The sequence below is a fragment of the Armigeres subalbatus genome, chromosome 3 (assembly GCF_024139115.2).
Source record: "Armigeres subalbatus isolate Guangzhou_Male chromosome 3, GZ_Asu_2, whole genome shotgun sequence".
NCBI lineage: Eukaryota > Metazoa > Arthropoda > Insecta > Diptera > Culicidae > Armigeres > Armigeres subalbatus.
In genome coordinates this window covers 163,573,143-163,717,321 of record NC_085141.1, presented here as the reverse complement: position 1 = coordinate 163,717,321, position 144,179 = coordinate 163,573,143, and the positions used below count along the sequence as shown (strand labels likewise).

General features: G+C 40.8%; 6 protein-coding genes across 6 annotated transcripts; 3 read left to right on the top strand and 3 right to left on the bottom strand.

Annotated features, from left to right (window-relative positions):
* The first annotated feature begins 5,230 nt into the window (after positions 1-5,230).
* On the top strand, positions 5,231-6,146 carry LOC134221328 (trypsin alpha-3-like). Its single transcript, XM_062700527.1, has 2 exons — positions 5,231-5,518; positions 5,589-6,146. Exons 1-2 carry the CDS (start codon positions 5,231-5,233, stop codon positions 6,114-6,116), a joined length of 816 nt encoding a protein of 271 aa, XP_062556511.1. The 3' UTR covers positions 6,117-6,146.
* Positions 6,147-26,247: 20,101 nt separating this feature from the next.
* Positions 26,248-27,133, top strand: LOC134224144 (trypsin alpha-3-like). Its single transcript, XM_062703405.1, has 2 exons — positions 26,248-26,535; positions 26,606-27,133. The coding sequence occupies exons 1-2, from the start codon at positions 26,248-26,250 to the stop codon at positions 27,131-27,133; spliced, it is 816 nt and encodes a 271-aa protein (XP_062559389.1).
* Positions 27,134-44,757: 17,624 nt separating this feature from the next.
* LOC134222112 (uncharacterized) lies at positions 44,758-45,654 on the bottom strand. Its single transcript, XM_062701255.1, has one exon. The coding sequence runs from the start codon at positions 45,652-45,654 to the stop codon at positions 44,758-44,760; it is 897 nt and encodes a 298-aa protein (XP_062557239.1).
* Positions 45,655-54,950: 9,296 nt separating this feature from the next.
* On the bottom strand, positions 54,951-67,044 carry LOC134222111 (uncharacterized). Its single transcript, XM_062701254.1, has 2 exons — positions 65,704-67,044; positions 54,951-55,094 (listed from the first exon to the last, which is right to left on the bottom strand). The coding sequence occupies exons 1-2, from the start codon at positions 67,042-67,044 to the stop codon at positions 54,951-54,953; spliced, it is 1,485 nt and encodes a 494-aa protein (XP_062557238.1).
* Positions 67,045-68,884: 1,840 nt separating this feature from the next.
* LOC134219485 (trypsin alpha-3-like) lies at positions 68,885-86,031 on the bottom strand. Its single transcript, XM_062698229.1, has 5 exons — positions 85,927-86,031; positions 85,541-85,791; positions 69,373-69,603; positions 69,199-69,302; positions 68,885-69,134 (listed from the first exon to the last, which is right to left on the bottom strand). Exons 1-5 carry the CDS (start codon positions 85,982-85,984, stop codon positions 68,942-68,944), a joined length of 837 nt encoding a protein of 278 aa, XP_062554213.1. The 5' UTR covers positions 85,985-86,031; the 3' UTR covers positions 68,885-68,941.
* A 26,235-nt stretch (positions 86,032-112,266) lies between these two features.
* LOC134222109 (uncharacterized) lies at positions 112,267-117,256 on the top strand. Its single transcript, XM_062701253.1, has 4 exons — positions 112,267-112,524; positions 113,166-114,720; positions 114,801-116,801; positions 116,859-117,256. The coding sequence occupies exons 1-4, from the start codon at positions 112,267-112,269 to the stop codon at positions 117,254-117,256; spliced, it is 4,212 nt and encodes a 1,403-aa protein (XP_062557237.1).
* Positions 117,257-144,179: the final 26,923 nt, after the last annotated feature.

Here is a 144,179-nt window from a genome sequence, read left to right as displayed (position 1 = left end):
GTTTGAATGTGTGTGAAGTTGTTAGTACAACCATGACCGTTAGCGGAGCAACTCCGAAGCTAAGTAAGGTCGTGCAGGCCGACCTGAATGAAGCTAAACCAGTTCCTCCACCAAGGAAGGAAACTGTATCACGTCGGGAGAGGGTCGTGCAAATTGCCGATCCTAAGGAACAGAGGAAGTCAGTGCCTCCACCTAGGAGGGCAACTGAAGTTCACCGGAACGATGAACAACCCTGGACTGTGGTTGTAAATCCAAAGAAGACGAAGCGACGAGCGAAAGAAGCCGCAGGCAAGGAGGCAGGTGGAACGCAGCTTACATCTGCTAAGAAGGGTTAGAGCCCGTGTTGCAAAGGGTGCGCTTCCCAACGGCAACGATAAGCGGAAAGACAGAGGCGAAGCGATCATTGTCAAGTCTGATGATAAAAGCTATGCCGATGTCTTGAAGGCCATGAGGAGCGATGATAAGCTTACTGGTCTAGGAGGCGACGTCAACTGCATCCGTCGAACGCGGAAAGGCGAGATAATTCTCGTCCTAAGGCGGGGTGCTGCTCAGAAGAGTGCTGAGTATAAAAAGTTGACAGAGGAGGTACTGGGTGATGGGGTTCAAGTGAGAGCCCTATGCCCAGTATCGGTCATCCAGTGCCGCGGCCTGGATGAAATAACCGAATCTGTGGACCTGGTGGACGCGCTGAGAGATCAGTGCAACGTCCAACTCCAGGAATCCGAGATTCGGTTACGTAATAGCTTTGCTGGGATGCAGGTTGCCACATTCCAAGTGCCTCTGGCTGATGCCAAGAAGGTACTAGATAAGGCTAAGCTGAAGGTGGGCTGGTCGGTATGCTCGTTGAGCATAATCCAGCCACCTCAGTCCTGCTATAGGTGCCTCGGCTACGGTCATAAATCCTTTGACTGTCGGGGTCCCGATCGTAGTAAGCTATGCCGCAGGTGTGGAGCTGAAGGCCACAAAGCTCGCACCTGTCAGGCCGCACCGAGGTGTCTGATCTGTCCCCCTAATACAGACAACAGACACCTCACCGGTGCACAGGCCTGTCCGGCCTCTAGAAGGGTCCAGACATGCAAGTAACACAGCTAAACTTAAACCACTGCGAGGCAGCGCAAGCGCTGCTACAACAGTCGGTTACTGAGTGTAAAGCTGATGTTGCCTTGCTGTCCGACCCATATCGCATCCCTGCTGGAAACGGCAGTTGGGTTGCTGACAAGTCCGGATCGGTGGCAATCTGGACTTGCGGGCGGTTCCCCATTCAGGAGATAATATCATCTCCTAACGATGAGGGTTTCGTTATAGCAAAGGTAAACGGAGTTTACTTTTGTAGCTGTTACTATCCTCCTAGATGGAGTATAGGGCAGTATACTAGCGTAGTGGACACTCTTGCGGTCAAACTAACTGGTCTAAAACCGTTAGTAGTAGCAGGGGACTTCAACGCATGGGCGGTGGACTGGGGATCCCGGTTCACCAACGCTAGAGGTCATATTCTGCTAGAGTCTCTAGCGGGACTTAATGTAGTCCTGCTGAATGAAGGCCAAGTGTCAACATTCAGAGGACCGAACTGTGAATCATGCATCGACGTGACCTTCTGCAGCGCGGGATGGACGTTGAATCCGGATTGGAGAGTACATGAAGGGTATACAGCTAGTGACCATCAGGAACTTCGTTTTATGGTTAGCTATACCCCCACTGAATCTAGAGCTACGAGAAAGGTCAGAGGTGCTGACCAAGGATGGCGCACCTCACAGTTCGATCGAGAACTGCTGATTGAATCACTACAGTGGGAAGATCGGACCTTGAACCTTAATGGTGATGAGTTGACCGATGTCTTGCTATGCCAAGGAAGTGTAAGCCATATGGGAACCGCAAACCAGCGTACTGGTGGACTGACGCGATAGCTGAACTTCGTAGATCTTGCCTTAAAGCCAAAAGAAGACTACGACGTGCAAGAAACGAGGTTGGTCGACTTGATAAACGCCGGACATTCCAGACAGCAAGCAGAGCTCTAAACTACGAAATAAAGTGTAGTAAAAGAGCATGCTTTGAAAGGCTGTGCAGTATGGCAAACAACACTCCATGGGGGGATGCTTACAGGATAGTGATGGCTAAAACAAATAGCACACCTCCTGAGAGATCTCCGGAGATGTTAGCTAGGATCGTTGAAGGGCTGTTCCCAAAGCATGATTCACCAGACTGGCTTGATACACCGTATGGGTCGGTTGACGTGGTCCCGTTAGTGACTATCGAAGAGCTTATCGAAACCGCAAGAGGTTTTAAGCTCAATAAGGCGCCGGGTCCGGATGGTATTCCGAACCTGGCCCTTAAACACGCGATTCTTGCCGCTCCAGATATGTTCAGGAGCTGCCTCCAACGTTGTCTGGATGAAGGAAACTTTCCAGATCGTTGGAAACGACAGAAATTGGTGCTATTGCCCAAGCCTGGGAAATCCCCGGGAGAACCTTCGGCATACAGACCGATTTGCCTCCTCGACGGAGCTGGTAAGCTGCTTGAGAGGGTTATTCTGAACAGATTGTCGACCTATACCGAGCGTACTGGTGGGCTATCAAACAACCAGTATGGCTTCCGTAAAGGTCGTTCCACCGTCGAAGCAATTCGATCGGTAACGGATACGGCCAAGATAGCGAGAGGTTTGAACAGGCGAGGTATTAGATACTGCGCATTGATTACATTTGATGTAAAAAATGCGTTTAACAATGCTAACTGGGTAGCTATTGCTGACTCTCTGCACCGATTGAGAGTTCCGGATTACCTGTGCAGGATACTGAAAAGTTATTTTTGGAATAGGGTGCTGATATACGACACGGATGCTGGTCAAAAGTCGATCGTAGTGTCTGCGGGTGTTCCACAGGCGTCGATCCTCGGACCGGTTCTGTGGAATATTATGTACGACGGAGTATTACGCTTAAGTCTCCCGGCCGGTGTGAATTTTTTTTCTGATTCCGGATGTGTCCAACTGGGTCGATAGAAAACATGGTCAGGTCAACTTCCACCTAACACAGGTGTTGTCTGAACATGGTTGCTTTAAAAAATTCCTACACAGGTTTGGCTTCGCAGATTCTGCGGAGTGTACAGAATGTGTAGGTGAGGTAGAGTCGGCAGAGCATGTGATGTTCGCATGCCCGCGATTCGAGGTAGAACGCAATGCCATGCTGCTTGTTAGCGGTATGGATACAACCCCGGACAACATCGTCGAGAGGATGTGCCGGGAGGAAGTTATATGGAATGCGGTGAACACAGCATTTCAACAGATTATGTCGAAACTGCAGCGGTGGTGGCGTCTTGAACAACACCAACGAATGCAGTAAGGGCACCTGTGCGTGATGCAGTGAACACTTTGCTCACCCCGACAACCAACATGTCGCGGTTGGGCTGCGGGGACCTCCGTATGTAGATATAGAGGTCATTGCGGTTCATGCGCGGTGGTTGTTGTCAGGGTGCTCGTCTCCAACGTGAGATTATGATACGGACCGCTAGGTTACTATCATAGCTTGCGATCGACGGGTGGTGAGGTTACCACCCTTGAAGTCGATGTGTATTAACGTCAAGTGCGTTAGCATAGGCGTGAGCGTTCTCAATAGTCCCCCCCTGATGTATTGCTTAATTGCGGGCCGGGGTACGGACTGGCGAAAGGGTTTTGGTTTTAGTGGGTCGGGTAACATACCCATCCCCACACTACCTGAGTTAACCTCCTCAGGTGTCTGGATGCAGATTTCCGTTTACCCTTGCTCAAAAAAAAAAAAACCATTTGACAGTTGGCGGCTCGGTTGGAAAAAATTAAAACGGTTTGATTTTGGTTTGAGTAATCGGGGGTGGAGTCAATGTTCGCCGAACATGTTTGAGCATTTGTAGTGAAGTTGCACAAAACTCCATATATTTTTTGATAGTTGATGCTCAAGTTGACGCTTCGGTCGTTCGTGTGTGATATTGTTGGTCGAATAAATTGATTGTTCGTGCCGCTGTTGGCAAAACTTGATGAATGTTTGAATAAACGAGAGGTGGAGACAATGTTGGTAAAACTACTTGAACGTGTGTACGTTCCATTACGCGATGGACACGATAGTCTGGTACAAAACCAAAGTCAGAGTCAAACCCGTCCTCAAGAAGATGGATTCTCTAAACTATTGCTAGGAAATTTCCATTGAAACTTTTTGGGCTTTGGCAAAGGCCTATTTATGATAGCATGCTATGGCGGCGGACTCCACTAAAACTTTTGAAAAATGATTGAAAATGTAGCCCAAATCGCTACGCTGAAGCTAATGGTTGCCATGTAATAAAAATTCCACTCCTTGGCGTACGATTAAATGGATCTCGGATAAGTGACGCTGAACTCCAATAAAAGTAAAGGACAAAAAACCAAAGTCGTAATGTTGTTTTTAAATCCTTTTAAAAGATCCACCATATTACATATTTGGAGCATCAGTGGTTGCTTTAGACAACAAAATTACTGAAACGGTGTGAAAAGTGCTTAAATCTGCAAGACACAAATAGTTTTTTTCTGGAGCATTTTTTTCTTTTCTTAATGACACTGGGACATTGCCGCCTTGCAGCTTAGTGTTCTCTTAGCACTTCAATAGTTATTAACTGAGAGGTTTCTAAGCCAAGTTACATTTTTTTTTGCATTTGTATATCATGAGGCTAACACGATGATACTTTTATGCCCAGGTAAGTAGAGAAAATTTCCAACCCGAAAATGTCTTGCACCGAACCGGGAATTGAACCCATCCACCCTCAGCATGGTCTTGCTTTGTAGCCGCGCATCTTACCGCATGGCTAAGGAAGGCACCTTTAACTTAAAAATGTTTGTAAAGTTAGGTTTAATGATCTCAATGATCAAATATTTCGTCGACGAAAGTATATCGATTTTACGAGCCTTTTATCAGATATTAGCTGTTGGAGTTAAATTATACCTTTTACATTCAGCTACGAGTAAGAAATTGAAATAAAAAAAACAGAAAAAGGCAATGAGACTCATTTGAGGCGATTAACAATATGTGTAACCCCTTTGTTTTGCCGCGTCTACAGGGTGTACGTTATCAACGAACTACTACTATACGCATAATTCTGTCCCGAAGCTGTCGGAAGATTAATTTGATATTGATTTTGGAGGTTTTAACGATAGATAAACTTAGACATAGATAAGAAACCTGCTACTATATAAACGAACTCCGGTAGCCGTTAGTTTACATTAGATATTGAAGTGACAATGAAGGCCTTCATCGTTCTAGCATTGTGTGTGGTGTCCGCTTTTGCCGGCCTAGAAGAGGACCTCTGGACCTCGTTCAACAAAGTTCGACCTACTGGTTTGGAAGGATACGAAGAGCCACGGTTTGATGGCAGAATTGTAGGAGGAAATGAAGTCAGCATTGGTAACTTCCCATACCAGCTGTCACTTCGTCACAATGGAAACCACATCTGCGGTGCCTCCGTCATCTCCAGCAACTGGGCCTTGTCTGCTGCTCACTGTACCGTGTCTCCTGTCACCGCTGGATCTGTACGTATTGCTTCAGGATTTACCATTGTGCGTGAATAATAAAGATTGCTCTTTTCTTCTGATCATCCAGGCTACTCTGCGAGGAGGAAGCGCTAACCGTCTCAGTGGAGGAGTCATTTTTGCCGTAGCTCAGATCGTAAACCATCCACAGTACAACGCTAACACCATCAACAACGATGTGTCGGTTCTGCGTACCACCACTTCGTTCTCTGGAGCTAATATTGCTGCCATCACTATTGTCCCAAGTGGAACCAACTTCGCTGGTGGTACTCGTTCCGTTGTTTCTGGATGGGGTCTGACCGCTGCTGGAGGATCTCTACCGACCAATCTGCGTGCCGTTGATATCCCAGTTGTTACTCTCGCCACTTGCCGCAACCAGTGGGGAGCTGCCCGTATCACCGATAGCATGGTTTGCGCCGGAGAGCCAGGACGTGACTCTTGCAATGGAGACAGCGGTGGCCCATTGGTAACCGGGGGTCGCCAGTTCGGTATTGTCTCATGGGGTGCAGTTCAGTGCGGTGGAAATCTGGCTGGAGTGTACGCTAACATTGGTGCTGCTGTCATTCGCAACTTCATCAGCTCAAACACTGGTGTGTAGATGGAAAATAAATTGATTTTGTGCATTTGAGTTATCGGAGTTATTATTATTTGTCTTATTTCAAAACATATTTATCTATCATTAGCACTGTTGTTATAGTTTTGGTTATTGTTTTTTACATAATGAGCTTTCAATCATTCACCAGGATATGCTTTACATCAAAGCGTATCGAAAATTGGCTTAGCTTAGCTTAGACCGACTGACTGTAGATATCAATGATTGCTACTTCGTGATTGATCAGAACTGGTGAAAATTGGTGATCAATAATGGTACCTCCCAAGTCCTTGCAGTCAGTTGAAAAAGGGAGGGAATGACCGAGAATACCTCTGCATCTCCACAATTACCACGTGAAGGAAGTTGTGTTAGTTGGGTGGGGTAATCAGTAGCATAGATCGGGATTCACCATGGAAAGTAATGTGACCTATGTAACTTCTACACAACAGTATTAGCATTACCTTATATTGTTCAATTGTTCATCCTTTTCTAAGAATAAACAATCAATTACTCAAAGTGAGCGATTGTCCATTTGAATTTTGGATTAGGCGCCTGCGTCATCATTTCTTTAACGTAAGGAAAGTAAAAAAGAAGCGGGATTGAAATCGAAAATAAGGATATATTTACGGCAATTTAGTTGAGGTTTAATAAGAATGCACAGCCAGACATATTTTGTTAATTTACGTTTATTTAATATGGCGATTATTTTCCAATACCTTATTTTGTGTGGGTTATGAGTATGTTTTTATTTAGTTTTTCAACTACTGTTCACTCTTATGAATTCCATTATTCTTGGAGACGAGCCAGCCTAGGGCTGAAAGCCTTCCTAATAAAGATAAAAATTTATTAAAAGTATAACAAACATAAACCATAGTATTGTGTAACTAATGTAATTTTAAGTTACTGTGAATCATATCTTGCATCGATGGATCGAAGCAAATACTATTTGATGCATATTTTTAAATTAGCTAACCACGAAGTACTGAAAAAAGTAGCTGGTTTTCCAGTCTCATCATAACATACTATTAGCATGAGCGAAGCCATAGTACAAGAATAATCACGGCATAGGCAGTCATATGAATATGTATTTACATGTCATTCGTACTAAAATAAATTATTTAATTGTAGCCCTAACCCCATGACAGGACTTCTGAAATCACGTGTTCTGTGCCAAAAAAAATACAATGTAAAACCAATGCATTGGTCCATCCGTGTGCGATCACACACCAATATCTCACAACCATATGGACACGATGAAGCATTAAAAAACTAACACTTCCGGAATAAAAAAATAAAATGTCATAAAAATAAATAAATATATGAATATAATCTACTTTATGGATATATAGAGCCAAGAACTGAGTGGAATGGAATGTTATAGATTGAGAACCGGCACTACACTACTAAAATCCACACATATTTATTGGCAAAAATCCATAGATTTAACTTATGATGTATATCAGCGCACACATAACCATTCTCCACGCGAACTACTAATAAAATATATATCAAAATAAACTTTATGTGTGGTCTCGAATTAGCAATTATTTAATTTATGTGTGGTTCTATATTGATTATATTAGGGTAAAGCTATTGCAAAAATTTATAACGGCGACACATAGATCTTATAAATATCTATATGGCAGTGTAGATAGCGTTGTATACCCACAAATTATGTGTGTGATTGTCGTTAATGCAGGACAAGTAGGACATGTTCTACGCATGAATTTGCCTGGGTAGGACCCATGATTATGGTAAGAACATATAAGTCATTTGCTGGGAAGAATTTGTGAGTTAGAAAAAGGTGATTTAAAAGTCATTCAGAGTGTACTCAATAATAACAGAGGTTTCAGGAATTCTAAAGCAATATACTACCGTCCTCGGGGGTAACAATTGGTCTGGAAGGAGAGAATGGGTCATCGCCTTCACCGACAGTCTGGAGGTCGAATAACAAAATCGGTCAAAAAGATCTCTTATAAATTAGTTTTCTTGCCCTCAGTCAGATACTATATACAAGCATTCTATGTAGTTGAAACAATGACCCATTCAGGGTTGTTAACGTTAATTAACGATTAACGCCGTTGACGTTGATTTTCACTTTGGTTAACGTCAACGCAGTTGCGTTAAGTTACTTGGATCATAACGTTAGCGCGCTGTGTTGAATCAATGTCAACTTATTTGTCTTCGTACTGACTAACAATCAACACGTTTCCAAGCCAAATTGTGATTTCCATGGAACATAGAAGCTTTTTTTATGAAATCATAGTTCACCGCTTCAAAAATCCATTGACAGTTTGCTTCCATTCAACTCAGTTCAACCTTAGGAAAAACATGGAAAAACAATTCGCCAAGTTTTCGAGCTGATAAGTCAAGTCGCTATCTTCAAGAGACCGTTCAATATGTGCTCATCTATATTTCTCGGGTACTTTTTCAAAACGGCGTATGTCGCAAATTGTAAACAAACCCGTTTTCAACAGCATATGGCATCAAATTCATCTAAAACTGTGTATATCTTCAAAGCTACATGAAAATGTGTTATTAAAAATGTAAATATTTTTTTTGCAAAACGGTGTAACATCATTGTTGAAAACATTGCACATACACCGCTTAGCAGAAAATGTACTTTAAAAAGTTTTTTCGAACAATTAAATAGTTTAAAACGTGCGTCTGCTTGTACTTTTTCATCACTGATTTCAAAATTAAGCATGTTGCTGGAATATTCGGATTTTCGTTAAGAAAAACATTTTACGTTGTTTTTCTGCAGCAAATGTTGTTACGTCGTTTTTGTAAGTGTTGCAATTTTTTTGTCGCATGTGCGTGAAACATTTAAACTTGACGCAACATTTCGACGTATCAACAATGCAGCGTACGAAGCAGCGTAACATTTCGACGAAAGTAGCATGACCTCGGTCATACTGACTTATCAAAACGACATATGTGATTTATTTGTTGCAGAACGTTGTAACATATATTTTTATCAAAATAACTGAAATGTTCACACGCAGTGCAGATTTCAGAGTCAGTGACGATGAACCTTTTCATAATGTATCGTTGAGGTGAATTCAATTGCAATAAAAATGTTTAGTTTCTAAATAGGAATAAAAATAAAATCTGAAAACTTCCAAGCCCATTTTCTCAGCTTGATCAAAATGTTACATACGCCGATTTGAAAAAGTTCCCGAGATTTGTTAGATGGGGCCTTGAATGGAGCGTATGTGCTTAAAAGATTTCGCAGAATGTAATATGCAATACAATTCCTGCTTTCAAATCTAGAGTTTTCTCTCTACACTACAATAAAGTGGTGTTTCGATAATTATGCCCAAATCACGGATTTTTTCGGAACTGGCTTGTCAGAGGAAATTCAGAATCGAAGAGTGCCGCGCTCGCGAGTGGACGTGGAAAAAAAAGCTCCGTTGTGTCAAATGTCGGGCGCGGAATTACATCCGAAAGTGATTTTAAGCCAGAAAAACGAAGTGACAAAATCAGAATTTGTTTGGTTAATTTGAAAAGTCTAGCACAGCTACGCGAGTTATTTTATGTTGCAAATTTAGTTCATTGTAGGTTTTCAGAGACCTTCAGTGGTGCATGTTGAGTTAAAAAAAGCGTTTCTTCAAAAGAACAGATCCCAATGAATGGAATAAAACATAAGACAATGAAAAGGAATAATGTGAGATATATTAGACCCGTTATTCATTCGTAAACCGAAAGTGATTTTGCAAATTAAACTCTATGAAATGACACCATTCTGCAAATGTGTTACCTGGTAAAACAAGCAAGTCGAACAAAGAAGAAGATGCTCATGAAATTCGCAACATACTACAAACCAGTGAAATATGCGGTGAGCTCGTTTCATGCTTTTTATTTTAAGTAATTTTGTAAACTTTCAATGCCTTTTGACTATCTCATACATCCATGAATTTGTTCTTGTTTAGATTACTCTACCTCTCTACAAATTGAACAAACGGCCAGATGTATGGGATAAAATAAAAATTTCACATTCCATATATGAATTATATTTATTGAATTTATAACAATACCGATGAGCTTCAATTCCCTTATTACGTGGATTTTGTTTCTTTATCCTTCTATCTCAGAGATTAATGTTAAAATCCTATTATCCTTTATATACATTAAATCAATTATTTCGTTATATTCATGTTTTTTTCTGTAACCATTTTAAGCATTCAATATATTCCTTCAGTTCATCTTTCTTCATTATTTAATCATTATTTGTTATGTTATAATCAAACTTCGTACTGTCTTATTGAATACCTGATAAATCTAAAAAAAAATACATCAAACAAGATTAGCATGATTAACAAAATACTTTTTTTACATCAAACAATATTCTTACGTAGAAACCGTTCACGGTATAAACATCGGTCTACTTAAGGGATCAGTGATAGTTGTAAAAAAAAAATACAAACACATTTATTCGAGTTTCCACATTATAAACAAATTCCCTAAACCTAATGTTTTCAGCCATGTTACAGGATTGCGAAGATAAAAGGAATTTAAATTAAATAAAGTACAATTTTTGGATTTTCCACCATGACACCAACTATGTAACATCTATGTAATCCGGATATTGAAGTCTTGTTGCACATGATACAATTCGTTGTCATTATGATCATTTCCTATGGCATGTACTATATCTAGATCAACATTTGAAAGGGGCGTAGCGGCCGTTCCTTCTGATTCTTTGTCCATGTCTATAGCTATATATGTAGACGAAGGGTCAGAAGGAGTGGATTTTGGCTGTTGCACCCTTGTCAAATGTTGGTCTAGATATATACTACATTATTTATTTTCATCACATCATTTTATTTCATAACTAAGCTTCAATCACTGGGCCAAAGATCGAACTCGTCATTACCGCACCGATCGGATTGCCTATTTTAGGTTTTGGCTCGCAAATCCATTCGTGACATATTTTATACTCACCATATTCCTTCTAAACATTATTATTGTTATCATTATTAAATCATGTTTATATTAACTGAAACTAGCCGGTCATGATCAAAGGAAATAATAATTGTGACGATAATTTGTGTTGCAATTTGCAATGAATAATTTATGATATACGGATATCGTAAAATATTGGATTAAAACTTTCGTACAGACCGATACTTTTCTCCACAGTTATAATGGATTTGATAAGCCCTTTTAGAAATAAAGCATATTGTGGGAAACCTAAAAAGTGTTGCAAATTATGTTATTAGAATGCTGTATTACCTTATTGTAAATAAATTCTTTGTACCCCGCGGATTTCGTGGAGTTTCTCTGTAGCCACACTACTATCACTGATACCGTAATAAATACAATGATGTATTGCTGGCAGAATAAGAATTCAATTTTAGGGGAGCTATGTGAGGACAAGTGAGAATTGAAGCAGGAAGCTGAGCAATTTACATATAACAGACTTACTAATTTTATTGAAACTAATTGCATATCTAGGACTAGAACTTCCATATAGGTTATACAGTAAACTTCAACTCTTCTTATATTATGTAGCTTTATATATTCCCTTGCTCGACGGTTCCTTCGTTATGAATAATACATTTATTTTATTCTAAAAATTTCATTTATTTAATTTTTTTGCATAAATTTCATCTACTTGTTTAGTAATTTTGTATATTTTCATTACTTGAGATTTCTTCATATTAATTCATATCCCATGGTCTAGACTCTAGAGTGTTTATCGCCTGGAATTCTCATGCACCGGATCAAAAGTAGAATTCATTATCTTTGGATTAACTCGTGTATATTGTATATATCTATAATAACTTTTTCAGTGGATCAATCACTTGTTATGCCGTCTGGGATTATTGTTCTGATACAGGCCCGAGGTCCAGTGATATAGCAGTATCCTTGAACCAAAACACCACCGTATTACGTCGTGCTTGCAGGAAATGGAACCTTGGAACACCACCGTAAATTTACAATGAAAATAATTTTTCAGAGTAAAGTATTGAAGCAGAGTAGCGTTCCAGGATTATCTGCCATATCACTTTTTTATATATTCTACACATATGCCTAGTTTCCTATACAATATAATTGATTTGACTATAAATATATGAAATGGGGTTGGGAGGGTGCATCAGGGCATCAATGAAGTTACAACTGGACAATGAAGTGGTAGCCAATCGGAGTCAAGGAAGGGAAATATTAGTCGTTCGCGTCTATTATTTCTATCTCCAACAGTTGTTAACCAGTTGACGCGCCCTTCTTCAAACAAACCATCCCGTGGAAAGCTTAACAAGTATTGCAAATTTCATTATTCTTTTTGTTGGATCATTTTGCTGGAAGGAGATTCTCATTTTCCCGTGGGTTTCGTGTAAGTGTCTCTGCTTACAGGTCCACCACCCCCATTTTTGGCCCTTCATACAGCAATATGTTGAATTCAAAATGATATTGAAATTTGACCTTACTGTTACGTGGAACCGCATGCAGAGCAAGACTCAAGCTAGGATGGTGGCTAACTACATACATACATACATACTGGCTTGTCAGAGGAAATTTGATTTAGAAACTGACCCGGAAACATATGTGCAAACACTATGTTCTAGCGTTCTAACAATTTGAAAATTTCGTTTATTCAACTTAAAAGGAACAATAATTGTTTTCATAGAATAAACATCTAACCTAGTAAAATTTTGGAGTTTCTTATAAGCATTCCAAAGAAATGAAAAATACCAAAAACACCCACTTGTGTTCAAACGGCAGTCGATTTGCCAATATGGCCATTCCCTTTGTTGATTTATTCCATTCTACTATATGCTTCGTATTCCTTCATGCAACAAGTGTCTTCGTGCATTTTTGCGACCTCTAGAACTAACATAGTTTTGCAGAGGTGTTTCCGAAAGCCATTTTGTTTTTATCCATTTGAAACAAAATTGAAATTATAAAGCACAACATTACCAGTTTGACAAAAAAAAAATTAGATTTTCAACTAAACATTTGGGTCAACTTGGGTCAAAATTACCGGAACCTTCTTTCAACTATGGGTATCCAAATTGAAGTCCTAGAGACGCTAAAGTTAATCTTGAGTTTCACGAAAAAAGGTACATCAGTTGGTTCTATCCATAGGATATTCAGCATTGGAAGAAAAAAAAATTAAATTGTGGTTTTGCAATGAATACAATTTGAATGTAATATTTATTATAAAATTCTTTTGCATACAATTAATAAAAAAAGGTTTGAATGCGTAACACATCATAAGTATAATTTCATTGATTCAAGCTCTTATAAAATGCTTTGTTTGTTATGAAATTTTCTTGAATCAAACATACTTTTACCTGATAAGTGGCTTTGGCAGTGTTTTTTTCCCTATAGATTTGGTATAATTTAAAACTTAGTCCGAATTCGACCACTCTTGGCAAAGATTGATCAACAAACAAAATATTAAAATAATAGAATAAAATTTGTCAAAGCCTTAGTTCCACTAAGCTGGGCAACAAATAAAGCAACTTGGGCTAGAAAACATATAAAGCAACTCATTAGCGTGAAAACTAACGCAGCCGTTAACGTTAAATTAACGGAAAACGTTAACGTTTCCGTTGATTAACGTGTTATAAGCATCAACGGAAAAGTCGTTAATCGTTAAAATTAACGTCAACGAATTAACGAAACGGCGTTAATAGTTGATTAACGTTAACAACCCTGGACCCATTCTCATCCCCATTTGACCCATTGTTACCACCAACAACGATATTAATTATTCCTTAGGACTTCAGGCAATTTATAATCCCGAATTAAAAAGGTTTTCATCTGCAAAAGCTAATGGCAATATGAAATCCTAGTAGTAACCAATAATTGACCCATTGAACGTTTTTTCGAATTTCTGTGATCCGTGACTTCTGTTGGAAGCTTGTAGAGAAGATGTATGGCATGCAGCACTTTTTCGGGTTTTGTTTTCGATTTTTAAAATAGTTAGAGGCTCAATTGACCTTTACCGTCAAAAATTGTATCTTGTTTTAATGTCTCAGTCAATTCTTTTGTGAACCGGCCTGAAAAATTCACCCGATAGTTGTTCAAAATCGGGCCAATCCTAAAAAAATAGCACTTTTTCGGTTTTTGTTTTAAATTTTAAAAATACTTAGAGGCGCCAAAAAATATGGGTTCTTTACGAAAGTTGACCTTAAATTAGTCAAAGAATCGATTGAGCGAATATTTTTTTTTTTACAGGAAAGGTCAATTATAATTGCCTATTATGTATGTCAGTTTGTTTTGTCCAGGGTGGGACTTTGTGTTATAGCTTCGGACTTTCCTCTAGGACCTCGATGAAGTCATCATCCGAAGTTTCCGATGATACTTGTTCTTCTTCCTTTCCAGCTACGACGTCAGCATACGTGGTACCGTTCTTTTGCTTTCTAGGCTTTCCGCGGTAGTTGAGGGCAGGAATCCCGTCTATGGCCAACTCCTTGACACCGAAAGCATGTATCCTTCAGTCCGTCGTAAAAAAATCTTCCTTTTAAACCGGAGACATCTATGGATGGAGGAATAGTTTTTCCAACTTCCATGTCTACACCACGAACACCTGTGAACAGGTGTCCTAGACCCAATTCCCTGGGAAATTTCTCTCTAACAATACGATCCACTTTGCCAAATAATCCGAGCACTTTGACTTCCGGCAAAGATGGCAAGAAGCAACAAGATACCCGACTTCTATGATTTTACGGAGACACGATAAGCGCCCCAAGTGAACAAAAACCGAACTAGTACACTGTTAATTTTAATCGATCATCTTTTGAAGAAATGTCAATAAAATAAAACAATAACAGCTGAGCCATTGCACCATGCAAACAACTCATACAAGGCGATGGCCAAAAACAGTTTCTTTAAAAGTGAACTGGCAAGATGTTTACCAATCTTATTTTCATTTAATGAAGTGCGTATAATAAATTATGTTTAAGAATGTGAGACCCTGAACCGAGTTTTGTCAAAACCCGGGTATCAATAAGAGCAGTCAAATCTGCTCGATGCATTTCGCCAACTCTGCTTTTATTTACAAATCACAGAAATAAATCTCAATGATAACAAAGTCCAGCTATGAAATCCATTTTAGCTCAAGGCATTTCGCAGCTCCATCACTTTTCCCAGTTAATCCTGCAGCAGTAATATCAACTCCGATGGAAATATATGTTTCATCGAACGAAGAAGCAACTTCGATGGATTTAGGCCACGAATACACTGGATTTTGTTTTTACACGATTTACATTTTCTCAATTTTGCACTCATCCTTAATTTTTAACGCATATTAATTATCATGTGATTTTTCTTTGATTTATTCAGGATTTTTTGAAGCATGTTGAAAATATTTTGAGCGTTAATTGAGGTCACACGATCAAAACTACGAGCGGAAATAATCTTGTAGAAACAGAATCCTGTGTATATGGATAACGGAATTGATGTTGCTGGAGAAGTTAAATTGGGAAATGTTGACATCGATCAGGAAACACACCTAACTAACGAAAATACAAGGAAGCTCGCGATAATTATTTGGTCCATGATCATGATTGCGCATTAGATGGGGAACGAGTTATTAAATTTATGGAGCGACTTGTTATTGTGGAGAAGGAGAAAAGAGTTTTAAAGAAAAAAAGTAAGGAGCTATCAGATAAATATGTCTAAACAGAAGTCATGAATCAATCTCGTAGCAGAAACAAGAAACACAGGTGGTCGGGGTTCAGCCAAACCGCACCAAGCGGCTTTTCGACTGGCTTGTCATATTTTGTTCGTTCAAAGACAACGGAAATAGTTTCATACAAAATTAAGCGTACTTTTGCAGTAGGATTAGGGCTCAGTTATGGGGTTGAGGGATATCCGATACGATTTGCGACTAATTAAATCTGCTAAACGAAAGTTTGAGCAGAAAAATGGGTAATTTTTCGTTGGCGCTTGGTGCGATTTGGCTGAACCCCGACCAGATGATGTTGCCGTGTAACTGACGTTTGTGTTCTTTCTTTTCTTTATATTTACATTCTCGATACACGATAAACAAAAACCTTCAAAATAGTATTAATGCTTGAGTTTTTGTGCAACAGATGGAAGCACTTTCATTGATTTCAGTGTCTCCGGTGAGATGTATGAAAATTTTTGAACTCGGTTATCTTGTTGCTTCTTGCCATCTTTGCTTCCGGTGGCAGATCAAATACGCGGACATACCGCAAATTGGTACCTGCATTTTCCATCCGAACTTCAACCGACGTCCCACTTGAGTAAACAAACTTTCGCGGCTCGGTATTTCTCCTCATGGCTTCGTCCATCGCATCACGAGAAACGAATTTGATATACAGCGAGCGATCATGTGCCGTTTTGTACGCTGTGTCCATAAGTAATAAATCAGTCTCAAGCTGCTTAAAAAAGTTGGCGATTTCTGCCCAAGAGGGATGCGGACTTTCAACCGGGAACCGAAACTGAACGGTATTCACAAACACAGTGTTACTCATTTTGATTTCTACGATTTCTATGACTGAAAGGCACTGACGAACGAAAAGCAATGGGAACAACGGATGGCAAACGCGCGTGATGGCTACTGATTGCACTGAAACTACAACGGCTGCACGCACAGAGCACAACTATTCCGTCTGTACCTGACAACGCAACGTCTGCGACTGAACTAAATCTTGAAGGATTTATGATTTTGTGGCCTTTTGCGTCCCAAAATCTATGGCATGAGACTAATTTGCTAATAACTTTTTTCACAAGTCATTTACAATTATTTTTTACATGTAAAGATGTAGCTCTCAAAGGACCCGAAAATTTTTTCTAACGGGTAATTTCTCTAAACATGATATTGGCGACGTGAAAGCCGAATTAGTGTCAAGTGACATTTGATGACATGACATATCCCCGAAAGAGCACACTTTCAGTCTTCCGTCCATAATAATTGTGTTGAAATGAGGGAATGGAGAGGGTTTAGAAATGGTCCATTTCCAGTATTCTATAAGAAAATCAACTAAAAAACAAATCAAATAAAAAGTAATCACTTAGCTGTTTAATGCCAGTTCTCGGAGAGCAGCGGGTAGTACTTGAGGATCCGGTGTTGATTATAATGGAGATCCATCGTCGTACTTTGTCATGCCCCATCATTTTCTTCATGATATTCCTCGTTTTTGTAGGTTTTCGTTATCTAGGATGTAGAATGAATCTCTCTTTCTTGATCCACATCGTCCTCGGGTCTCTTGATAAACGTCGCACCAATCCTTTGCTTCATTTGTGTCAACTGATTTCGATTCGCCTAAACCTGAAATCTACAATACCTGACATCGGATGTCAAAACTTTTGCGCTTTTAAAATTTAATGAAAAAACGACAGCACATCAAAAAAACACATCCAATGCCTCCGACTACTATGTTCCCACTCTGTGCTTGGAATATTCTTATTTAAGTGGAATATTGCTCTATCTTGAAATACCTTGAAGTACCTACGCTCAAGTTGTATTCGACAAAGTTGTTAAGGATCTCAAGAACTACAAAGTGGTCCATAGTATAATGAGTACTTCTTCCAAGAGGCGGCGCTAGTGAGCAGTTATATTTGAGTACAGGCCGGAATCGATTATCCGGAGTGTTGGAAAAATTTCACTCCGGATAATCGAACCCTCCGGATAATCGAGCCATTTTTGTTGTTACTGAAAATTTATCTTTTATTCAAATAATCTTTGTTTTGGTTATATAACATCTAATAAAATATCCCGTTGGTCCGTTCATGGATTCTGACTACTTTAGAGGTCAGTGCTCCGATCCGAAAATCGTCGGCGGTAACGTTTGTCATAATTTAGGTTACACAGTTACTTTCGATTACCGAAGTCGGTAAATTTTTACTGAGTTTTTGAACAGCTGACTAAAGTCGGTAATTATTGCAATTACTGAGAACTCGGTAACCCGAAATAATCATAAAGTGTCAAAAAGTACCGATCTATTCAGTACTTGTTTCTACTGACTTTTTCGGTAAACTATTTGTTTACTTTTTGAATGCTGAGTTTTTCAGTAAAAATATCGCCAAAAATATGATGCAATAATAGAAAACAAAAATGTTGAAATATTTAAATTCAAACTTATCCTTTTCCTCAAAAAAGATTTCTAATGTGCGATGAGAGAAAAATTAAATGTTATCCCAATCACTTATCGTTGCCGTCGTCTTAATGTACAATTTGTTATGTTCTTGGCCCCAATCCGGAGCCACGAGTATGGCTCAACTCCCAGCAATAAAAATCGCTTCTGGTATTTTTTCATAATTTTAATTGTAAAATAAATAAATAAAGAATGTTTTATCATTTACATGCACTTTTTTCTCTGGAATTTGGCTGATTGTAACATTTAAAATTGGATGAGTTTTTTAGTTTGCGGTCCAACAGCATCGGAAAGAAATGGGTTTGGAAAAAATGTGGGGCACGATGTCGTTATGAATAAACTAATAACCACGCTGAAATCTGTCAACAAGTTAAGTTGTCATTCTAATTTGATGAAAACTCAGTAACAAAATTGTTAAAACCGAAAACTCGGTAACAGCTTTTACTGATTTTTTGTTCGATATCAGTAAACCTCACAGTAAACATCACAAATACTGAAAATTCGGTTCTAAGCATTACTGTATACAGTAAATAATGAAAACGTTTACAAAAAATCAGTAATTTCCAATGAAATAGCTGACTTTCTCGGTAGTTTTCATGGTTTACGGAGCAAAACCGTAAACAAATTTACCGAACAAGAGAATCGAGAATAAGTGTGTAGGCGATGGCTTGGCGATTATTTATATTACGTTCGTAACGTAAAGTTTTTTTTTCAGGATATTTTAAGACATTAACGGGAGAATCCTTTTAATTTCCCTGTAAAAATCTAATAAGCTGTCCCAGGAGATTTTTCCAAGTTTTTCGAATTTTCAACAGGAATTGCTCTAAACTTTTCACGAGATTTTTTTTGAAATTTTCACAGAGAAATTGCTTAGGAGTTTGCCTATGTCACTCGACATGCATGCTTCGAATTTAACAGAATTTCTTTGTGATTATTTTAAAGTTTCACAAAAACTGTTTCCAACGGAATTTCAACTGGATTTTTTACGGAATTTCTTTGGATTTCCTCGTGAAATTCTTTATGTTGTCTATTAGTAATTCTTTGGAAATTCTTCGACAAAAATTTCAAAAGTCGAAGGGTAGTTTGATTGAAAGTAATTTGACCGAATACCACATGGCCGAATAATACGTTAAGCCGAAAGCTATCTAGCCGAGTTCCATTTGTTCGATACGGTTATTAAGTGGAAAATGGTTTGGCGATACGACCAAACTAGTCATTTGGCCGAAAAAGTCGTATGCCCTAACAGGTCGTTTGGTCGAATAGGCATTGTCATCGAAAATTCCATTTGACCGAAACGGTAGTTTAGCAGAAATGGCACTTTGGCCGAAAATGTTATTTGATCTGATCGGATTGAGCTGTTGGAGCAAACGTCTTTTTCGGCCAAATTATCAGTTCGGCCGTATGATCTTCACCCGTACGTCGCAAACCGTTTTCGACCTTATGTCACCTCGTCAGGCCAAGCAGCATTTTCGGTCAAACGATTTTTTTCGGCAGCTCGGGTAAACTACACCATATGTTCATTTCGGCCAAATTGCCCTTTTCTAACAAACGACCATCTAGGCCTTGTTGGCTAAATGATCTATTCAATTAGACGACTTTTCAGTCAAATGACCTGTTCGGCAGAACGACATTATCGGCCATATGTATATTTCGGCCAAATGATTTTATGCCAGTCGAATTTCGGATTAATTACATATTTGGCCAAATAACAAACGACCCTTCCCCGTCAAAACATTTGATTTCAACTTAAAATTTTGTGGATTCCAACAGGAAATCCTTGAAAATTTGCGCAGGTAATTCTTCGAGATTCCCAAAAGAAATTCTTTATAATTAACCAGGGAAATTACTGGAATTTGCATTGTTAGTGGCGTCAGTTGTCTAAGCGTATTTGCAAGCTATGAAGTGCGAGTTTAATTACCGCCCTAGTAAGAAGAAAACATTCCGTGAAGCGGAAAACGCTTCACTTTTGATTGTCCTGTCCGTTGTCTAATGCTAATTGTTTTGTATTTAGTCTGTGCGAGCTCTGGTCAAAGATGGTGATCCTGTCTTTCTTTCTTCTAAATTCTACAAAAAGATCTTCCTAATTTTTAAGGAAATTTAGTCAGAATTTCAACGGTGTTTTCGAGATTTCGAAGGATATTCTTCAGAATTTTCATTAGTTTCAAGTTTTTACCAGAAGCTTTTCGATTTTTAAACGAAAAAATGTATGGAGTTTTCAAGAAAAATAGCTTTTTCACGAGAAATCCTCTGGAGTTTCAACGGGATTGCCATAAACTGTCGGCGGCGACAGCGTATACACCTCTAACCATCGTGTGACCCTCCGGGAAATCTGGAGGATCCCAAAAAATGAAAACTTCTAAATTTTATCGTTAAGCACCAAGATTTTTCTGGTATATTTATTTTTGTATTATGAGTATTAGGGTGGCTCAAAAGACACTTTTTCAAATTTTTTGACGGGCCCTCTTATTCGGTTCTATGTGTTGCAATGATGCTCTGGAAAAAATTTCAGCTAAATCGGTCAACGTTTAGGCGGTGCTATGCTCGTTGGAAGTTTATATGGAAAATGTATGCAGAAACATCAAAAAACAGTGATTTGCAGTTGGACGACACAATTTACGATCAAGAACAATGATACTCATTCAGTTCTTGTAGAAATAAATACAGAATGTTATGCTGGAAACCGCGAGAAGATTCTAGTTTATAAGGCAAAGATATTAGCATTTTACTGGAGTGTTGTAGGGGAGAATTTATTTCTTTTCAAAGGTAAAAGAAACGAAATTTGCTCAAACCCCACTTCAGAGAAATGCTAATAACTAAGCCGGGCAAACTCTAATCTTCTCGCGGTTTTCTGCATAACATTCTGTATTAAATTCTTCAAGATCTGAATGAGTATCATAGCTCTTCTTCGTAAGTTGTGCCGTCCAACTGCAATTCACAGTTTTTGGATGTTTCTGCATACATTTTTCCATACTTCCAACGAGTTTAGCACCGGCCAAACGTTGACCGATTTGGCTGAAATTTTGTCCAGAGCATCAGGGCATCAAATAGAACCGAATAAGAGGGCGGCCCATCAAAGAAATTGAAAAAAGTTTTTCCCATACTAATTTGAGCCACCCTAATGAGTATGCACTTCATGTTGTGGCTTATACATGCTGTGGCCTTCCGAAAATTCCGGAACATCGGAACATTGCATAGCACCATTTGACATGCTAGCAACGGAATTTCTTTCATTTGATTTATTCAAACTAAGGCCTCTGCATTCAGCGCGGTAAGTATTTTCAAACCCCTCCCCCTTCCCTCCCAAAGCGTTACGTAATTAATGGATGTTCCCTAAACACAAGGATTTTTTGTTGTTACTATGCGTACACCAGTTCCAGTGTTTGAATCTATACATGGACCAACGTTGGCGAAATAACCATTTTTTCATATAATGGTTCAAAATGGGTAGGATTTGAGGACTTGACTAAAATAAGCACAAAAAATCACTGTCCTATAAGATAATTAATTTATCTTTTGATTCATCCCAAAAACATCCGGAAGTGACCAAATAATCAACAGGTGCTATTGGCGATATTCTAATAGCTGGCCGAAGTAACCCTGCCGTAAAAACGTGAGAAGTAGCCACTCTTATCAACCAAAAAAGTTATAACGACGATTACACACTTTTATTTATGCCGCGGATGCCATAAAATTTCTAACGCTATTTTTTTGAATGATTTTGCTGAAAAATTTACGAATCCACATGTTCATTTCATTAGGTGAGTCCTCTTAAAAGCTTGTAGGTTATGTTTGTAAGCAGTTTACGTTTTAGCATTAGCATTAGCATTAGTATTGAGCAATTCGCACAAATTCGTAGGTGGTACAAGCCTGGACTACAGTCGCGATTCGCTGGTTGGGCCACGACTTCGGCCCAACTAACGAATTCGGTTTTTTAGTTGGGTCAACTGACAACCATTTGAACACATGTATTTCGACTTCAACATCACAAATGATGTCCAGTGACGCCCAATCCCGTTTTCCGTGTTTACATTGAATTTTGACGTTCGGTTGCCTTTTAGTTGGGCCATGGTCCAACCAGCGGAGGCCCAACTAAAAAGTGACCCAATTATTAAGATCCCAACCAGCGAATCCCGATTGTATTGTATGAGAGTAGCATCACTTTCATCCGTTACCACATATATTGATTTGGGACTAATCACTATCTCTTAGATGGAAGCAATGCACTCTCCAATGGTCCAGATCTGTCCTGGCCACGTCCTTGCAAATGTTGGGGAAGGGGAAGGATGGTTTAGTCGGACACCTTCTTAAGAAAGATGCAGAGAACTCTACGACCTCTCATAGGTCCTCCTGTGGCAGTTTTTTTGGAATTGTTAGTGTGGAAGGCTATAACAGTAGGAATCGTGTTGGTAGAACGTGAAACACAGAAAGAACTTTGATAGAAATACAAAGTAGGAAAGGGACGAGCCTGGAATTGAACCCACGACCTCCTGCTTATAAGGCAGAAGCGGTAGCCACTAGACACCGAGCTCGTCGTTTGTAAGCAGTTTACGTTTTGAGTAAAAGATATAGTGATGTGGTGTCTACACCTTACAATCGATATAGATGCCGCAAAAATCTTTAATCATAGAGTTGAGCATGAGCATGATTGACCGCCCACGGTTGCTACTCCGTTATTGCCAGGCCAGCTGTAATTACGCAGAGAACCAATAGATGAAGTTTGGGACTAACATCATCTTCAATGTGTAAGAACTGGTGACCCAAAAATAAACAATACCAGCGCCGGCCGTGTCCAAATGCAGGCCAATTAAGGAATAGGTAGGAAATTGTTGACGTGATACTCGCTTTGATAGAAGCCGACGAGTCATCTGCACTTCCATGAGAAATCACTGGGATGTTGGATATATGGGTCAGGGAGTGTGGCAGGGTTCGTCTTGGTAAACGGTCTGCCGTGTATAGCGTGTAGTTTGATTTAAATCGAAAAATGCTAAATATTTTAATTATCGGATGCGAACCAAATTTTCAATTTCTTGTTAACTTACTACGGTGACCGTCCGATCCTTTTGCTTTCCGCACAAAGCAAAACTAAATTTCGAAGACCGGCCGATCGCTATGCTTACCGGAGAATCTGAAACTCGCGAAATGATGACTGAACTGATTAACTTTATTACCGGCCGCGCAATGCAGAACACAATATTTCGGCAGATCGCGCGATCGTTCTGCTGTCCGAAACAGGAGAAATCTCGCACTGAACTAATCTTTAATCATAGACTTGAATGATTTAATCATAACAAATTTAATCATTCATTATAAGGTTTATTCATTAAGGCTCTGCTTAGAATGTGTATCGGCAATAATCAAGAACTCCCGTGTTCCGGAACTGATAGCTGACATATTATCATCTTGTAATTTTCCCGGGAGGTCTCTAGTGGAAAGACATATCGTGAAACTCATTGCCCTTTTTGCCTTTCTCGTACAACAAAGTTGTACCGAAAGGCCATCATTTCACTCTGAAAACGTACTTTTTACAGGCACATCTGATAGTAAAGTTTCTTATACCATTCGACTCAGTTTGATGAATCGAGGTGATGACTGTGTGTGTGTATGTATGTGTGTGTGAATGTTTGTGTGTTTGTATGGTCACTTTTTCAACCTCAAAAACTCACACGATTTTCATGTATTTAGACTTTACTGATTTTATCGCAACAAGTTGCATTCCGCAGAGCCGCTCTTCTAATTTACATGCTATTCAATTTCATCAGGATTGATTAATGCGTTCGCAGCTGACAAGGAAAATGGTTTAGGCAGTTTTCCATTTTTTCCCATATAATCGGGACTAGGGGCCATCCACAAAGTACGTCACGCTCATAGGGGGGAGGGGGGGTTCCGAGCAGCGTGACGACTCATACAAAAATTTTAGAGGTTTAATACAAAAAGTGTGACGAAGGGGGGAGGGGGGTTCGAAAATCGCCGATTTTTGCGTGACGTACTTTATGGATCTTCCCCTACGAGCATTGAGCAGCTACCATGCTATAATATAAATTACGTTCGCTCGATGGGTTAGAAACCTCGCTACGGCAATATCGATAACGCTAACGCAACGAGCAAAGCTTTTCAAAGCTTGCATCAATGTGGAACGTGTTGAACACGAAAACTAATCGGCGAACAAGGCACGCGTCTTAAAGTTGAGAGCGGACTTGATGTTGATTATTGCCATTATACTTTATCGGAATCGGAGCATTAGCACCAACACAGTTGTAAGTTTCATCGTTGGAAACAGAAATTGCACTCGATAACGACACGATTAACTGCTGGTTCGTACGCTCGTGGCCTAGGTGATGTTTGCGTTTGTTTTGAGCCATACATTGGAAGGGGAAAAGAGGGGTTTCATTGATGCTTCAACATGCTGTTTGGTTTGGGTGGTGTGTGGTATGATGGGTGGTGTGGAGTTATGGTGAAGTTTGGGTGATTTCAAGGGCAAATTTGAATATAGTTTTCGTTTTAGATGTACCTTATTTCCATATTATATTATGTATGCGGTTTTGTTAGTCTTCTATTTATATTTAGGAATCGTTCAAAAATGGCATCGTGGCCATGGCGAAGGGGGGGTGGGGTGTCGTAGGTTGAATAATCTTAAATGTATTTGACGTCATATTCTAGCCGGCCTTGAGAGTTATTGGCTTAATTTTCAAAATGTTCGTGTACATTTCACTCCGAAATCGAACCTTTTATAAAAGTCTTGGAGACCCATGACGTTATATACCAACCCGACCAGTTAGTCTTAACAATTATATCAATATGTGTTACAAATAACAATACTTGAAATAATTTTTCTGTCAAAAATGGATGAAAGAAAATTTCACGATCGTCATAACTTGATTATAACATAATGTATTATGCTTATTTTACAGAAAAACAAAATTGCCAACATTTTTGGTAGATAGGAATTGAAAAAAACGAAGTTACCACCTTCAGTATATCTTGATTTAATCGAGAAAGGCATCGTCACCGCTAGGTGGATTAATTTGGGTTTTTGCCAATTGCCAATAACAATTGACAGGATTTTTTTTTCTAACAAAACTAAATTAATTTCAGGAGTGCATAATAAAATGCGCAGTTGTATGTTCTATAAGTGCATCGAGATTACTGATCCAGTTTCAGACTCAGCGAACATTTTGCTGCTGTCGGGCGGTGTCAGAAGTTCTAAGGGCAAACACAGAATTTCGTTGAATTTGAAGATTTAAAAATGAGTCTGATCAAAAGTGGTTGTGGTTTTCTTTTCTGATGACATTTGCGTTATTAAAGTTAAATTGAATTGTTATTTTCTAGTTTTGTAATTCCGTCTTATTTGAAAGTTGACTGAAGAAGTGTTATCTAGTGCTAAAAACGGAAGTGGGCTGTGGAATTGAATGGAAGTCTGGTTGTCGAATCTAACATCTATCAGACTATCAGAATTATTAGAAATCGACATGGATTTCAGGCCGACTTGACATAAATTTGTGATCATGACAAACAGTGTACTGAGGGCTTAAGCAAGAATTTTTCCACAATATTTTGTCTTATTTTGTGTTTTGGTATGAATCGCTAGCAATCGCTAGTAAATTGGGTGCTACATACTGTTTACAAGGAATTCATTTACTGGTTTATCAAAAGCTTAGTTTTCGCATAATGATGTCTCATGCAGTGATGAGAAATTTTAAAAAAATGCCATGGCTTTGCTATTACTACTTTTCTAATAACTTTTTTCACAAGTCATGTGTCACATGTCATAAGAAATTTTAGCTCATTTTCTGATAAGCGCATCAAGGAACAGAGTCGCAGCAATATCTGAAAGTATTCCACAATTTCCATAAAAATATTACTCACAAAGTGCAGCCGAAAGATTTTTGGTTTTCTATAAATACATGATATGAAATTAGGGATCAGTAATTAAACCGATTAAAAATTGATCTGATAACGAAATTGAAGTGCGTTTTCGGTTATTAGCCTAAACGTAGATAAGGGTGCATCGAGTATATAAGACGGCTTCAAAACTCATTGGCTTTACAGTAGAGTTCAAAGTGACAATGAAGGCCTTTATCGTTCTAGCATTGTGTGTGGTGTCCGCTTTTGCTGGCCTAGAAGAGGACCTCTGGAGCTCGTTCAACAAAATTCGTCCTACTGGTTTGGAAGGATATGAAGAACCACGGTTCGATGGCAGAATTGTAGGAGGAAATGAAGTCAGCATTGCTAACTTCCCATACCAACTATCACTGCGTCACAATGGAAACCACATCTGCGGTGCCTCCGTCATCTCCAGCAACTGGGCCTTGTCTGCTGCTCACTGTACCGTGTCACCTGTCACCGCTGGATCCGTACGTATTGCTTCAGGATTTTCCATTGTGCGTGAATAATGTAGATTGCTTTTTCCTTCTGAAAATCCAGGCTACTCTGCGAGGAGGAAGTGCCAACCGTCTCAGTGGAGGAGTCATTTTTGCCGTAGCTCAGATCGTAAACCATCCACAGTACAACGCTAACACCATCAACAACGATGTGTCGGTTCTGCGTACCACCACTTCGTTCTCTGGAGCTAACATTGCTTCCATTACTATTGTCCCAAGTGGAACCAACTTCGCTGGTGGTACTCGTTCCGTTGTTTCTGGATGGGGTCTGACCACCCCTGGAGGTTCTCTGCCGACCAACCTGCGTGCCGTTGATATTCCAGTTGTTACTATTGCCACTTGCCGCAACCAGTGGGGAACTGCCCGTATCACCGATAGCATGGTTTGCGCCGGAGAGCCAGGACGTGACTCTTGCAATGGAGACAGCGGTGGCCCATTGGTCACTGGAGGTCGTCAATTCGGTATTGTCTCATGGGGTGCAGTTCAGTGCGGTGGAAATCTGGCTGGAGTGTACGCTAACATTGGTGCTGCTGTCATTCGCAACTTCATCAGCTCAAACACTGGTGTGTAAAATTTGGTATCCTGAAATAAATTGATTTAGAGTGATGAATAATTGATGTTGATATACTTCTTTTTTATTAGAAAAATCTGAAAATCAAAATTTACTTATAACATGAAAACCAACTATTTCATTGTTTCAAGAGGACCAGTTATTTTGGTTGCCTTTTTGGAGAATTGTTTTGATTATATAATTGCAAATTAGTATATTTTGTCAGTCTAGATTTCGTTTTGCTTATATGATTATTTTTCTTATCTAAAGGGCTTGGATCAATTTCCATCATTCCTGGAACTTCCATAAAATGTTCCGTCTTCACTTTTTTAATAGGACATATCCCGGCCAATGATCGTATTCCTCCTTGATTTGATTATAACTGTTATGTTATAAAACTACCCGATGCGACTGTCGCTATTGCTATAGGGGAGTGCGATTGTCTATTGTGTTGGTATAGAAGCTTCAATGGAACCTTGCATGCAATGACTCAGTTGTAGACGACGTGTAAAAATGCAGTTGATCCCATCAAACAAATTAACATTTGATATTAAATTAAGCTTGATTGAATTTTACAAGCAAGCACCGTTTACATTTATTTCGATTTAAAAGAATAGTGAGATCAATTGATTGTTACGTTTATTTGCATGCTCCAAATATGTGCATGAAAATAAATTTAAAATCACAACATATTTTTATCTGTGTACGTTTCTATTCTTCTTAGCTCTTTATGCCTTATGACTTACGGATGCGGCGCATAACAATAGGAAACGGGATTAGTGGAACAATAAACGAGAGTAAGAAACATATGAAAAATGACTTGTCATACGAGCCTAATATTGATACGTTTTAAATTCGTTTTTGACGTAGAATTACGTCTTTCGGTAAGATAGGGGGTCATTCCAACGTTTCAAATTTGGGATCGTCACGAAAAGAGGTCAGTAAGTAAAAGCCAATAACTCAGTCGTTTCTCAACGGATTCTGGAGATTTTGATATGAATCGATCAGTTAGCTATCTAAGATTTCATACAATTATTGTTAACAATTGGATCAATGCATTCAACTATTAAAAATCCAATTTCGACAAATGGTGTTCAAATTTCATTTTTACACTAAATTGCCTACATTTCGGCTATATCCATCCACAATGAACATGCACAAAATAATTGAACTACGCATCGAACTATTTAATTTAATATTCGTTCAATTTGCGGTCTTTAACACAACCTTCTATTTTTTCTGTATATTTAAAAAGAATATAAAATCGACGATGTCAAGAATAATCAACGTTGCTAAAAATAAGTAGATATTTAACTCTACTGTACAATGAGGCTCATCATGAATCGGATGTCTAACATGCTGCATCACTTCCGAATGAATCATTTTTTTGAGAAACAGGTTCAAATACCAACGTTACTAATCCTGAATCTGCGTATACCAGTTCTCACCAGACGCCTGTAAACTGGTGAAATGATTTATTTTCAAATTGAAATGGCGAAGGTCACGCAAAATTGTACAATCGGATTTGCACTTTTTATCTGAAAAGAAAACACGCTATCATCGCACTGATACAGTCACTAGATAACGGTCGTTTTTGGGCTTCATGTCCGATCATTAGTCAGAACGAAACAAGTGATTTTTTTTTCAATATATACGATGGACCCCAGATCAGTTCACCTAACAGGGATACTGTTTTTTTTTGTCTCGTAATACTCTGGTTGAATTTGTGGTTTTGTCATTGTTCTTTTTGCAGAAATAAAAATTCTGCTGCCAGAATTCAGGATACCTACATGTTGGGACTTGTGATGGGGTCCTCCTATCCGGCTCATCTGCCACCCTTCATATTAGCATAATGGGTATCAAACTGCAGCGTTTTGTAAGACAAGTGGGATTATGACATCCGTATATGGCAGTTTCAAAGTTTTTGAGGGAGGCTCCCAGAACAGTGGCTGATCAGAAACCAAGCAACGGCCCCTTATCAAAGTGTTCAGGCAGTGTTTTTACCCCGGTCAGACGATGAACCTCAGATGATCTTGTACTGGGTGGGGTGTTCACAGGAATTTGTTTTGGATCCGCTGGAGTTTAAGGTGATGCTCGTAGACAGCAAGCTTATTTTTAAGGGACAATGATGAGAGAGACAATACGTTACACTTCGTAATCGTCTCATAAACCTGTTGCCGGAAAATAAGCTTGCTGTCGAGGGTCAAGCCAAGGCAGTCGGCCTCATTGACTCATTAACCAGTCGTGCCATTCAGGGTGATTTTACAATCCTTAGGCGGAACATTTTTGGGAGATTTTGAATGGGGGAAGATGATGCCCTGGGTCAAGGTACCTACACCACTAGATATGGTGGTCTAAGCAGTTACTGGACGCGGGGTGTGGGAAGCAGAGGAGAAAGTTAAAAGGGACAGTTGGCGAGTTGGCTGACTAGCAAATTTTTGTATGGTATTCTCCACTCTTTGGTTTCCTTGGGGTTGCTAGGAATAAACAATGCAATCGTTCATGAGTCGCATGGCTTGCTAGATATTTGCATCAAAACAAACTGACCAGTTCTCTGGCAATTTGACTTGTTTTGTACATAAAATCCCCTTCGATTAAGACACTTTGACCTGGGTCTTCGCCGCGTTGATGCAAATCTTCCAGCTGGTGAGGTACTCTATCAGGGCATCCAGGCCTCGTTGGAGTTTTGCCACTAATGCTGTGATTGCTCTCCCTTTGTAGACGAGAGAGGAGTCGTCTGCGAACAGAAACAGAATGTCGTCTTCTGGGGGTCCTGGTATGTCGGAAGTGAACACGTTGAACAGCAGGCACCCGAGGATACTATCCTGGGGGACGTTTGCGATGATGTCGTGTATATTGTAACTCGCTCCACTGCTGATTGAGACCCGGATTGTCCTTGCCGACAGGTAATTGTTGATTATTTTCACCAGGTAGCAGGGAAGATAGTACACCCAACCAGCGGTTGTTAGATTTTCTAACAATTTTGTATAAGAATCTACCAAAACATGTATAAGAATTGGGCATATGGAAATTGTTAGATTCTTATACAAAAATTGTAAGAAAAGCTTACAAAATTGTTAAATTCTTATACAATATTTGTATAAGAATCTAGCAATTTCGCATATGCCCAGTTCTTATGCAGGTTTTGATAGATTCTTATACATAATTGTTGTAAAATCTAACAATCGCTGGTTAGGTGTAGTGTTGTAAGTTGTACACCAGGCCATCATGCCATACATTGTCGAACGCCTTCTTAACATTCAGCAAGACTATGGTGAATGTATTAGAGACATACTTGTTCTGTCTGAGGATGTTGGCAACTCGGGTCAGCTGCACGGTGCACGGTAGATCGACCGCGTCGGAAACCAAACTGTTCCTCAAGCAAGATGTTGTGATGTTCGACAGACTCAGGTAGCCGGCTGTGAATTGCCTTTGCCAATGGTTTGGATAATTTTTTATGAAGGCTGATGGACGGTATCGTTTTGGAGAGGAAGGATCCTACCAAAGCTTCCGGATAGGGTTGGCTGACTTCCAGCACGATGGAAGTTGCTGAGACGGAGACACTGATTAAAAATCAACGAAAAGTGCTCGAAAACGGCGCACTTATGCGTTTGAGTTCAAGATTCAAGATGTTATCAAAACCTGAAACCTTCATGTTCTCCTATGAACTTCTCGTCAGGAGTTATTAAGCAATCCTTAGAGCCATTGTTGTCCTATGGGATGAAAGAATGAGAGCGTGACTTGAATTTTAGAATTTTATTTATTTTCCAGAACAGTTAAGCACAGTCTGGGAGAACGCGAGGAGGAATCACTTTTTCCTAGGCCCACTCTTCTGGCCTGGATGATTTTGTCTTGAAGGCAGCCAACCTAGTACGCTGGTACTGCCTTCAAGTAAAATTTCGTAGACAGATTAAATCTTTGGTGAGTGTTTTTATAAATAGGCCGATTAATCGAGGAGCCCACTACCGCCACCACCGGATAGTGATCCGAACTGAGCTTCTGGTAGACGGCCGGCGGCGAGATGTGGTCGCTCATGTTTGTGATGTATAAGTCGATTGTTCAATGGACGCCAGACCGACTCCGGGCTCAGAATTGTGTAGTGGCCTTCCTCCGTATCGTTGCTCCTGATGGTTCCGTTTAGGGTACAGCGAATGTTTCCTCAACCTTGATGCTTGGCATTCGGGGCGCCGGCAATGTACTGACCTTGCCTTCACGTAAGTTTGACGATGTCCCTCCAAAGGGCGGTCGATGTATTATCGCCGGCTTTGGCTGGAGTTTTGCAGTACGTCGCGATAAACGTGAATGTGCCGACAGAAGCAGTAACTTCGACATTGATGGCCTCGATGACACTTAGTTATAAGCTTGGCAGCAGGCGAGAGTTGATGTTTTAGCAATAAGCATACCACTTCCCCCTTGGGGGCGCAGGATTATGTCCAAAGACGCCTCCTCAAGACCACTGCGAGTTAGGGGGCCTGCCTAGGATGTGGCGGGGTTTGACAGTGGGCTCTGTTGAACCTCCACAAAAAGCCAAGGAGCTTCGACAACGGCAACGTCAACGGATGTTGTCAAGTAAAGCCGGGTGAGACCGTCTTGAACGGATGTTGTGTCATTCCACTCTTTGTCGGCAACGTCAACGGATGTTGTGTCATTCCACTCTATGTCAACAGTCAACAGTTGTGTCATTCCACTCCTTAAGTAAAGCCGGGTGAGACCATCTTGAAATGTCTTCCGTCCCGTAAAACCGTGACAGGCCTTGGGGCAATCCAGCCGTGGCCTAACCAACCAGATGGGAGTATGACCAGTATAATGCTTCCTGGCTTACGTCAAGCCGGATCTAAACACCAAGGTGTTAACCCCAGCATGGCCTCACTGCATCAGCAAAGATAACCATGGGATCAGGAAGCCAACTATTCCAGACAAAGGAAGAAGGGAGAAGCGCTACGCCGACGTGCTAAAAGCGATGCGCAGCGCTATGAAACTGGCAGACCTAGGTAAACAGACCTTGGCATGAGGCAGATGAGAGCGGGCGAGATAATCCTTGCCTATAGAAAGGGCTCACAGGCGGGGGGTACCTCACATGGAGCATATGGTGGCGACAAAGGCATCCATTCGTCTGCGAAGAGGATCACAGGGGACGCAGATACCGGTCACCGATGCCAACAACGTGATCAAAGTTGATAAGGTTAAAGTTGGCTGGTCAGTATGTCCAGTCAGCCGCTACCAACCACCGGTAGGCGATTAGTGCCTATGCTGGCTCAAAGCGGGACACAAGTCGTGGGCTTGCAAAGGGCCGGACAGGAGTAACCTATATTGGGGGTGCGGGGAGCGCATCGAGATATTCAAAGCGGCGAGGCTCACCCCAAACAAGGCCATCAAAGAGAGCGAGAAATACTGCTCCGACAGACAGTGGTGATGGCCAAAACAAGAGAAGTACTGCCTCCTCTCGAGCGATGTCCAACGAGGCTGAAGACGATCGAAGTACTATTCCAGCGCCTATTGGACGCCAGCAGCGTGGGTAGGAGCAGACATCGAGGAGGTGGCGAGGAGCTAATGACGGTGGCAAAGTCCCTCGCCCCGAGTAGAGCACCTGGTCCGGACGGGATCCCGAACATGGATGTATGGAAGAGACAGCGTTTGGTCCCGTTACCGAAACCTGGCAAGCCACCAGGCAACTCCCCAGCATACAGAATAATCTGTCTAATAGACACTGTGGAAGCTATTGGAGAAGTTAATCCTGAACAGGCGGTCGCCATTCGTGGAGGAGGACGGAGGATTGTCGAGCGAGCAATTCCTGAGAAGGTGGTCTGCCCTACCCGGTTGTCGGATATAATGACAAAATGATGGCTCGCGCGAGTTCCTGCTTTTATTTTATCTTGGCCAGACGGCAGGGAAGGGCCCTCCTTAGCCGTGCGGTAAGACGCGCGGCTACAAAGCAAGACCATGCTGAGGGTGGCTGGGTTCGATTCCCGGTGCCGGTCTAGACAATTTTCGGATTGAAAATTGTCTCGACTTCCTTGGGCATACAAGTATCATCGTGTTAGCCTCATGATATACGAATGCAGAAATGGTACCTTGGCTTAGAAACCTCGCAGTTAATAACTGTGGAAGTGCTAATTGAACACTAAGCTGCGAGGCGGCAATGTCCCAGTGGGGGATGTAATGCTAGTGAAGAGAGACGGCAGGGAAACAACATCCAGGGACAGTGGTGACGATGAAGTCGTCTCTAGAAATCAAAGAATTGTCTTTCTAAATATTTTCATCAATCACAGAAAAAAAAACATTGGATAAAAAAATCCATATATAGCGATTTTTTTCTGAATTGATCACGAAATTTGTAATAACAATGTTTATGATGAATCGCCGATTTATTTTTATCCAACTTAGATTATGTGAGAGATTTGGACATATTAGGGGAACGGTTCGGCATTTCATCTCATAACTTCCATTTCCATCCCATCAAAAACAAAGTAATGAAAAGGTATTTGATTTGTTATTTATTTTTGTGATTCAGCAGTGTGCACGCATGTTAGCAAAAAGAAGCGACAATATTGGTGCATTTCTCTGTTTTGCGATGAGATGATATGTTTACTGAGATGGAAAACGGAACAGTTCCCCTATATATCTTTTAAAGCATGGTCGTGCCAAGTCCTACATCCTCTTCGCAGTTATGTAACATATATTACCCACTGTTATTTTTTTACGCGGATGGAATTCATCAATAACTCAGTTTACTTGAATTTTCATAGCTTTTCAAAAAGCATTTCAAAGCAAAGCAAAGCAAAAGCGTGAATTGTCATTGTTTTTTTTGGGGATTTTTCCTAGGGGTCAACTCAGGCCTTAATCGACTACATCAAATCGCGTTAACCTTTGCATCCGCAACCTCTTTTGTGCATCAAAATTTTGGTGATTTTTTTGCTCTAATTCATTCAATTTTTGACCGATTTGATTGAAATTTTCAGACATCAACCAGAAATTATCATAGATTCAGAAGATCGATCGATTGGACATGTCGGTCCACCGGTTCCGGATTTATACGGAATCCCAGTGGGGTCTGTCGGGTGGCCGTTTAGGACATTTTTGGTTTTTATGTTTGTTATTCGTAGGAATATCGTCTTTTTATACCCGTATCGTGAAGAAAACTTATTTGCGATGCTTCTGAACATATTTGGATGCATGATGGCCACACTGGAACCGGTTCCGGGCTCAAACTGGGGACATATATCAGAATACTTCGAAATGTATCATGAGGCATATCAATCATCGGTATTTTTTGGCGAAAGATATTTTGAAACTAATTTTAGATTTCTACTATCAATTTTGATCCTTTTGATCCAGTTGATCCAAACATCCCGGGACACCTGGAACCAATTCCGGGGACCCTGTGGAAGACTTGAATCCGGTTTTTGAAAAAAAAAACATAGCATGCGACATATCAAACTTCATGATTCACCATGAAAAAAATGTAGGATAACATTTTTTAGATCTTGATTCTACTTCTGGCCACTTCCGGGAAAATCCGGAAATCGAAGGAAGCGGTTTTGAAGTTTGTTTCATAAGTTGAAGTTCGTTACCAAAGCTGTTAGTTGTACGCACATTTCGACTTTTCGAAATCAGATCAAGAAAAAAAAACAATCATAGGTTTACCTCTAATATAATTTTGAACCTTATTGGTTATGTTTCAGGCACCGGGAACCGGTTCCGGGATAGACCTGTGCGCCGATTGCAATTTATTAGCGGCGGCGTGATGAATAATTTTGGGTTAGCGGTAGCGGCGTGACGACGTTCCACCATTGGTGATCGAAGGAAGCGGTGCGGAAATTACTGCATCATTTCGTTCGGAAGTTCCATCAAGAATACCACCCGAAGTTCCTTTAGGAAGTTCTTTCAGAAATTCCTCCGAAAGTTCTTCCTGGAATATTTTCGGAAGTTCCTTCAGAAATTCCTCCTGAAGCTCCTTCAGGAACTCCTGCGGAAGATCCTTCAGCAATTCCTTCAGAAGTTCCTTCAGAAATTCCTCTGCAAGCTCCTTTAGCATTTCCCCCAGAAGTTCCTCTAGCAATTCCTCCGGAAAATACTTCAGTAATTCCTCTGGAAGCTCCTTCAGGAATTCCTCCGGAAGTTTCTCCAGGAATTCGTCCAGAAGTTTCTTCAGGAATTCCTTCGAAACTTCGATAGCGGTAGCGGCGTGACGACGTTCCACCATTGGTGATCGAAGGAAGCGGGGTGGAATTTACTGCATCATTTCGTTCGGAAGTTCCATCAAGAATACCACCCGAAGTTCCTTTAGGAAGTTCTTTCAGAAATTCCTCCGAAAGTTCTTTCTGGAATATTTTCGGAAGTTCCTTCAGAAATTCCTCCTAAAGCTCCTTAAGAAATTCCTGCGGAAGATCCTTCTGCAATTCCTTCAGAAGTTCCTTCAGCAATTCCTCTGTAAGTTCCCTCAGCATTTTCTCCAGAAGTCCTCCGGAAGTTCCTCCAGAAATTCCTCCGGAAAATACTTCAGTAATTCCTCTGGAAGCTCCTTCAGGAATTCCTCCGGAAGTTTATCCAGAAATTCGTCCAGAAGTTTCTTCAGGAATTCCTTCGAAACTTCGATCAGGAAACCTCCAAAAAATTTTCCAGCAACTGCTCTAAAAATTCCTTCAAGAACTCCACCGGAAGTTCCTTCAGTATTTCTTTCGAAAGTTTTTTTTTCGGGAATACCTCCAACAGTTCCCTCTAAATACCACCGGAAGTTCATTCGAAAATTCCACCAGCAGTTCCTTCAGCTACTCAACCGGAAGTTTCTGCAGCAATTCTTCGGAAAGTTCCTTCAACAATTCCTCCGGACGTTCCTTCAAGAATACCTCCGGACGTTCCTTCAAGAATGCTTCCGGAATTTCCTTCAGGAATTCCTCCGGATGTTCTTTCAGGAATTCTTCTGGAACTTCCATCAGAAATTACTCTAGAAGTTCCCTCAGGAATTCCTCTGCAAGTTCCTTCAAGAATTTCTCCTGACGTTACTTAAGAAATTTCTCTGAAAATTCCTTAAGAAAATCTTCCGAAAGTTCATTCAGCAAATCCTCCGGAAGTTCCTACAACAGTTACTCAGTTAGTTTCTTCAGGGATTCCTGAAGAAACTTCAGGAGCAATTTCTTGAAGAAATTTCCGGAGAAACTGCCAGAAGAACTCTTGAAGGAACTTCGGGAGAAATTCTGGAAAGAACTTCCGGACAAGATCGTGAAGGAACTTTCGAAAAAATTGCTGAAGGAACTTCTCGAAGAATTTCAGAAGGATCTTTCGACGGAAATCTTGAAGGAAATTCCGTAAGGATTCTGGAAGAAAGTTCCGAAAGAATTTCTGAAGGAACTTTTTAAGGAGTTTCTGAATGAACTTCCTAAGGAACTCCTGAAGGAACTTCTGGAGGAATTGCTGAAGGAACTTTCGGAGAAATTCCTTAAGAAACTTTAGGAGGAATTCCTGAAGGAACTTCTGGAGGAATTCCTGAAAGAACTTCCGGAGGTATTCCTGAAAGAACTTTTGGAGGAATTCCTGAAGGAACTTCTGGGAGAATTTCAGAAGGATCTTCTGAAGGATATCCTGAAAGAAATTCCTAAAGGATTCTAGAAGGAAGATCCGAAAGAATTCCTGAAGGAATTTCCTAAGGAAATCCTGAATAAACTTCCTAAGAAATTCTTAAAATAACTTCCGGAAGTATTTCTGAAGTAACTTCCAGAGAAATTACTTGAAGAACATCCGGAGGAATTCCTGAAAGATCTGTTGGAGGACTTCCTGAAAGATCTGTTGGAGGAATTGCTGAAGGAACTTTCGGAGGAATTCCTAGAGGAACTTCGGGAGGAATTCCTGGAGGAACTTCGGGAGGAATTCCTGGAGGAACTTCCGGAGGAATTCCTGGAGGAACTTCCGGAGGAATTCCTGGAAGAATTTCCGGAGAAATTCCTGGAGGAACTTCCGGAGGAATTCCTGGAGGAACTTCCGGAGGAATTCCTGGAGGAACTTCCGGAGGAATTCCTGGAGGAACTTCCGGAGGAATTCCTGGAGGAACTTCCGGAGGAATTCCTGGAGGAACTTCCAAAGGAATTCCTGGAGGAACTTCCAAAGGAATTCCTGGAGGAACTTCCGGAGGAATTCCTGGAGGAACTTCCGGAGGAATTCCTGGAGGAACTTCCGGAGAAATTCCTGGAGGAACTTCCGGAGGAATTCCTGGAGGAACTTCCGGAGGAACTTCCGGAGGAATTCCTGGAGGAACTTCCGGAGGAATTCCTGGAGGAACTTCCGGAGGAATTCCTGGAGGAACTTCCGGAGGAATTCCTGGAGGTACTTCCGGAGGAATCCCTGGAGGAACTTCCGGAGGAATTCCTGGAGGAACTTCCGGAGGAATTCCTGGAGGAACTTCCGGAGGAATTCCTGGAGGAACTTCCGGAGGAATTCCTGGAGGAACTTTCGGAGGAATTCCTGGAGGAACTTCCGGAGGAATTCCTGGAGGAACTTCCGGAGGAATTCCTGGAGGAACTTCCGGAGGAATTCCTGGAGGAACTTCCGGAGGAATTCCTGGAGGAACTTCCGGAGGAATTCCTGGAGGAACTTCCGGAGGAATTCCTGGAGGAACTTCCGAAGGAATTCCTGGAGGAACTTCCGGAGGAATTCCTGGAGGAACTTCCGGAGGAATTCCTGGAGGAACTTCCGGAGGAATTGCTGGAGGAACTTCCGGAGGAATTCCTGGAGGAACTTCCGGAGGAATTCCTGGAGGAACTTCCGGAGGAATTCCTGGAGGAACTTCCGGAGGAATTGCTGGAGGAACTTCCGGAGGAATTCCTGGAGGAACTTCCGGAGAATTCCTTGAGAACTTCCTTCTGCTGAATGAATTTTCGGATGATTTTCTCAAGGAAGTAACGTCAGGAAAAATTCTTGAAGGAACTTCCAGAAGAATTCCTGAGGGAACTTCTAGAGTAATTTCTGAAGGAAGTTCCAGAAGAATTCCTGAAAGAACATCCGGAGGAATTCCTGAAAGAACTTCTTAGGGAATTCCTGAAGAAACTTCCGGAGGTATTCTTGAAGGAACTTCCGGAGGTATTCTTGAAGGAACTTTCCGAAGAATTGCTGCAGAAACTTCCGGTTGAGTAGCTGAAGGAACTGCTGGTGGAATTTTCGAATGAAATTCCGGTGGTATTTAGATGGAACTGTTGGAGGTATTCCCGAAAAAAAACTTTTGAAAGAAATACTGAAGGAACTTCCGGTGGAGTTCTTGAAGGAATTTTTGGAGCAATTGCTGGAGGAATTTTGGAGGTTTCCTGTTCGAAGTTCCGAAGGAATTCCTGAAGAAACTTCTGGACGAATTCCTGGATAAACTTCCGGAGGAATTCCTGAAGGAGCTTCCAGAGGAATTACTGAAGTATTTTCCGGAGGAATTCCTGGAGGAACTTCTGGAGGAAATGCTAAAGGAGCTTGCAGAGGAATTGCTGAAGGAACTTCTGAAGGAATTGCTGAAGGATCTTCCGCAGGAATTCCTGAAGGAGCTTCAGGAGGAATTTCTGAAGGAACTTCCGAAAATATTCCAGAAAGAACTTTCGGAGGAATTTCTGAAAAAACTTCCTAAAGGATGGTGGTATTCTTGATGGAACTTCCGAACGAAATGATGCAGTAAATTCCGCACCGCTTCCTTCGATCACCAATGGTGGAACGTCGTCACGCCGCTAACCCAAAATTATTCATCACGCCGCCGCTAATAAATTGCAATCGGCGCACAGGTCTATCCCGGAACCGGTTCCCGGTGCCTGAAACATGACCAATAAGGTTCAAAATTATATTAGAGGTAAACCTATGATTGTTTTTTTCTTGATCTGATTTCGAAAAGTCGAAATGTGCTTACAACTAACAGCTTTGGTAACGAACCTCAACTTATGAAACAAACTTCAAAACCGCTTCCTTCCACTTCCGGATTTTCCCGGAGGTGGCCAGAAGTAGAATCAAGATCAAAAAAATGTTATCCTACATTTTTTTCATGGTGAATCATGAAGTTTGATATGTCGCATGCTATGTTTCTTTTCTCAAAAACCGGATTCAAGTCTTCCACAGGGTCCCCGGAATTGGTTCCAGGTGTCCCGGGATGTTTGGATCAACTGGATCAAAAGGATCAAAATTGATAGTAGAAATCTAAAATTAGTTTCAAAATATCTTTCGCCAAAAAATACCGATGATTGATATGCCTCATGATACATTTCGAAGTATTCTGTTATATGTCCCCAGTCAGAGCCCCGGAACCGGTTCCAGTGTGGCCATCATGCATCCAAATTTGTTCAGAAGCATCGCAAATAAGTTTTCTTCACGATACGGGTATAAAAAGACGATATTCCTACGAATAACAAACATAAAAGTCAAAATTGTCCTAAATGGCCACCCGACAGACCCCACTGGGATTCCGTATAAATCCGGAACCGGTGAACCGACATGTCTAATCGATCGATTCTCTGAATCTATGATAATTTCTGGTTGATGTCTGAAAATTCTAATCAAATCGGTCAAAAATTGAATGAATTAGAGCAAAAACATCACCAAAATTTTGATGCACGAAAGAGGTTGGGGATGCAAAGGTTAATAACCTGGATGTACTCCATTAACACTTTGTTTCAAGTTCTTACTGTTTTTAAGCATTTGCGGTGTATTTTTAAGAAAAGTAAAAAACGATGAAGTTCACGTTAACATACATTCACACAGTCAACACAATTTTTTGAAGCTTCTCAAAAAAATCCAACAACCTTCATGGTTTGTTGTACTTGAATGATAAATAACGTAATGATGTACATGACCTATGACTGGCTGTTTCTATTTTTTTGGCAAGTGTAAGTAGTATGTTACGCAAACCTCGCATTTCGTCAATGTTATAACAATAAGCTGATCACCTTTCGTGTTAATTATCACAACCGATTTTTTTATCAATTTGCCAGCTGATGAGAGCTAACCATCATAGACGCAGCGCTGACGAATCGTACACAGTTGAGTGCTGGCTTTCAAAATATAGTTGAATAAATAAAAGATAATGATAAATTCGTAACGACAAAAAACAGCTGAACACTGTGTCAATCAATGCTCAATATCAGTTTGAAAACTATTGGAACAAAATCTGGCGAATGTTAGGCCATAATAGCTTCTCAATAGTTATATGTAAATAGTTATAAAAAATGTTCAATCTTTGAAATAATGGATTAGAATAAAAGATTTGGAGAAATATGGAAAAGGTTAAATCACAAATATAATTTACGCAAGTTAAACTTTGAATACAGCCAACAATTCTCCACAAATACTATTGCGTTGCTGAACCTCCATCGGAAGCTGCCTTTGGGCGTTCTAACAATAAGTAAAATGAAATTGCACAGCATCCCATCTTGCGTTATTAGTAGCAGATAATATCGGAAACGGTTATGGGGTCTTCGTTCTTGCTACGCTATTTATGTACACTGTACTGTCAGTACCAAACTGTCGATCTAAGCAGCAACGCAATCATTCCACGGTCGCACTGAGGATGCTTCGGCATGTTCATATGCAATGAAGTAGCATATTGAGTATAAGAAGTGCTGAATTAAATCTGTTTATTGGGTGATATAACTTGATTTTTCGTTTGGGTTTTCCTTTTTCATCTGTTTAATTTTTATGAATTTCCAAGACAGTATGAGTATGGGAATTCAAATGTGCAAATAAATTAATTTGGTTTTAGTTTATAACTTTTATAATCAATTCATATATAGCCTGGTGAAGAAAGTAACCAAAATGCGTTAAACAATTCGAACTCTAGACATAGATTATATTTGGAACTTTTCTTTATTATCAATGGAGCGATTCCAAGCAACAGCATCAAAATTTAAGAAAATTTTTAGTTCATGATTTTCTATTGAGTTGAAACTTTGCACAGTTTTTCAATTTCATCTAAATCGTCATTTTTCGATATCAAATCTTCATATTGAGTCACGACTAACTTTTCAAAAGGGTGTATGTGAAAATGGTTCAAAAATATTTAAAAAGCTGCACAGCAAAAACGGAATGTTCGATTGTTATGATTTTTTCAGCAAAGTTAGACAACAAAATGGTGATTCTTAAGAAAATGTGCACAGTAAATAAAAATTTTTTTTGCCTATAAAAATATCATTTTTGTCACAAAAACTCAAATATCTCAAAACCCTATCTTTTTTCGAACGTATTTTTTTAGGGAAAACGTTATATTAGCTATCTACCATAAAAATTTGGTGATGGTAAACTAATAAACAAAAAAGTTATGACATTTCAAACATTTCACAATTTTCACATATAGTAAACAAAAAAATTTCCGTGTATTTTTTTTCAAGAATCGCAGTTTGATGCTGATTTTATTGTTAAGGGCCTTGCGTGAGTTAAACAAGTTGTTTGTATGATATTCCATATTTATGTATTCATCGATATTATGTATATTATATGTATAAATATTATATGTATAAATAAATAAAATGAATTAATATTATCCTAAGTATTAAATTAAATGTGGCAGTTACACAATGTTGTTATAGAAACTCTAAGAGTTTTGGGTTTGAATTTTGGTATGGGTTATGATATCATGAAAACAGTTTATTAATACTTATTTTTATTTATTTTATTCAAATTTTTAAAATATCGAACACTTTTGAATTATTATCAGCACAGTTTGAGTATAGTTTTGCTTTAATTTTATTTTCCGACAATGGAATGAAACAGTGAAATTTTTGGGTTCCTTGGATCGTTTTCGCGTTATTAAATTGCTCGCTGAGCTCTGAAGCCTTTATTTCGTACTCTTCAGTAGTAGTAAAACAAAATGATAATTTGGTTAAATCTTTTTCTTTTCTACGATTTGCCCAATCAAAAAGTTCTTTCGCAGTTTTAATTGGATGCTCACGTTCTTTGGCTAAACTTGCTCTTGTGGCCATGCGCTTTATTGTTCCTCCAATAGCATCACAAGGACCTTTGCCATGTGATGTAGCAAAAAATGCCATTCTGCATCAATTCCGTACATTGATTTAAATTGACATAGGCTCGAAAAATTCTTACGATTTTTGTACTGCGACGCTGCTCCATCAGACATGAAATATATCTTTTTGACTTCTTTATGCTTATCAACGCGTAAAAAGTTAATCATTTTTTCAATGAACAAGTTTACGGATACTGAATCGTGTCTTAAATCTTCGGAAATTATAATAAAACTTAAGTGTTCAATTTGCGTACTTCCATTAAAATAAATAACGAATGGATGAATTGTAGCTTGTTGTACGTTCCAGTGATGGGACTGCACTTCATCTTGCAATACAAAGCTGCAATACAGAAAAATCACAAATGACTAAAAATTCACCATTTTGTAATGTATTTTTCGTATTTTTTAAAAAAGCTGGATTGTTCTGTTTTAATGAAATCGTGAGGGATTAAACTTTCTAATTTCAAGCAAAAATATGACACAAACTCATCTACAGGTTTTACAATAGTTTCTATGTCACACCTATCCGTGGTCACCCATTGCTCAAATGATAACTGATCAATATATTTTTCTTCAAACTCAGCGAATAAAGTATTTTCCAATGATGAAGAATCTGGACAATCCGAACAAGATCGTAGATAGCAATTTGATGTTGTATTTTCACACAAAAGACTACCAGTTAACATTTTAATATCCTTTGTTAAATTGATTCTTTTCAAACTATGTAAAATAAGATTAATATTCTCATGGGTTGTGCACACACACATTATGTGTTCCTGAATTGGAAAGAAGCTTACATTGCCTTGGCCGAAGGCTTGCAAATGAGGAAAAACCTATTTTAATATTATCGTGAATTTCCTTGAAGCGTGTGTACGCTTCTTTCAAAGTCGTCATCATTAATCGTTTTTGGATTGCTTGACGCTTTCCATCTTTTTTTACTGATACATAATCTTTTTGACCAGGCATAGCTCGACTTACTTCATCATCTTCAAAATATTGAACTACTATTTCTTTTGTCTCATCTGTTAATGCAGTACTAGACCTAGTATTTTTGGTTGAAAGACAGTTATTCTTCAATTGTTTTGCCTCTTTTACTGTATTTCTATTGGTTTTGAACTCATCAATGGCATCCTGAATAGACCACGAACTTGGCAGCATCGACAAAATCAATAATTTTTCTTTCCTTGTCGTGGCTGCATTCGAGAACCTTTCCTTCATATTTATAATTACCTCATCGTAGTCTGTATTTTCCACATCATCAGGTCCTAATTTGAAGAGGTTTCTTCGTACAGCTTCGTTTATTTCACGGTATTTTTTCTCCGGGTAATAAACGTAGTCCATCTTACTCCATTTAATCGGAGTCACTTTTATCCCAGCTATGCCCTCGTTAAAGCGTTCGATGTTGACCTTTTGGATACACTCATCTTCCGATTGATTTGTTGAAACAGATTTCGCTGATGGTACGGTGGCAAGGCTCTCAGCACTTAATACTTCTGGTAATTCCTCAGTTGTTGTCGATACATCTGGCAATTCCTCAGTTGCTGTCGTTTTCGAACTTCCTGCGCTCTGCTCAACCGATGATATACAGATTGCTCTTTTGTCAACGTTTAGACGGCAGGACGTGCAAATGCGTAAATTTGTATTCAATGTGGACATTGGAGCATAACCAGTCGCTTTCAGTTTATCTATGGTGCTTTCGGTGAGATTTCGTAACTCTTTTGAACACTTTTTTCCATCAAACGGCCTACAACAGTTGAGAAAGCGGCTACTCATGTTGTTCGTAATATTTCAATAAACAAAATCACTTTTAAGTTTTTACTGACTAGTTTGGTGTCATTTGCTTGACTGAAGAAAAAAATTACTATAAGATCTTTAACAACCTTAGTTTGTTTTCTAGAAAATTTGATTGGGTTTTCAATTGAGAACACTAACGTTTTATGATCCGATATATGCTTTTCGGTATCATTGATTATTAGGGTCATTTTCCGATCAATGATGTCCGTTATAACATGGTCGATAATTGTTGATATAGTATTTGATATCCTAGTTGCATAACTTGATCGCACTTTATTTACTATGACGAACCCATTCGAACTGATACAGTTTTTATATTGATTCACAATTACGTTGTCACTATCTAGCAAATTAATATTAGTATCTTCTAGTATTACCATTCGCCGATACTTGCTCATAAGTTCATCGAGTTTATAAATAAATTCCTCAACATTTCTTCCTGGGTTGTAAACACCAAAAATTTTTATATTATAATCTACTAATTCTGCTACAATGAAACTGTTGACATCATCTGATAGTTCATATAACTTACGATGTTTCAATGAGGAAAGAATAAATATCGAGACACCTCCACCTCTATCAGGGCGACATGTGTGATATACATCAAAATTCATAATATTGCAAATTTCGTTCTGATACAGCCAAGTTTCACTAAATACTACTACATGGACATTCTGCAGATCATCGATCAACTGGACGAGGTCACTCATCTTACCTCGGCAGCTCCTAGTGTTGAGATGTAGTATGTTCAATGTAGTTGAAGAGATCACCAGTGAATTCAACCGGTAGCTAATCTCCACGCTACTCAAATGTTCTCCCAATTGCTCCATCGCGAAAACGAGATGAATATTCTCATAAAGGGTTCACTAATTTCTTCAAATCACTAATCTGACTCCGATGGCAAATCCTCTCTCGATAAGATACGCAAAGCTGTAGAGTTTTCATCCCGCTTGATGTAGATGTACCCTCGACTAAACCAGACGAATTTATAGCTGTATTTCTTCTTGTGCAAGCGCACCGCCTGTAGCAAAGCTTGATTGTGTGCTGTTAGGTGATGATTGAAGAAGATGCGTTGGTTTATTGGGAAGCCGATATTCTTGCATGACAATGGACTAGTTTTGATTGCCGACATCATCCTATCCTTCACAAAACGATTGGCAAATTGTACCAAGATCGGTTCAATTTGCTTCGTATTCCTAGTTGCTAACCGATTAATTACTAGAACATCGCGCTCAAACAGTTCAACTTGGAGAAATTCACAGATTTTGCACAATATAGCACAGAGATCCTCATCAGCAGTTTTTATGACATTGGAAATCAGCATGTTGTTCGATAGCTGCTCTTGCTGTATGTAGCGGACATCACTTCCCATTGTTGCTATTCGTGATGTTATTTCTCCCTGTGCACTTTTCAGAGCTGTGATGTCAGAACATGTTGTTTTCATTTCCTCCGTAATCTTGCATAGCCCGCCCTTGAACTTCTCGAACTCCGCATTTATGAAAGCCTGAGATTTCTTCACGTCGTCCACCTCCACGCTCAGTTTCTTGAGGTCCGCTTTCATATCCATTATGCTATTCTGGATCTCTTCTTTGGACGATTGGATTTCACCTTGAAGTAACTTGTGTAAATCCGTCAAGGTCATACCTTTACTCATGGTGTCGTCACTGTGCAAAGATCGTTTTGCTGGATTCTCCAAAGCTGTAGATTCCTTGCAATTGTCGCCTTCTGTAGGGCTGATATCCACACGTTTTTTTGACTGGTTCCTAGTAGTACTCGGCATAGAGCAAAAAAAAACCCTTAAACTAGGTAGAGCAAACCGTAGCACGGACAATAAAGCTATTTTTTACGCTGCGAATAGAAATACGTGTGATCGTGTCGACAGCTCAACTGAAACTCTATCTATAATGTTGGATTCGACCTTGCCAGAGGGCAAAGAGCAAGGGTCGGACCGGCTAGTAAACATAAAACGCCTCAAGACATACATAAATTGTGTGCAAACATTTTATTTCTTATGCTCTATCTGCTCTTTATCAATTTCCCGTGTATCTCAACTTCTATCCTTCCTGTCTGCTAATCTTCATATTTCTGTTCCTCTAATTCCCTTCTTCATTCACATTCACTTGTCATTTGCCTCCACATCTCGTGGCTACTCACGCCCACAGCTTCCCTTCATTTGACTCCTACGGCCTTCGACACGGCGTACGGCTACCTCGCGAACACACCGCTCCATGAGCCCGTGCATGCACTGCTCCCGCTATTCATGCCGAATACGGGAAAAACTTGGACCGCACATCGGTCGCCACTTTGTCTGCGTCCTGGAATGCCTTGGTGCACAGCGCGGGTGTGATCCTGTTCCCGGACTGCAATCGTCGGGAGAGAATGGCTTGCTGCCAAAATCGCACCTTGAGTCGCTCGTCGATCGCACCTTATGCCACCTTTGTTTGCACGGCTTGATCCAGTAGGCGCCGAGTGCCGTTTCCACCAAAATCCGCAACGAATTAATTTAGGTAACTTCATCGGAAAGAAAAGCTATGTTACATAGAAAATATTCCCATTTATTTGCTTTTGAATTGTTTTTAATTTAAAATAAAATATTGGTGCAATCTTGATGAAGTTATAACATGTAAAGAAAAAGTACCGAATTTGTACACTTTTTGACTATTTACTAAAACTGCAATATCTCAGCCCCAGAACAACATTTTTTGGATCTTTTTTTTATGAAAATACTCCTTATAAATAGCTCTTTGTAGTATGTAGGTTTTCCTGAACGAGAAAAAAAAAACATTTTTTGTATAAAGATGAAATAACTTCGAAAATTAGACCTTTCTAATGGTGTATTTCCGTCCTGCTGGAAGACAGCTGAAATGTTTCCTGTGTACAAAAAGGGAAGCAAGCGCGATATAAACAATTATCGAGGAATCACGTCGCTATGCGCTGTATCGAAGTTGTTCGAGCTGGTCGTCATGGATTCTCTAAATGGTCACTGTAAACATTATATCAGTACCGACCAACATGGATTTATGGAAAACCGTTCCACATGTACGAATCTACTGTGTCTCACATCATACGTTACAGCCTGCTTGCATGGTTTGGTTCGTACCTTACTGAGCGCCAGTTGGCAGTTGCTCTAGGCGATTGTCGCTCGGAAAGTTTTTCGCGATATCTGGCATACCGCAGGGTAGCCATCTGGGACCGTTGATATCCCTTCTCTACATCAACGACGTACATCTAGTTCTAAAAGGACCGCGATTATCATTTGCAGATGATCTTAAAATGTTTTTGCGCATCTGCTCAATAGCCGATTGTCATCTACTACAAGACCAGATCGATGCTTTCGCTCATTGGTGCGATCTAAATCGACTTGTAGTTAACCCGAAAAAATGCTCGATCATAACTTTTTCTCGAAAGAAACAACCGATTACCTTCAACTACTGCCTGTTCGGAACGACTATTGAAAGAGTGCACTGTGTGAAAGATCTCGGTGTTCTATTGGACTCCAAACTGACATACTCGGATCACATTCCATATGTTGTTGATAAACCATCCAGGTCTCTTGGATTTGTGATCAAAGTGACAAAGACTTTCACAGACATCTACTGTTTGAAAACACTGTATTGCTCTCTCGTGCGATCTACGTTAGAATACTGCTCTGCGGTCTGGAGTCCAAACTATAATAATAGTATCGAACGCATCGAATCCGTTCAACGTCGATTTATACGGTACGCACTCCGCAACCTTCCCTGGAGAGATCCGCTACGACTTCCTCGCTACAAGAGCAGTTGCCAGCTGATCAGCTTAGAATCTCTGTGTATCCGCAGGGATGTATGCAGAGCATTAACCGTCGCCGATATTTTGCAAGGAAGAATAGATTGTGACACTCTTCTGCGACAAATAAACATCAACGCACAACCCCGACAACTGCGGAGTAACCTAATGTTAAGACTTCTTCGACTTCTAAGACTTCGCACAAACTATGGACTGCGTAGTGCCCTCCATGGGTTGCAGCGTGTTTTCAATAGAGTGGCGTCGGTGTTTGATTTCCACTTGACGCGAGATGTCCTCCGCCGGTTCTTCACATCATTTTTCACCGACCAGAACAATTGACACACATAGACTATAGTTAATGTATTTGTGATTGTATTGTATTTTAACCTCTTGACAATGTTTTTAATGTAGTGATGTGATATTGTACAGTGATCGTTCGCTAATTGGGGTATAACCTCACCCCAACTAGCGAATGCCGTTCGCTAATTGGGGCGTTTTGAAAAGCGTCAATGTTGTTTACTTTTTGTATTGAACAAAGGAAAATTTTACGCGCCAGAAAATATCGATCCCGCCAAACACGGAAACAAAATGTCAACGCGTTTTTGACATCATACTTTGACGTTTAGCTGCTTTTCAATTGGGTTTTGCCCCAATTAGCGAACCCCCAACTAAAAAGCGCCCCAACTAGAAAAAACCCAATTAGCGAACGTTCACTGTATTTATATTTTTTTTAAACCATCATTGGGGCTGTCTGTTGATGTAATAAGTAATACATAAATAAATAAAGTTCTGTGCAAAGTTATCCTAAATCGGTTACAGGAGATCGGAAGATCATGTGTGGACCAAATTGTCACAGTCCGTATTATCCAGTGATCCCCAAAGTGCGACCTCAAAGACTTTTCTTGCGGCCCATGAAGGATTTCAGAATACACTGTACATATGTGGCCCGTTGATAAGCATTAGATGACACAAAACGCTTTTCATCACGCTCAGTTTTTTTTGTTAAACTCAGGGAATCTGTCTGGTTTACATCATAACTATGTTCAACCACCATCATGATTGATTAAATTCATCACTTCATAGATGTTACGTAGGCCAACAGCAAACAACTTCGATGGTATTGCCCGATGGTATTCGCAGATTCAAACGAATTAAATGTTATCATATACTGCTCTGAAATTATTAAAACTTTCAATTCAAGTTATGGTTTGGCACAATTTGAATTCGATTTATTTTAACTCCAGAAAATAAGCTGAATATCAACATTTAGGGGGTTTGGTGTCAGGCCCTGCAAGCCAGCCTTTAAAAAATCATAAGCAACGAACAATCAACAAGAGAGTACGGACCGGAACCATCGGCGAAGACCACTGCGACGAAAAGGGACTAGCGATTGGAAACTCGGTTCGTGGAACTGCAAATCTCTCAACTTCATCGGGAGCACACGCATACTCGCCGATGTGCTCAAGGACCGTGGATTCGGCATCGTAGCGCTGCAGGAGGTTTGTACTTTGTTGAAGGATCAATGGTGCGAACGTTCAGAGGTAATCATACCATCTATTAGAGCTGCTGCAACACACTCGAGCTGGGGACAGATTTTATAGGGATGGGCGATATGCATAGGCGCGTAATCGGGTGGTGGCCGATGAATGAGAGAATGTGCAGGTTGAGGATCAAAGGCCGGTTCTTCAACTTCAGCATAATCAACGTACATAGCCCACACTCCGGAAGCACTGATGATGATAAGGACGCATTCTACGCGCAGCTGGTACGTGAGTACGACAGCGGCCCAAGCCACGACGTCAAAATCATCATAGGAAATTTGAGAGCTCAGGTTGGCCAAGAGGAGGAGTTTAGACCGACTATTGGGAAGTTCAGCGCTCACCGGCTGACGAACGAAAACGGCCTACGACTAATTGATTTCGCCGCCTCCACGAATATGGCCATTCGTAGCACCTACTTCCAACACAGCCTCCCGTATCGGTACACCTGGAGATCACCACTGCAGACAGAATCACAAATCGACCACGTTCTGATTGATGGACGGCACTTCTCCGACATTATCGACGTCAGGACATATCGTGGCGCTAACATCGACTCTGACCACTATCTGGTGATGGTTAAACTGCGCCCAAAACTATCCGTCATCAACAATGTTCGGTACCGACGACCGCCGCGGTACGACCTAGAGCGACTGAAGCAACCTGATGTCGCCACTGCATACGCGCAGCATCTCGAGGCATCATTGCCGGGAGAGGGTGAGCTCGAGGGGGCCGCTCTTGAGGACTGCTGGAGTACAGTTAAAGCAGCCATTAACGACGCAGCGGAGAACAACGTCGGGTATATGGGTCGAAGTCGACGGAACGATTGGTTCGACGAAGAGTGCAGACAGATTCTGGAGGAGAAGGACGCAGCGCGGGTGGTCGCGCTGCAGCAAGGTACCCGGCAGAACGTGGAACGTTATAGACGGAAGCGGAGACAGCAGACCCGCCTTTTTTAGGAGAAGAAACGCCGCCTGGAAGAAGCGGAGTGCGAGGAGATGGAACAGCTGGGCCGTTCTCAAGATACACGCAAGTTCTATCAGAAGCTCAACGCATCCCGCAAAGGCTTCGTGCCGCAAGCCGAAATGTGCCGGGATAAGGATGGGAGCATCTTGACGGACGAACGTGTGGTGATCGAAAGGTGGAAGCAGCACTACGAGGAACATCTGAATGGCGCTGAGAGTACAGGCAGTGAAAGTCAAGGCAGCGGAGGAGATGACTACGTCAGTTCAGCGGACGATGGAAGCCAACCAGCCCCCACCTTGAGGGAAGTTAAGGATGCCATTCAACAGCTAAAGACCAATAAAGCAGCTGGTAAGGATGGTATCGGAGCTGAGCTCATCAAGATGGGCCCGGAAAAGCTGGCCACTTGCCTGCACAAACTGATAGTCAGAATCTGGGAAACCGAACAGCTACCGGAGGAGTGGAAGGAAGGGGTTATATGCCCCATCTACAAGAAAGGCGACAAACTGGAGTGTGAGAACTTTCGAGCGATCACCATCCTTAATGCCGCCTACAAAGTGATATCCCAGATCATCTTCCGTCGTCTGTCACCATTAGTGAATGAGTTCGTGGGAAGTTATCAAGCCGGCTTCGTTGACGGCCCCTCGACATCAGACCAGATCTTTACTGTACGGCAAATCCTTCAAAAATGCCGTGAATACCAGGTCCCAACGCACCATCAGTGTATTGATTTCAAGGCGGCATACGACAGTATAGACCGCGTAGAGCTATGGAAAATAATGGACGAGAACAGCTTCCCTGGGAAGCTTACCAGACTGATCAAAGCAACGGTGGATGGTGTGCAAAACTGTGTGAAGATTTCGGGCGAACACTCCAGTTCGTTCGAATCGCGCCGGGGACTAAGACAAGGTGATGGACTTTCGTGCCTGTTGTTCAACATTGTGCTAGAAGGTGTCATGCGGAGAGCCGGGTGTAACAGCCGGGGTACGATTTTCAACAGATCCAGTCAATTTATTTGCTTCGCGGATGACATGGACATTGTCGGCCGAACATTTGCAAAGGTGGCAGAACTGTACACCCGCCTGAAACGTGAAGCAACAAAAGTTGGACTGGTGGTGAATGCGTCAAAGACAAAGTACATGCTTGTGGGCGGAACCGAGCGCGACAGGGCCCGCCTGGGAAGCAGTGTTACGATAGACGGGGATACCTTCGAGGTGGTCGAGGAATTCGTCTACCTCGGATCCTTGCTAACGGCTGACAACAACGTTAGTCGTGAAATACGAAGGCGCATCATCTGTGGAAGTCGGGCCTATTACGGGCTCCAGAAGAAACTGCGTTCGAAAAAGATTCAACACCGCACCAAATGTGTCATGTACAAGACGCTCATAAGACCGGTTGTCCTCTACGGACATGAAACATGGACAATGCTCGAGGAGGACTTGCAAGCACTCGAAGTATTCGAGAGACGGGTGCTTAGGACCATCTTTGGCGGTGTGCAAGAAGACGGTGTGTGGCGGCGAAGAATGAACCATGAGCTCGCCCAACTCTACGGCGAACCCAGTATCCAGAAGGTAGCTAAAGCCGGAAGGGTACGATGGGCAGGACATGTTGCAAGAATGCTGGACAGCAACCCTGCAAAGATGGTGTTCGCTTCCGATCCGGCAGGTACGAGACGGCGTGGAGCGCAGCGAGCGAGATGGGCAGACCAGGTGCAGAACGACTTGGCGAGCGTGGGGCGTATCCGAGGATGGAGAGATGCGGCCTCGAACTGTGCATTGTGGCGTCAAATTGTTGATTCAGTGTTATCTGTTTAGATGTTAACTAAATAAATGAATCAACATACTTTACGCTACCGTCGTGCAAGGCTTCTTTTGAATTCGGGGGCTGCTTTGATTTTTTGAAACTCTAAAAAAAACTAAACGGAAACAATACCAAATTTGAAGCATAAAGTTGCCATACAACTATCAACACGACACCCGAATGGCAATTTGAGAGTAATTTACGTTATAATTCTTGTTTCAAAATATCCAAAGTAGGTTCAATCGTCAAGAATTTTTCCATGCTCGGATTAGTTGATGAATAAAAGGTTTCTGAAAAATTCAATTAATCGGAAATCTGGAAACATGGTTAATAGTGCGGAATTCAGATTTATTCGATCTCTATTCAAAACTACTGCCAAGTTCACCAAGTTGACACGACAAGTTATGATCAATAGTGTCTCAAAATCTTAATTTTTATAAGTTCAATGACAGAGAATTGAGTGATTTCAATATTTTGACTGCCCAAATTATCAGTTTCTTCATTCCATGCATTCTACGCGCATAAATTTTGCATATTTAAAGTCCTTAAACTGATAGAATGAGGTTAAGGAATCGTTACTGTTGTGTATAGTGAACAATAATCCTTCACCAAAAAATCAAAATCTTAGAATCGCACGACATATTGTATGTTCTGCAAACTATGCTAAAAACATGTTGTTGCGAAAAGATTTTTCTCATGTCAAGTCCGCTACCACAAAAGTATCTGTTAGTATCAACAAAAAGTCAGCTACGGTGATAAAACCCGTGCAATAAAATATTTTTGCAAGTATGTTATTTGAAGAAGATTCATCTATACAAATTTTATTAAAATGTGAAATAGATATTAAAAATCATTTAGATTAAGCTATAAAATTTTACATGAAATGAAAAACAAATCATGCAAATGAACTGCGGCCCGCTTTAATAGTTCAAAATCGCTATGCAGCCCTAGATAGTAAGCATTCTGGGGACTACTGCTGTAGCAAGTCAACGAATTACAAGCGTCCCTCTATCTGGTATTCATTGACTACGTAAAAGCTTTCGATCGTCTGAACCACAAACAAACTGTGGAGCGGCGTAAGTGTCTTGCATAACGAAGCTTCGTCTGACCCCATCCAGGTAGTCGTTGGAGTTAGGCCAGGGCGTATTCTAGCTCCGCTACTGTTCCTCATCATAATCAACGAGATCATAGTGGGTACGGTTGAACGTGTGTTCTTCAGGCGCAATGGCGCGGCTGGCACTCTGATATACAGAGTAAGTTAACGACCTGGCCGAATGCTCCTCTACGGTGGGTCTCACCATCAACGTCAACAAGACCAAATCGTTGGATGTCGATACGAACAAGCCCTCCAGCTTTACGGGAAAGCAGTGGAGAAGGTCGAAAACTTTCAATATCTTGGCAGCCAGTTAGTAGCGTCAGACGGGAAACAAGATCAAGAAGGCTAGGGCTGCTTTTGCGAGTTTGCGAAACATATGGAGATCCAATCAGACTAGTCAATGCACGAAATTCCAAATGTTCAACACTAAAATAAAATCTGTGTCTGTTAGACTTGGTATGTATCAGCAAAGATCACGCATAAACTGCGAGTATTCATCAACCGATGTCTATGTTTTATGATACGGGCCTGGTGGATCCACAATTGGATATCGAAAAACGATATCAACCGAAATTCGAGAGCGTAAATGAAGGCGGGTCGGCCACACTTGACTATAGAGCGGAGACGAAATCTACAAGTAAGCGCTGGACTGGAATCTGGCAGGACATTGCAGCAGTGGCAGACCCAGGGGCTCGTGGCGGCGCAGCCTTAACAAAGAAATAAAGAATGGAATCTGACTTGGGCCTAGGTCAAGGCTAAAGTGAGCAGCCACCCAGGATGAACATCTTTTACATTGGCGGGCGCGGTGAAAGCCCAACATCACAACTCTGTACTATCTGGTTGCAGCAACCGTAACATTACTTGATTTAGTCATACATAAGTCCCATAAACTCATTTATGACAAGTATGTTGCTTGGGAATACGCCTGTACATGGCGCGAATTCGTCAGCAGGACTAGAGATTCCACGGTGAAAAGATCCTTCATTGAAGGGTTAGAGATTCATTTTAGTTATTCCGTGTGGTGGTGGTGCGGAAAATTGCTTTAAATATTCCTTTATAGCCATCAGCAAGAATTATCATGATTTGCTGCGTTGGGAGACCTTGAAACTATCTTTCCACATTAGCGTGAGCTAGTATCCATGCATCTTACCGCTGTACTATCAAAGGTAGTCATATTGGCCAACAGCTTATTATTGCTTCCAATTCAATTTGCTGCTCCTTTCTCAACATTTCTCCCGCTTTAAAGCACTCTAGCATATAATTTGATTGAGTGCGAATTGGAGATTCTTATACAATCCCCGTTTTCCCAAAAGCATTATCGTCACTGCTCGTGTGCTCGATGAGCGTAATAAAGTAGTAAAATTGCATTCCAGTGAAAAACACACATCGCGACTGGCATTGCTTGTTGACATGTTGTTAGGGCTTCAGCTTTTGAGAAAAATTCAACGTATTCCCTCACGAGCGAACGCTGCATTAAGCAAAAAGGAATACTGGTTGCCAAATGGGGGAAGAACGTTCAGGAAGTAGATTAGCTCATACTCAGTCTGAGTTGATTTTTTTGCCGTGATTATTTGTGCCGTATTGCTTATCGAAAGAATAATTATCCCTGAAGCAATTAATGCAAGTAATTCATATAGAACCACCTTGCCCTATCTTCCCCGTCTAAAACGATGATGAAGGCAGTGAGAGAACATCAAAACTCGGTGAAAAAATGAGAGATTTGTATTTATTTGAAACGTGCATGTCTGATGGAACTTGTGCAGCTTTGCTATCTAGACGTCTATATATCCGAAGGATGTACCATTACCAACTAGTCAGTTCCGACATTGCCGCTCTTGCTTAGATAAGCTGTGAAGTATTTCGCATGACGTGTCATGTCTTTCTCAAGCGGATCTGTTGTGTACACAACATGCTTTAGCTTCCTTCGCTCAGTTTTATCACGTTCCGGAATGGATTCATATAAACAGGAAAGAACCACGTCTTTCTGCGCTGTTGATTCCAATTGTGCTTTTTTTCGGGAACGGAGCACTTGTACGCCTGTGACGAAACTAGCTCGGTCTGGAATTTGGAAACGTTAAAATGATCTGGACAGCAATATTTCCACGTGACGTGTGAGAGTAGATACTTGAAGTCTCGGGAATGACATCTAGTGCTGGTGTGACAATAAATTTATTCAAGCTTTTCAGCAATAAAACAGCGGTGACGTTAAGTGTACATCATTTGTGTTGCGATATTTTATGTATTGATATCTATCTAGGGTGACGGAATGTAATGTTAGCCTTGGATGTGACGTTGGTTGGTTGGCTCATCACACAAAATAATTAATAAACCAGCGATAATTAATCGTTTTGTAGAGAAATATTTACCACGGCTTCTTTAAAAGTACAACTTTTTCGTTACGCTAGATTCATGCACTCCTCCAACAAATAAACTTGCGGGGAAAATCACTTTGACTAGGTTTTTCTGAACGGATTTACCTATTTTCGCACATTAGTGTCGTGACCCGGGCGAGTGTTTCAGACTCGACCGTTCGTCGCTACAATGCTCAGCAAACTGAATGTCACTTCTCTTCTACACGATCATTCTGAAATATTTACACAGTGGATTGAATTCAATTTTCTCGCATTCTAAAATAGTTCGCTACACGTGCGTTAGAAATACTTCACAGAAGAGTATATTCTAATTGGAAATTAAGTAATTTAAAAACCACGTTTTAGTAAAGAGAATCAATTTTGTTTTATTCCTGATAGCTTTGTAATCTTGATCTCATATACACTACATTCTTTCCCTCCTCTACTCTTAAGGTTTGTAATGAACAAATAATTACTAGATAGCTATATATCCTTGAACCTTGAAGAAATATTCTCGTTATCCATTCCTTCTTTGCTATGCTTGAACCTGGGAGGGAGATTCAGATTCAAAAAATATGAATGTCAGTGCAGACCTAACTTTAGTTGTCATGAAACGTCACCGCAGACCTAGCTGAAAATGTTCAATAAATGGGGAGTATCGATACTGATCATTTGCTTGAAAACTATAAAAAGCAGGAAATTAAATTGAACATTATCAATCTATATTTGAAACGACGGTTGTCGAACAAAAAAAAATGCCTAATACAATAGAACTGTGAAACTCGTTTGAAAATGGTGGCCATTGTAAAGAGAAAAGGAGACGTCTAGGATACATCTTCTTGCAATGATTCCCTTTGCTTATCGCTTATTAATTAATTATCTGCATCGCTCGTTCCACGTTCTTCAAAGTCAACCCAATCCGCAGCTACAGTAAATTTTTTTTCGTAATTTTATTCGTGAATAGTCGGGTTTTGACGATTTGAAAAAATCTGTAAAGTGTTCGTCGTCTGAATCTGGCATATACGGTAAAAGAATGGAGAGAGATTTCGCTTTGCAACTTCCGTCTTTTCCTACCCGTTAGCTACTTAGAAATGTAAAAGAAAACAAAAACACATTTGCCAACTAAGCATATGCATGGTATTTCGAAAAATTTCGTATCAGGTGGTTCGAAACGAAATTCCGCGGAATTTGAGAATAAAATTGAGCATAGCGAAATTTCATTTCTTGATTTCGTTTCGATTCGTAAAATTACAAAAATTTCGCTAGAAAAAACTAGCTTCTAACGAAATTTAACGGAATTCCGCGGAATTTCGAAACAAATTTAAACTTAAACCATTCTTCATATTATCAAAAATTTTGGCTGCGCCGCTGAACAAAACCGTTCAGTTGTTTTTAAAACTTTAGGTTATACATTTTTTCTATTAACGCTTACTACATAACCTCATTCCATTCGACAAATACGTATGTAGTTTTCTTCTATCAAACCTCTTCAGTGTTTCCAAGATTCAAATTTATATTTTGTTATAGGGTAAGACGGTATAATATGCCCCCCCTAAGGCAATACCTATGAAATCTTTTTACTTTTCAACGTAATTTATGCAAACTTTGTGTTATTTGGTAGTTGAACAAGTCGCAAATGCATTACCTGTGATTAGTCATATAAAAATATTACTGAGAACACGTAATAAAGCTTTTTTGAAAAGTCGTGAAAAACTGGATTTCAAAAAGTGCCTGGGCAATACGCCCCACCGTAATCAAACACGTTTCACAGCCCTTCATTAGTATTTTATCAATCCCATAATAAAAAGGTTACAAATCCTTATGTGCTTGACATTAAAAAACCAACATAAGTCCATTTAAGCAGGAGTGAATTACATTTCAATATTGTCCATACAATTTGGAATCAGCTGCTGCAGGCTCGCTGCGCTTGTGTTCAGTTGGTAAGGGCATATCGTCCTGCCTACACTGGGGCGTTTTGGCCAGTGAAACATGTTTTCGAAAATCGTTACATTTTTGAAGATGGAAGCAATTTTATATCATATTAACCACTGAGAAAAGTTATTTTGTTGCCCAACTAAGTGTTCCAGTGCAAGTTTTCCGGACAGTATGCTAGAATTGCTACAGAATGTTGAGCAAACAAACATGAAAAGTTACATCAAAACTGTAACTTTTTGTATTTTGCTATTATTTTAATTGTGTAATAGAAAAATAGTTCCAAATTCACATAGTATGATGGTTTTACAAATATTTATAGGTTTCAACTGATTTTCACCCTTAGTTAGGTATGGTTTTCTAGAAATCGAAGGGGGGCGTTTTGGCCAGGTGGGGCGCATTATACCGTCTTACCCTATTTTTTACTATTTATACAATACTAGTCGACCCGGCAGACGTTTTCCTGCATAGTAGGCGTAAATGCGTGTTATGAACTGCCTATGCGAAATTCTCATACGAATCTTTGTTTTAGTTTTTTACGATTTATTCAACTTTGCTTATGATTTTTACATTGGAAAATATCATATAAACCCGTCGAAAATTATAACGAACGTAACTGCTGAAGGAATGAAGAAAATCCGTCCAGCCGTTTTCGAGTTATGCGGATACGAACACAGACCATTTCATTTTTATTATATAGAAGAAGATGGATGCGGAATCGATCGTGTTGCTGCTGGTCATGGGACGGCAGCTAGTCCGGGAAAACGCGAAGTGAAAAAAAATCTACCTTGCGTTGCAGAAATTTGTTTAACCAGTGTACAATCGATCTTGCAGATGCTTATCACGCCAGATAGTGTGGGAGAACGCGAAGTGGTAAAATTAATGTCTGCATCGAAGAGCACAAAAATATTTAGTGCGGAATCGATCGTGTTGTATAAGCTTATTAAACGAAGCACATTGATCTTGCGTTGGATTGATTTGAAACACAGCTTTCGTCTTCTTGTTTTCAAAATAACTTCGTTTACAATAAATATTTAGTCGGTTACCAGGAGCCTTCACATGAACTACCTTCTCTACTAACCAACGATTCCTTTCCCGTTATGCTCACGGAGATGCAGAGCATTCCTCGGTCTTTTATAACAATGAGTGTTAAACTAATTTTCCTCTCCTTTAGCATTAGCATTAGCATTTAGCAATTCGCACAAATTCGTAGGTGGTACAAGCCAAGACTATTGTATGAGAGTAGTATCACTTTCATCCTTTACCACAGATATTGATTTGGGACTAATCACCATCTCTTAGATGGAAGCAATGCACTCTCCAATAGTCGAGATCTGTCCTGGCCACGTCCTTGCGAATGCTGAGGAAGGGGAAGGATGGTTAGTTGGATCCGCCGAAAACCAATTTTAGTTTACCACAACCTACTTGAGAAAGATGCAGAGAACTCTACGACCTCTCATAGGTGCTACGGGAGGTTTTTTTTTGAATAGCTAGTGTGGAAGGTTACAACAGTAGGAATCGTTTTGGTAGAACGTGAAACACAGAAAGAACTAAGATAGAACTACAAATTAGGGAAGGGACGAGCCTGGAATTGGACCCACGAACTCCAGCTTATAAGGCAGAAGCGGTAGCCACTAGACCACCAAGCTCGTCTGTTAAACTAATTTTCTTCTCCTAATCTTAAATTGACTGTAAAGGACGTGACTAGCATCGTTATTGGTCATGAATTGGAAACTACGCAGCAAGTATACAATAAGAATAACTTTTTTGTATCCCAAGAATATTATTTAATAGGTAAGTTGTACATACTACATATTTGTTGTTTCTCGCCCAATCATGACGCAACTACGATGTGTACAGTTAATCAAGCTGAGCTCTTCTTTGACTATTTGCACAATATGTATGGAACATTGAAGATTTGTGGGCATTTATATATCTTTGCATGGAATTCGCAAAAAAAAAATTCCAGAACGGGTTGAAAGAGCATTATAATAGCTGAAAGTTCTTTACTTATGATTGCTTTCTGCTCATTCTTACCATAACATCTGTTCTCATATGCCAAGGACACACAGACAATAGCTCAGTTCGTCGAGCTGATTGTATATAAGACTATGGGTCTGTGAAAATCAATCTGAAGAACATATCTTTGTGCATTTTAAGGTGCACAAGATTCTTCTAGTGAGCAAATGTATGCTATTATATATATGTAGACGAATAATAAGAAGGAATAAGTTGTGGCTGTTACGCCCTTTTCAAATTTCAATCATCTATCTGTGTATGCGCCTGGCAGATGTGGATACATAATTGAGTATCCCACTAAATAAAAAAATAAATTTAAGCATTCTTTTCTAATTTTGACTTGTCCAGCTTAATACCATAAAACCACGCCGACAAGACAATATGAAGTATGCTTCAACATAATTACACTATTCTTAGGTTAACTAAGGTTTTAAACGAAATTTGAATCCGTATATGGAAAATCCCACAATTTCTATATTTTTTTAACTTACTGAAATAAAACTAATATTAAATTTATCATATTCGAGAGCACACGCTTCACGATGAATTACTTTGAAAGCGGCATAAATGCTGGCCTTATCGCCAAAGGTATATGCGGCGAAAATGCGGTGATTTATCACAGACTGCCTCTTTTGTTATAATAACTCTATTGGTCGCAAAACAGTTATTTGACTTCGAAAAAGTGAAATCAGAATTGCGTACATAAAGTAAAACCAATTTAATGAAAACTCCGCGGAAAAAAAAATTTCGTTCCGTTTCGAAAATTTTTGAATTAAATGAACCTTGATTTCATATCGTTTCGCAGTCTCGAAAGTAAATCTATATTTCGTTTCGTTTCGATCCGAATCAGCATAGATATTTTAAATTTCGTTTCGTTTCGTTTCGTTAGGAAAAAGTGTGTTATCGCATACCCTTATTGCCAACATGAATAATCAATCCTTCCAACCATTTCTTTAAGTTTCTTCAAAATTCTTCATATCCAATTTTAAAACTTTTCTTATGAACCATCAATAGCGATAGATGTCGTTTCATGAAAAATTACTCAATTACTCAAAAATTGCAAAGGATCTTTTCCAAAATATCGATACCGTTAAAACGGTTAAAACGATATGATTTTTCGCCGTTATACTTTATCGATATGTCAGAATTTTTGATATAAACTTTAATTTTAGGTTCTTCAGAGGAACATCGAGAGTTATCTTTTATGCAGATTTTTATTTATTTATTTATTTGCCTAATCGTTTATCGAACCTGGAAGAAATACTGTAGAACCTTTGCTCAGAGAACCTCATCTTAATCATTAGCAGTACTGCTAGTTTTCGTGACTGTCATGTGAAAGCGAAAACAGTTGCATTTTCATTTTCAAGGGACCAAATGAAAATGTAGCCATATTCCGGTCACCTGTCACATTACAAGCAGTCATGAAAGGAATGTGCTTTGTTTTGAAATCTGAATTTCTAAACAGTTTTAATAGATCTGTGTAAATAACGATGACTAATCGATACAATGATTGTATTCTTTTTGATTTTTGAGTTAGAAGTAACATTATTGAAGAAGAAACAGCTTGTTTACACTAGTTTGAAGCGCTTTCATGAAATAAAAATCTGTGAAAATTTAGCAGAATTCCTTTCAATGTTTGTGTTTTCTATGAAAGCGGGAGAGAATAAAGTGTAAATATCGCGTGACCTCTCTCAATGAAAATGAAAATCTCAGTACTGATCATTAGACCACAATGTAGTTGTGATTGGTAATAGCTAAATAAATTGCATTAACATTCTTATGGGATATAATTTTCATTCAAATATAATCAATATGTAGGGGAATTATTTTCCTTGCCCCAAAACATCAATAGGCCTTTTCACGAGACGTTTGAAAATAGCTGATTTTACCGTCAATTGACAGTTCTTCTATGAAAGTGACAGCGTCGGATTTGAACGGTTTCCTCAGCGGTTGTAAACAAGTGCAGTCCCGGCAGTGTCACACGAAAAGGCCTATTACCGGCGATGTCCTTGTGAAATGGTTCTTTATGACGACAACAAATGAATTTAATCCGCCGCATTTTGTGATTCCCTCCATATGTTCCGGACACTTCTTAATTCAATACTCCGATAGAGAGAGTTTCACGAAACACTTCATAATTCAAATTCCCGCACTCGGAACGTTATATGAAATTTGAGAAAGTCACGCACCGGCTTCAATGAAATCAACGAAAACATCGATGACATGCAAAACAAAAATTGGTCAGTCCGTGTGACGCTTGCTTTGGTACATTTTGCTCGTCGATAATTTTCTTGCGTCATGACGTTTAATTGTATTGTTATTTCGTGTGTAGTATCTGGATCTCCCTCCCAGGCTTGAACCATTAAATAAAAGCAACCGGCTCATAAAACGAGAAAAATCGATAAAATTCAAAAGCGATTCGCTCCAAATACATTCCAAAAGCGATCATAAACAAACTCACCACAATCACTTCAAATCTAATCCCGTTCCAAATCTCATCCAATCCAAATTCAAGTCTAATCCATTCCAAATATGATCATTTTTTATTCTAAATCAAATTTCTATCAAACACAGATAGAAAAATCCACTGAATTTTACGCTAAATATCATGCACATAAATGGAACGTCAATACTAGCGTAATCCCACACGGGATATAGCCTGAATGTATACAATATTCGACGTGAATTGTCTATATTGCATGCAAGTTGTAAGCAATCTTGTTAGATAGAGGACCATCTCAGCGCAAAATAGCGTAAATGCCCACATGACAAATTTTACGCGCTGTTTACTTTTCATTATTTTTTTCTGTGTAAACACAATAGAAATCCCATTCGAATCTAATCCAAATCTATTTAAAATCCAATCCCAATTAAATCCAATCAAAATTCTATTCAAATAAAATCCAAACTTATTCTAAATCTTATCCAAATCCCATCAAAATTCAATTCAAATCCAAATTTAATATAAATGTGATCTAATCTCAAATGTAAATCCAATCAAAATCCGATGCAAACAAAATCTGAATCAAATTCAAATAAAATACATTCAAAATCACCCGCAAATATAATATTAAATCAAATAATATAAAATATGTGCATTTAATACAACTCTGATCCAAATCCAGATCAAACTTAACTCAAATTTAACCTGAATTCAAATCCAATTTCAAATCCTACCCAAATACAATCCAAATCTAATCAAAATTCACAATCTAATTCCAACCCAAATCCATCCCAAATCTAATCTAAATCCAATAAAAAATTAACAAAAATCCAGTTCAAATCTAAGCCGAATCATACCCAAATTTAATCCAAATCCATCCAAAAGCCACATCCAATCAAGTCCAATAAAAAGCAATCCAAATCAAATCCAAATATTATCTAAATCCAATCCGAATCCAAATATAAATCAAAACCAAATAAAATCCAAACATACTTCATATCCAGATCAAACTCAACTCAGTTTAAACCCAAATTCAATCCAAATCTAATTCCAAATAATTTCAAATCCTATCTGAATACAATACCAATTGAATCAGATTTCAGAATTCATTTAAATTCCAATCCAAATCCGCCCCAAATCTAAACAAGCAAATATAAAAACAATCCAAATCTAATCTAAATCCAATCCGAATAAAAAAAAAAAACAATCCATATCTATTCTGAATCAAATCCAAACAATTCAAATCCAATCCTAATTCTATCGGAATCTGATCAAAATCCAATCCAAATCAAATCTGAATCAAAGCCAAATCTAACTCAAATACAATCCAAATTCAAACTAAATCCAATAAATATCCAAATTAATATTTCAAATTGAAACATTTCCTGAAATATATTACCTCTTATACTTAAACTACTTAAACTACCGCATCAGAATGCAGTATTTAGATGCATTCTTCAGCCCGGCATTCCACAGCTGCGTTCAATCGCAAGCATGGGCGTAGCCAGGATTTCGAGAAGGGGGGCAACTTTTTTGGTCTTCTAAATCGTGGTTTTATAGTAGTTTTATAAAAATACACGAATATTAACACATGAAACCAAATACAGACCCAATCAAAACAATAATGATTAAAACAATAATGGATTTAAAAATGCGTGATTTATTGCTCATCAGATATTTTTAAATAAAGTGAGAAAAATATTAACGAACTTAGTATTCAGAAAGAATATAAAATCGGCTGTAACAATTATTATAAAAATCCTGCATTCTTCCATAAGTTTAAGAGAACTAGAACCATATATCTAAATTTCTAAACAAATCCTCTCTGAAATAATATTTATTATAAAATAGGCAGAAAATCAATATGCAAGCTTTCTCCAGGAATTCCTTCGACAATTGCTCCTGGCATTCTATCCGAAATTCTATCAGGGATTCTTTAGGAATGCCTCCAGCAACTTCTTCGGCAGTGTCTTCAGGAATTCCACCATAAATTTTGCCGGGAATTGATCCGAAAATTCCATCATTATTTACTCCAAGAAAATCTTCACGAACTTCTTTACAAGATCTACAGTTGTAGGGAATCAATAATTCAAATAATTTCGTGCTGTTTCCCACAATTTTTAAGAATAAGAATATTCCGTGGAAATTCCGCAGAATTGCCAGTAAACATTTCAGAATTGCCAGTAAACAAATTCCTGCCAAATATCCCTGTAAAGTTCCTGGAGGTATTACCGGAGAATTTCTTGGAAAAACTCCTGGAAGAACTCCCGGAGGAACTCCCACAAGCACTTCCGGAGGAATTCCCACATGGAAGTCCTGAAATAATTCTTAGAGAAGTTCCTAAAGGAATTTCCGAAAAAATATCTGAAGTAATTCCCAGAAAAATACCAGGAGGAATTAATGCAGAAATTCCAAGATGAAATCCTGAAAGTATTCCCAGATAAATTACTGAAGAAAATTCCTGCGGATTGTTCCGAAGGAATTTCTGGAAGAACTCGTGGCAGATATCCGAGTAATTTCCGAGTGAAGTCCGGAAGGAATTCTAGTACACTTCCGCGGAAAATCTCTCGGAGAAATTCCTGAAGGAATTCCTGGAGAAGTACCTGAAGAAACTCCCGAAAAAATATCTGTAAGAATTTCTGGGGAAATACTTGGACGAATTCTAGGAGAAATTCATGAAGATATTTCTAGAGGATTTCTTGAAGGATATTCTGAAGTAATTGCGAAAAGAATTCCAGATTGGAATGCTAGATGATTTCGCTATTGAATGCTTGGAGGTATTCCCGGAACATTTCCTGGAAGTAATCCCGGAGGAATTAAAGGAAGAGTTCCGAGAGGAATGCCCGGAGAAGTTCCTAGAAGAATTTCCGAAGGAATTTCTTATAGATTTGCAAGTGAAATTATGGGGCTAAATTTAGTGGGGGGTTTTTAGATAGAGAGGAATTACAATTACATGAGAAGGATTTTCAAACGATTTTCAGAGGAATTTGTGGATAACGTGTAGAAATTTTGGCTATCTCAGTCTTTAAAACCATTAAACGATTAGCGTTTTACTCTGCCCGACGTTTCGGCCATTGGATGTGGCCTTTTTCAAGGGAAAAACTATATTTTTTGAGAGAATGTTTTGTTACAATGTTGCACAGTTTCAGTTACTTAATCTAATCTTACTTGGTCAATCGTTTTTGTCCTAATTTACATGTCGTTCTGGGTGTCGTATGGTCATAGTATTGGCTTCTAAATGTGTCAAATATTAGTATTTAGTTAATATACATTGTTTTATGAGGTAATTCTTACTTTTGCGGTGGTTTTGTTCTACAATTTGATATTTTATCAACGGTCACAGTGCTCGACATAACAACGACTGTTTTGAAAATGGTGAATTTATGTTCATTAGTTTTATCCCGGATTCAAACTCTGTGTGTTGCTAATCTCATCTGTTCGTCTGTGCTTTCTACTCTTATAGTTTTTGATAGTGTGTAGTATGCCAGCGTATGTTGTGTTGAGATTATCAACATCTGTACGGTAATTGACAGTATTGGTGTGATTTGAGATGTGGCACATCTCTAAGATGGGGAGAGCTGAGGCTCTGCGAGAATGGTCTAGTATGCTTGTTTTAGTTAAGTCAAATTCATGGTCTTGATCAATAATGTGTTTCATCAGTGCTGTTGTTTCTCTTAGTCTAGCTTTCTCATTATTTGTCTGTGTGGTGTTTACTTCTACGAGCTTTTGGTGTTTATTTATGTGTGTTTGATGTCCACTTAGTCGTGTTTTTAATTGGTTTCTAGTCATACCAATGTATGTGTTATCACAATTTTTGCATGGGATTTTGTAAATAACATTTGATTGATGTGTTATGGGGACTGGATCTTTTACCTGTTTTAAGATGTTTTAGTTGTTTTATGATTCGATATGCTAATTTTACCTGTGGATAGTCAATTTTAAGGCAGTGTGCGATGTTGGTGGTCAGCTGGGGGATGAACGGAATCGATTTGTAGGCGGTTTGTGTTGGCAGATGTGGATTTTGGATGCTGATGGAGTTTGGAGCGGAAGTCATGTTAGCTGTTGCTGAATTGATGCTGTTCGGATCCATTTGATGTTGTGGTGATGTGGTTGAGCTATGTTGATGGCATGATGATGGTTGCGAAACAGATGAAGATAGTTGGGTTGTGATGGGTGATTGGTCGTAGGTTTGGTTATTGTCCTGGGTGTTGATGTGACATAGGATTCTGTTGATTAATGCTGCAGGATAGTTGTTTTGGCGAAGATTTTGAAATATGATCTGCTTTAGGATGTTCCAGTTTGTATTCGTTGTCAGTCTTATTACTCGGTCTATGTAGTTTGATGCTATGTTTATCTTCATTGTAGTTGGATGGAAAGAGTGGAAATTCATCAGTCGTCCAGATGCGATGGGCTTGGAATACCAGCTGGTGCTGAGAGTCTGGTCTTCGTGTCGGGTAATGAGCGTGTCTAGAAACGGAAGCTTGTTGTTGGATTCTTTTTCTACGGTGAACTGGAGATGTGGGTTGTAGCCATTGAAGATATCCAGGACTTCATGGATTTTATCTTCTGGTAGTGCGAGTATTAAATCGTCAACATATTTTTTAAGTACCGGCATGGGATACGGTACTAGTTGATTCACCGTGTGTAGGAGGCTATCCATAACTATATCAGCTAGAATTGGAGACAGTGGACTGCCCATGGCTGTACCGAATGTCTGAATGTAGAATTTGTTCCGGAAACAGAAATAGGATGTGTCCAAACAGAATTCTACCATTTCCAACAGTAAGTCCAAGCATATGTTCGTGGCTTGTTGGATATCATCCCAGTTTGTGATTATATCACGGATGACGAGGTCCTTGGGTATGTTCGTGAAGAGGGAGACCACGTCAAAAGATACCAGCACGTATCCTTGTGGAAGTGTAACTCTGTTGATATAATTTACAAAATCGAAGCTGTCGGTTATGTTGAACTGTCCCCTTGAAGATTGTTTGAGTATTGATGCTATGTACTTTGATAGATGGTATGTGGGTGAGGTCATGTTAGGAACGACTGGTCGTAAAGGTAGGTCCGGCTTGTGTGCCTTAGGTTGACCGTATATCCTTGGGCAGATGGATGTGGTTGTTTTTAACTTCCTATAGGTTGGCGCATCAATTAGATGGAGGTCTAAAAGACGCTTGATGATGTTGTTGTTGTGAGTTTGGAATTTTGATGTCGGGTCTCTAGGGACAACTTTGTACGTGTCGTCGTTTAGTAGTGTAAGCATTTTGGTATCATATTGCTCGCGATACATTATAACCATCCGTTTGCCTTTATCTGATTCTAAAGCTATGACGTTGTCATGTTCAGCGAGAAACCTGCGCGTGATTTTTACGGCCTGTTCACAGAACTTTTGTACTGGGGCTTGGTAACTATCTGACTTGTTTCGAGCTAGGTGGTTTTGGATGTGTGTTACGACTTGGCATCTGTTGCGATCTTGAACTGATTTGTCGGGAGATTGGTTCAGAATGGATTCTATGTCAGTAATAAAATGATAGAATGCATTTGGACATCGTTCATTAGTCGGAAGGGCGAATTTTGGACCTAAGCTTAACAGTGTCTGCATTTAGATCGGTACACTGAGATTGGTTGCGTTTGTCACTGCTTTTCATTCAGTGACGGAGTTGCATCGTAGTAGGCTGACGTTTGTGCGATCAGACGATTCAGTTTGGCACCTATTGTGCGTTGTTGTGTGTGCATCCTGTTGTCATATGATCGCTGTTGTGTTGATAGAAACTCATGAAGAATTTCATCACCCACATTTGATTCTAGGATCACTCTTACATGGTCCCTTTCGTGTGTGAGCTTGCTGATGACGTAGAAAGTATGTTTGATTTCTACGTTGAGGAGAGCTTTCTTAAACCTTTCTACGATGCGTTGGAGCTTTGGGATGAACGGGCTATTATCTTCGAGCAGTGGGTGGATGCATTTTAACGAGTTTATGATATGAGGTGGAAAAACGCCTCTACTCCGACATTGTATCAGGAAAGCTTTGCGTGATAACATATTGCAAAGTTTCCGGTTGATTATCGCAAAATGTTTTAAATTTTGCGTCCGACAAAACATTCTCTCAAAAAATATAGTTTTTCCCTTGAAAAAGGCCACATCCAATGGCCGAAACGTCGGGCAGAGTAAAACGATAATCGTTTAATGGTTTTATAGACTGAGATAGCCAAAATTTCTACATAAAAACTATTTCCAGTCGTTTCCAATACCATATTTGTGGATAACTTTCCGGAGGAATTCAGAAGTTCCCAGGCTGGGAGCTTTTAGAAGGATTTCAAGGAGAATATTTGAGACCGCCCCCCCCCTTGGCTACGCCCTTGATCGCAAGTGCAAACTCTAAATTTAATTTTCCAGTTCGCAATTTGATTAGTGAATCGACTCCAAACCCAACTAATTATATTAAAATAGGTAGTTAAACCAGTTCAACAATTGACTCAAAAATAGAAGATTGCTAATGTCGCTCCAATTCGCGTGACCAATATCTAAGATTTTTTTTCTTTATTCAGGTGGTAAGCAAGCCGGCATGAATTTGTTTAGAGCTACAATATATGAAGATTTACAACGATAATGTGCTCTACCACAGCATAGTTGGTGAAGGTTTGAGCCATATACCTTATATAGTGAAATTCATTTTAATTTTTTTCTTCACTCACTATTACTATGACAATTGATTAAGGTTTGAGAATTTCTAACCCGATAGAAGTTATTATAATCAGGGTTTCGGAAAGGAGATCTTTTAAGCTGGCCCAAGAGGTGACCTGGACTAATTGGATTCGACAACAATTTAGAAATCTACAGCAGAATGGGATTAAAATATGTGATGGACCTTGAAGAATGTGATTTGAAAACAATTTTTAAATCATAGTTTGTCATAATTTGAAGTCAACATCAAAATACAGTTTTTTTTGCTATATTCACGGTGTCAGATTTTGCTCGGGAACTACACATTATTCAGGGTTCTCTTTCTCTCTGGAATATCTTGCCACAGAATCTTCAAAATTCGCTCAGTATCCGAAAGATATAAATTTGAATATAAAGACTGAAGAGTCACTAATGTCATATAGAAATCGCAGATTGTGAAGTAATCCAAACAAACAAACATTTATTTTTCAAAATCTTTACACTCCTGTTGTCATTCTGATGAATCTTCTTACTAAGGGATGTCCGATATGAGTATAAACTGCTGGTAATGGGCCTCCGCATTCCGTTGAACCCCAAGACACAATACCGATTTGTTGCCCACCAGAAACCAACGGTCCTCCACTATCTCCATTACAGGAATCACGTCCCTCCTGACCGGCACAGAGCATTCTAGAAATTAAACAAAGCATGATATAAGAATTGGTTTTCCAATATGTACTGCTTGCTCGGTTACCTCTCTGTTATCAGATCGGTGCTCCAATAGCTGGCGCATGTGCTTCTGGACACTATCGGAATATCGACAGCGTGTAGCTCAGTTGGCAATCCGTTATCAAGTAGCTAAAGCAAAAACATTGCAAACCGGTAATTGAATTTCTTGTGAGCTGTGTTTGTGATTGAGGTTGATTACCGTTCTGCCCCATCCAGTCACCAGACTTCGGATTCCATGATACGGGTCGTAACCTGCTGGCGCCAGCATAACCGTTCGGACGTTTGCTCCAACCAGAGGGGTGACGACTTGTAGCACTGCCACATCATAATCGAACGTGGCGGGATTATAGTTGGGGTGCAGCTCAATCCGAGAAACGCTGTGAACTCTGCCACCTTGCAGACGGTTGCTGGCTCCTGCACGCAGTGTAATCTACAAAAGAATTTATTATGTAGGTAAGCATGTAGGGTATCGGCAGGTATTCCTACCTATTGCGTTTTGGCACAACCCTCTAAAGCCGCAGTTGCAACTTATTGTTTAGCTTCAACTAGCGGCATAGTAAATACCCAAGTGAGCACTTTGAAAAAATAGTGTTTGTGTCTTTCATTTTTGAATCCTCTGGAATCACGTTTTGACAGCAACATACGCAGCTTCAAAGCTTCAATTATATTTTAATTATGTCACGGAAGGGAAGCAGATTATACAAATGCGCTTACATTGTTGCATTTTCTCAAATTATAAATTTGAAAGTTTATTCCTGAACAAATTGCGCAAGAAACGCCTAAGATTGATTTGCACGTTTAGAATAGCCAATTCGCACGTATACGTAGTTTTTTGAACACCCAACCAACGGTTGTTAGATTTTCCAACAATTCTGTATAAGAATCTACCAAAACTTGCATAAGAACTGGGCATATGCGAAATTGCTAGATTCTTATACAAATATTGTATAAGAATCTAACAATTTTGTAAGCTTTTCTTACAATTTTTGTATAAGAATCTAACAATTTCGCATATGCCCAATTCTTATACAGGTTTTGGTAGATTCTTATACAGAATTGTTAGAAAATCTAACAACCGCCGGTTGGGTGAATCCATGTACTTACTTTTAATCGCTAGTTTTAGGTAGTAAATAGATACAGGGGTTAGACAAAAAGGTTAAGATAGGCAAAAAATTGTCGAAGTTCAAATCAGCATAACTTTGCGTAGAATGATCCGATTTTGATCAAACTGGGACCATCGGACGCGGAAACTCTTCTAGTATACTGGCCCTATGCGAAACCTCTGATTGGCCCTTGGCCACCGGTGGTGTTCCGGGTTTTCCGAGGGTATGTTAAAAATGCATTTTTTCTGCTGCTTGTCATTTTATATGACGTTTGCTGCCATCATGTTTTATATTTTCCCCAGAAACTAGAACTAATATGCTGACCAATGCTGGCTGCAGATCGAAAATCCGTTAGGTATACGCAGAGATATGGCCATTTTCGTGAAAACGATACGGGATTGGCCATACACCCTGAACAAATGTCAGTTTCGCAGAACTTCCGGAACCTGTTACAAATTGGCCAAAGAGTCTTACAGTCCTCAAAATATATCTCTAATAAAGATCCTATATTCATCGTCTTGGGAAAACATTAATTTTGACACCCATATATGCATGGTTCCAGATGGTGCCAAAACCGGCCCCTCCTGGGAAGCCCATGGAACCTGCTATAAGGGTGGCAGTGGACACTATCATTCTGGAAATGTTTCTGTAATCATCTTCTCGCAAATCCATGAAGTCAGATACTCATATTTGCATTATTCCGATCTGTTATCAGTTCATCATGTTTCCGGTACCTTTTTTACGGAAATGGCCGTATCTCTGTGTAGTTTAGATGGATTCTCGATCTACAGCCACCATTGGCCGGCATATTAGTTCTAGTTTTCGGAGAAATCATAAAACGTGATGAAAGTTAACGTCACATAAAATGACAGGCAGTGGAAAAAATGCATCTTGAACATACCCTCGGAAAACCCGGAACATTTCCGGTGGCCAAGGACCAATCTCAGGCTTTGCAGGGGTACAGTATACTAGAAGAGTGTCCGCTTCTGATGGTCCTGGTTTCATCAAAATCGGAATCTTATACGCAAAGTTATGATGATTTGAATTTCGACTTATTTTTACCTATCTCAACCTTTTTGTCTAACCCCTGTATCTCTAAATAATCCAGGGTTCAGTATTAAAGTTTTCAAATCAATTTACCTAGCTTTAAATCTGCTACAAAATTACTCTTGTGGTGCGTTTGCATTCAGTATCACATTTCAACTTTGTAAACCAAAAGTAATTGAAATGTATTTTCTTTATTACCGAGACTTTCAGTCCGAGCCTGGCTCGTCTCGAAAAATGTAATTATTAATAATAGCTTAAAATGTATCATAGCAAATTAGGATGATAGGATGATAGTGCTAATCAAACACGGAACACCTAGTCTAAGAAGAGATAAATGCAAGTAGAAGATTTTTTAATCTTTATTAAGGGGACTTTCAGCTCTAGGCTGGCTCGTCTCCTGCAAAGTAAAAGATCATTAGCAAATAAAATTAGTTAGGAAAAAATCTTTGGATTTTTTTGTGACTTCTATGAATAATAATAATGTTTTGATTCAAAAGAATATTTTACAGTTGTTCTGATTTGATTCACATTTTGCGCCGATGCCTCATGTCACGTTTGCACATGATCTATCCCGGGGCGGTTTCAAACCCATTCAGTTGTGCTCTATAGTTCCGCAATACCACCCTATACATGGTATGGTTACAAATTTCATCCATTTGCATAAAAAATATGCATGGTCATTTGCAAACTGATAATATGTTCGAATCAAACATATTTATTTTTAAAACCAAATTTAATGCCTGTTTGTTTATTGCACGTGGGCAGCCCTCGCTTGCTCTTGCAAAATTAAACAAAAACTCGAGTTCGGACTGGATCCGATCGGAAGATAGCAGAGGAGTAGAAGCATATATGTTTTCCTGCTTCCAAATTGATGACGAGGATGTTTTTCAGGTACAAAGAGGTGTGTAAATGAAATATGCACATTAGGAATAATGAGCATATAATGAAGATCAACACATACTTTTACTGCTTCAATTCTTGATAAGAGTTGTTCATCTTCATCTGAAGAGAGAAAATATCCTACAAAAGATGTGTCTTTCTGAAATTTAGATTTGGACTTGTTGTTGCATTGGAGCTCAATTACCTACATATCCCTATTTGAAACATTTCAGGTAGGGGGAATGACGGCTTTGGCAGGTTTTGTTCTATTATTGTCAGGGTTTTTGCCTTTCTCGTATACTAAGTATACGGTAAAGGCTATATGATCGCTCCAAAAACAAACTTTTTATAGAAGGCCCGGAGACCCATAGTGTTATATACCAATCGACTCAGTTCGACGAATTGAGGTGATGTCTGTGTGTGTGTGTGTGTGTGTGTGTGTGTGTGTGTGTGTATGTGTGTGTGTGTGTGTGCAAAACTACTCAACAAAATGTCACTCATTTTTCGGGCACTTATCCTCAACTGATTTGCTCGCAACAAGTTGCATTCGACGCAGAATCCTGTCCCATTGTTTCCTATTTGAAATTGGCCAGGTCGAACTATGGGATGGAGGGTTATGGCCAAAATACAAATTCATACGAAAAATCGCGTAAAAATGTCACTCACTTTTCTGGCACTTATCTTCAACTGATTTCCTCGCAACAAGTTGCATTCGACGCAGACTCCTGTCCCATTGCTTCCTATTTGAAATTGGCCAGATCGGATTATAGGATCAAAAGTTATGGCCAAAATACAAATTCATACGAGGAAATCTTGTAAAAAATGTCACTCATTTTTCGGGAACTTATCTTCAACTGATTTCCTCGCAACAAGTTGCATTCGACGCAGAATCCTGTCCCATTGTTTCCTATTTGAAATTGGCCAGATCGGACTATGGGATCGAAAGTTATGGCCAAAATACAAATTCATACGAAAAAATCTTGAAAAAAATGTCACTCATTTTTCGGGCACTTATCTTCAACCGATTTCCTCGCAACAAGTTGCATTCGACGCAGAATCCTGTCCCATTGTTTCCTATTTGAAATTGGCCAGATCGAACTATGGGATCAAAAGTTATGGCCAAAATACAAATTCATACGAAAAAATCTTGTAAAAAATGTCACTCATTTTTCGGCCACTTATCCTTAACCGATTTCCTCGCAACAAGTTGCATTCGACGCAGAATTCTGTCCCATTGTTTCCTATTTGAAATTGGCCAGATCGGACTATGGGATCGAAAGTTATGGCCAAAATACAAGTACATACGAAAAAATTTTGTAAAAAATGTCACTCATTTTTCGGGCACTTATCCTTAACCGATTTACTCGCAACAAGTTGCATTCGACGCAGAATCCTGTCCCATTGTTTCCTATTTGAAATTGGCCAGATCGGACTATGGGATCAACAGTTATGGCCAAAATACAAATTCATACAAAAAAATCGCATAAAAAATGTCACTCATTTTTCAGGCATTTATCTTCAACCGATTTGCTCGCAACAAGTTGCATTCGACGCAGAATCCGGTAGCCCTTACTTTGCACCGTTCAATGTGGAAAAACGATCCATAAAAAAATGAAAAACGATCCATAAATGACATCTGAATGTTCCATAAAACGCTACCATAAATCCATAAAATAGTTCGAGAGATTCCATAAAGAATATTTTTATGATCTATAAAACTTTGAAAAATGATCCATAAAAACTATATATTGATCCATGAAATTTCAAATTTGCGCAATTTCCAATTTCCAATCTCCTGATGATGATCCATAATTTCAGCCATATGATCCATAATTTTGATCATATGATCCATAATTTTGATAATGTGATCCATAATGCTTGGAAAGATGGCCAATGAAACTACATTAATTGATCCACACATTTTATAAAATCTATGGATCATTTATCAAAATTTATGGATCATATCACCAAAACTATGGATCATTTGAACAAAGTTATGGATCAAATGGCCAGAATTATGGATCATATGACTAAAATTATGGATCATATTGATGAAATTATGGATCATCATCACGATAAAAAAATGCGCAAATTTGAAGTTTAATGGATCAAAATATAGTTTTTATGGATCATTTTCCAAAGATTTATGGATCATTTGTCACATGTTCATGGGAAAATAGCAAGAATTGTATTGTTTTTCTTGACCATGTTAATGGAACATATTTCCCAATTAATTGCTAAATTTTAGCTTAGTTATGGATCGAAAAATTATTCTTTATGGAATCTCATTAACTATTTCATGGATTTATGGTATCATTTTAAGGAACATTCAGATGTTATTTATGGATCGTTTTCCAGTTTTTTATGGATCCGTCTTTATCGTTTATATGCAAAAGTATGTTTTGCCGCAGAATCCTGTCCCATTGTTTCCTATTTGAAATTGGCCAGATCGGACTATGGGATCGAAAGTTATGGCCAAAATACAAATTCATACGAAAAATTCACGTAAAAAATGTCACTCATTAATCTGGGTTTTTTATGGAAAAATCGCTAAAAAAAATGTCACTCATTTTCCAGGCACTTTTCCTCAATCGATTTGCTCGCATTAAATTGCATTCGAGGCAGAATATCTCATATTTTCTTATTGAAAATTGGCCAGATCGGACTATGGGCTTAGAAGTTATGGTCAAATTACTGTTTATTATGAAAAAGAGTTCAAAAAAGCCTAGCTCACTTTTTTAGCACTAAGACCTCATGTATTCCCCAAGCAACACAAGTTCAACAAATCTGGTTGCAGTAACCATATTGTGACTGAATCCGGTCATATATAAGTTACTGTGATTGACGTGCAATATGTGTGCTTCTCAGGTCGCTCGCAACAGATTGCATCCGACGCAGAATCTTGTCCCATTGTTTCCTATAGAAACTTGGCCGGATCGTACAATTGGGTCAAAAGTTATGGCGAAAATACTAATTTTAAAACTACAAAATAAAATGCCATTTTTTGCTCTTATGCTCATCCGATTTGTTTGCAACAAATTGCGTTTGGCGAGAATTTTTTTATGCATATAAACAAATATGAAAAATAAGACTAATCCACATATTGGTGTTAATTTAGATTTTTCCAAACCTTTTGAACGAACGAGAAAGGCACCATCACCGCTAGGTGGATTAATCTGGGTTTTTTATAACTGACTAGGCTCAAATTTGGCCTAAACATTATTTGCATATCAAAGAATATTGTGGCCAAATTTCATAAAATTCGGTCGACAAAAACCCCCCTGCCAATAATAGAACAAAACCTGCCAAAGCCGTCTTTCCCCCTACATTATTTACATCAGTAAACTGTATTGAGGAACTAAGTTCCCAAAGATTAACGAACAGGCTTGACAATTTTTGTAGAAGGGCTTCGAGATTACCAGCATATTCAACAGATTAGCATGAACTGTTTTCTACCGGATTAAAGAAAATGTAGTTGACATGTTGGGTTATTAAAGTTTTGAACGTATTGATCCCTGACTTGCAGCTTTATGTTCAAGTCATTGAGATGTTTTGTGACATGTACTATAAAGGCCAAGCCACTTACCCATTCAGGATCATGCAGCTTGGGTATTGGTTTTGCTTTATATTGTATAGAAAAGGTTATTTCCTTTCGCTCTCAAGCAAGGTACCATGGATTAGCCAACAAACTAACACAACATCTGCGAGTTGTGGCGCCTGCCTAGGATGTGGAGGGGTTTGACAGTGGGCCCTGTTAAACCTCTATAAAAAGCTGCATGTATCCGCAAGTAGGCTCCGCCAAAGCGACCGTGTGCCGCTCAAAGCACACAAGCCCAAGTCCTGATGTTATGTGGGATGCTAAACAGCCCTGACACGACGGCCCTCCGACGAGACAGGAGGTTTGCGCAGGCCCAATAAGCCGCCTTTAAGGTCACTCCTGACGGAATCCAGGTTTCAAAGTGCTCGCGTTTTCGGGGGCACACCACTCGATACGGAAGCAACGCACAACTGTCATTTTTATTATTTCACGCATGCTGCGACGCTGCAAAGCTAAATTAACAAAAATGACAGTTGTGCGCCGCCTCTGAATTGAGTGGTGTGCCCCTGAAAACGCGAGCACTTTTAATCATGGATTCCGTCAGGAGTGACCTTAAAAACAACTATTACGAACGACATAGAAGATAATACGACCCGACTAATAAAGGATCACGATTAGAAGCTTAGAATATGGAACTGCAAGTCGCTAGGCTTCGCAGGTTGCGACAGGATAATCTACGATGAATTACATCCCCGCAACATCGACGTCGTGGCGCTGCAGGAAATTTGCTGGACAGGACAGAAAGTGTGGGAAAGCAGGCATCGAGCGGCTTCCTTCTGCCAAAGCTGTGGCACCACCAACTAGCTGGGAACCGGCTTCATAGTGCTAGGTAAGATGCGCCAACGCGTGATTGGGTGGCAGCCAATCAACGTAAGGATGTGCAAGCTGAGGATAAAAGGCCGTTTCTTCAACTACAGCATCATCAACGTGCACAGCCCACACTAAGGGAGACCCGAAGACGAGAAAGAAGCGTTCTTTGCACAGCTGGAGCAGACATACGATGCATGCCCACTGCGGGACGTGAAAATCGTCATCGGTGACATGAACGCTCAGGTAGGAAGGGAGGAAATGTATAGACCGGTCATCGGACCGGATAGTCTGCATACCGTATCGAAAGACAACGGCCAACGGTGCATAAACTTTGCAGCCTCCCGCGGAATGGTAGTCTGCGCTCAAAACTCTCGACGGTGTACAACACGCGTCGGAGTCGTCCGCCGCGGCTAAACATTGGGCGGCTTCAAGACGGTAAACTAGTCCAAGACTACGCGCAGCAGCTAGAAGTTTCACTCCCAACGGAAGAGCAGCTACGCGTAGCATCTCTTGAAGATGGCTGGAGATCCACCATTGGGAGCACCGCAACTGCAATAGGCACGGTGACTCCGGATCAGAGAAACGACTGGTATGACGGCGAATGTGAGCAGTTAGTTGAGAAGAAGAATGCAGCATGAGCGAGATTGCTGCAACACCGCACGAGGGCGAACGAGGCACGATGCAAACGGGCGCGGAACAGGCAAAACTCGATTTTTCGGAGGAAAAAGCGCCATCAGGAAGATCGAGACCATGAAGAGACGGAGGAACTGTACAGCGCTAATAACGCACGAAAGTTCTATGAGAAGTTGGACCGTTCACGTAAGGGCCACATGCTACAGAACGATATGTGTAAGGACATAAACGGGAACCTTCTTACAAACGAGCGTGAGGTGTTTCCAAAGGTGGCGGCAGCACTTCGAAGAGCACCTGAATGGCGATATGGCAGATAATGGTGGCGGTATGGTAAATAACCTAGGAGCACGTGCGCAGGACATGCGACTTCCGGCTCCGAATCTCCAGGAAATCCAGGAGGAGATCGGTCGGCTGAAAAACAACAAAGCCCCTGGGGTTGACCAACTACCAGGAGAGCTGTTTAAACACGGTGGTGAGGTGCTGGCTAGAGCGCCGCACTGGGTGATTTCCAAGGTTTGGGAGGATGAGGTTCTGCCGCAGGAGTGAATGGATGTGAGGAAGTTCAATCGTGCGCTTCTCCTTTCGACAACTCTTTCGTATAACAGCTTGCATGGTTTGCTTGTCTCTAGTCGAGGTGCTCAATGCCACCCCTGCTTTCGACTAGCGGGCCATTCGACCAAATGTCCATTCAATGTCCTTTGGAACAAATTTCATTCTTCCAAATGTACGAAAATTATTCATTTTAAAATCTGCTTTCAAAAAAATTTCCATTGTCCCTTCGATGTTTTGTCCTTTCAACCAGTTGTCCTTCAACTAAATGTCATTCGACGAAATTTGTTGGCGTAGTAGGCAATCGTTTATATAGCCCCTAATTACCATTGAGCTGCAAAGCATACATAGCAACGCTAGGCGACTTGTTAGGAAAAAAAAATGTATTCAGATCCAACTTGTAGCTCATACTGATCGGACGCTTCAATAAAACTTGTTACTGTTCTGTTACCTCTGCTTGTTTAAACCCAAATAATTACAAGAGGTTATGGGCACCATCGTTAAGGACCTGACCGGTAACATACCGTTATTGAGGGGAAATGGAGCTGATTTTCAAAATTGGAGCTACCGTGTGAGGTTGTTTCTCGAAGCAAAGGGCGTAGCCGAAGTGCTCACTGGAGATGCTCCGGAAGCAGCAGCCGAAAAAGTCAAATTCGATGAAATGGACCGAATTTCGAAAGCGTTATTGGTGGGGTGCCTATCGGATGAATGTCTTGAAATCGTTCGAGACAAGGCTACCACCAAGGCTATGTGGACCAGTTTAGAAGCTACTTTTGCCAAGAAATCTGTTGCTAGCCAGACGATTATACGAAAGCAACTGGCTCGATTGCGGATGAAAGAAGGTACGGACATGAGAACTCATTTGCTGGAATTCGACGGAATAGTGAGAAAACTGAAGACTGCTGGAGCTACGTTAGTAGAAGCAGATCTGGTATCGCAGTTATTCTTAACGTTACCGGATTCGTTCGACCCTCTCGTAACGGCTCTGGAGAACGTCGCGGAAGAAGACTTGTCTTTGGATCTTGTAAAACAGCGTCTATTGGCTGAGGAAAGCAAGCGTTCGGACCGACATGGTGAAACCGTGGAAGACAAGTTGGCAGCATTTTCCGGCGATTCGAAGAAACGAATAATGAAGTTCAACGGTAAGTGCCATAAGTGTGGCCGACGAGGGCATATGAAGAAGGACTGTCGTCAACGTGAAGCCAATACAGCAAAGAAGAGTGCGGTAAGCTTCATGGCAGATTCCGATGTTGGTGACCGAAAGCCTGGACGAATCGTATTCAAGCTGGACTCTGGGTGCAGCGATCACCTGGTGAGCGACAGGAATTTGTTTGCAGTTCTGCGGAAAATGGACAATGAAGTAGAAATAAAGGTGGCCAAGGAAGGTCAAGCCATGATTGCTCGACAGATTGGTGAAATCAATGCAGTAAGTAATAAGGGTGTAGAATTCAACATGAAGAATGTCCTATACGTTCCTGAATTACGTAAAACTTGATATCAATCAAAAGATGGCTAAAGCAGGAATAGATGTGCTATTTTCTGGAAGCATAGCAGTGCTGAAGAAAGATGGTAATGTTTTGGCTACGGGACATCTACGTGGAAATCTGTATGATCTTGAACTATCGTTGGTGGAAGCAATAGCAAATCATTGTGAAGCAGAAACTGCAAATCTGTGGCATCGTCGACTAGGGCATATTGGTCAGAGCGGATTGGAGATCTTGATTCGTAGAGGAATGTTGAAAGGAGTTCACAAAACGATGAAGAAAGCCGATTTCTGCGATGCATGTGCTCAAGGTAAGCAGTGCCGTGAACCGTTTAAAGGAACCCGTGTAAAGGCCAGCCGGCCGCTTGAACGAATTCATTCGGATGTGTGCGGACCAATCGACCCGCCAGCATGGGATGGATCTCGATACATCGTAGTATTCATTGACGACTATTCCCATTTCGCGATGATTTATTTGCTGAAACGGAAATCTGAAGTGTCTGAGAAATTTCAAGAATATGAACCCTGGTCACTGCAATGTTTGAGAAGCCTATTTCAAAACTAACGGTCGATCAAGGTAGGGAATATTGCTCAGCAAATCAGATACAATTCTACAAGAAGAAAGGTATTCAGATGGAAACAACAGTCGCTTACACTCCGCAGCAGAATGGTGTGGCAGAAAGATTTAATCGAACATTGATTGAAAAAGTTCGTTCGGTGCTGATCGAGTCCAAGGTTCCGAAGCGTCTGTGGTCAGAAGCTGCTCTTGCTTGCGTTTACCTGCTGAATAGGAGTCCAACAAGTGTGTTACCTAATGGTTCTACTCCTGCAGAGATGTGGTTTGGTTTCAAGCCAAACATGGACAAGCTTAGAGTGTTCGGTTGCAAGGTTTTACGTGGATTCCAAAACAGCAGCGCAAAAAGTTGGACCCTAAGAGTACGGAGATGATTATGGTTGGATATGCTCCAAATGGCTACCGGCTCTGGGACCCGGTTGCTCGAAAGATCGCAATTGCCCGTGACGTGAAATTTGATGAGTCGTCCTTCCCTTACGCTACCAAGATGAAAGAAGAAGATGTACCATTGATCATTCATTTCCCGTTGGAGCAAGAGGGGGAGAACAACGAACTAATAGCTGATCTTGAAGCTTGTCAACCGTGTGGAGAAATCAGAGTAGATGATGAAATTGATCCCATTGTCACTGAACCTGATAACGCGCTCCCTTCGCACGCAGAACAACACGAGATTCGAAGTGAACCGTTGTTGAGGTCCAGCGAACGGGAGCGCAGGCTTCCCGGTAAGTTGTTCGATTATTTTATCGGCTACAGAGCAACTTCTGGCGAATTAATTTCCGCAGACGTACCCAAATCATTTGACGAACTGGCAGATCGTATTGATCGTGACGAATGGATGACGGCCATACAGGACGAGCTCCGCTCCATGGAGGAAAATAAAGTTTGGCGTATCACAAGTTGTCCAGATAACATCAAACCGTTGAAAACGAAATGGGTGTTCCGACTGAAGGACGATATTAACGGCAATCCTGTTAAGTACAAGGCGAGGCTCGTTGCGAAAGGATTCCTGCAAAAAGCTGGTTTAGACTACGAGGAGACCTTCGCTCCGGTGGCAAGGCTTGCCACTATTCGCACGGTTCTCGCAGCTGGCGTGCAGCAACGTTTCTTCTTCCACCAAATGGATGTGAAGACAGCATTTCTTCATGGAGACCTAAAAGAAGAACTGTACATGTCGATTCCTGCTGGTATTATAGCACCTCCGAATGCAGTATGTCGTCTACTCAAGTCACTGTATGGGCTCAAGCAATCGCCAAGATGTTGGAATGAAAAATGCAATGACATGTTGCTGAGTTTAGGATTCAATCGGTCAAAGCATGACTACTGCATGTATACGCGTATATTACCTGGGGATGAAATGTATATTATCCTATACGTAGACGATTTGCTTATCGCTGGCAGAAAAATTGAGTCAATAATAAAACTAAAGAAGCAGCTGAGTTTAAATTTCTCGATGACGGACTGTGGAGAAGTTAAGCATTTCCTAGGCATGAAGATTGCATATAACCACCACACAAGCACAATGAATCTTTCACAGGAAATGAATATCGACAAACTAGTGGCTCGATTCAAGATGACAGACTGCAACCCTGCGAAAACACCCATGGAAAAGGGGCTGCAAGTTCCTCGGGATGGTAATGCAACCAATGAACCTTACCGTGAGCTTCTGGGCACGATTATGTACATAATGCTTTGTACCAGACCAGACTTATGTTTCTCCGTTGGATTTTTGGGACGATATCAGCAGAAACCAACAACACAATGGCAGTGCCTGAAGCGTGTAGTACGTTACCTAAAGGGATCAAAATCAAAACATCTGCAGTATACACGAGACGACTCTGCGGAACCATTAGTCGGATATGCTGACGCTGATTGAGCATCTGACGCGGAGGATAGGAAATCTGTTAGCGGATACGTATTTAAAGTATTTGGAAATGTCGTATCTTGGTCAAGCAAGAAACAAGTAACCATTGCCACATCGTCAAGTGAAGCGGAGTATGTCTCTATGAGTTCTGCTGTTTCGGAGGGCATTTGGTTGTCAGGAGTGCTAGCAGATCTTCAGCTCATGCAGTCAACAGATCCTATCATTATTTTCGAAGACAATCAAGGGGCCATAGGTATGGCGAAAAATTGCGAAAATAAGAGATCGAAGCATATTGATATTAAACATCACTTCATAAGGGACCATATTGCAAATGGACGAGTTACGGTGAAATACATCAATACGAGAAATCAGCTGGCAGATTTATTCACGAAATCATTGGATTCGGTACACTTCAATGAGCTGTGTAAAGGTATAGGATTGACCGATTGAGAGGGGGTGTTGGCGTAGTAGGCAATCGTTTATATAGCCCCTAATTACCATTGAGCTGCAAAGCATACATAGCAACGCTAGGCGACTTGTTAGGAAAAAAAATATTGTATTCAGATCCAACTTGTAGCTCATACTGATCGGACGCTTCAATAAAACTTGTTACTGTTCTGTTACCTCTGCTTGTTTAAACCCAAATAATTACAAGAAAATTATATAGCTTCAATTTTGTCGTCTAGCTTATGGTTGGTCACTGACGGCTGTGGGACAGTTCGTCGAATTAGATTTAGTCGAAAGGATATTTGGTCTAAGATACATTTAGTCGAATTAACATTTAGTCGAATGACATTTGGTAGAATGGACATTTAGTCGAATGAGCATTTGATCGAAAGGACATTTAATCGAATAGAAATTTAGTCGAAATTTGAAAACGAGCTTTAGTCGGTAATAGGTAAACTAGTAAAATGAATAATTCGATTAGACGAAGGGACATCTGGTCGAATGGAAATGGTTTTCTTATATTTCCGTTGACACTCTTTCTTTCACTCAATAATTATGCAATAATTAGCTCAGTATAAAATTCCCTTCCAAGTATAATTCGTTAATTATGAGCCGAAAATTTGTCATATGAGTTAATGTCTGTAGTGTCATTTGACGAAACATCATTCGACTAAATATCGTTTGACCAGGTGGTATAGATTCATCATAGTCGGTTAGAGGGGTTCGCCAAAGTCAATATCCAGTCGGAATTATTCATCGTTTTCCTATTATTCATTCTTTTTATGAACCATTCGACTTTCTTTCTAAATGTACCATGTATGAATAATTCGAAATTTTGCTTTCGACCAAATGTCGTTTTGATCAAACATCATTTGACCAAATGTACGAAGATTCTTAATTCTAAAATCTGATTTTGACTAAATGTCCATTCGACAGTCAATTCGACGTAGTTTCCTTTCAACCAAACATCATACGTCTCTAATGGACTAAAAATTCATTTTCGACTAAATGTCCCTTCGGTCAAAAGTCCTTTCGTCCAAATACCATTCGACTAAATGTCAATCGACGAAATGTCTTTCGATAGCAGGTTGGCAGATTGTCTCAGATTTCTATAGGGTAACGGTACCAATAGTGAAAGTATTAGTTGATCAACAAAAAAAAATTTTTTTTTGAATCGATGATTATGGGAAAATTACCCAGCTTTAATATCTTAGCCAATAGATAAACTAATAAACCTGCTAAAAAAAATGAGTTTGATGTCATTAAAAATCAACAACTACCAAATATTGCTTGCACCACTAATGGGTACACTGTTCCTTTAATGGAGGTAAAAATTAATTTAAGTTCCCATAGTTTTTCAAGCGAAATCTTAGGATAAGTTGCAATTACCAGGATATTTAAAGCACGATGCATCAACTGAAACTATCGTAAAGTGTATAATTATGGTCAATCTCCATAAAACTCCACTACCTCCACAGTTGGTGCTACCTCCACTAAGGGTACGGTTGCTCTATAAGTAACATACTGAATTTATATAGAAATTGGGCGTGTACAAAATAGAATTCTTTTACAAGTTTTGAATAACAAGCTAGAAAATCATATCCTATCATATTTGTATGTGGATCCAACTATTTTGAATCTTCAAATTTCTATTCAGATTTCTAAAAATTGTTAGAAAAAATGGCGATTCATGTTTCGAACAATCCGCTCACAAATTAAGAACATTTCTAAAAAAAAGTTGTACAAATTTGATCAATTACCAGTTAACCAGAATGTCTACTGGAATTTTTAAGATTTCTCAATGGAAATTCAGAAGACTTTTCATGGCGAATCAAAGGAGTTTTAGGGGAAGCTCAGAAGAATTTCCTGTGATACTTCAGCTGATTTGGCCAAGGTAATTTATAAAAAATCCCGCAGGAAACTCAGAAGAGTTTTGATAAAATAAAAATAAAAACAGTAAAAATAAAAAAAAAACGTGTAAGATTTTGCCGAGGTAATTAGAAGAAAAAAACGCGTATAAACTTAGAGAAATTTTAATCTAGTTAAAAAATGGAAGAATTCCTGGTGGAAATTATTGAGAACTTAAGAAGAATTTTGGTAGAACTTCGGAAGGAATTTTGAATGGAGTTCAAAAGAATAACATCATCAGAAAGTTTTCTCGTGGAAAATGAAACAAATTTACCGTATTTCTTTCTGGATCCTCCTAAAATTCTGACCGTTTGAGTTTTCATATGAATAATTTGCTTTTAGGTGCTTGGCAAATCCTGACTTGTATTACCGTAAACAGTTTTGGGGGAACCAGGATGCGTCGACCGATTATTCGAAACGTTACACCTCATTAGTACACTGGGGTCACTTTTTACGCGGGTTGTTTTCACGCAGCTGTTTTTGTACAGATTTCGAGATTTATGTAGATTTTTTATTACGTGTTTTTTTTTCGAAAACCGCGAAAAATCGATTTTCGATTCCCAAGTAACATTTCAAGTTTTATAACGCTCTTGAAGACCATAATTTACTCTACAAGAGTGTAATAAAACCAAAATGTTACTAGGGATAGTACGCTAATTTTCATCTGCTCAGCGACTGAGTAAAATTGTATGGCAGCCATACAATTTTACTCAGTGGCTGAGTAGATGAAAATTAGCGCGTAAATGTTTTCCACGCGATTTTTGGGATACACATGATTTTTTACGTTGTTATGATTTACGCGGTGCTTATCGCCCGCGTTAAAACCGTCTGTAGTGTACTCGAGTTTGATTGCTAGTAACTGAAGTAGCTGCATTGCTTTTGGTATTGAGATGTTTGTTTGGCATGGAGTAGGTATTAATGCTGAATGGATTTAAATTTAAGTAGATGCAAAGGAGTAATTACATAAAATGATAATTCAATGGAACTAAATATTATTATTCAGTAAATATGGTTAAAAGTTTGGAAAACTAAGTACACGGCGTGGCCCCGTTTTCCAAATGCTCAATTTGAGTGTAATCATTATCAATCACTTAGTTTTTGTGAAAACAAACTTTTTTCAACGGTTACGGATAGTAATGACCTGGGAGGGAGCTCTCGATACTACACATCAAATAAACAAATACTGTCGTCAGGCAACAAGCAAATTTTCTACAAGAATAAACAATCAACGTAGGCGCCACCTAAAAAGACCAAATTTTGTTTTGTGTGTTATTGTTGTTATATTGCCTTAGAAAATTTTCTTGTCGAGAGTTTTGTTCTCGGCTCGCACTGACATGTCATGACAGCTAGATTTCGGCTCGGCTTGACACACACATTTTTTGAATCTGTTTCTCCCTCCCAGGTAATGACTTGTAAAAGTCAAAATCATTATATTGAACCTAAATTTTCCGAACAATTCTTTAACTGTTACTTACGGTTTGAACATCGCGTTGAGGGGAAACACAATGAGCTGCGGAAAGCGCCCAGTAAATGGAAATTACTGAAGCACCACAAATATGATTTTCGTAGCTTCTCAACGACAGCTGGTATGGGAAGTTGGAAACATCCACCTTATGGCCGCCAATAATCTTTTTCAATCCAGTTAGTCGTTCCGCATAATTTTCATCGATCAGTTTGGCAGCAACAGGAATAATCTGCTTTGCCTGCCATGCTTCGTTGAATATTTCTGTTGAAAATACAAAACCAATTTGAATGTTAGTACGACATGTAAATACATACGAGATAAGCACATTGAACAATGAATCGTCGTTGAATAACGCACAAAAAGCAAATCAACGTTTATGATTTAATCATTTTTTACCAGCCCTAACAACGACGGCCGTTGAAACTACTGTTAACACAAATGTTACAATTTTCATTGCACAAACTTCTCCAAACGGCCGTGGTGCCCGAAATGTTTATTCCAGCGGGGTTATCAAACATTTATAACTCTTCAGCTTCCATGGAAAGGTATGATGCACAGCTATTACTGCCCAGCCGAATCAGCTTGTATGATGACACCATCCGGCCCCATCCGAGTGTTCCATATCTGTCGAGATTTTTGGCACCATTCAATCATATTCACATCACAACATCGATCTGTTCGAACGATGTAGAAAACCAATATCGAACGGGCCGATTGGCTGTCACTTTTTATCATTTTCCGTTTGCCAACGGTAGTCCATCGTGTGATAGTAAACAAGTTGTTCAATCAGTAGTCAAACGAGTGCCGGTCGTAGCTATACGTATCTTCCATGTTGGAAAGCTTGGGGGCCAGCTTCATGCCACTCCATAAACTGTTGTTGTTATCATCACATCAAAGGTATCCCGGTCTATGGTTTCATTTGGAAGCATACATTTTTGACTGGAAATAACATGGGACAGAAGCGTAGATATGGTTAGGGTAGGAAAAACCGGATGTTAATTAATAATCTTTTTCTACATAGTGCATGATGACCAATAATGGACCTTCCATCCAAAGTTACATTAATACAGCAACATATAGTCGACTCTCTACATCTCGATGTTCTATATCTCGATATCTCTCCTTATGTCGATGATTTTCTCAGTCCCTTCAAACTACATATATTTGGGCTTTCTACGTCTCGATAACCTCCCTATCTCGATATCTCTCTATCTCGATGTGGTCTGGTCCTATTTTATTCAGGATTCACTCTCCCTATGTCCTAGGATAGGATGTGCCAATAGAATTGCAACTGCCTTGTTGTTTCCTCAGTCGATTGCTTTGACGAGGTGGTGGCCAGTGCTTCCGAATATTTTTTATGCAAAATCCGCCGAATAGTATATTTGAAAAAATCATGTTTTCTCGTTCTCTTCTTCCATAATTCGTAATAAAGGATGCTAAGTACTATCAGAAAAAAGTTTTTACATGGAGATGTAAGAGTTTTACAGTGGAATGGGTAAAAAATTGGTCAATAATGCATCGAGTGTTTTTAATTAGCATAACTCTTAAGTATCATTTGCAGCCGGGCATAAATTAATTTTGCCCAAAAAATGAAAAAAAAAACAAACTTTTGAAATTTGTCAAAAATTTCAGTTTAATTACCCAGCAACACGGACAAGATAACAACAAGCTGCCCTTTTGAAAATGTGATATCGCCGATCGCAGTAATCGATTGTCATTTTCACCCAATCAGCAACCGGTACGATTTTGACAGAAAATCGGTACGATTTTTAATGACTAATTGGCACATCCTATCCTAGCCTATGTCGATATGTTCAAGTTTTTAGGCTACTAGACCATCTTTGGACAATAACAAACACATCAACAACAGGAAACGACATTTGTTTTGTTGTCGTTTTTCATAGCAACGAGCTTTTTTGGATCTAGTGCCCATTTTAATTTTCCTTCCATTCCTCGATCTCTCCCTATCTCGATGGTCCCTTCAATATCGAGATGTGGAGAGGCGACTGTATAAGCATTTTTCTATGAAGTTCCGTCAGGTGAACGTAACTTACATTGGAATGATTTGATCTCATTAAGGTTATGCGATAACACACTTTTCCTGGCGAAACGAAACGAAACGATTGTTTCGATGTTTCGAAATTTGAAAAAAATATTGAAAGGGAAGGTAGTCCGACTTTCGTAGCTATACTAATACGCGGGAGTTCAAAAGATGCGATCTACCCGATCAACAAAGTCCTGAACGACGTATACATGCAACACTATACATCCCAGCAGGTCCATTGAGCCGATAAAATTTCACTCATTGTAGTTATTACGTACTAAAGACCCTTTTTGGTATTACAAAATGCCTGGGAGTTCAAAAGATGCTATCTACCCGATCCGGATCCGTTTAGCGCTAAATATCGCAGCATGTTCATTGAGCCGATATGATTTCATTATGACTAACTAAAATTGTGGTACTTAATTTATTTTTCGGTTACTCTGATGGTTCTTTTGAACAATTTTCCAAGAATCTTCTATTCCACATCTCGATGTATGCTTGCTTTGTCCTTTTATTGGCGCCTCATAGAGGATCGGCTATATTATAGACCCTTTTTGGAGCTCGGATCATGTAATCTATCCAATGCACCAACTTATGCATGGTGTATGATATGATATCCCAGCAGATTCATTGTGTTGATATGACTTCAATCATTCCACGTCGAGCATCCGTGCGAGACGGTTGTAAGTCCGCGTACGGTCTGCTTCTCATTCGGTTTTTTTTTTTCTGAAGTACAGGTAGCGGTTTTTTTCCGAAAGTGTTTTGAAGCATAGTGCTTGAGTGGAAGTGGTGCTTAGCTGTAGCAGTTAAGTAGTCATTTCGTTGGTTTTGCAACTACGCAAGTCTTTACAGTTTATTCGGCGTCCATCGCAGGCGCAGGCATCATCGTCCCACGCCGAAAGTCATCATCCATCGTGCGTCTCCGCCTACACAGATGCTGCCATCCTGCCACCATCCATCCACCCAGTTGCAGTGTTGTGTGCGGCGAGAACACCAACAATAGCGTGGTTTGCTTCGACCGCACCACCGCACCGGCGAGTGTCCATCGAGCTAGTGTGTGCTGCCAGAACTGTTAGCCGGCAACACAGCAGTGTGAACGCAAGTATTTAATTGAGCTCCCTCTCATTGTTCCCCTCTCTTCTCCATCTTATTGGAATAGTATTTCTTTCTTTTTTACTCGTCTTCCCCTCTGTCCCAAATCATTATTTTGTTTTTGTGTGTGTGTTTTTTTTCTGCCCTTGTGATAATTGTTTAGTTTTAAAATAAATTGTGCCTCGTTGCAGCGGCGCATTTCGTGTCCGCAATGCGCGAAGGCGAAGTTGGCGGGGGTACTTCGTATTCCATGTCAGATGTTTCGTTGCATTCGGGTGTTCCAAACCAAAACGAAATGGACACCAGCAACGCTAAAATTTCCTCTACGAGCCCCCGTCCCAAGGTCTACCCTCACGACTCTAGTGGGCCGTATGTTGTTTTCTTTCGACCCAAAGGCAAACGTTTGAATATCAGCCAGATCAGCAAAGATCTGGAAAAGCGATTCTCATCTGTCATGACCATTGACATGGTTGGGTCCAGTAAACTCCGTGTCACGGTCAGTGATCGCAAACAGGCCAACGAGATTGCCACCTGCGAGCTTATTATTATAATCTTTATTAAAGAGGTTTTTAGCCCAAGGCTAGTTCACCTCCGAAAAACCACCTGCGAGCTCTTCACTCTCGAATATAAGGTGTATTTACCGTCAGCAGTATGTGAGATCGCGGGGGTGGTGACGGAGGGAAGTATGACATGCGACGATCTGAACCAAGGTTTCGGTCGTTTCAAGAACGTTTCTTTGCCTCCTGTTGCGATACTGGATTGCAAACAAATGTATTCGGTGTCGCAGGAGGGAGAAAAGCGGAGTTATTCCCCGTCTGACTCTTTCTGCGTCACTTTTTCCGGGTCCGCACTGCCTAACTACGTAGTGATTGACAAACTTCGTCTACCTGTTCGGCTGTATGTACCGAAGGTGATGAATTGTGTTAATTGCAAGCAGCTGGGCCACACCGCTCAGTACTGCTGCAATAAACCTCGCTGTGCATTGTGCAGAGAGAAGCATGTGGAGGGCGCGTGCAAGACGGCACCGAAATGTATCTATTGTAACGAAAGCCCTCCACATGCTCTTGAAGCTTGCCCAACGTACATACAGCAGCGAATACATCAGAAGCGGTCTCTTCAGCAGCGTTCTCGGCGAAGTTACGCCGTAATGTTGAGGAAGGCCGCTCCTCCACTCGTTTCTGACACCATCTACTCGTCTCTTCCTTTGGATGATCAAGGTAGCTCTGACTCCGAGGTTGGAAATGCGCTTCCCTTTGTTTTCAATGGCTCAACGAGGAAGAGAATTCAAATTCAAAGCGGGTGAAAATACTCAAAAACGTTCAACTTTTGTGGTTTCACATCGGGATGATCGAGAGTTTCCACCGCTTCCGGGAACATCTAAAATCCCAGATGCCCCATTTTTTGCGATTTCTCAGTCAGAAAGAGAGCATACAGAGCGAGCAGAAGAACTCCCGAGCGCTCCAATGTTCACACTTTCTGGCATCGTGGAGCTCATCCTCAACTTCTTTGATGCTTCCGAACCCGTGAAGAACATGGTCAAAACTGTTCTTCCTATTCTGACTACTCTCCTGAAGCAGCTGGCTTCGAAAATGCCCCTCCTCGAGTCATTTGTATCCTTCGATGGCTAACTTAGTCAATAAGGGTAACATGATTTCGATTCTGCAGTGGAACTGTCGAAGTATTCTTCCAAAATTAGATATTTTTAAATTTTTAGTTAACAAATTACAATGCGATGCTTTTGCTTTATGTGCAACATGGCTAACACCAGATGTGAACCTTCATTTTCCTGATTTCAACATAATCCGCCGCGATCGGGCAAATCGATATGGAGGGGTGCTTTTAGGGATAAAAAAACAGCACTCCTTCTATAGAGTCGATCTTGCGCCGATGTCTGGCACCGAAACTGTCGCATGTCAGGTGACTATTCGAGGAAAAGACCTCAGTATCGCCTCGATATATCTTCCTCCAAACACCGCGATATCTCGAAGAGATCTCTCGCACATCTGCTCGGTTATGCCCGAGCCACGATTGCTCTTGGGAGATTTTAACTCCCACGGAACAGGCTGGGGCTGCCGATCGAAGTTTCGATTTCCAATGGACATAAGCAATCTGCTTCCATCGATCTTTCATATGACCTCACGAAGCACATCGATTGGGGCAAATATGCGGACGCCATCAGCGATGGCATACAGTCGATAGAAGCACTTCCCCCGCGGGAAGAGTACAAGTTTCTATCGCAGTTGATTCTTGAAAGCGCTCTTCAGGCACAACGTCGGCTGGTGCCAGGAGCTTCGGTTCGTAGGAAACCCTACAGTCCGTGGTGGGACATCGAGTGTACGCAACTTTATCGCGAGAAATCCGCCGCGTTCAAAGAATTTCGGAAACACGGGGCGATCGTTCTTCACAAACGATACACCGCGCTCGAAATCCAGTTCAAGGAACTGATCAAAGTGAAGAAGCGCGGATATTGGCGCACTTTTGTTGAAGGTTTATCGCGCGAGACTTCTATGAAAACTCTGTGGACCGTCGGGAGTAGAATGCGCAACGCGTCGTCCGTAAACAAAGATCGTGAAAGCTCGTCGCGGTGGATACTCGACTTCGCAAAGAAAGTTTGTCCGGATTCGGTACCGGTGAGGCAAGAGCTACGTAATGCTTTTGCTGACAGGGATGATATGGATCGTCCCTTTTCGATGATTGAATTCTCTCTTGCTCTTTTTTCATGTAACAATTCCGCTCCAGGGATGGATAGAATCAGGTTCAATTTGCTTAAAAACCTCCCAGACGTCGCGAAGAGGCGCTTATTGAGCCTGTTCAACCAGTTTCTGGAGTGCAACATTGTTCCGGATGATTGGAGGCAAGTGAGGGTGATAGCCATCCAGAAGCCCGGAAAACCCGCGTCGGATTATAATACGTATCGCCCCATCGCAATGCTGTCATGTCTTTGGAAGTTGTTGGAGAAGATGATTCTCTTCTGGCTAGACAAATGGGTTGAATCGAATAGTTTTTTTTGTCAGATACACAATTTGGTTTCCGCAGGGGCAAGGGAACGAACGACTGTCTTGCGTTACTTTCTTCAGAAATTCAGCTTACTTTCGCTAAAAAAGAGAAAATGGGCTCAGTGTTTTTGGACATTAAGGGGGCTTTTGATTCAGTTTGCGTTGATGTCTTATCCGGCAAACTCCACTCGTGTGGACTTTCACCAATTTTAAACAATTATTTGTACAATTTGTTGTCAGAAAAGCGTATGAGTTTTTCTCATGGTGACTCGGTAACTTCACGAATTAGCTACATGGGTCTCCCCCAGGGCTCATGTTTAAGCCCCCTTCTTTACAATTTTTACGTCAGAGACATTGATGAATGTCTCATGCCAAATTGCTCGTTAAGGCAGCTTGCAGATGATTGTGTTGTATCCGTTTCGGGGCCAACCGCAGTTGCTCTGCAAGGACCGTTGCAGGATACTCTGGACAATTTGTCCACTTGGGCTACGAAGTTGGGTATCGAATTCTCTCCGGAGAAAACTGAGATGGTTGTCTTTTCAAAAAAACATAAGCTGGCAAAGTTCCCGCTCCAACTGATGGGTAAGACAATCACTCATAGCATGTCTTCTAAATACCTCGGGGTCTGGTTCGACTCGAAATGCACCTTTGGGAAGCACATTGTGTATCTGACACAAAAATGCCAGAAAAGAATCAACTTCATGCGAACGATAACGGGAACTTGGTGGGGAGCGCATCCCGAAGATCTTATCACGTTGTATCGAACAACCATTCTGTCGGTTCTCGAATACGATAGTTTCTGCTTCCAGTCCGCGGCTAAATCACACATGCTGAAACTTCAACGGATTCAGTACCGCTGTCTCCGTATCGCGTTGGGTTGTATGAATTCGACTCATACGATGAGTCTGGAAGTACTTGCGGGAGTACTGCCTCTGACAGATCGTTTCGCGGAATTATCGCTCCGGTTCCTCATCCGTTGTGAGGTTCTCAATCCATTGGTTATTGACAACTTCGAGAAGCTGCTCGGACAAAACCCTCAATCTCGATTCATGAGTATTTACCACTGGTATATGACGCTGGAGGTAAGCCCATCTTCGGTTGACACCAATCGTGCTAACTTCTTAGACTCTTACAGTTCCTCTGTTACTTTTGATCTGTCCATGAAGCAGGAGGTTCATGGAATACCAGACTTTCTGTGTGCGGAGGTCATACCTCCATTATTTGCAAGCAAATACGGGCACGCCAGTGAGGAGAGAAGCTTTTTTACAGACGGGTCAAAAATGGATGACTCCACTGGTTTCGGTGTTTTCAACGTTTTCCATAGCGCCTACTTTAAGCTCAAAGAGCCTTGTTCCGTGTATACTGCTGAGCTAGCAGCTATACACTATTCACTCGAGCAAATCGCATCCCTACCTCCTGACCACTTTTTCATCTTCACCGACAGTCTAAGTTCCTTGGAGGCTGTTCGGTCAATGAAACCGGTTAAGCACTCAGCGTATCTTCTGAATGGGATACGGAAAGCTTTGAGTGCCTTATCACAACGGTCTTACACAATCACCATGGCTTGGGTCCCTTCTCATTGCTCGATCCCGGGAAATGAGAAAGCAGACTCTTTGGCTAAGGTGGGCGCTATGGAAGGTGATATTTACGATCGGAAAATCACCTTCGATGAATTTTCACATTAGTTCGTCAGGAAACCTTGAACAGCTGGCAACAGAAATGGACAAATGGGGAGTTGGGTAGATGGCTGTATTCAATTCGCCCGCAGGTGTCGAAGCGTCCATGGTTCAAAAAATTGAATATGGGACGAGACTTCATTCGAACCATGTGTCGTCTAATGTCCAATCACTACACTCTAAATGCACATCTTTTCAGAGTGGGGCTCTCGGAAGGAAATCTCTGTGTTTGCGGCGAGGATTATCAGGACATCGATCATGTCGTGTGGGCGTGCGAGGACCATCGTGGCCCCAGATCTGCGCTAACTGAACATCTCCGGGTCCGAGGAAAACAACCAAAGACTATTAGGGAAGTGTTGTCGGGCCTTGATCTCGAGTACTTGTCCCTGGTCCACCAATTTTTGAAAGTTGCTGATGTAAAACTGTAATCATTGCCTGCCCATTCCCTTGTCTGTCGTACCCCACATCGAATGTCTTCCTCTTGTTGTTCATTTCCATGTCTGTCGTTAATCCCTTCCGTATGTCTTCCTCTCGTCGTTGTCTCCCAAAAAAGTTTGTTTGTCCCGTTACAGATGTAAAAATGCGAGGAATGTCAACTTTGTGAACATCAGCATCGTAATTACTTAAGCACCCTAAAATCCTTTCCTTTCCTACTGTATTATTGTATTCCCTAACCTCGACTAAACCGCGAGTCTTTCGGTTCCCCAAAACTAATACTAAGGATAAGAATCAAGAAATGTATGTTAAACTTGATTTCGGCTCCGTAAATATATATGACTTCAATCTTTATTCATATAAGCTACTACAGACATTTTAGGTTCAACAAAACGTCCTGGAAATCGTAACGATTGAACAACTTGATCATCCAAATCCGTGTACGCAGAACAAATCGCATGCTCACCTTATTGTCATTGTGCATCTTGTCTCAAGATTATTTTGGAACACTTTGTACATTGGATCTCATGTTCATGGAAATAAGGATCATATGCTTATTACACCGGATAAGGTAAATACTGATGATTAGGATATTGACCAATGCCTTGATTGATCTGGTAGATACCGTGACATGAACACCAGAACGTTTTGGGGTACCTTGAGCCACTCGTATTCAATAAAATAGGGGTTGCATGAAGCGTATATGCTTATTGAACCAGGCGATAAGGACATTGCAAAAACCTTGGTTGGTTAGATACCTTGGGCTGAACTCCAAAACATTTTGGAGTACCTTGAGCATCCAGTATTCATGAAAATTGTATTTGCATGATGCGTATATGCTTATTGAACCAGATTGGGTGTATACCGACGGTGAGGATATTGTCAAAACCTTGATTGCTTCGGTAGGCGGGCTGAACTCGAATACGTATTGGAGTACTCCGAGTATCTCGTATTCTTGAAAATTAATCACAGGCATAACGTTTTGGTTGGCTCAACTTGTCTGAGTATTCAGAACTATAAAACAATGTGATTTATGATTCGAACATACCAGATTTATTTGCATGCTTTCAGAGGTGGGCAAATATAACCGAAAGGGTTAATTGACCTGCATTCTGAAACGGCCGGAGCTAGTATTGCTTATTTTAGGTCACCAGTTCTTACACATTGAGGATGATGTTAGTTCAAAACTTCATCTGTTGCTTCTCTGTGTAATTACAGCTGACCTGGCAACCGTGGGCGGTCAATCATGCTGATGCTCATGACATTGAGTAACATTTTTGAAACTTCGGTCTCGTGTACCACAATTTGTATGATCATCTATCGAACAAAGTTATAGAATCATTCCCTAATAACATTGATGGATTTATTGTTGTTTTATAGCGTACTGAAAGAGTAAATTACTGTCTCCAAGGGCCGTCAGAACGGGAGTATCCATGACTTACGTAACGCAAAGGGGGAGCAGGTGGGTTTCCCGAAGTGTGACTCACCAATGGAGTCACCATATAAATTTTTTAAATGAATCATACATACGAGGGGTTTTGAAAATGACCTATTTTTTCGTTACGTAATTAATAAATCTTTCTAAATACACTTGGGATTCAAGCGTTTCCCCAATCTGAATCTTGAGGAAAAAATTTCGTGCTCAAATTGAACCCCCAAAATAGATTAAATTTGTTATATGAATACGTATTGAAACTCACCAATTTATTGAAATCACTTCAGTTTATGACGCTTTCAAAACGGTCTTGTTCATTCTCACAAAAAAAAAATTTGTTCATAATTCAAAGTACTATGCATCACAAAGACAATACTTAAATAACTTATTACTTTTCAACGAAATGTATGCAATATTTGTGTTATTTGGTAGTCAAAAAAGCCATAAATGCATTACCTATGAGTTGTCATAGGAAAATTTTACAGAGAATACGCAATAAAGCGTTTTTGAAAAGTTATGAAAAAAATGGATTTTAACCTGACCAAAACGCCCCTCTTTAATGTATACCACTACAAAGATGTTCATTAATATTGTATCCACCTCATAATAATAATGTTATAAGCTCTTAAATAAGTGCTTAACATTAAAAAACCAGAATAAGTCCATTTAAGTAGGCATTTGGAAGCAACTGCTGCTGGGTACGCTGCGATTGTGTCCAGTAGGTAAGGGCATATCGTCCTGCCTGCATGGGGCAGCAAGGGCATGACGACCACTCCCCAAGTGACTGCGAGTAAGAAGGTCTGCCTAGGAGGTGGTGGGGTTTGGCAGTGGGCTCTGGGTTTGGGTATCCGCAAGCAAACCGCATCAAAGCAACCATGTGCCGCTTAAAGCGCAAGAGCACAGCGGGAGTGCCAATTGGAGTGCCTGATTATGGCATACTGGCTGCAAGTTACTGGATTGTGTTTGAATATTGTAAAATTGTGAAGCGAGGTCTGGTAGTCTGAACATTCTTTTCTATTAGGAAGACCGGGTGGCAACGACCTAAACGGCGAATGGGCTAATGGTCAGGCTGTCTTCCGTTCCATAAAACCGTAGCGGGCCTTGTGGCATGCGGTAAAATCCTGTCACACAGTTGTCAAACTGTGTGGGGTAGGCTCAGATAGTCTTTCCTGACTAGCGCTGATCTGGCTCTGAACACGAAATTGTCAACTCTCGCATGGCCTCTCTGCATGCCTAAAATCAGGAAAGTAGACGCAGCGGTGTTTGGCGGTAAGGGGGACCCTTTCGCTAGACGAAGTAGCCTTAATCGGTTACCCAAGGTCGCTGGAGGCAGGCCAAGGTCATTAATTCGGTGATGACCATCCACGAGGATAGCGGTGGCCGGACAATGGAAGTGATTACTGACGTTTCAGATGTAATCATGCCCTTTCCAGGCCAGGGAGGAGGGTGAGTCGAAGATTCGTCTCCTTACTGAGGGGAAGTGGGTGGCGGAGAGCCAGACTGGGGAGCTCCAAAAGCGGATGTCCATCAGAAACTTAGTAAGGTTACACAGGTGGCGGTCCAGAGGGTAACTGAGGATCGCCAGGAGGAGGATCTGCCGTGGACGGAGGTCGTGAATTCCGAAAACGCGAAGCAGAGTCGTCGGCAAGCCGCAAGGAGCGGCAAATGGAGCAGGCCACTGCTAAGAAGGGTAGAGCCCGTGAGAAAAAGGGTGCGCCTTTCAATGGCAGTGGCAAGTGAAAAGACAGAGGTGAGGCGAATATCGTCAAGAGTGAGATGATTGTCGTCTTGGAGCGGGATGCTGCTTAGAAGAGGTCAACTCCTAGGCTGACCAGATCAATTCGGTGAAAAAACGGGACAAACGTACTTACAAAACGGGACAAAAAACCTTGTGACAAAATTCAAGAGCTGTGGAAATTTCAAAGGCGCACACACATACTCGCCGATGTGCTCAAGGACCGTGGATTCGGCATCGTAGCGCTGCAGGAGGTTTGTTGGAAGGGATCAATGGTGCGAACGTTTAGAGGTAATCATACCATCTACCAGAGCTGCGGCAACACACACGAGCTGGGAACAGCTTTCATAGTGATGGGCGATATGCAAAGGCGCGTGATCGGGTGGTGGCCGATCAATGAAAGAATGTGCAAGTTGAGGATCAAAGGCCGGTTCTTCAACTTCAGCATAATCAACGTCCATAGCCCACACTCCGGAAGCACTGATGATGATAAGGACGCATTCTACGCGCAGCTGGAACGTGAGTACGACAGCTGCCCAAGCCACGACGTCAAAATCATCATAGGAGACTTGAACGCTCAGGTTGGCCAAGAGGAGGAGTTTAGACCGACTATTGGAAAGTTCAGCGCTCACCGGCTGACGAACGAAAACGGCCTACGACTAATTGATTTCGCCGCCTCCAAGAATATGGCCATTCGCAGCACCTACTTCCAACACAGCCTCCCGTATCGGTACACCTGGAGATCACCACTGCAGACAGAATCACAAATCGACCACGTTCTGATTGATGGACGGCACTTCTCCGACATTATCGACGTCAGGACATATCGTGGCGCTAACATCGACTCTGACCACTATCTGGTAATGGTTAAACTGCGCCCAAAACTATCCGTCATCAACAATGTTCGGTACCGACGACCGCCGCGGTACGACCTAGAGCGACTGAAGCAACCTGATGTCGCCACTGCATACGCGCAGCATCTCGAGGCAGCGTTGCCGGAAGAGGGTGAGCTCGATGGGGCCCCTCTTGAGGACTGCTGGAATACAGTCAAAGCAGCCATTAACGACGCAGCGGAGAACAACGTCGGGTATATGGGTCAAAGTCGACGGAACGATTGGTTCGACGAAGAGTGCAGACAGGTTCTGGAGGAGAAGGACGCAGCGCGGGCGGTCGCGCTGCAGCAAGGTACCCGGCAGAACGTGGAACGTTATAGACGGAAGCGGAGACAGCAGACCCGCCTTTTTCAGGAGAAGAAACGCCGCCTGGAAGAAGCGGAGTGCGAGGAGATGGAACAGCTGTGCCGTTCTCAAGATACACGCAAGTTCTATCAGAAGCTCAACGCATCCCGCAAAGGCTTCGTGCCGCGAGCCGAAATGTGCCGGGATAAGGATGGGAGCATATTGACGGACGAACGTGTGGTGATCGAAAGGTGGAAGCAGCACTACGAGGAACATCTGAATGGCGCTGAGAGTACAGGCAGTGAAAGTCAAGGCAGCGGAGGAGATGACTACGTCAGTTCAGCGGACGATGGAAGCCAACCAGCCCCCACCTTGAGGGAAGTTAAGGATGCCATTCAACAGCTAAAGACCAATAAAGCAGCTGGTAAGGATGGTATCGGAGCTGAGCTCATCAAGATGGGCCCGGAAAAGCTGGCCACTTGCCTGCACAAACTGATAGTCAGAATCTGGGAAACCGAACAGCTACCGGAGGAGTGGAAGGAAGGGTTATATGCCCCATCTACAAGAAAGGCGACAAACTGGAGTGTGAGAACTTTCGAGCGATCACCATCCTTAATGCCGCCTACAAAGTGATATCCCAGATAATCTTCCGTCGTCTGTCACCATTAGTGAACGAGTTCGTGGGAAGTTATCAAGTCGGCTTCGTTGACGGCCGCTCGACAACGGACCAGATCTTTACTGTACGGCAAATCCTTCAAAAATGCCGTGAATACCAGGTCCCAACGCACCATCTGTTCGTTGATTTCAAGGCGGCATACGACAGTATAGACCGCGTAGAGCTATGGAAAATTATGGACGAGAACAGCTTCCCTGCGAAGCTTACCAGACTGATCAAAGCAACGATGGATGGTGTGCAAAACTGTGTGAAGATTTCGGGCGAACACTCCAGTTCGTTCGAATCGCGCCGGGGACTAAGACAAGGTGATGGACTTTCGTGCCTGTTGTTCAACATTGTGCTAGAAGGTGTCATGCGGAGAGCCGGGTGTAATAGCCGGGGTACGATTTTCAATAGATCCAGTCAATTTATTTGCTTCGCGGATGACATGGACATTGTCGGCCGAACATTTGCAAAGGTGGCAGAACTGTACACCCGCCTGAAACGTGAAGCAACAAAAGTTGGGCTGGTGGTGAATGCGTCAAAGACAAAGTACATGCTTGTGGGCGGAACCGAGCGCGACAGGGCCCGCCTGGGAAGCAGTGTTACGATAGACGGGGATACCTTCGAGGTGGTCGAGGAATTCGTCTACCTCGGATCCTTGCTAACGGCTGACAACAACGTTAGCCGTGAAATACGAAGGCGCATCATCAGTGGAAGTCGGGCCTACTACGGGCTCCAGAAGAGACTGCGGTCGAAAAAGATTCGCCACCGCACCAAATGTGTCATGTACAAGACGCTTATAAGACCGGTTGTCCTCTACGGACATGAAACATGGACAATGCTCGAGGAGGACTTGCAAGCACTCGGAGTATTCGAGAGACGGGTGCTTAGGACCATCTTTGGCGGTGTGCAAGAAGACGGTGTGTGGCGGCGAAGAATGAATCATGAGCTCGCCCAACTCTACGGCGAACCCAGTATCCAGAAGGTAGCTAAAGCCGGAAGGGTACGATGGGCAGGACATGTTGCAAGAATGCCGGACAGCAACCCTGCAAAGATGGTGTTCGCTTCCGATCCGGCAGGTACGAGACGGCGTGGAGCGCAGCGAGCGAGATGGGCAGACCAGGTGCAGAACGACTTGGCGAGCGTGGGGCGTATCCGAGGATGGAGAGATGCAGCCTCGAACCGTGTATTGTGGCGTCAAATTGTTGATTCAGTGTTATCTGTTTAGATGTTAACTAAATAAATGAAAAATAAATGAAATGATGGAAATTTCAAAATTTATGGGCCTAATTTTCATTTTCTATGTAAAAATTTAGATTTTTTAGAGTAAATCATTCACCATTATAACCTTCTGTTGTATTAAGTTAGTTGTGGGCAGTGCCGTAACCACGGGGGTGATTTTGGACATAAGCCCCCAATTTCTAGAAGATTTTTTCTCCTCGAAGAAAAAAATGTTCAGAAGACCCCCCCCCCCAGACCAATTTTCTGGCTACGCCACTAGTTGTGGGAAAACACCAAACTACAAATATTTCACTTTTCAAAGGGGCATGAAAAAAAACATAAAGAAACAAAAGATTACGCATTTTTTCAAAATATTTTGAAAAATTGTGAAATTTTGAAATTTTATTCTATTCTACTTTTAAACATGGATTTTATTATTGACCAATATTAAAAACTTTTTCAATTTTGAACAATTGAAAATAACAAAAAAGTCAAAGTACCCTGCCTAAAGGTCTAGGCATTGGAGAGATAAGAAAAAATAATTTAAGGAATAAAAATGTCAAATGCGAAAAGAGCAATTGGAGATATTTATTTCGCGTGCTGAAACCTTTTTTCATGAATATTAGTGCGGGAAAATCTACGGATAAGAATAACGAGAATCTCAACAAGGAAAGAACATGAATAAAATATAATTTTAATTATTTCCATGAATATGGTTGGCACTTTTCGATCAAAATTGGCAAAAATAAGCCTCACACCTCGGGAATCTTGTCCATTGATTTTGTTCCCATGTGCTTCCAAAAAGATTGGGACTCTTCCAAAGGATTGGGGCTCATGCAATATCGTTGCGAAAAGTAGAACAAATCCTAGCTAATTTATAGACTGGTTTACAGCTCGGACTCTCGGAGATTTGGGCCGAATTATATTTTGAATCGGGCCGAAATTCTAATTTCCTACAACGGAAACAAACAAACAAACATACAACGGAATCCCATAAATCCCACCCACAAATTAGGAAGCGATATTTCTGTCCCTGTGCATCATTTTATTGATGTTGAGGCGTGACCTGATTTTCAGGATATACTTCCTACCAAGCTACCGGTTCCATTCAATCCACTGATGAAATTGGCCAATTTCGAACGCCTTTGAAATAAGCAGAAAAAGTCATTGAAATGAAACTGTAGGAAAAAAAGATCTTCCTGTCACCTGTTATCATTAACTGAACCTTAAGAAAAGTCGATCCATGCAAAATACATAACGGCATAAATAGAATTGTTTTTAAAGCAACACTTTCAGCCCTAGGCTGGCTCATCTCCGGCAAAGCAACACTGATAACATAACATCTCACACTTTTTTGTTGGATTTCGTCCACTTTCTTTCTATATGGTTATAGATTCCTGCATAAAGTATTGAATTTGTTTGAATAATATTTTGGAGCCCTTTGGAAGAATCCTTGATGAACTTATATCCATAAAAAAATCATGAAAATAAAGTTAAAAAAAATCTTTGGAAGAATCAATGAAAAAACGGGACAAATTGAGGATTTTGAAGATTACGACGGGACAGTACAATAAGGTCTAAAAAACGGGACTGTCCCGTTAAAAACGGTACGGATGGTCAGCCTATCAACTCCACCTATCACAGGTGTTGTCTGAATATAACTGCTTTATAAAGTTCCGGCATAGGTTCGAGTTCGCAGGTTTTGCGGAGTGCCCGGAATATGTAGGTGAGGTAGAATCGTCAGTGCATGTGATGTTTGCATGCCCGCGATTCGATTTTGAATGCAATTCCATGCTGCTTGTCAACGGCATGGATAAAACCCCGGGCAACCTCGATGAAAGGATGTGTCGGGAAGAGGTTGTATGGAATGCGGTGAACACAGCGTCTCAACAGATTATGTCGAAGCTATAGCGCTGGTGGCGTCTTGAACTAGAGCTATGATGCAGTGGACACCATGCTCACTCCGACAACAAAAATGTCTGCGGGGACGGCTGCGTGGTCCTCCGTATGTAGGTATAGAGGTCATTGCGGTTCACGTGAGGTGTTTGTTGTCAGGGTGGTTGTCTCCTACGCGAGTTTATGATACAGACCGATAGATTACTGTTATAGTTTACCAGCGACGGGTACCACTCTTGAAGTCGATGTTGTTATAACAGTGCGAGTCGAGTGCGTTACCATAGGCGTGAGCGTTCTCAATAGTCCTCCACTGATGTATTGCTTAATTGCGGGCTGGGGGATACGGACTGGCGAAAGGGTTTTGGTTTTAATGGGTCAGGTAAGAGTTATATGACATACCCATCCCCACACTACCTGAGTTAACCTCCTCAGGTGTCTGTTTGCAGATTTCCGTTTACCCTTGGTCAAGAAAAAATAACATAGCGGTTTTTGAAAATGCGGTTCAACCGGTGAAACACATTTTCAAAAACGCAGAATTTTCGAAGGGGGAAGTTATTTCATATTATACTAATCAAAGCTGCCCGATCTTGCTTCACTTTGTTTTTTCTTCGTCCTAAATGTTAATCGTGTAGTCGTCGCCCTCTAGATTGATTTTAGTTTGAACTTGATGGTTTTCTTTAGAATTCTTGGAAACGTAACATTTTTATATTTGTTCAACTTTCCCAGCAAAATGTTCTATTTTTCATATACGTAAACACAGAAGAACCCAAAACGATTCAATTGGTGAGTAATTATTGCGAATCGGTACATCCGTTCTTGAGTTATATTGCCTCAAAGCAAAAGCAAACTCATTTTGATATATAGAGATTTACCACTGAAGAAAGTTATTTTGTTGCCCAACAGAGCGCTCTAGTGCAAGTTTTGCAAACAAGATGAATTCAATCAGGTGTTCCAATATTTCATACCCACGATTCAGCTATCTTGTATTTTAGTTTGGGGTAGCCAGTGATTTTGTTTGCGTTTTGCACGGAAAATTAATTTTTCACCCTCGCGCTCTTATCTTCCATCTACTGAAGAAGTGATTGGACCTTGATGTAAGAACCTTGGTATATGGTGTCTATCTGAATTGGTATAGAACACAAAATATCAGGTTGACAAAAATATCTTAATGACAATATCTACGTTGTGTCAAAAGATGCGTGGGGTTCCCACAACCGAACCACTTCCCCTACATTGTAAGATTCGGCAATAACTGCTGCAATAACTCATACCTATATATTTTGTTTTAGTCTTACACAAGTAATATTAACAGCTTTTTACATCATGTGTGATGCTCGGGAGCGTTCTTCGTATAAAATTACAAATAATTACCGTGGGGCATCGAAATCCGTACACTTAAGCACCTTAGTATATGAAAAAGTCATTAGAAAATAGGAATCGAATGTAAACAAAACGTTTTTCATTGGCATAGGAGCATGAAGGTTTCTACTTTTGAAATAGTTCACATTTACTCATTAAAAACTAAGAAAAACATAATAAAATAATGAATAAAATTAACTACTCCTAACTCGAAATCCGTCCACCATGGACGGATTTCGAATCAAAGGATCAAAATCCGTACAGCTATTTTTTAACTAAATATTTAAATTGAAACAGTCTGATTGACTAAACTACCACTGTAAATAGTTCGATACGCACCTTAAGAAGCGATCTCTTCGATTTGTATTCCGCTTATCTTATGAAATGATTCGCAATTAGCAAAGAATCACAGTACCGTGGGGAATCGAAATCCGTACACTTAAGCACCTTGATATATGAAAAAGTCATTAGAAAATAAGAATCGAATGTAAATAAAACGTTTTTCATTGACATAGGAGCATGAAGGCATCTACTTTTGAAGTGTTACACATTTATTCAATAAAAACTACGAAAAACATAATAAAATAATGAATACAATCAACTACTTCTGACTCGAAATCCGTCCACCGTGGACGGATTTCGAATCAAAGGATCAAAATCCGTACAGCTATTTTTTAACTAAATATTTAAATTGAAACAGTCTGATTGACTAAACTACAACTGTAAATAGTTCGATACGCACCTTGAGAAGCGATCCCTTCGATTTGTATTCCGATTATCTTATGAAATGATTCGCAATTAGCAAAGAAACACAGTTACTTTTGGTGCAATAATGCTCTACCCGAAAACAAAATGGCGGCAAAAACTCCGCGTTTGGTGGGTGGCGATTTGTTTTTGATTTTTGTTGTTTTAATTTCAAAGTCTTCTTCCCATTTCTATGCCCTAAAAGCTTACTGCCAAGTATCTGAACAAGACAAGATAAATTATTTCTACATTAATTACCTTTAACCCCCTTCAATTTATTGATATCGCACGAGGTGGACGGATTTCGGTGCTGTACGGATTTCGGTCCCGCACGGTACTTTTGGTGCAATAATGCTCTACCCGAAAACAAAATGGCGGCCAAAGCTTCGCGTTTGGTGGGTGGCGATTTGTTTTTGATTTTTGTTGTTTTAATTTCAAAGCCTTCTTTCTATTTCAATGCCCTAAAAGCTTACTGCCAACAGGACAAGATAAATTATTTGTACATTAATTGCCTTTAAGCCCCTTTAATTTATTGATATCTCATGAGGTGGACGGATTTCGGTGCTGTACGGATTTCGGTCCTGCACGGTATGCATATGTGAAGAATAAATTTTGTTTCGCGAAATTTTAAAAACTTTATTCAAAACTCCATAACTTTTATTTTAAATTCGTGAAACTGTGCAATTTGAAAAACTTTGATTCTTCCCTTTCATCATAAACCTGCTCAACAATAGAAGCACGTACCACAAACAATAACAATACTTTTAGTTAGCTCAATGTTTTGGCATCATTTAATGGTTCAACTAATTATTTAAAAAACAAAAACATCTTTATTTCAAAGGGTGATTCTTTTTACAGTACATATCCTAGCAGCAAACAGAGATTCAGTTACTGTCAGCATAATCCATTTAAATCATAACATGAAATTACATGCTGGAAGGAAAACGATGAGAAAAATGAAAATCTCACCCAGTTTTGCGCCGCCAAAGTTGTACTTCCGCTCGGAGCTCTCCCATCGTACCCTCTCCTAGCATCTTTCGATTCAACTCGCCTCGAATCCACCGATCGAAGTGGGTTTAGAGTTTGCATACACACAGTTCTTTAGTTGGCAACCTGCGGCTAAGTTCTTCCAAAGCACGACGTCTTAGGACCGCCGATGGCATGGCACGGTACGGTCGGTCGTTGTAGGGGCTGTTGCTTGGTGCATCATATTATCTGCAAACACAATAGTCTCCAGTTTCCAGAGTACACCAGAGGAAACGGTGCAAGAGTCAGTCCAACTGTAGTGGGTACTTGAAGTGATTGCACTACGTCGTCGTTCGTTGGTTCGCTGAACGACACCAAATGCTCCACCAAGCCAGCTTCCACGGTTTGCTTCCCGTTGTTAGTAAATGTCTTATTTTTTACTCTTTCTTGGGCTACCTTGTGTATCATTGAGGATTTTTCGCCTAGCTTCTGGGGCTATTGTTACCAACGAATACGACATCATGCAAACAAGGGCTGATTTTTGTTGTGTCCTCACCAGCATTATAGTTAGAGGATACTGGGTATGGCAGATGCCATGGACGGGATAAAAAACACAAGCATGTTATCTCGATGTGATATATTAACTGTGGTTTTAGTTTTCATTTGCAAACTGAATAAACATTTATCTTTATTTCATCTGATACAAGTTTCTTAAAATCTTTTAAAAAATTGACAAAACATGTGAATTAAAATATATGCATTGTGACTTGTTTCTCTATTCGTTTATAGGTACCTATTTTCTTCACATTCTTTCCAAATTTTGTTCTATGTTTTAGCTTTTTTTCAAAATTTAAATTTCTCCTATATCGATGCTAGATCACATTGGATTTATTTTGATCCCATTTCTTAAATATTTACTAAAAAACAAAGAACTACTAAAATGCGTGCTAACTGCTGATAACAGTCACAATACTCAGCTAGACACCAATTTTCGTTTCAATGCTTTGTATTTCATAAGTTAAACAAAAGAGCTCTGATATGAAGATGGAAATCTGTTCTGGTTTTATCCCTATCTCCCCTACGCGGTTTTGTATTTGCTCGATGGTTCGCGCAAGTGAGAGCTCGCCAAAATTGGATGAAGTGAAACATGTGCACTTAGTATCCAATTTGGATTTATGGCACTTCACATAAATCATTTGTGATGCAAACTTATTTTTCGTTTCGCTGGATGATATCTACCAGCTTCTTATGCATATGTATTGGGATTTGCAAGAAGAATTTAACACTTCAGTGATGCAAAGTTATATACATATGTCTAATCCTGACACTGGAAAAAGATACGAAAAGGTGAAAGCTTTTAGAATTTTACTGAGAGACTTCTATTCTTCTTGACTTTCTCGTTCGCTAAGTGGTTAAAGGGCTCACCCCAAGCCAAAACGAACTGTTGATAGAATTTAGAGTTGTCAAAAGAATCAACTCGATGAGTTGAAGTTATCAGGATTTCAGTCGTTTTGATTACCTGTTTTGTCATTATGATCGAGAGCTATGTACGAGATGTCTTTCTGCATTAGAGTCGACAGGCCAAAAGTTTTGAAAACGCTTATAAAAATAATGTAAAAATCAGGCTAAAATGATAACAAAGACACTTTTGCTTGTCTCAATCCAGCGCCTGTCAAAGCGTAAAAATGTCAAAGCCTTTTTGGTTTCAGTAGAAATCTATAGAAGTTTTAAGAAATGTTATAAAAATCAAAAGGGCAGATTTTATAGAACGTTTGCGTAGTGCTTTGTAGTCGTAACAAATGATGGTTTAATCTTTGTTTTTTAAGGCATAAATAATCATGGGATCGATTTCAGGTTCTCTATCATTGCATTTTCTGACGTGCGATAATGATTTGAGGTGAAAAGGCGTATTTCAGCTGCAAATAAGGCTTATTACGGACTTCGTTGGTTTCGTGGAAGGCCGCGTACACGATGGGTTTTTGCAGTTGAAGAGGACCTGAGGGCGCTCAATGTTCAGGGCGACTGGAAGCGATTGGCCCAAGATCGATTTCAATGGAGAAGGATACTCCATTCGGCGTAGGTTCATCGAAGAGCTGTAGCCCATCAAGTATCAAGTAAGTATCAGGTAAGTATATTTTAGATAATTTTATTTTGTATGCCCACATGACATTCCTAATAGCATAAGTGAGCCATCACGTATAGATTGGGAAGCCGGATGTCCCACTATTCGAGACGGGTAAATTGGAACAAAAACGGGAGTAGGGGGGGAATGCATTCTTTCATTATGAAGAATGTGCCAAGATACTCCGGGACATTGTGGCATGAAGGTAATGAAAAGGCAGACATTTTACGCAACTAGGTTTAAACACACAGTCCATTGGCCCAAAACCTTTCTGCGGTATGTTATACTGTGCCATAAAAATGGAATTGAAATCCTGGAAAGTACAAAGGTTGATGACCAGCGTTGGTCGCCAAAAAATGTGTTCAATCAAAGAGATTCATAACTCCCATATTTCAGTAACCAAAAAGCTCTTGGAGCTCAATATGAAAGCTCTTTGCACCTTTACTGGCCTAGTAACCGAACATTGCCCGAGTAGATATCATTTGAAAAATATTATATTTTTAGAATAATATTTGTCCTTTCTGTAACTGTATCTGGAGATATATCAGCTTCCACACTGATATTCTTCCCTCCCCCTTCATACGGGAGTTTGGCAGAAGGAAGGTCGTGCGATATGTGCCATCACAAATATTGCCCTCCGCTCGCTTTCAAGTCGACTTCTATAAACATTCTTCATGCCTGCCGTATACTAACGGAGCTATCAATTCTATACTTTCGCCTCTAATTCTATCATGAAAATGTACGTCAGTTTGGAAGATGATATTAGCATTTCCATATCATTGTAAATCGTTTAACTTCACGTAGAAGTAATAGATACAAATCATTAATTAGTGTTCTGAAATTGTTGTCCTGCATTGTTTCGGGACCGATTTGCGATTTGTGCGTAGCTTTTTTTATAAATAAACTGAGTGACTGAGTAAATTGTATTGTCGTCTCTTTTCTTTCCAAGAAAATTTTAATCAATTTTCGTCAAAAGCAGAATTACTCAAAACTGTGAGTAGTCCTGCTTTTGACGGACATTGAGTAAAATTTTCTTAGAAAGAAAACAGATGGCAATACAATTCTACTCAGTCACTGAGTAGTTAAAAGTTAGAGTGAGTAATAGGCTTTGCCGCCTGTCGAATGCAACTTGTTGCGAGGAAATCAGTTAAGGATTACTATAGGAAAAGTTTGCTCATGTTTTTCTCAGCCTTTGTGTACCTGCACACACATTTACAAACTGACACACGGACAGACAAACGTTCGTTCAGTTCGTCGAGCTTACTCGGTTGGTATATAACACTATTGGTCTCCGAGCCTTCTAATGTTCGTTTTTGGTGTACGAGAAAGGAAAATAGTTTGCACTACCTTATCTGTTTTTGACTAGTCGGATTAATCAGAACGTATCTGGAAAACATTTCTGATGATTTTGTGAAAATCTGCGATTTTCACCTCCGTTAAGGGCTGGTTTGAAGAAATATCTACCCATAGTGGAATACCCAACCAAACAAATCGCATCTAATGGCAGCAGTTTCTTCGAACGGACCTTTTCCCTTTTATCGCATTACTAGGCTTTCGGTTTTCCCCTTGCGAAGGGGTACAAATTGCGATTTTATCTTGCTCGGATTTTTTCCAAGGCATCCGTAATTTGGAAGGGTCTTTTGCGACTCGACACCGACTCACTGTAGTGAGAAAATGACACTGCTGGGAATGTTTCGCTTCTAGATAACTGGTGGTTCACAGTGGCCTCGAGTTTAACAGAGCGTACGATGTGAAAAGCACTTTAATGTTATTTTCAATCTAAAACGAAATTTAATGTAATAATTTGCCTCAGTTTAGCTTTAAAATTACTTCTCTCATATATTTGGCATTCATAACGACTCACGAGTATATCTTTTGTATCTTTTGTATAACTGCATAGGTGATAGCTATTGAATTAGTAGTTTTTGTGAAGGTGCTTGATTATGATACACAGAATTCTTTTAAAAGAGAAGCAATTGCCTAATCGGCCTCGTTATTATTAGGCGTCCGTGCGCTGTAGACGTATTTTAAGTGCAGTGATCACAGTGAGCAACCCACCCTTTTTTCTTAGCAGTAGCTAGATTACACATTGAGGAAAAGTATTCAGGGAATTCAACGCTGTGCACTGCAAAACCCGGTTTTATTACTATAGTAATAACTATAGTTTGTCTTCTCTTTTCGAAACCGTGAGGCTTTCGCGTCTAATACATCAAGGACCGTGTCGTCCTCCATCGGTCAATTACAGTCAAGGAGGAATGCCCCTCTCGGCCGTCCAAGGTGGCTAAGCCAAGGCAGGCCGATCGCGTCTACGAGGGAAGACGCCTGCCCAGTATCGACCAGCAACGCCCGCTACGCTGGCCCCGTCGGACGTAAACTGTCCGTTCACCGCTCACCTCGCTATTCCGGCGAGATTTCTGGTCACCACCAGCAGCAGCGGTATGTACCGGTGCGAGCCATCGTTAGCTCACACATAACAAATTTACCTAGGAATATATTACACAGAACAACACGCACTCGCCACAATTAGGAACCAATAAATTATATTAAATGGTAGCTTGGCTTAGAAACCTCGCGGTTAATAACTGTGGAAGTGCTGAATGAATACTAAGCAGCGAGGCGGCAATGTCCCAGTGGGTGATGTAATGCCAATAAGAAGAAGAAGAAATTATATTATAATAGTAAAAATTCTCTATGTTACTTTTTGTTTACCGTGAAAAACCCTTGATTAACTTGATTAAGTACAGTCGCCTCTCCACATCTCGATATTGAAGGGACCATCGAGATAGGGAGAGATCGAGGAATGGAAGAAAAATTGAAATGGGTACTAGATCCAGAAAAGCTCGTTGCCATGAAAAACGACAATAAAACAAATGTCATTGCCTGTTGTTGATGTGTTTGTTATTGTCCAAAGATGGTCTAGTAGCCTAAAAATTTGAACATATCGACATAAAGAGAGTAAATCCTGAACAAAATATGATTAGATCACATTGAGCTAGTGAGATATCGATATAGGGAGGTTATTGAGATGTAGAAAGCCCAAATGTATGTAGATTGAAGGGACTGAGGGAACCATCGACATAGGGAGAGATATCGATGTTCTATAATCAAGATGTAGAGAGTCGACTGTATTTACTAACAAGTTTAGCAATTTATTGTTAATATTAAAACCACACCTGACTATTCTTTCATTAGAAAATGTATCAGAACTTAATTTGAATCTCAATCTACACATTCTTAAATTTTCGAATCATATAGCGCTCATTTAGCGCTGATTCTTCACTAATAAGACTAGGTGAACACATTTTCTCCTCCCAACGCACATGCCAATAACGTCACCGATTTCACGCCATCGGCAGCGTCGTATGCAAGCAATCATTACAACCATTACCTATCGCAACAGACAGTGATTTTTTATTTTACAACATTCTTTTCTCGCAACTTTCACTGAAAGAAGCGGAATTTGTTCAAGCTTAGGAGTTTCATGAATTTTTAGGGTAGGTTACTTGGTTCCGGAGTTATGGGTGTTAGCTTTTGGTTATTTCTCAGTACGCATACTTCGGAAATGATTTATTTAAGATATTTTGATTGGGAACGACGCATGCACTATTTTAAATTTCACCAGGAATTTGGTCGGTTCAAAATATGCTCTGTATTCCGGAATCAAGACGTTCCAACGAACCTGTTACGGGGTCACTTTATGGAAATAGTCGAAGACCATCATGCGACACATCAAACTCCATGATTTCATAAGTTCTGGTAATCTATGGTAGTTTTGTATATTTTACAGGATTGGAACCAGTAAACGGACTTAACGAATATTGGTTCAAAGGTCAATCTTGGGAAATCAATAAAACCCATTGTTGTAGTAAAGAGTTTGCTATAAATATTTGTTTGTGTGTAGTAGCATTAGGGTAGGCGTAAAGTTATATACTGTGATGTTGAATACATATATGTACTTTGTATAGGTTAAGGTCAATTCGGAAGCTCATCACATGCATCGAAAGCTCCGATTAGATACGAACCCTCTTTTTTCCCGCCATCTAGGTTTATTTTAGGTTAAAGAGCATCTCCAGTATGTCGGCGCATTATTCAAAAAATCCCATCTTGCTCGGCCGGTCACCGAAATTAATTAGAGTTAATTAGAAGTAGTTATTGTAATAAATGTATAGTTAGTTGCCCAATAAAGTGTCTGTCATAGCTGAAATAAGTGTTAAATGCAAATAAACTGTTTGTGAACCTGTTGAAGTGCTTGTGTAGTTTGTTTGAAAAGCCTTAAAGAACAGAGAGCAGAACCCGTTGGTGCATTGGAGTAATTGCACACTTATTCCACCAGTAAAGGCATGCTGTGTGTCGGAGTTTGGTGCTAGAACGCTATTTCCGGGGGTCAAAACATTGGTGCCGTGACCAGGATAGCGTTTCTTTGGAAATTACCGACGCTAATAAGCCCTTAGGATCAACAGACAATTGATTTGGCGCCATTCTCGGCGACTACAAAAGTGAAAGGCGCCATATCGTGAATTCACTCGAGCTGCCATCACGAATATCACATATTTGGAACTATTGGGCGCAGCCATAGCAGTTTTTGGAGTTGGTTTCGAGGAGAGATTGAATAATTATTCAAGGCTTGTTAGACAGGCCTACCAGGTGAGGACCTGTCCAACGAATTACACTTCTATATTCATCTCTACCTGGTCATTTCTTGGTTCTATTTCTAAAACTACTTCGACGGAGTTTTCGGTGGCCGGATTCTTCAACGTGCATCTTGGATTACTGGTGGGTGAGGAAGAACAATATAGGACTCCCTTAACGCTAACGTAGTGGACGGTCCTGTGCAAGGCGCGTCAATTCTCACGAGGTGTTTCCGGCGGTGTTTGCTGACCAGAGCATTAGTATACAAGGCCTATTAGACAGGCTCACCAGGTGAGTTCCTGTCCATCAAATATACTTTTCTCTGGAAGCTGCTTTGCTGGTTAAATTTTACAGCTCTCGAGATCTCGTATGGTGTTGCTGGAGGTGTGGACTATTGCTGCCAAGAAATCGTATTATTGTACAAGGCCTGTTAGACAGGCTCACCAGGTGAGTCCCTGTCCATCAAATATACTTTCTCCGGAAGGTGCTTCCCTGGTTATATTTCCACAGCTCTTTGGTGATCTTGTGAATTCCGTTCGGTGCAAGCAAGATGTCGACGTCGAAGAAACTCAAGAGCTTGATACGCAACAGAGACAGCGTTCTCGAGTTCATGGACCGGATTGAACAGTACCTGAAAAACACCAAGGAGTTCGATGAGCAGTCGGTCAACATTCGGATAGAGAAACTCGAGCAAAAGTGGAATGAGTTCGAGGATCTCCAGAACGATATCGAGAGCATGGAGGACAATGAGGAGAACATGCCAGAGCACCATCAACTCAGGGCCGAATTCGAAGGAAAGTACTTTGAGGTAAGAGCAGGGTTGACAAGAAAGGTACAGCAAGGTCAAGCGACACTAAACACATCCAATGCGCACACGACCCAAGTCCCAAACGTCCAAGCCTCCATTTGACTTGCACAAATCAATTTGCCGGAGTTCGATGGTAACTTTCAAAATTGGCTTCCGTTGCACGATATTTATGTAGGTAGCTTTGATTGACTCTTCGACGGAGCTCACGAACATACACAAGTCCCATTATCTGCGTGCCTCCTTGAAAGGTGACGCTTTAAAGGTGATTGATTCATAGGCGATGAGGCTAATGATAGGGTTGCATGGGAGGTTTTGGTCGATCGGTTTTCCAACAATTATTTCCTCAAAAAACGTCATCTCAACGCGTTGTTGGAGTACCCTAGGATGAATAAGGAATCAGCTGCTAGTCTCCACGATCTAATTGATTGTTTCGAGCGCAACACCAAAATCCTGGACCAGCTAGGTGAAAGAACGAGTGGTTGGGGAGCAATGTTAGTCTATGTATTGGTTTCAAACTGGAGGAGGTTATTCAGAAGCGGTGGGAAGAAAATGTGACGCCAGAAAAGGAACCGTCGTTTGGGTCGTTGGTCGATTTTCTCAAAAAACAAACTCGGGTATTAGATGCGGTCTCGGTCGATCAGCGTATGTTTTCAACGGCAACATCCACTAGCGTTAGTAAATTCCGTCCCACGAAAGTTTCGGTCAACTCGGCGACTGAAACGAAGTCACCAAACTGCTTCGCCTGTAAGGAAAATCATTGGATTACTCAGTGCCCAACCTTCGCTAAGTTAGGAGTGGACAAACGGCTGCAGCTCACCAACTCCAAGCGGCTCTGCAGTAATTGTCTTGGTAGGAATCATTTGGCACGGGACTGTCCGTCAAAATATCGTTGCAGAACGTGTTCGAAGAAGCACCACACGTTGTTGCATCCTGGATTTCCTGGTTCTGGTTCCATGGTTCTGGCAACGAATGAAAATGGAAACCCTTCTACATCATCATCAAATGGCGGTGCTTCGAACTCTGGTGAATCTGTTTCTAGTTCGATGGCACTAATTTCATCCAATTCGGCGATAGGGCACTCAAAATCGCATATATTTTTGCTCACGGTGTTGCTAAATGTGAAGGACGTTTGGGGAAGGATACATCAGGCAAGGGCGCTTCTAGACTCCGGATCACAGGCCAACTTGATGTCGGCAAATCTCTGCAAGCTACTTCAACTTTCACGACGGGACAAAAAGGTGGAAATAACTGGTATTGGTCGATCACGAAATCGCACGGCTTATGAAGTCTCCACTACAATTTCTTCTCGGACGGATAATTTCTTAACTTCAATGGAATTTCTGGTGTTGGAGCAGCTCACTGAAAATCAGCCATCATACTCGATTCCGATGCGAGAATGGCAACCTCCGGCTGATATGGTTTTGGCTGATCCTGGTTTCAACGTTTCTGGTCCGATCGATTTGGTCTTAGGTACCCAGTACTTTTACGAATTCCACATAAGCGATGGTGGCCGGTTGCAAGCTCGTAAATTCGACAATACGCTCCCAGTATTTGTCAATACGGTATTCGGATGGGTAGCAGCTGGTGAGGTTACATGCATGGAAGGGCAGTCGCGGGTTAGTTGCCATACTACGAAGGTGGAATCTTTGGACAAGGCAATCGAACGGTTTTGGGCAGTGGAAGAATTTACGGTTAAAACACCACGCTCACAGGAAGAGGAAGATTGTGAGACACATTTCTTTAACACAGTCTCTCGTGATGACACTGGCAGGTATATTGTGCGGTACCCTAAGCACATGAATTTCAACAGCATGATTGGTGAATCGAAACAGATGGCTCTCCGAAGATTTCATCACACTGAAAGACGATTGAAACTAAACTGTGATCTGCGATCGCAGTACAGTGACTTCATGATGGAGTACATTGAGCTGGGTCACATGAAGTGCATTGGAGTGGCGGATGACTCAAGCTTGGATGAAGGCAAAATTGTCTGCTATCTTCCACACCATCCTGTATTTAAGGAAACAAGCTCAACGACGAAAATGCGTGTGGTCTTCGACGGATCAGCGAAAACTTCCACGAACTATTCGCTCAATGAAGCTCTACTTACAGGGCCAACTATTCAAGACGAACTACTTGAAATAATGATTCGATTCCGGAAACATGCCGTTGCCCTGGTGGCGGACGTTGCAAAATGTACCGTCAAATTCTGATCCATGATGACGATAAACCGCTCCAACGAATTCTTTGGCGATTCGATCCTTCGGATCCAATAGCAGTTTACGAGCTACAAACTGTCACTTACGGATTGTCTCCATCGTCGTTTCTCGCTACCCGGGTACTGAAGCAACTGGTTTTGGATTTGGGTGAAAAATACGAGCATGCAGCCAGCTCCGTGGAAGAAGATTTTTATATGGATGACTTCCTGTCGGGTGCAGCCACGGTGGAAAAGGCAATACTGCTTCAAAAGGAAGTGCAAAATTTGTTGGAAGAAGGAGGTCTAGAGCTTCGGAAATGGTCTTCAAATAATTCGGATGTCCTGAAAAATGTTCCTAACGAGGCTCTTGTCGGTGATGCAACTCTACACTTTGGAGAAGATCAGAGAATAAAAACGCTTGGTATCGGATGGGAAACAAAACCAGATCATCTGTGCATCGAGGTTGAACTATCGACGAAAGAGTGTATTTGGACAAAACGCAAAATATTTTTTACGATTGTCAAGCTGTACGACCCGCTTGGACTGGTTTCACCGGTCATCGCTTGGGCAAAAATTCGAATGCAACATCTTTGGCTAACCGCTGTTGAATGGGACGATCCAGTTCCGGAGGAAATCGCAAGCAAATGGATGGATTTTGTGGCACAGTTGCCGATTCTGAACGACTATAAGGTACCTCGCTTCATCTTTCTGCCGGATTTTGTCTCTATACAGTTCCATGTATTCACCGATGCATCGGAAATTGGATATGGTGCCTGCATCTATGCGCGCTCTATCGACAAGGCGAAGCAAATCAAAATCGAGCTCATAGCAGCCAAATCACGGGTGGCACCACTCAAGCGCGTTAGCTTACCTCGGCTCGAGCTCTGTGCTGCACTCCTGGGAGCAAAATTATATGCTAAAGTTTCAGCAGCACTCAAGATGGAAGGAGTTTCTTGTTGGTTCTGGTCAGATTCAATGGTGACGCTTCATTGGATTCAGGCCCCACCTAACACATGGCAAACCTTCATCGGGAACCGTACTGCAGAGATTCAACAGTTAACCCACGGGCACAGCTGGAATCACGTGAAAGGAACTGAAAACCCGGCTGACTTGATTTCACGTGGAATGCTTCCTCAAGATTTCTCCGTCACCACTGTGTGGCGCTGCGGTCCATCATGGCTCTCGAACGAGGAGGAATATTGGCCTAAGCACCCAACTGGTACGCCACCCGAGGATCTACTAGAACGCCGAAAAACAGCACTCGTGATTCAACAAACACCAGAGCATAACTTTCTATTCCACCGCTATTCAAGCTTTTGGCGTTTACTTCGGATTACTGCCTTAATTCTTCGTTTTGTGAATCGATGTCGTCGCAAACCTAATTGCCACCCAAACCTATTCGCTTCAGTAGGAGAACTAGAGCAAGCTAAAGAAACACTATCGAAGTTGGCGCAACATGAAATATTTGCAGATGAACGTAAACAACTGAAAAAAACTCGAACCGTCTCCAAAAAGTCGTCATTGAAACTACTTGGCCCGTTCCTTGACGAAAAGGGAATCATTCGACTCGGTGGACGACTTGAACACTCCTCCGAGTACTACCACACAAAGCACCCTATAATTTTACCAAAATTCCATCCACTCACACGCCTCATTACACAACACTATCACGAACAATGCATGCATTCCGGTCCTCGCATGACCTTAGCTACAATGCATCAAGAATTCTGGCCAGTTAACGGAAAGACAATCGCCAATTTTGTGTGTCGCAAATGTCCGCAATGCTATCGCCTAAACCCTGCTCCAGTTTCTCAACCCGTTGGCCAATTGCCAAAGTCCCGCACAGCACCATGTAGAGCTTTCACCATAGTTGGAGTGGACTACTGCGGACTCGTTATCTTAAAACCAGCGCATCGACGAGCAGCACCACGGAAGGCATTCATTGCCGTATTTGTTTGTTTTGCCTCCAAAGCCGTGCATCTGGAATTGGTCTGTGACCTATCCACGGAGGCCTTTATTGCAGCCTTACGTCGCTTCATCGCACACCACGGGATGCCAGCAGAAATCCATTCGGACAACGGTACAAATTTTCAAGGGGCGTCGAATACGTTGACCGAATTGTAACGTCTTCTCGAAGCGAAACACACCAGAGAATCAATCAACCGAGAATGCAGCAAACACCGAATTCAGTGGCACTTCATTCCGCCAAGAGCACCAACCTTCGGCGGTCTATGGGAGGCCGCTGTGAAAACCGCGAAAACAACACTGAGAAAAGTGCTCGGAAAAACGCAGCTGTCCTACGAAGACTACGCAACAGTGCTAGCACAAATCGAGGCAAACATGAACAGCCGACCGCTTACGTCCTTATCCATCGACCCTATTGAGCTAGATGTCCTCACTCCCGGTCATTTCATCATCAGGGCACCGCTCATAAGCCTCCCGGAACCAAACTACGTGCAAATTCCCACCAACCGACTAAACCACTACCAACAGTTGCAAAATTGGTCCAGCAGCACTGGGATCGCTGGAGAATAGAATAGAGAAAACAACACTTCCCATTGATGTTCACATCGGTCAAATTGTTTTTGTTCAGGAGGACGGCAAACCTACCATCGCTTGGCCTATTGCACGCATCGAACAAATTCATCCTGGAGCAGACGGAGTAGTAAGGGTCGTAACTTTGCGAACAGCTGGTGGAACCTACAAACGACCTGTGACCCGAATTTTTCCGCTTAACTTCGACCAGCAACCGATGAATGCCGTAGCCGATATTTCCGATACGCAGTTAGCTGAAAATAAAGATAAATAAGTAATTGTTTTGTGAAATAACGCCATTCCTGTTCGTCTGCATCGTAACAGTTTGTTTATATAAATTCGAGCTTTCAAATTTAGGTGGCCGGCTATGTTGTAGTAAAGAGTTTGCTATAAATATTTGTTTGTGTGTAGTAGCATTAGGGTAGGCGTAAAGTTATATACTGTGATGTTGAATACATATATGTACTTTGTATAGGTTAAGGTCAATTCGGAAGCTCATCACATGCATCGAAAGCTCCGATTAGATACGAACCCTCTTTTTTCCCGCCATCTAGGTTTATAAAAGAGCATCTCCAGTATGTCGGCGCATTATTCAAAAAATCCCATCTTGCTCGGCCGGTCACCGAAATTAATTAGAGTTAATTAGAAGTAGTTATTGTAATAAATGTATAGTTAGTTGCCCAATAAAGTGTCTGTCATAGCTGAAATAAGTGTTAAATGCAAATAAACTGTTTGTGAACCTGTTGAAGTGCTTGTGTAGTTTGTTTGAAAAGCCTTAAAGAACAGAGAGCAGAACCCGTTGGCAGAGATGCATCTGAACACGAGAACGAGTGCTCGTGTTTAAAACGTTCTGAACACAGCACACTGATCAAGAGCACTAGCCTAACTTAGCAACTTGTATCCTAGGAAAACAAATTCAAGCGACGGCATGCTACATATTTTTCGGCTAGTAATGGAGCACGTGGGCATCTAACGGATAGAAATCAAGCATGCTCGTGTGTTTTTGCAAAGTCCCAAATCCAAGGAATTTTAAATACCATAGTCGTTTCGCTTGCGTACCAACCCAGTGAACACAGAACTGTGTTCTGAGTTCAAAACTAAGAACACCAAGGCACGCTATTGGCTCATGTTCTGTTCAGGATGCACCTCTGCCCGTTGGTGCATTGGAGTAATTGCACACTTATTCCACCAGTAAAGGCATGCTGTGTGTCGGAGTTTGGTGCTAGAACGCTATTTCCGGGGGTCAAAACACCCATCATGCGGGCTGCAAAATGGTGGGTTGACATCAAGGAAGGAGCGTCCAACAGAGTTCTGGTCCGTACAAGTTCCTATCTCACGCTTCCACGGGTCGCCCGATGACAAAAGACCGCCAGCTAAGGGTTGTGTACTTAGCTGGTAGTGCAGCCTGGGCACTGTTGTCCTTCTGACATCAGCTAGAGTGAGAAGGTACGCCTCGAGCGTCTGTTCGCCAGGAGGTGCGGCTCAAACAGCGTCTGCCTGGTACCCAGCGGCTGATCAACGAAATGCTGTATTGCGTCAGCTATACCTAAGGTGGCAGACCCACCAGCGCGATGTAGGTAACGCGACCCCGGAAGGACGGACGGACGTGAAGGACACGCTTTATGAATGTCTTGATGAAGCCTATGGAGAGTGCCCAAAGCATGACGTGAAAATCGGTCGGTAGAGAGGACTTTTTCCGTCCCATAAATTGGGAAGGAGAGCCATCACTCCGCTACCAATGACAACGGCCTACGACTAGTAAATTTCGCTGCTGCCAGAGAGATGGCCATCAGTAGCACCTACTTTGCACGAAGAATATCCAAAAGCACATCTGGAGACACCAGATGGTGAAAATTGCAACGATGGGCGCTATTTATCGGATGTTATCGATGTGCGGGCATTCAGAGGTCTGAACATTGACTCTGATCACTAACTCCTTGTCAGTAAAATTCGATCACGGTTGTCAACTGTATCGAATGAAAGATCACAGCGAACGATGCGCTACAATACCCAGTGATTGTCGGCGGAAGGAGTATCGGCTGAGTACCGCCAGAAGCTACACGAACGGATAAGTGCAATCAACGTTAGCGACAACATCAACGATCTATAGGAGTCGATCCATGGAGCGGTGAGCACAACAGAACGAGAAGTGGTAGGCACTGCACATATGCGACCCAGGACGGGTTGGTTCGATGTGGAGTGTCAGAGAGTGACAGACGAGAAGAACGTTGCCAGAAGCCGGATGTTGGTGTCGGGTACCCGATCGAATAGAGATCGGTACAAGGAAGCAAGAGCAGCCGAAAAACGAACCCACCGCAGGAAGAAGAAAGAATATGAAGAACAAGTGATTAGCGAGGCGCAGAAAAAAATGGAGCAGAACGATATCCGGAGGTCCTATGAGTCTGTGGCGTGCGGAGAAAGACAGAGCCATCTTCCGTCATGTGCAAAGACCAGGAAGGGAATTAGCTGACAGATAAGACCGAAGTGGCTGCCAGGTGGAAGCAACACTTCGAGACTTTGTTGAACAGTGGAAGTGACGGTGCATCGGTGAACAGAATAAACATTAGCGACGATGGACAAGCTGTGAAACCGCCTACATTAGATGTGGTTATAGAAAAGCCATTGAAGAGCTAAAAAACAATAAGGCTGCGAGAAGGACCAGCTCCCGGCTGAACTTCTCAAGCATGGAAGTGAGCAGCTTTATGAAGTTCTACACCATATTATGTCGGAAATATGGGAAGACGAGGAAAAATTCTGCTGCTGGTTGGGCGGCCTCATTTGCCCTCTCTTCAAGAAAGGGCACAGACTGGAGTGCGCCAATTACCGAGGAATAACCCTCCTTAATTCGGCGTACAAAACAAAAGAAGGATACTCATCAAAAAGTAGATATAACCCATCAAGTATATTTTTTTTAAAATCCGTAAAATCAGAAATTTGCCGCCCCAATTAATGTTGTTCATATCCTTCCCATTGAATAAGCTTCTACCTCCGCATGTTACTGCCAAAGAAAAACAGTAAAGTCAACTCAATCGCACACTTCGACCACTCTTCAAATTAAAAAAAAAACGCTCTTGGTTCTGTGTTTTTGGCGAATACCATTTTTTCGGTGTACACATTCCTGACTGGAAGGAGATGAGATCACTCGAAAGCATGACGGGGTATCCGTAAGCTGATGGCATGAATGGTCTTCAACCGGAAGATGTTTTCAGCAAAATTTAATCCTCAAATAGTGATACTACTTCTCATCGAAGGAAGCAAACCGGTTCGGTGCAGCAAAAGCTTGAATTTTCTTGCTTTTATTGCAATCGACTAAGTGAAATATGTAGCCGGATTTGGACCACAAATTACGACGATAAATAATCTCTTTGGAATTAAATCATAAAACGCACATGTGTGATTGCAGGTATGGGCAAAAGCGAGAAAGCATTAATTTATGTCCGTGCACATAAAACTTTAACCGACTGTGGGTTGGGTTGCCTGAAATCCGATAATAAAAGGCCCTGAATATACGCTGGCTGTGGTTTTGGGTCGGAGCAGCGCGGTGGTGCTCGGGAAGCGTTAGCAAAAGCTTATGTTTCAACATGATGAGATTTTATGTCGGAGGTTGTCATTGGGAATCTGTGAAGCGAACCCGATGCTAGACTTTCAACGAGCTTCAATAAAGCGTTGGCTTGAACAGATAAAGCGATAAAGTAAACAACTGCTGGATGGACGAAACATGTGTGCAATAGGTACATGGAACAATTTTCTACAATAATATTATCATTTACCTTCAATAGATTATTATATATGTAAAATATTGCGATATCCGGACGGTTTTATTTATCTTCTGCAAAATGCATTTTTAGCCATCACGTTTGTCGTGGCCGAGCAAATGCCTTTGTCATCCGTCGAATATCTGAATTTCCATGGTAGGTTAAATTTATATTAGTTCCAAGCATCTGTGTTTTACAATGTTGTATCAGTACAAGTGTTTGGCCTTTTGGCCCATCATCTTTTTATGTTTCTTGTTAGTTTGTTATTTAAAAACGGGCTTGATAGTCATATGGCTACTGCTTCTGCCTCGAGGTTGTGGATTCAATCCCAGGTCCGTTCCATTCTCATAGTTTACATCTTTCTCTATATTTCTCATGTTCTAGCAATCGCTAGAACTGGAAATGGGCTTCTGCAGTGTTTCCGTTTCTATATCCTAAACCATCAAATTGACTATTCTAGCAATAATTGCTAGAATTGGAAATTAAAGAAATTTTTTTTTTCCTACATCTAATTAGAAATTACATCAATTGCTTTCTCCTATCTATCACATGTCAACTCGTTAACCAAGCCGAACCTCTGCCCCTCGAACGTAACCCAAAAATTCCAATAAGTTCCGCATGTAGCAAGTGCAGAGGCATATTCGGCTTGCAGTGGACGAGTGATTGCATCATCATTTCTTTCTCTTCCCTACATCAATTGCATTCTGGCGTAGCAGGCGCCAGTGTGACCTATCAAATGAGATCACCAGTACTTTGTACATTGAAGATGACTGTTAGTCCCAAGCAAACATCTGTTGATTCTGTGTGCAAGAACAGCTGATCTGGTCATAATGGAGTTGCAACTACGGGCAGTCAATCAAGCTCAAGCTCTTGTTAGTTTTTTTGATTTAAATGTGTTTGAAAAGTAATCATACAAAATAGCCGTTAATGGCGTTGTTTAAGTTGTCTTAAAAGCTACAATTTGATAATCTAACTACTATTTATACTATTATTTTCACAATCAATTTGATAACCTCATTTAGAACCAGCGCCCTAATAGCTTATTGGTCGGAGTGCATGCAAAGATCCTCAAACCAATATTTACAGTCACCAAAGCGCTCGTGTAATGTTTTGATCCCGGCCAGATGGTGGACCTCAAAAGTTAGTCTCGTGGGAGGATCATCCCCAGGAACTTGTTTTAAACTCGTTGGAGTTTCAGATGATGAGTTTTTGCGCAGCTCTCCTAGACCGGCATGCAGTATTCGATCACGGGGAGGATGATTTGCTTGTAGACGCTTCGTCACTATCTTGTCAACCTGTTGCCTGAATATAAGCTTGCTGTCGAGGGTCAAGCCAAGGTAGTCTGCCGCATTGGCCTATTCCTCAGTCGTGCCATTGAGGACGATTTTACAGTCTCCATGCGGAACAAGTTTAGAAAATTTAAAGTTGGGAAAAATGATGACCTGGGTCGTCGCCGCGTTGATACAGATCTTTCGGCTGGTGAGGTACTCTGTCAGGGCATCCAGGCCAGGTTAAACAGCATGGGCCCGATGATACTGCCCTGAGAGACGCCAGCGACGATGCTGTGCGCATTGGAACTCGCTCCGCTGATTGAGACCCGGAATGTCCTGGCCGACAGGTAATTGTTGGCGATTTTCACCAGATACCTGGGAAGATTGTAGCGCTGTAGTTCGTACACCAGGCCATCATGCCATACATTGTCGAATGCCTTCTCGACATCGAGTTAAGCCATGGCGGATGTTTTAGATACAGACTTGTTCCGTCTGAGGACGTTGGTAACTCAGGTCAGTTGGTGTACGGTTGAACGACCGCGTCGGAAACTAAACTGTTCTTCGAACAAGAAATTGTGGTGTTCGGCAGACTCAAGTAACCGGCTGTGGATCGCTTTTTCAAACAGCTTTGATAACCCTGAGGGAAGGCTGATGGGGCGATAACTTTTCGGAGAGGAAGGATCCTTCCCAGGCTTCCGGAAGCTTGTCGTTCGTCCTCAAGCTCTTCGTTGGACCAGACGACTCCGTTCTGGTTTGAGACGGTATTTCCCCACGATTGGTGATCTGCGTTCTCCAGCGATGATGAACTGCCCCTGCCGCCGAGTGAGCTTGACTATATCCCTCCGTAGTTCGGCTGACGTGCCGTCGTCGATTTTGGCTTGTGTGTGACAGTAAGCCACGATAAAATTGACGACTCCGACGGAGGTGGTGACTTCCTCTCCAACGGCTTCGATGATTTGGAGCTTGGAGACCGGCAGCAGGCGGCAGGCGATGTTGCTCCGCAAAGCGATTGCCAATCCTCTCCCTCCTGGAATTGTTGCACTTACCTCGGGCTGCAGGTGGGTTTCGGTGATGAAAGCCGCGTCAATCTCCTCAAGAAAATCGCTGAGCTTGACGATTTTGTTCTTGAGCGAGCAAGCGTTCCAGTTTGCCAGGCCCAACATAGAAGCCATTTTCAATGACGAAAAGGCTCAGAGATATACAGACATGTTCGAACTAAGATTTGCAGCTTCGAAGCCGAGCCGCAAGTTGGCTGAATATTGGAGACAGCTGGGTGTAGAGCGGAGCGGAATTCTCCGGGGGTAGAGAAAGCTCATCTTTGCTGAAATGGTCTTCTTCCTAACAAGATTGCTTACAACTTGTATGTAATATTGACGATTTCCATCAAATATTGTATACATTTAGGCTATATCTCGTGTGAAATTACGTTAATAATAGTGTTGCATTTATGTGCATGATTTTTAGCGTAAATTTCAGTGGTTGAGCAAAGTGTGACGATCCATACACAGTTTTTAGATGTTTCATACAAAAAGTGTGACATAGGGGGAGTAATTAATAAACCTTCCCATATAATCATCATCCAAAATGAGTATCTTTGCCTACGAAAACGAAGCAGCCTTAATGACGCTGGATTTCATCGCTGTAGCTTTGTTTTTTGTTTATGGACGAGAAATCTCCAACAGCAGTTTCGTCTCGATTCCGTGTCAAGTAAATTTAAGATGTTGTTCATCCTGATGAAGGATAATTGAATCAGCAGAACACGTAACCTGTTATACCTGGATCAGCTCGTTTTCAAGAAGTGGAAATACTCGAGTGGCTAACGAGATAAGCTCTCACTCTTGCAGATCAAGGTTCGGTTCCCCGTGTTGACCCTTTTTTTTTATTTCCATTAAAAATATGAACCATGAAATTACAGCACGAGTATATTTAAATCAAACTATAACTTTATGCTGTTTAACACAGAGGTCAGTTGGTAACATCGACTTGAACGGAAATTTACAGGTTTTGTTTGAACTGTGTACAATAGACTGGCCCAGCTTAGTATGGGGAGACAAAAATGTTGTCGAATTCCACGGGGCACTTTAACTTTGCTTTCGGCTGATTCATTAGGAGCTGAATAGTGTATTTTTGGATTTATTGATCGAATCGTATCAGTCGAAAATTATATAAAAGTTCATTTAATCATCATACAATGTTCTGTGAAATTGTTCTGTAGCATACCAACTGCCGATTTTGCAATTCTGAGCTCAATCGAGCATTCAGACCCGATTTCCAGATCGAATGAGTGACGGAGGTGTATTTTCCTATATATATTTTGGTTGAAATCTCCATATAAACTTCAAATCAAATGCGCCAGCTTATGCAACAAGCGATTGAGCTGAAATTTTGAGAGAATGATTTTCGCACCCAAAGACACAATCCTGGGGGGTGCCCCGAGGAATGCGACAACTTTTTGTTTCCTGGGCCAGTCTCGTGTACAAGTCTTCTTCTTCTTCTTCTTATTGGCATTACATCCCCACACTGGGACAGAGCCGCCTCGCAGCTTAGTGTTCATTAAGCACTTCCACAGTTATTAGCTGCGAGGTTTCTAAGCCAAATTACCATTTTTGCATTCGTATATCATGAGGCTAACACGATGATACTTTTATGCCCAGGGAAGTCGAGACAATTTCCAAACCGAAAATTGCCTAGACCGGCACCGGGAATCGAACCCAGCCACCCTCAGCATGGTCTTGCTTTGTAGCCGCGCATCTTACCGCACGGCTAAGGAGGGCCCCTCGTGTACAAGTACAATGATCTAAATTCTGATCTGGCGGTCAACGGAGCCTTATATCGTATAGTTGTTTTTTTTTTTTCAAACTTTCCCATTATTGTTCCAGTTCTGTTTTTATACAGATAACAGTAATATCAACGTTCACGTTAATACGTCAATAGTCTACGGGGTATTTTACTTCGTATATTTTTTCCTTCCACAGGTTAACCAAAAATTAGGGACGTTGTGATATTTCAGATATATTGAAACATCGACATTTTTTATTCGATTTTCGATATTTTAGAATCAATATAACGAATCAGAACGAGAATCAGGAAAGAGGTGCACAAAAATGGTGTCAGGCCATTTGGCCGAATGCCGTTTGGCCGAACGCCATTTGGCCGAATGCCGTTTGGCCGAACGGGTCGTTTGGCCGAATGCCGTTTGGCCGAATAGTTAAAAAAATTGACCTCAGTTTACGAGTAGTCCTTCTTCCTCCTTCCTTCTGTTTTCTTCCTTCGTCCTCATTCCTTCTTCCTTCGTCCTCATTCCTTCTTTCTTCTTCCTTCTTCCTTCTTTCTTTTTCCTTCTTCCTTCTTCTTTCTTCCTTCTTCCTTCTTCCTTCTTCCTTCTCCCTTCTTCCTTCTTCCTTCTTTATGCTTTCTTCGTCCTTCTTTCCTCTTCTTTCTTCCTTTTCCTTCTTCCTTCTTCCTTCTTCCTTCTTCCTTTTCATTCTTCCTTCTTCCTTCTTCTTTCTTCCTTCTTCCTTCTTCCTTCTTCCTTCTTCCTTCTTCCTTCTTCCTTCTTCCTTCTTCCTTCTTCCTTCTTCCTTCTTCCTTCTTCCTTCTTCCTTCTTCCTTCTTCCTTCTTCCTTCTTCCTTCTTCCTTCTTCCTTCTTCCTTCTTCCATCTTCCTTCTTCATTCTTTCTTCTTTCTTCTTCCTTCTTCCTTCTTTCCTTTTCTTTCTTCCTTTTTCTTCTTCCTTCTTCCTTCTTCCTTCTTTCTTTTTCCTTCTTCCTTCTTCCTTCTTCCTTCTTCCTTCTTCCTTCTACCTTCTTCCTTCTTTCTTCTTTCTTCTTTCTTCTTGCTTCTTCCTTCTTCCTTCTTCCTTCTTCCTTCTTCCTTCTTCCTTCTTCCTTCTTCCTTCTTCCTTCTTCCTTCTTCCTTCTTCCTTCTTCCTTCTTCCTTCTTCCTTCTTCCTTCTTCCTTCTTCCTTCTTCCTTCTTCCTTCTTTCTTCTTTCTACTTTCTTCTTTCCTTCTTCCTTCTTCCTTCTTCCGTCTTCCTTTTTGCTTCCTTCCCTTCTTTCTTCTTACTTCTTCCTTCTTCCTTCTTTCGGCTTTCTTCGTCCTTCTCTCCTCTTCTTTCTTCCTTAGTTTTTCTTCCTTCCTCTTCCTTCTTCATACTTCCTTCTTCCTTCTTCCTGCTTTCTTCTTCCTTCTTTCTTCTTCGTTCTTCCTTCTTCCTTCGTCTTCCTTCATTCATTTTTCCGTCTTCTTTCTTTCTTCGTTTTTCCTTCTTCCTTCTTCTTTCTTTCTGCTTTCTTCGTCCTTCTTTCCTCTTCTTTCTTCCTTAGTTTTTCTTCCTTGCTCTTCCTTCTTCCTTCGTCCTTCTGCCTTCTTCGTTTTTCCTTCTTCCTTGTTCCTTCTTCCTTCTTTCTTCTTCCTTCGTCCTTCTTTATTCTTTCTTCTTCCTTTTTTCTTCTTTCTGCTTTCTTCGTCCTTCTTTCATCTTATTTCTTCCTTAGTTTTTCTTACTTCCTCTTCCTTCTTCCTCCTTCCTTTTTCCTTCTTCCTTCTTCCTTCTTCCTTCTTCTTTCTTCCTTCTTCCTTCTTCCTTCTTCTTTCTTACTTCTTTTTTCTTCCGTCTTCCTTCTTTCTTCGTTTTTCCTTCATCCTTCTTTCTGCTTTCTTCGTTCTTCTTTCCTCTTCTTTCTTCCTTAGTTTTTCTTCCTTCCTCTTCCTTCTTCCTTTTTCCTTCTTTCTTCTTCCTTCTTCTTTCTTTGATTTTCCTTTTTCCTTCTTTCTTCTTCCTTCTTTCTTCTTCCTTCTTTCTTCTTCCTTCTTCCTGCTTCCTGCTTCCTTCTTCCGGCTTCCTTCTTCCTTCTTCCTTCTTTCTTTTTTCGTCTTCCTTTTTCTTTCTTCTTTTTTTCTTCTTTCTTCTTTTTTCTTCCTTTTTCCTTCTTCGTTCTTTCATTCTTCCTCCTTCCTTCTTCCTTCTTTCTTCTTCGTTTTTCCTTATTCCTTCCTATTTCTTCCTTCCTTCTTCCTTCTTCTTTCTTGCTTCTCACTACTCACTTCTCACTTCGTAAGAAAGCGTATTTCAACTATTCGGCCAAACGGCATTCGGCCAAATGGCGTTCGGCCAAATGACCCTTTCGGCCAAATGGCATTCGGCCAAACGACATTCGGCCAAACGGCACTCGGCCAAATGACCCTAAACCCACAAAAATAGTAATAGATTTTATTTTGTGAAGCAAAATATAAAGCAGCTGATCAGTGCGAGAAAAATAACGAGGAAAAAAATACACAATTCTAGGCGAACATGGATTTTTCAAATAAGCTCGCCTAATATATACACAATTTAGTTTAAGTATGCAAATAGAATTTAGGATTTTTTTTACCTTTATATTTTTTTTGGAAGGCTCAATAGCCGTGAATCGTAATGGTAAAGTAAATAATATTTTATTACACTTTTTTTAAACTTGATTCGTATACATAATGTCAGTTTTGGGAAATCGTTAGTTTAGGTTACGGATAGAGAATACAATAAAATAATAGAAAAAATAAGACATTCAGGGCGCTCAAGTACACAGCATAAAAATGTTACGGAAATAGAAATAGAAATAGAAATAGAAATAGAAATAGAAATAGAAATAGAAATAGAAATAGAAATAGAGAAATAGAAATAGAAATAGAAATAGAAATAGAAATAGAAATAGAAATAGAAATAGAAATAGAAATAGAAATAGAAATAGAAATAGAAATAGAAATAGAAATAGAAATAGAAATAGAAATAGAAATAGAAATAGAAATAGAAATAGAAATAGAAATAGAAATAGAAATAGAAATAGAAATAGAAATAGAAATAGAAATAGAAATAGAAATAGAAATAGAAATAGAAATAGAAATAGAAATAGAAATAGAAATAGAAATAGAAATAGAAATAGAAATAGAAATAGAAATAGAAATAGAAATAGAAATAGAAATAGAAATAGAAATAGAAATAGAAATAGAAATAGAAATAGAAATAGAAATAGAAATAGAAATTGAAATAGAAATAGAAATAGAAATAGAAATAGAAATAGAAATAGAAATAGAAATAGAAATAGAAATAGAAATAGAAATAGAAATAGAAATAGAAATAGAAATAGAAATAGAAATAGAAATAGAAATAGAAATAGAAATAGAAATAGAAATAGAAATAGAAATAGAAATAGAAATAGAAATAGAAATAGAAATAGAAATAGAAATAGAAATAGAAATAGAATAGAAATAGAATAGAAATAGAATAGAAATAGAATAGAAATAGAATAGAAATAGAATAGAAATAGAAATAGAAATAGAAATAGAAATAGAAATAGAAATGAAAATCTAAATAGTCTTCCGATTTTCACGGTGTTAACGATGGATAGTTCTCTCAACATCTGATACCGTCCGCTATCTGCACCCCACCATAGATAGTACGCAGCACTTTCCTTTCGAAAACTCCTTGTGCACGTTGGTCCTCTACGAGCATCGTCCAGGTCTCGTCTCCGAAGAGAACTACCGGTCTAATAAGCGTTTTGTAGATAATTTGGTGCCATAGAGGCACTCCTTAGCCGTGCGGTAAGACGCGCGGCTACAAAGCAAGATCATGCTGAGGGTGACTGGGTTCGATTCCCAGTGCCGATCTAGGTAATTTTCGGATTGGAAATTGTCTCGACTTCCCTGGGCATAAAAGTGTCATCGTGTTAGCCTCATGATTTACGAATGTAAAAATGGTAACTTGGCTTAGAAACCTCGCAGCTAATAATTGTGGAAGTTCTTAATGCACACTAAGCTGCAAGGTGGCTCTATCCCAGTGTGGGGATGTAATTCCAATAAGAAGAAGAAGAAGAAGAAGAAGAAGAAGAAGAAGATAGTCAATTTGGTACGGCGGCGAATTCTATTATATCGGAGCGTTTTGCGGAGTCCAAAGTACGTACGATTTCCTGCCATTATTCGTCTCCGAATTTCTCTGCTGGTATCTTTATCGGAGGTCATCAGTGAGCCCAAGTACACGAATTCTTCAACCACCTCGAATCCTTCACCACCAATACAAACTCGTGGTGGGTGGCTTACGTTGTCCTCTCTTGAGCCTCTTCCTATCATGTACTTCGTTTTCGACGTGTTGATGACAAGTCCAATCTGTTTAGCTTCGCTTTTCAGTCTGATGTAGACTTCCTCCATCCTCTATGTTACGTGCCATAATATCAATGTCGTCGGCGAAACCAAATAACTGGACGGGGTTCGTGAAAATCGTACCACTCGTGTCAATCCCTGCTCTTTGTATTACTCCCTCCAAAGCGATGTTTAATAGCAGACACGAAAGACCATCATCTTGCCGTAACCCTCTGAGCGTTTCGAAGGGACTTGAGAATGAACTCGAACCCCTGAAACTCGAACTACGCACATCACCCGATCCATCGTCGCCTTGATCAGCCGTATCAGTTTATCCGGAAATCCGTTTTCGTGCATTAGCTGCCATAGCTGGTCCCGATCGATTGTATTATATGCGGCTTTGAAGTCGATGAGTAGATGATGTGTGGGCACGTTGTATTCGCGGCATTTCTGCAATATCTAACGTACGGCGAACACCTGATCTGTGGTAGAGCTTCCACTTATAAATCCCGCCTGGTACTGGCCCACGAACTCTCTTGCAATTGGTGTTAGTCGGCGGCATAATATTTTGGAGATTAGCTTATAAACGGCGTTCAGCAATGTGATTGCGCTATAGTTGCTACAATCCAGCTTATCGCCCTTTTAGCCGTGTTGCAGCAATCTCGCCCATGCTGCATTCTTCTCCTCAACTAACTGCTCACATTCGCTGTCATACTAATCGTTTTTCTGGTCCGGTAGCACCGTGCCTAGTACAGCGGTTGCGGTGCTTCCAATGGCGGATCGAATATCTCTCCAGCCATCTTAAAGAGACGCTGCGCCTAGCTGCTCTTCCGTTGGGAGTGCCACTTTCAGCTGCTGCGCGTATTTTTGGGCTAGTCTACCGTCTTGTAGCCGCCCAATGTTAAGCCGCGGCGTCCGACTTCGACGCGTGTTGTACACCGTCGAGAGTTTTGAGCGCAGGCATACTGCAACGAGGTAGTGGTCGGATTCAATATTCGCACTGCGGTAAGTGCGTACGTTCGTGATGTCGGAGAAGAATTTACCGTCGATTAGAACGTGGTCGATTTGGTTTTCCGTTACTTGATTAGGTGATTTCCATGTGGCCTTGTGGATATTTTTGCGGGGGAAGAAAGTGCTTCGGACTACCATTCCGCGGGAGGCTGCAAAGTTTATGCATCGTTGGCCGTTGTAGTTCCATACGGTATGCAGACTATTCGGTCCGATGACCAGTCTATACATTTCCTCCCTTCCTACCTGAGCGTTCATGTCGCCGATGATGATTTTGACATCCCACAGTGGGCATCCATCGTATGTCTGCTCCAGATGTGCATAGTTGATGATGCTATAGTTGAAGAAACGGCTTTTTATCCTCAGCTTGCACATCCTTGCGTTGATTGGCTGCCACCCAATCATGCGTTAGCGCATCTTGTCCAGCACTATGAAGCCGATTCCCAGCTCGTTGGTGGTGCCACAGCTTTGGTAGAAGGTAGACGCTCGATGTCCGCTTTTCCACACTTTCTGCCCGGTTCAGCAGATTTCCTGCAGCGCTGTCGAAGTTGCGGGGATGTAATTCATCGTAGATTATCTTGTCGCAACCTGCGAAGCCTAGCGACTTGCAGTTCCATGTTCCATGCTTCCAATCGTGTCGTGATCCTTTATTCGTCGCCTAGGTCGCCCGATTGTATCGAGTCGTATTATCTTCTGTGTCGTTCGTAATGGTTGTTTCTAAATGCGGCTTTTTGGGCTGCGCAAAACTACTGTCTCGTCGGAGGGCCGTCGTGTCAGGTCTGTTTAGCATCCCACCTAACACCAGGACTTGGGCTTGTGCGCTTTGAGCGGCACACGGTCGCTTTGGCGGAGCCTACTTGCGGATACATGCATCTTTTTCTAGAAGTTTAACAGGGCCCACTGTCAAACCCCATCACATCATAGGCTGGCACCAAAATTCGCGGATGTGATACGAGGTGAACCGGCCCAGGGCCGAAAACCTCATTAATAAAGATATTAATAATAATAATTCGCGGATATCCTGGGGAGGGATCGTCACAAAAAATTTAGATAGAGGATTAACATGCAATTACAGAAGAACAGGGCCTTTCTTAGCCGTATGGTAAGACGCGCAGCTACATAGCAGGATTATACTGAAGATGCCTGGGTTCGATTACCGGCCCGGTTTAGGAAATTTTTGGGTAGTAAGTTAGCCTCATGACTTCCCAGGGCATAAAAGTAAGTAAGCCTCATGATTCTAATTACGTAGGAAGTTTTTCTGGGTTTTGTAACACTTGCCCCCCACCAAATAAGATATTTTCCATACAAATTATGTTTTATTTATATGCAGCGTAAGAAAATGACAGCCCTCTCCTCCCCCCTAAGTGTTTATGTAACAAGTTAACGACCTCTAACTATGGAAATGCGAATGAAGAGAGAGCTGCGAGGTGGCAATGTGGGGGATGTCATGCCAATGAGAAAAAGGAGAACAGAACAACAATAAATATCTCTATTAATTTCTCATTTCTTCAAAATTTTACGAATAATCGACATTTCCAATCAATATGTCGGTGATATTGATACTTTGATTCGTTTATCGTATCGAATAAAATATTGACATTTTGAACTATCGAAACGTCCCTAGCCTGAATGAAGAGAACGCGTTCTTGAGAGCGGTCTGCAGCTGCGATCAAACCGAAGAATGAAACAGAGCATACTTTTGATGGGGAACATTGTTTCGCTTTTAGTTAGGTGATAGTTTTAGCATAAAATTTCTTCAACTGGAAAATAGATTAAGGATGGTGTGTATGTGCTAGAATAGCTACCAGTAGAGAGGCAAACTCCAAACTCTGGCGGATGCAAGAAGTGTCTAGCATGAAAGGGATTTGGTCGGATCTGGATGGCGTAGCTGGTGTGTTTCGAGTTGGTCCATGCGAGTAGAAGTTCGACAGTGAGATTTTTCCTGTCCATATGGTAAAGCTGGTAGTGCTTCTACATGATTGAAGTAAACAATTCTCTAAAGCTGTTTTGGTTCCCCAACGATTGCGTATCACTTTTGAAGTATGTTTCTACAGGTCTCAACGATGTTTGCGGGATAAATTTTTCAAATGACACACGATTAAATGATTGCATGACGTTCTATGAAGGTGCTGGTAAAGAATGGAGAGTGTGATTTGGAGTTTTGTTGACTCTTGTTTTGTGTGACATGCTGATGCATAAATTTATTCTTGTCAAAATGTGATAATTTTCTAAGTTTGTTTATTTGTCTTCATTATATTCTTTGTCGTCTTTGTCTTCTTTGTCTTCTTTGTCTTCTTTGTACTGTAACCCCAAGTTGTAATATTTTGGTTTCTATCATGTTTAATCTAAACCCGTTTAATTTAACAAAACATCCCAAATGTGGGAGCACGCGGAAAGTTTCTCAAACGCAAATTGCAAGAAACAGGTCGTATCAACTTTAATTAAAGTCAGCACAGGTTCATGTGATGGAAATGTGTTACATAACGATGCTTAAGCCATCCGGATGGTGTAAAAGGTATCGTTCCACTACGGTTAGTCGACGGAGTTATTGCGAAGGTAGGTGTGTTAAAGGCAAGAATGTAGATCCGGGAAAGCGTGGGGACCGTCGTTTCTGTAAACCACTATGACTGTTGCAAACTTTGCCGTACAGGTAACGCGTAGGTAGTATCGAGAATGGAAATTTTGTCGGCAAAAGTAGATGAAAATGGCACCAACTTCCTTCGGTGTCTTGTAACTGTTCAGGATATATGTTTATACAAAACCGACGCAGTGCAGATTAGTTTGCTGAAGTAATTACACGCTTTCTGGTGCACGAAGGTGCTGCAAAACACCTCTAATTAATTCTTAGGCAAAGTCTTTGCGTAGTTGCTGGTAAAAGTCTCTATCAATCTTATTTGACGGGGAATTAGTTTCAAAAGTTTATTTCTATGAGCTATTCAATCAAAGGCTAGAATATCATTAATAAAAGGATGTAAGTGAAATTCACAAGAAGTGTAATATAATGATTCAAAAGAGTCGGTTCAATTTTAATCAACAGAACTTCTCATATAATAATAAACGCTTCGAGATATGCATGCATTCAAACTAATTTGCACTACATAAAAAGATAGTATGACTGTGCTGTTCTGCTGCATCAGCGGGATTTAATTTCAAGTGTATGCCTTTAGCCGGTTAAGTTCCTTATCGAGTAACTCCATCTTCTACTTGCTTCGTGATTCCAGCAAAGGTTGGTTTTCAGCACCTTGGTAGCGCTGATTTGCGATAAGAGTGGTTCTAAACTCCGTCGCGCTGCACCTTTCAACAACAGTAGCCGTTCGCGTAAACACATGCCTTTTTCAGGGATTGCCTTCGTGGTTCAGCAATTAGTATAGGATAATTTGAGCTATTAGTGCTGTAAGCCGATAACGAATTTAAAACCCAATAATAATCAAATGTTTTGCGCCAACTGATTCTGTAAAATTTGAGGACAAAGAATAATATTTTTAGTTTGTCGTGGTGTTTTAATTTGATGGTGATTGATGTAATTTTGGCCGGCCTAGTGCTGTCTACAGTAATTGTGCACGAAACCAAACTCATAAAACAAGAAACTCGAACAGGAAACTGAGCATTAAAATACAAATTGAATAGATAACAGTTTTTATTTCATGGCCACCCCTTCCCTTTTCGCCGGGAAATTCTCTATCGCCTGAACTAGGTGTGATGGAAATGGTACGATTCCGCAAAAGTAAAATTTAAAACATACCGTGACTGAGAATAATTAGAATATGGTTCAGTTCTTGTGTACAGCAGAAACGAGAAGTTGAAAACACGGTGTAAAGGATTCACGCGTGGGTGGTTGGGTGGAATCGCACAGTGGTGGTTTTACGAAGGAGTTGGGTTTGAACCGATGCGATGCAGCAGTGCTCGCTGGAGAAAACGAGCTACAGCACGATTCGCATTCTACAGATGTAGGTATTCGAGGTTGCTGGTGGTTTACGGGCGGATGCAGAGTAAACTTCTGCTTGACTTTTGGGCTTCCAACGCGGCTCGACAGGTGACTGATTTACTTCACCGCGGGGGAAGCAAGAAGTTTCTTAGACTATGATGGTGGAATAGATGTAGGACAGGGTCCTCCGTGAATGCAAGAGACCTCATTCCAATTATTTGCATTCCATGGGTGGGACAGAAATTTTTCATAGCGGTTAATTAAGACTCGTTTTCCGCTTGCTAGCTGTGTGAAACCAGCAAGGGCGTATGCGAGGAGATAATGGAAGCATTGCCCCTTGAACCAAAGTATGTTATTACGTAAAGGTTCCGACAACTCTCTAAAAGGCATACACCAGTAGTTGGTGAATGTTTTAAATCAGAACTTGTTATTTTGTTACAGCATTTTTTATAACAGAGGTTATTATAAAGCACGTATAATTAACCTTCTGGCTATGCTATGGGGGCAATATGACCCAAGGTCTCTTTTAAAAGCTGCGATTTTTATTTAGTTTCCAACCGATTTCCTAATTTTTGATAGTCTTGCCTTGTCTTAGCACATGCACAGCCAGTATTGAAAAGCATCCTGGAAATGTCGGTTGTATTTCCGAGCATTTTCTTGTCAACATTAATATTTGCAGCATATCTCAAAAAAGACACAAATATTAAAACGGCCAGGCCCACCGTGCAGGCTTGAAATTGGGAGATAATTCATCATTCACCGGCAACCAGATTATTCATTTATGAATAACATAATCAACGAAGAGTTTTAAATTTACTGAAGGAAGAAACGGGGACGCCGCGCCGTACGAACCGTTCCATATTTAGGGATTATAGGAATAGGTGACGTTGGGAGAGACATAGCTAAAAAGATTAGTGTCCCTCCTTGATGATCCAACTTCTAGGATGGGACACAGGTATTTCTCCCATATGTCCTGGCTGTTATCCTGCATACACACGGTCAAATATGGTTGACAAACATTGACTCCACCTCCCGGATATTAGAAAAGTTGACGCTATGTTTGAGCATATGTAGAGTTATATGACGAACCAGGTTGACCAACAGCTCTACACACGACCAAGCACTGCATCAACTCATCTATTATTGTTGGGCAATGTCAATGCTTGGCCAATAGGTTTGACCGTTTGTGTGAAGGTTATGCCGAGGCTTAAGCGCCATTACTCGCTCTCTGAAACGAGACAAATTAAATTAAAGTAAAATAAAGGTAAATAAAATAAAATCATTAAACAAAATCTACAGACCTTGATCATATATTATTCCTTATTCAATCAACAATGAACATGGATGACATCCACATATATGTGTTAAAGCAAATTGATTGTAGCAGGGTCGGCCGGACAGTCATTTAACACGCAATAGATCTATAATTTTCATCAGTTCAAGTATTAGAAAGAGATCATGAAATCATTTCTTAAATTTTAAATAGCCCAGCAAGTGTCATGACTATAGAATGGTTTCCTAGTCATTAAAACTTTAAAGATCTTAAAACTATTTAATTATAGGATTGATGCAAACGGATAGATTGGCTATATATTTTTTTTATTCAATTTAGAATTGAACAGAGTTTTGGGAACAAAGCTGAGAAGCACCAACAAGCCATGATATAACACCTGGTCACCCGTTGCAAGAGAAAAAAAGTACCTAAAATTAGGTACTTTTTTCTAACCGTGTAGGAATTTAGCATTCAGCCAGGCAATAGTAGGAATGATCCACTGATTGTTTTATTTTACATATTTAAAGCAAAACATAGTATTCACTTTTTCGTTGAAGACGCCCACACAGGTAAGGCCATTTGCCTTAAGAAATTAAATTCTGGCAAAATCATGGTATGACATTTTGATTTTTTTCTTCTTGTCTGCAGATGGAAAAAATCTGTACATAAGAACAATGAATTATAGGTTGCAATCAGGTAACCCAGAAATGTGTTTTTGTATGGCAGCATAAGTTTATTGTATGGTCGGTATAACGGTAGCACAACATCGATATAAGGTTCAAATGTCATACATCAAATCGACTTCTTTTTCTTGCTGTTCGCTTCTTTTTTTTGCGGAGAGCCTACTCATTCGCTCAGATCTGATTTTGTACAAAGTACACAAACATTTCAAAAGGTATCAAACTCTATATATTTTCACAAAATATTAACGACCTTTTCAATACCTGTACAGCGCACAGATTATAGTGATACGCACAAACAACCTCAAACATGAAACTGAGATTGATTTGTTGTGCATCCTTCTCCTAATTACACAATTTCCTACATGCATTTTACATGAATGTAAAATTATGATGCAGTTGACTACCTTCTCAAATGTTCGTCCAGATTCAATGGATTGTTTACATGACCATATGAACGTTCTTCTCTCTGTGTACATGAAAAGTGATGCCGTTTTAGCATTACATTATTATTTTAGCATTACATTACATTATCAACACTTGAATTATGAAAAAATAAATAACCTGCGTTGCTTATGAATGTTTTTTACAGTTCTAGCTCACATCTAGAGATGTCGCAAATTAATCGATTACTTCGATTAATCGATTCATCGTTGTGATAATCGATTAATTTTGAATCGATTATTACCAAACAATTAATCGATTCAATAATCGAGAGGAATCGAGAGTAATCGATTAGTTACTAATCGATTAATCAGGATTTTACGACATCATAAGAATGTCGCAATTGGATTGATTTCCTCGATTAATCGATTCATCGTTGTGATAATCGATTAATTTTGTATCGATTAATATCCAACGATTAATCGATTCAGTAATCGACGAGGATCGAGAGTAATCGATTAGTTACTAATCGATCAATCGGAATTTACGACATCTCTACTCACATCTAATATTTAGTGTCAATATATAGCACGAAAAGCATCATTTATTGCTTGATGTTTACGTACATATTCGAGAAAACAAGCATAACATATAGAACAAATCAACACGCAACTAGAGATGTCGTAAAATCCCGATTAATCGATTAGTTACTAATCGATCACTCTTGATTCTTGTCGATTATTGAATCGATTAATCATTGTATGGTAATCGATTCAAAATTAATCGATTATCACAACGATGAATCGATTAATCGAAATAATCAATTAATTTTCGACATCCTTATGATGTCGTAAATTTCTGATTAATCGATTAGTAACTAATCGATTACTCACGATTCCTCTCGATTATTGAATCGATTAATCGTTGGGTAATAATCGATTCAAAATTAATCGATTATCACAACGATGAATCGATTAATCGAAGTAATCGATTAATTTGCGACATCTCTACACTCTGCACAGTATAAGAGAGCGTGAGAGTAAATCGACGGTTTCCCCTCCTGGAAAAATATTTTTTCAACTTTGCAATATTTTCTGCAAAAGGCAGTTGCCCCTCATCCATATGATCAGTCCGCTTGGATTTAGCAACTGTTTTTCTTTTATATATTCGCTTCAGCATTGATAAATAATTTTTGGCTTTTGGTAAAACAATTTTCCCAGATGTTCTTTCCACTTTATTTACTCTGAACTCCGATCCATCTGACTGTCCTCACTTTTCTCCTCATGCTTTTATCCATTGGTGATTTTGTACATGACCATGACCATGATGATTTTCCAGCTCCAGATTGTACTGGTACGGATCCGTCATATGACCCGCTCGTAGCATCTGACCGACCTGACCACTCCAATATTCAATGAAAAGCTTGAACCATGTTTTGCAAGGCCACAAAAGTAAAAAGAATAAAGGAAAAAGAAAATGCCACTATACACAATATCCGATAAATTAAAAAATACAAATTAGGCTATCCATGAGGACATTCAGCGATGGGACTGACAATCGAAATCAAAACAAAGTGTGTATGCAGTTGAACGGAACTCACTTCTGGCGTAAACCGCGCTTAACATTTTCCTTTGAATTGTTCTGTCAGTCCGGTCAGAATCTGTCAAAAAATCAAGGTAAACGAAAATCGTCAGCTGATCGCAGCTGTCTTATGGATTGCCTTATACAATGGAAATACGGAGCAGAAAATTTAAACGTCAAATCGTTTATATGGCACACTACCACCAATTTCCTAATTTTTGACAGTTTGGAAAAACTCGCTGAGATCTGAATTTTTTGTAACTTATTTATTGTTTGGCCAATTTTAGATTTTTTTGGCGTGTTGGGTTAATTTTGGATTGACCAAAGGGGGGTGGGTACCTCGCGGAAAGGGGTATTTGTGAGAAGGGTACAAAAAACAGTGATTTTTTATGCTTCCTTCAAAGAGGCTCGGAAGCCTCCTTCCTCCATCCAAAAGGCTCGAAAGCATCCTCCTTCCGAAAGGCTCGAAAGCCTCCTCCTTCCGAAAGGCTCGAAAGCCTCCTCCTTCCAAGAGGCTCGAAAGCCTCCTCCTTCCAAGAGGCTCGAAAGCCTCCTCCTTCCAAGAGGCTCGAAAGCCTCCTTCTTCCAAGAGGCTCGAAAGCCTCCTCCTTCCAAGAGGCTCGAAAGCCTCCTCCTTCCAAGAGGCTCGAAAGCCTCCTCCTTCCAAGAGGCCTCGAAAGCCTCCTCCTTCCAAGAGGCTCAGAAGCCTCCTCCTTCCAAAAGGCTCGGAAGCATCCTCCTTCCAAGAGGCTCGAAAGCCTCCTCCTTCCAAGAGCATCGAAAGCCTCCTCCTTCCAAAAGGCTCGGAAGCATCCTCCTTCCAAGAGGCTCGGAAGCCTCCTCCTTCCAAGAGGCCTCTTCCTTCCAAGAGGCTCGAAAGCCTCCTCCTTCCAAGAGGCTCGAAAGCCTCCTCCTTCCAAGAGGCTCGAAAGCCTCCTCCTTCCAAGAGGCTCGAAAGCCTCCTCCTTCCAAGAGGCTCGAAAGCCTCCTCCTTCCAAGAGGCTCGAAAGCCTCCTCCTTCCAAGAGGCTCGAAAGCCTCCTCCTTCCAAGAGGCTCGAAAGCCTCCTCCTTCCAAGAGGCTCGGAAGCCTCCTCCTTCCAAGAGGCTCGGAAGCCTCCTCCTTCCAAGAGGCTCGGAAGCCTCCTCCTTCCAAGAGGCTCGGAAGCCTCCTCCTTCCAAGAGGCTCGAAAGCCTCCTCCTTCCAAGAGGCTCGGAAGCCTCGTCCTTCCAAGAGGCTCGGAAGCTTCCTCTTTCCAAGAGGCTCAGAAGCCTCCTCCTTCCAAGAGGCTCGGAAGCCTCCTTCCAAGAGGCTCGGAAGCCTCCTTCCAAGAGGCTCGGAAGCCTCCTTCCAAGAGGCTCGGAAGCCTCCTTCCAAGAGGCTCGGAAGCCTCCTTCCAAGAGGCTCGGAAGCCTCCTTCCAAGAGGCTCGGAAGCCTCCTTCCAAGAGGCTCGGAAGCCTCCTTCCAAGAGGCTCGGAAGCCTCCTTCCATGAGGCTCGGCAGCCTCCTTCCAAGAGGCTCGGAAGCCTCCTCCCAAGAGGCTTAGAATTCTCCTTTCAAGAGGCTCGGAAACTTTCCTTCAAGAAGCTCAGAAACTTTCTTTCAAGAAGCTCGTAAATCTTCTTTCAAGAGGCTCGGAAGATCCCTTTCAAAAGGTTCGGAAGCTTTTCTTCGAGAGACTCGAGATTCTTTTTCTTGGAAGCCTGCTTTTGAGAGGCTCGGAAGCTTGGTTACAAAAAACTTGGATGCTCGAAGTTAACTTTGTGCTATAGGAAGCTTGATGTATGAACTAAATTTGAATTGGAAAATATCACCATATATCTCATGAATAATGCTTATTTTCGTTTACAGTGAAAAATAATAGGGGTACCTCAGTGAATGTAAAATTTTGAAAAAGTACCTCTCAAGACAAAGGTTGAGAACCGTTGATCTAGCTTAGCTACACCCAAGTTATATTGGGCTACATTTTTCAGGATCGTCTCTAAATTCCTAATTATTTTTCCGTCACAAAACAGTCCATTCCCACCAGACGAACTTTGCTTAAGACATCATCAACTAGCGGCCAAGTTCTAAACTAATCAATGCCACATGTTAAAGCACACGCCTTCCTGCATAACCTTTTTGAAAAGGTGCAGTTCGAAATGGGTAGGGTTTTCAAATATTTATAACCTAAAATAAGCATAAAAAATCAATGTTTTTGTAAACCTTTTCACGAAAACCCCTCTCCGCGAGGTACTTGCCCACCTATGGTCAATCTTAGGTTACGACCTCAAGGATGACGAAATTATCTTTCGAATTAACAAAAAAAATCAAAAATTGGAAAAACGATAAAAATGTTATAACAATTTCAATTTGGAGTCAATAAGACCACAGGCAACGTAAGCTTTTTTGAGCGTTTAAGCACAGAAAAAAGGTTAATAATTGAAACCATAAACACACTTAGCGCAAGCCACAGTTAAACGCGACGTGCGATGCGACGCTACGCAACAGTCCAATTTGACAGCCTGTTGATAATGATTGTTATTCTTTTTTTACGTGAGTCGCGACATTGCATCAACATTTTTCAAAGGCAAGTTCATCAATCACTTCATGGTTTGTTGAGCTATGTAATGTGGCACAATACATCTAAATTTTCTCTGCAGCAACATGATTTATTGGCAAGAAATACCATGTGAAGTACATTAGACTGTACAATTTTGGTTCATATTTATCATATTAAAGTCCATTTTTTGTCACTGCAATATATAGCGTGTGTAACTCGTTGCAAAACTCGAATTTTCAGCACTCGTAGTAAGTATTTATCCAACTCGGCAAGCCTTGTACAATTCGTGCTAAAAAACTAGTTGCACAAAGTACTATTAGTTCACTTATTGTAGTATTCTATTAAAAAAATCCATTCATAATCATTATGCTATTGAAACCTTTAGAATCATGCTGGCGACCGTCCCTCTGTTTCAAATCCTCATCACGTATATGTACATCGTCATGATGTAAAGCGATCCGGAAAGCAGTCTTATGTGTAATGCTGACAACGGGAGCTGACCAACGGCGATTAATCAAGGCGGCAGGAAGTGTTGAAATAATGAAATTATGGGCGCAGCGGGGAGCTTCTGTCTGTTTGTTTCCTTCCGTGTAATTCGGTAACAGATATTGTGCCAGATGCACTCGTTGTCGGTTGATGGAAATTCAATTAACTTAGGAACATATGTTTGGCTGTTATATAGATTTGTTCCGAAGTTATGTTTGATTGATTAGAGAGGAAAATATAAATGAAGAAATAGAGGAATACAAGTGGATGATCAGAACTCAAGGTGAATAGACGCGGTTCTTCATTTGTGTTCACTTGTGCTTTATCCGATCGTCAACGCATGTTGCCAAACCAAATCAATGATGTCATGTGTAAAACTTACGACATCGATCATTCGGATGTTATCATTGTTTTTTAAACTATCACCACGATGTTAATGTGGCATACACACGGTCAAACACGTTGGTCCAACATTGACTCCGCCCCCAAGAAAATGCTTCGGTTTCTGCTTTGTTTGACCGTGTGTGGAGCTGTTTGAACCTGGTTCGAACAACCAATTGACAGTTGACGACTCGGTTGGAAAAAATCAAAACGGTTTGATTTTGGTTTGAGCTATCGGGGGCGGAGTCAATGTTCGCCGAACACGTTTGAGCGTTTGTAGTGAAGTCGCACAAACCCCCATATATTCTGATGGTTGGTGTTCAAGTTGGCGCTTCGGTCGTTCGTGTGTGCGATGTTGTTGGTCGAATAATTTGATTGTTCGTTCCACTGTTGGTGGAACATAATGGATGCTTGACTAAACGAGGGATGAAGTGAATGTTGGTCGAACTGCTTGACCGTGTGTAATGGAACGTACACACGGTCAAGCAGTTGGACCAACATTGACTCCACCTCTCGTTTATTCAAACATCCACCAAGTTTTACCAACAGCGGCACGAACAATCAATTTATTCGACCAACAATATCACACACGAACGACCGAAGCGCCAACTTGAGCACCAACCATCAAAAAATATATGGGGGTTTGTGCAACTTCACTACAAATGCTCAAACATGTTCGGCCAACCTTGACTCCACCCCGACAACTCAAACCAAAATCAAACCGTTTTAATTTTTTCCAACCGAGCCGCCAACTGTCAAATGGTTGTTCGAACAACTTCACACACGTTCAAACAAAACAGCAACCGAAGCGTTTTCTTGGGGGCGGAGTCAATGTTCGTCAAACTGCTTGACTGGTGTGTACGTTGCATAAGCTGCATAACGTGTAAAACAAATGAAATTCGATTGTTTGGTTTGGCATATTCATTTGTATTATATTTGGCATTGTAATATAATCGTGTTGAATTTCATGTGTTTACGAAGGAATTTCGTGTTTTCTTTCATATCTAAATACTAGTAATGGTAATAGTATATCCGCCCAAAATCCGATTTCCTTCTTCGAATCGAAACCCAATTTGAGAAAAATTGTTTTGCTGTAATTTCTACAAATCAACGGTGGAGATATAAAAAAATCTTTCATTGGCTTTCGACCCTCGAACGGAAATCGTATTCCGGACGGATGAAATGAAATTAATACAAAATAGGTAAAAATGTATAACATATCTACAATCTGTTTTTCACCATATTTGTTAAACTATTTTTAAGCTATGTGTATTATTAATCCATACAATATGGAAGTAAAAAAACTAGTTTCTGGTTCGATACCATAATTGTTAAATATGGGACAAATTTATTTACTACTGTCTTGCGGTCGATTTCGAAAGAGGTCCGTGTGTTCCGCAAAGCCCAGAAGTATACGTGGCTGTGCTATTTTGAATATACCATGTTGATTCCTGCTTGTATCTATCTAGTAGAAGCGAACGGTGGAGTGTGGGGTTAGACGACTAACAACTGGAAAGAGAATATTTTTTATTGAAATAGGCATGGATAATTATTAAAACTTACCTGTCAATAGAATAGTTGTTTCTGATTCGGTGACTTTATGACCATTGAATGATACTATATGTTCCGGTAGCATAGAGGAGATCGGAAGGTGCTTTGGAGGAAGCTGGCGGATTACAAGCAGCTGCTGCCGGAGTTCTTGGATAACTTTAGCGATGAAATTGATGTGCATAAGCCTGACAACATCCGGCTGTTTTCGGGAAGAACAATATTTTTCATTGAGAGACTAGCTGAAGAAAGGCGAAGCCTTATAGCGCGTAATTTGCGCTAGCAGTTCCGCTCACCGATTCGTGACCCAGCTCGAAAAACGGACGGCTTAAGCGCCACCTCAAAGAGGACCGTCCGTCGCTTTAAAGATGCCCGGCGAAACCCAACCTCATGGCGGGTTTTATTCTGTGTCTGAGCTATAGGGGACCATCTGTCGGGAATAAGGGAAAGATTCTGCCTCAAAGAACCCGAAGACAAAACTGATGCTAACCGTCGTTCTACCAAAAACACCACTCACGAGTTATCCTCACCGTACGGAGTTCTTCCTTTCCCAAATCGTATGACCGTCTAGGACGCGTGAGTGCTGAGGCTGATTTACCGGGCAGCCCAACCTGGAGTACAACATTGAATAAAAACTACAATCGTCCCGATAGATTGTATCATATGCGGCTTTGAAGTCGATAAATAGATTATGTGTGGATACGTTGTATTCGCGGCATTTCTGCAATACCTGACGTAGGGTAAGGGAGGTATTTTGGACCACTTTAGGAGATGGACGAACAATTTTTCGAATAAAAGTTAGATTTTGTAATAATCTTTGATCAATTTCCTACGCAACTAAAAAGTGGTGAATGCTAGGTAGGATTTGTAGGTAAAAATGTTTGTAAATCCCTCCGAAAGAACCAAAATATCATAAATTCTGAAAATATGTAAGATTTAATTTTGGACCACCTGTTTTTATTTTGGACCACCTATTT

Coding starts and splice junctions, on each gene's coding strand:
- LOC134221328 (XM_062700527.1), top strand. CDS start 5,231: ATGAAGGCCTTCATCGTTCTAGCATTGTGTGTGGTGTCCGCTTTTGCC. Junction 5,519..5,588: donor CTCCTGTCACCGCTGGATCT/GTACGTATTGCT, acceptor CTGATCATCCAG/GCTACTCTGCGAGGAGGAAG.
- LOC134224144 (XM_062703405.1), top strand. CDS start 26,248: ATGAAGGCCTTTATCGTTCTAGCATTGTGTGTGGTGTCCGCTTTTGCT. Junction 26,536..26,605: donor CACCTGTCACCGCTGGATCC/GTACGTATTGCT, acceptor CTGAAAATCCAG/GCTACTCTGCGAGGAGGAAG.
- LOC134222112 (XM_062701255.1), bottom strand. CDS start 45,654: ATGCCGAGTACTACTAGGAACCAGTCAAAAAAACGTGTGGATATCAGC.
- LOC134222111 (XM_062701254.1), bottom strand. CDS start 67,044: ATGCTTACACTACTAAACGACGACACGTACAAAGTTGTCCCTAGAGAC. Junction 55,095..65,703: donor TTAAAATTGACTATCCACAG/GTAAAATTAGCA, acceptor TCCAAATTCCAG/ACCGAGCTAGTTTCGTCACA.
- LOC134219485 (XM_062698229.1), bottom strand. CDS start 85,984: ATGAAAATTGTAACATTTGTGTTAACAGTAGTTTCAACGGCCGTCGTT. Junction 69,303..69,372: donor TGACTGGATGGGGCAGAACG/GTAATCAACCTC, acceptor TTTTTGCTTTAG/CTACTTGATAACGGATTGCC. Junction 69,135..69,198: donor ACCGATCTGATAACAGAGAG/GTAACCGAGCAA, acceptor TTTAATTTCTAG/AATGCTCTGTGCCGGTCAGG.
- LOC134222109 (XM_062701253.1), top strand. CDS start 112,267: ATGTCGACGTCGAAGAAACTCAAGAGCTTGATACGCAACAGAGACAGC. Junction 114,721..114,800: donor GGTGGCGGACGTTGCAAAAT/GTACCGTCAAAT, acceptor CGGATCCAATAG/CAGTTTACGAGCTACAAACT. Junction 116,802..116,858: donor AGAAATCCATTCGGACAACG/GTACAAATTTTC, acceptor GTCTTCTCGAAG/CGAAACACACCAGAGAATCA.